This window comes from Oncorhynchus nerka, linkage group LG7, assembly GCF_034236695.1.
Source record: "Oncorhynchus nerka isolate Pitt River linkage group LG7, Oner_Uvic_2.0, whole genome shotgun sequence".
In the NCBI taxonomy this organism is placed as follows: Eukaryota; Metazoa; Chordata; class Actinopteri; order Salmoniformes; family Salmonidae; genus Oncorhynchus; species Oncorhynchus nerka.
Window position 1 is genome coordinate 41,340,998 of NC_088402.1, and position 144,179 is coordinate 41,485,176.

Below are 144,179 nucleotides of genomic sequence, written 5' to 3' on the forward strand. Positions count from 1 at the left end.
CTAAATGACTACCGACCCGTTGCACTTACATCTGTAGCAGTGAAGTGCTTTGAAAGGCTGGTCACGGCTCACATCAACCCCATTTCCCAGAAACTCTAGACCCACTCAAATTTGCATACAGCCCCAACAGATCCACATATGATGCAATCTCTATTGCACGCCACACTGCCCTTTCCAACCTGGACAATAGGAACACTGATGTGAGAATGCCGTGCATTGACTACAGCTCAGCGTTCAACACCATAGTGCTCTCAAAGCTCATCAATAAGCTAAGGACCCTGGGACTAAACACCTCCCTTGGTGAACGCACCAATTTGTAAGTCGCTCTGGATAAGAGCGTCTGCTAAATGACTTAAATGTAAATGCAACAGGATCCTGGACTTCCTGACGGGCAATCCCCAGGTTGTAAGGAAAGGCAACAACACATCCGCCACGCTGATCCTCAACACGGGGGCCCCTCGGGGGTGCGTGCTCAGTCCCCTCCTGTACTCTCTGTTCACTCATGACTGCATGGCCAGGCACGACTCCAGTGGTAGGCCTGATCACCGACAACGACGAGACAGCCTGTTGGGGGAGGTCAGAGACCTGGTCGTGAGGTGCCAGGACAACAACCCCTCTCTCAACATGATCAAGATAAAGGAGATGATTGTGGACCACAGGAAAAGGAGGACCCAGCACGCCCCCATTCTCATCGACGGGGGTGTAGTGGAGCAGGTTGAGAGCTTCAAGTTCCTTGGTTTCCACATCACCAACAAACTAACATCGTCCAAGCACATCAATACAGTCGTGAAGAGGGCACGCAAAACCTATTCCCCCTCAGGAGATTTCGCATGGATCCTAAGATCCTCAAAAGGTTCTGCAGCTGCACCATCGAGAGCATCCTGATGGGTTGCATCCCTGCCTGGTATGGCAACTGCTCGGCATCTGACCGTAAGGTGCTACAGTGGGTAGTGCGTATGGCCCAGTACATCACTGGGGCCAAGCTTCCTGCCATCCAGGACCTCTATACCAGGCAGTGTCAGAGGAAGGCCTGAAAAGTTGTCAATGACTCCAGCCACCCTAGTCATAGACTGTTCTCTCTGCTACAGCACGGTAAGCGGTACTGGAATGCCAAGTCTAGGTCCAAGAGGCTTCTAAACAGCTTCTACCCCGAAGTCATAAGGCTCATGAACATCTAATCAAATGGCTACCCAGACTATTTTCATTACCCCCCCTCCCATCCCTCTACGCTGCTGCTACTGTTATTATCTATGCATAGTCACTTTAATAACTCTATCTACATGTAAATATTACCTCAATTAAATAATCTAACCGGTGCCCCCGCACATTGACTCTGTACCGGTACCCCCTGTATATTGCCTCGCTATTGTTATTTTACTGCTGCTCTTTAATTATTTGTTACATTTATTTCTTTTTTTTAATGATTTTTTTCTTAAAACAGCATTGTTGGTTAAGGGCTTGTAAGTAAGCATGTCACTGTAAGGTCTACCTACACCTGTTGTGTTCGGAGCATGTGACAAATTTGATTTGAACTGTATAATTTTGTATTTAAGCAATAAGGCCCGAGGGAGTGTGGTCCATGACCAATATACCATGGCTAGAATATGTTGTTATGCACGAAGCAACGCGAAGTGCCTGGACACAGCACTTAGCCATGGCATATTGACCATATACCATGAACCCCTGAGGTGCCTTATTGCTATTATAAACTGGTAACCAACGTAATTAGAGCAGTAAAAATGAATGTTTTGCCATACCTGTTGTCGTACACAAATTTGTTAACATCCCTGTTAGTGAACATTTCTCCTTTGCCAAGATAATTCATCCACCTGACAGGTGTGGAATATCAAGAAGCTTAGGGGCGGAGGGTAGAGAAGTGGTTAGAGCATTGGTTAAAAATAAAGGTTCAATAAAATAAAAATACATTTAACAGCATAATTACACAGGTGCACCTTGTGCCGGGGACAAGAAAATGTTCAGCTTTGTTACACACCACCACAAATGTCTCAAGTTTTGAGGGATCGGGCAATTAGCATGTTGACTGCAGGATTGTGCAACAGAGCTGTCGCCAGATAATTTAATGTTGTTTTTCTTTACCATAAACCGCCTCCAACGTTGTTATAATTTGTCAGTAAGTCCAACCAGCCACCCGGACAGCTGATGAAACTGTGGGTTTGTACAACCGAAGAATTTCTGCACAAACAGTCAGAAATCATATCAGGGAAGCTCATCTTAGTACTCGTCGCCCTCACCATGGTTGCGACCTGACTGCAGTTTGGCATCGTAACCAACTTCAGTGAGCAAATGCTCACCTTCGATGGCTACTGGCACACTGGAGTGTGCCCTTCATGGATGAATCCCGGTTTCAACTGTACCGGGCAGATAGAGTGTATGGCGTTGTATGGGCGAGGGGTTGCATGATGTCAAAGTTGTGAACAGAGTGCCCCATGGTGACAGTGGGGTTATGGTATGGGCAGGCAGAAGCTACGGACAACAAACACAAAAGCATTTCATCCATGGCAATTTGAATGCGCATAGAACCCGTTACGAGATCCTGAGGCCCGTTATCGTGCCATTCATCTGCCGCCATCACCTCATGTTTCAGCATTATAAAGCACAGCCCCATGTCACAAGGATCTGTACACAATTCCTGGAAGCTGAAAATGTCCCAGTTCTTCCATAGCCTGCATACTCACCAGACGTCACGCATTGAGCCGGTTTGGGGTGCTCAGGCTTGGTGTACCACAGCGTGTTCCAGTTCCTGCCAAAATCCAGGAACTTCGCACAGCCATTGAAGATTGGGACAACATTCCACAATCAACAGCCTGATTGATAAACTCTATGCGAAGGAGATGTCACGCTGCACGAGGCAGATGTGGATCAAGTTTCAATGCACAAGTACAGTAAAATGCAAAATTGCAAACTCAAAACCCAAGACCACAAATATCAATAACAATGTAATAACAGAAAATAAAGCACAAGACGAAATACAACATGAGCATACTATATACAGAAAATATTTATAAAGTCAGGTCCAATACCATATTTACATGTGCAAAGATACATGTGTAGGGGAAAGGGCGACTCGGCAACAGGATATAAGAGTAGCAGCAGCTTGTGTGCAAGTGGTATTTTATTAGGGGGTCCCCATTAGCTGTTGCAAAAGCAGCAGCTCCTCTTCCTGGGGTCCACACATAACATAATACAGAATGACAATACGGAACATCAAGAGACAAGAACAGTTCAAGGACAGAACTACATACATTTATACTGACTACACACCTGCACAAAATGTGCATATTTCGTTTGAGTGAGCAAATGATTGTGTTTGTGTGTGCATAGAAACAAAAGGTCAATAACGATAGAAGGTAAACTCAGTCCGTGTAGCTATTAATAAGTCGTGTTGCTTGGGGATAGAAGCTGTTCAAGAGCCCGTTGGTGTTACACTTGATGCAGCGGGTACCTCTTCCTGTGCGGCAGCAGAGAAAATAGTCTATGGCTTGGGTGGGTGGGGGTCTTGGACGATTTCCCCGGGACTTCTTTTCGCACCGCCTGATATAGGTTCTGGATGGCAGGGAGCTCGGCCCAGTGACGTACTGGGCTGTCCTCACATCCCTCTGTAAGTGCCATGCGACGAGGGCAGTGCCATTGTCATACCAAGACACTGAATGGTTCGGATCCACACCCCTTTTAAAATATGTGTGTGTATATATTTACACACACATTTAAAAAAAGGTATCTGTGACCAACATATGCATATTTGTATTCCCAGTCATGTAAAAATCTATAGATTAGGGCCGGACAAATTTATTTCAATTGACTGATTTCCTTATATGAATTGTAACTCAGTCAAATCATCAAAATGGTTGCGTTTATAATTTTGTTCAGTGTATTAAAAGGTATCTTTACTTTTCCACCACTGTACCCCAATGTCAGCAAAGAATTGTGAATGAAAATAGCTGGAATGTCTTGAGCCAATAAGTATTCAACCCCTTTGTCACAGCAAGCCTGGCATTCAGAAGTAAACATTCTTTAGTCACATACGTTCTATGGACTTATTGTGTGCAGGCAGTGTTGAACATGGTTGTTGAATGACCTCATCCCTGTACCCCAGTGGGGCAGTGGATTTCTAAAAGATTCAACCACAAAGACCAGGGTGGTTTTCCGTTTGAGCATGGTGACGTTATTAATTACACTGGATGGTGTAGCAATACACCCAGTCACGAGAAAGATACGTGTCCTAACTCAGTTGTCGGAGTGGAAGGATATCAACATGAGGCCAATAGTGACTTTAAAACAATTAATGGCAGTGATGCGAAAACTAAGGATGGATCAACATTGTAGTTCAGCCACAACATTAACCTAAATGACAGAGTGAAAAGGAAACCTGTACGGAATTTAAAAAATACAAAAACATGCATCCTGACTGCAACAATGCAATACAGCAAGATTTGGGCAAAACAAGCATTTTTTCCTGAAAACAAAGTGTTTTGGATTTGCACCAAACATTACGAAGTACCACTGTCCATATTTTCAAGCATAGTGGTGGCTGCATCATGTTATGGTTATGCTTGTAATCGTTAAGGACTGGGGTGTTTTTCAGGAATAATAGAGCTAAGCAAAGGAAAAATCCTAGTGCAAAACCCAGTTCAGTCTGCTTACACCAGACACTGGGAGATGATTTCACCTTTCAGTAGGACAATAACCTAAAACACAAGGCCAAATCTACACTGGAATAGTTTACCATGAAGGTCGTGAATGTTTCCGATGGGCCGATCTACAGTTTTGACTTAAAATCGGCGTGAAAATCTTGGGCAAGACATGAAAACATTTGCCTAGTTATGATCAACAACCAATTTGACAGAGTTTGAAGAATTATGAAAATAATAAAATAGGAAAATATATAATCCAGGTGTAGAAAGCTCTTAAAAAGAAAGACAGTTACAATATAATTGCTGCCAAAGTGATTCTAACATGTATTGACTCAGGGGTGTGAAAACATATGTAAATGAGAACTGTATTTCATTTTCTAATAAATTAGCAAACACTGTTTTCACCTTGTCATTATGGTGTAGTGTGTGTAGATGGGTGAGATTCCCCCCCCCCTCATTTTGATTTCAGACTAAAAACAAAATGTGGAATAAGTCAAGGGGTATGAAAACTTTGAAGGCATTGTACTTCTATTCACCTACAAGAAACCTGCCTGTCTGAGTAAAAGAGGGGATAAAAACAAAAACATGTGTTAAAATATGATTTAATTTCACAAACTTACAATACATTTAATTACACGCCCCCCCCCCCAAAAAAAAATAAAACATCTAATCCATTCTATTTACATGATATAAAAATAATTCAAGACACAAAGTCAGTCAAGTGCTGTCCAAAAGAGCCAATGTGGCCCTGGGAGAAAGTGTGAATGTTGTGGTAGCACACACTCCGGGTGTTGCGAGTGTGATTGGTCACCTCAGTTCTCCAGGTAACAGAAGATACTTCTTTGGGGTCCTTTCGCTGCTGGTGTGTCTTTTCCCTGACATGGCCGCTTAGCAGCCGGGGCCAAAACCTCTATTTGTCCCCGCTTCTTCATCTGCAAAATAAAGATATTCGGAGTGAAATATGAGAAATGACTCCTGTTGCTAAAATAATAGACCAGAACCGAGCAGAGATGCACCAAGCTTGTCAACAAACTCTCCACCACGTTAGCAGCAAATGTCCCATTACGATAACATTTCCATTTAGGGACTCTTCATTTCTTATTAGAATGTAATTATTTTGGTCTCGGCATGGAGTCCCATTACAATTCTACACACCCAGCTGTGTTTGTTGAGGTCTGTAGATCTACTGTACGGCTCTGAGAAGTACTACAGCTATTTAAAGATCAATTAGGCCTCAGTTTAAAACAGAACTCCCCAACAGAGTCTTAACACGGTTAGCAGGATCTGTCACATTTTACTGTAATTATCATTAAATGTCATTATGACTAATACAAATTAGAGCCAATTTAAAAAAAAGACAATGTCCTGAGACAAATTGGAATTTCATGTTTCATGCTGCTTCCCTGATCGGTTCAGAGATGATATACATAGAACGTACAAAACATTAGGAACACAATTCCTAATATTAAGTTTCACCCCCTTTTACCCTCAGAACAGCCTCAATGCATCAGGGCATGGACTTTACAAGGTGTTGAAAGTGTTCCACAGTGATGCTGGCCCATGTTGACTCCAATGCTTCTCACAGTTGTGTCAAGTTGGCTGGATGACCTTTGGATGGTGGACCATTCTTGGTATAGACAGAAAACTGTTGAGCAAGAAAAACCCAGCAGCGGTGCCTGTTCTTGACACACTCAAACCGGTGCACCTGGCACCTATACTACCATATCCTGTTCAACGGCACTTACATATGTTGTCTTGCCCATTCACCCTCTGAATGGCACACATACACAATCCATGTCTCAATTGTTTTTTTAAATGTTTATTTTTTAAATGTGACTGAAGTAGATTCAACAAATAAGGGACCATAGCCTTCACCTGGTCAGTCTCATGGACACTCACTGTATACAATCATATAGAAATACATATTCCATACAGATCTAGTTTGGATATTGTAACGTTGTACACATTCAGCTTAAAGCTGAGTAAGTACGGATAAGAGCGAGCAGTGAAACGTCGACAGCTATGGCCTTTGTCGCCACCCTATGGTCTAATATCAGTACAACACTACAGGCTCCAACATGACAACTAGCAAAACGATGACACAGCAATGACTAAACTGGCACAAGTTCTACAGAAGAAACCATGTGTTCTTAAAAATGTGGAATGGATGGGAGTGGATAGGGAGGCTTTCTAAAAGATAAAATGATCATTTGTTTACAACACTGACCAACAAGCACCCTCATCCTCCTATGGGTGTTGGGCACACAGGATTACATAAAACACCAATCTCTATGGTTGAACCTGCCTGTTTTTTAGGGGCCTCCGCAGCAGAGGCCTCTTTCTCTGGCGACAGGCTTTGGAAGACGAACCCTCGGGTGTTGCGGGGGGCTAGAGGGTTCCCCTCAGAGATGCAGGCCAGCTTCTGCAGCATCGAGCGGGGCTGGCTGAGCAACGAGCCCCTCTTGACCTAAGGTCGGGGTTCAAAGGTTGAATAGAGATCAAATGGTCAGAGTCATCTAGTAAAGATTCTTAGGAGGAGCAGATTACACAACAGTGTCACACTAGAGAGGGTGATTACTAGTATGGGGAAGGTAGTGACCATGGTGGGTTGAGAGAGTCTCTGGAAGGGGTTCTGAACTGGGGTTCTCTCCGCCTGGGGTGCAAGAGGCAGCTCTGGAAAACAAGAGATGGCGGGATTGTGATGGAGAAGGGTTAAAAAGAGGAGCACTTCAAAAATGAGAAATTTGCAGTCATTCCTTATATCTCTCATTCCATATCAGCTCACCTTTCTTCTGTAGTTTCTTGGCAGTCAGTTTCTTGGCGAGCTTCATGAACTGGCTGTCCTCCTCTCCAATTTGGTCCCCCTCTTCCTCGTCCTCCTCTTTCTTGGCCTTAGCGTCGGCCTAGAAGGACAGAGGGGAGTTGGACACATGATACACCACACATAAACGCACACTACATAGAAGACAGACCAGGGGTGTAATCATCAGTACAAACCTTAGCAAACTGAAAAAGTTGTGCAACGAATACGAGAGTTTCTATTGGACAAATTCAGCTAGGTCCCTCCTCGTTTGGTTCCTAGTGAATACACCCGTTTCCCCTGACAGAGTAGAATGACACACACCAAGTGTTCGATACACTCCCATATGCTATACAAACCTGTTCTCGTAGCCAGTGCTCCCTTTCCAGCCTCTCTTTCCTCCTCTGCAGCTCTGCCTGGTCCAGCTCTTCCTCCTCCTCCTCTTCCTCCCCCTCCACCCCCATGCCATCCATGTCAAAGCCATCATCTATGGAAGAAAAGCACCACACACAATCTAAAAAAACAAGGTATTTAACCTTTATTTGCCAGAGTCAATGTTGTTACCAAGGTCTCTTTTCCAGATGAGCAGTGTTTAGTGCAATATGAAAATACACATTATATACACAAATCATAAAAACACATTTTTCAGTAAAAAGATACCCTAACAGCAGTCTGAAATGCCCTAGAGGCACCAATTATGAAGTGTATTGAGATCATATCCTTCCAACACGGAAGGAGGAGAAATAAAAACTAAAAGCAGATCTCGAATGGATCTCCAGAGTTAGCCATCTCTGAGACCGGGTTTAGTATCTCATACGTCTGTCTATAAGTTAACAATGAAGTAAGGTACTGAGGAAATTTATGCAGGAGGGCTTTATAAAATGTTCTTAAAAAAGCAGTGCAATGCATCGATCTACAAGACTTCAAAAGAGATCCAGCCTACTTTCTCATCAGATGAAATACATTTGATTAATTTCTGACACAATGCAGTTAAGAGTACTGTAATAATAATGATGAACTGCATCCAACTGACTTAGTTGACAAAGTCTGCACTGGGCTATACCCGACCGTTGATTAAAGCTTGTGGGATAGAAAAGTATTATAATCAGTCTTAGAAGAATACCTATTGGCACACACTCACCGATGTTCTTCCAGCGGAAGCGGCGAGCTCGGCCCGGGCCGTCTGAGTGCAGGTCCCCGTCGGCGAGGTAACGCTCCTGGTACAGCCTCAGTCGTCGCTTGTCGTCGTCAAGGACCTGTTTCCTGTAAACGAGCGGATTCAAGCAAGCTTTAGGGTAAACATTTCACACAGATATCCTATGATTGGATTGCCCCCCCCCCACCCCAAATAAAATAAATGAAACCCCTCTACACTACCTATAAAGGTAATGCACATTGTGCATTGCTTTTCTTAACCAAATAGCAGTAATAGTAATGACTATAGAAGTTATTCTGATTGTTTTGTTGAGGTATTTAGAATGTTCTGTCAGCACTTACATGTGGATCTTGTTGACCTGGTCCTGCAGCTCTTCATCAGAAGGCAGTTCGTCCAGCAGCTCCTCTTCCTCATATTCATTCTCACCATCATCCTCATCCTCACTGCCCACGTCACTACCCGAGAGCTCAGCCTCAGAGTCCACAAACTCTGTTATGCGCCTGGAGGGGAACACACACACAACCGGACATGAATCCAAAGTGGGCTTAAACTATCCTCCTGGAAATGACATTTTAAACTGATGGAGAGTGGACGGATAGTAGGCTAACTTATGCCTAAAGCTAATGGCTGGTTAGGGAATGCGGGCTGGCTGATCAAAGTTCACACGTGATATTGGATGGAGCAGTCATTCTGATATGACACCACGCTTTGAACTCTGATATTCTCATTGTAGGATGCCGAGGGATGCATTCTGGGATCAGTCAATCATTTCGATATAAAAAACATACCTCCCGAACCCTTTTTCCCTTGGGATTTACACGACTCACCTGGATGCCCCATTTTGAAATCAAAACGGTTAATAGTGATGTGTGCATACCTTATAAGGTATGGGCAACTACTCAAAGACCTATAAACTATAGACAGACTAAGAGAGTACTGAAACTTTTTCAGTTGGCAGAATTTCTCGCAACACCCACCCCGAATCAAAGGGCTATATAAATTTGATTTGATGATTCAGGAAGTTCTGCCTCTACTTACATTTTCTTCTTTCCTTGATGGGGTGCAAACACAGCCTCCCTCTCCTCTTCTACCTCGTTCTCTCCATCCTCCTCATCGTCCTGCTGGAAGGAAGGAGTTAGTTCACCTGTTCAGGCTATACATCGTTGATGCAAGCGAACGCACACGCTCAAGTGTCTTACTTGCTCACTCTGGCTCTCCATGTCTGACAGAAGCCGAAACTCGCAATCCTCTTCCTCCACCCACTTCTTCCTACTGAAACACCACATAAATTGCATTTAGCCTTTACAGGGATCAATATTTGAATCTACAGCCTGAGAATATCATAGTTGGTTAGTAGAAGTGTAAGGTGGTACTCTGTTACGGAATGGAATAAACTGACACGCAGAGGGGAAATTATTTATCAGATGTTAGGCTTGCGCTTTTTACCCGTCTTCAGCAGTTGAAGAGTTTGGGGTGGGGCTCAAGTTGGATCGCAAGACACCTATATGGAAAGAAAGATTAAGAAATGGAACCAAAACATCACACCTGTATACTACCCCCTTATATACCCCATCACACAGACAAACACACTTACCTTGAGTAGTAAACTTCCCAGAGCAGAGGCCGAGCAGCTGATCCATGTCATTGTCTCGGTCCATTTCCAACTCCATCTTCTCCTCCTCCCTCTTCCTCCCTTCCGCTCCTTCCTTCTCCCTTTCTGCCTGTGCGCTAGTGAACACTCCCGAACAGAGCCCCAGCAGCTCATCCTCTTGCGTTGCCCCTAGCCCTCCCTCTCGCTTCCGCTCTTTCACTCCCCCCTTCTGTGTGGTAGGGAACACTCCCGAACACAGCCCTAACAATTCCTGCGAAGCCCCAAGACGCCCCACGCTGCCCTCTCTGGCCGTCCCGAACCCCCCAGAGCACATTCCTAACAGCTCCCCCATGTTAGCATCCATAGCGTTCTCATCCAGGCTGTCGAGTAGGAGCTGTCTCTTGTGGGAGCGCGGGGGGCCGGTGCGGGGCCCCACATTGAGGAAGCCGTCGGCATCCAGGAGCTGGGAGTCCTCCTCCACAGAGAAGCATCCCTGGGACGGAGCCCCCAGAGGGCCAGAAGACTCGCCGGGGGAGGGGGGAGCGTACAGGTCCTGGGAGTCCTCCACGGGCAGCGAGAGGGAGGGCTCGGAGAGTTTTCCTGAACTCTGTGGGACGGAGAAAGAGAGGGATGAGACTCTGGGGATGAATCTCAGCAAAGGAGTCATCCTTTCTTCCTCAAGGGTTCAACTCTAGCTGGAGATAAGCATGTCCGTGCAACTTGAATTCAGAGACTTGTGGAAGTAGGATGCGCAAGTCTGAACCAAAAATGTATGTTTTGACACAGAAGTTTTAGCTTTATGTAGAAACACGGACAATGACTGTTGGTCTATAACTCACAGGTAGACTAATAATAGTATTTCTTGCAGTAAAATGATACACCATATGTTCATTTTGTCTCTGGGAATAGGAGTGGAAAAATCTGATTGATTTATTTCAGCATTTTGAGAGAATGTGTATGCACGGTTAGGGACTGTGCAAACGTGCAGTCTGTCAGCTGACAATAGGCTATTTCAACCACATAAAATATGCATCCAAGACGAACTGAAATCTTAGATTCATGATGGATAGTTTTCACTTCCTTGAAACTAATGATGTCATTTGGACATTTTGCAGGGGGGCAAAAAAAACCTGCTGTTTTAGAGTTAGGATATTGCATTTTCGCTCCGGTCCCTACACGTCCACTTTGAATAGTGTTGCTTGACATGACAACGAATGAAAATGCCAGGGAAGAGTTATTGTGATTGGTTCCTACCCTAAGTGTTGATAAGCGATTCCAAGGCTACATTGAATGTTCTCTTAGTAGCTAACATTCATGCGCCGTATATTCCTCTATGATTTAAAAAGACAGTTGCACAAACATGCTGATTTAAGTCTACACCGTCACTGGTATTATCAGGCTGTATAGCTATGAACGTTTGCTCTGACTCAGCCAGCTAACTAACAATTAGCATTAGCGGCTAACACGTTTTGCACCCAACTTACTAAGGAAAGACAAACTAGTTTGTAGACGTCAGAAACAAACTAATCATGTAATTATAGAACGCAAGTGGATTTATATTAAGCTGCAAACTGAAAACAGCATCATTGTCATGACATGTGCTGCATTGACCATGCAGACTGAACGCAAGTGTCTCGTGGTCGAAGACCAACAAACGAGCTCCTTGCGTGATGGGGCAGGGCTAGGTCTGTGTGGAAAGCGGCATGGAGCGAGTGATGACTCAAGTAGCGAAGTAAACTATAAAAATGGACATCACACACAGCATATCACATTCAACAAACCAAACATTCAAATACCGTTATAGAAGGTAAAGTAAAAACCCAACCCGGTCCATGAGTCAATACCAGTATATCGTAAAATACGTTATACAGCCCAGCCCTACATTACAGTTGGGTGTTTTAATAGCCGTCGCTTTTCATTCATCAAATGGCGGCGACAGCTATTAAAACACCCAACTGTTAGATGCTGGAATCATTGTAGAGTGGATGAAACATGCGCAGGTAGGCTACTTTTTAGTAGGGTTAGTTTGTTATATCTGGAGTACTTCTCCTGTCCTATTCGGTGTCCTGTGTGAATCTAAGTGTGCGTTCTCTAATTCTCTCCTCCTCTCTCGGAGGACCTGAGCCCTAGGACCATGCCCCAGGACTACCTGACATGATGACTCCTTGCTGTCCCCAGTCCACCTGACCGTGCTGCTGCTCCAGTTTCAACTGTTCTGCCTTATTATTATTCGACCATGCTGGTCATTTATGAACATTTGAACATCTTGGCCATGTTGTTATAATCTCCACCCGGCACAGCCAGAAGAGGACTGGCCACCCCACATAGCCTGGTTCCTCTCTAGGTTTCTTCCTAGGTTTTGGCCTTTCTAGGGAGTTTTTCCTAGCCACCGTGCTTCTACACCTGCATTGCTTGCTGTTTGGGGTTTTAGGCTGGGTTTCTGTACAGCACTTTGAGATATCAGCTGATGTACGAAGGGCTATATAAATAAAATTGATTTGATTTTTGAAGTGGCTTGTTTGGCAGTAGCTAGATTTGATTCCAATTGGCGACAGATTTTAATGCAAATATTCTACAATTTGTATAATATAAAGAAAATGCTAATTTTCTCACCAGCGGTGTTTCAACCAAACGGACTTGTTGCAGATAAAAACCTGTGGGGTCACAATTATTATTTTTGCTTAAAAGGTGCTATATGCAGAAATCGCTCTGCCATTTCCTGGTTGCTAAAATTTGAAATAGTTTGCCTAATTTCAGTTTGAGAGACAAAACAAGCAAGTATAGTGTAGAGAATCATTGTACCATCTAAACCGCTGTGAAATATCTTCTTAATAACAAAACATATTATATTTTCAGCTGGTGTACGTAAGATACAAAAACTAAACCCGAGAATGGGAAACATAGGACAGATCTACCACTTAGACTTGCTTTCAATGAGAATTACAGATCTGTCACTCAATTCTATGTGAATTTGATCAGGTCACCCCCCACCAAAAAAAGTGACATATAGCAGCTATAAGTACTCATGTACCGAATAAAAATCTATAGTTCAATGTGTTTCCTGCGCATTTTCAACTCGACTGATAGTTGTCAAAAAAAACTGTTGCGTTAAAAAGCTAGATGTGTTTACTCTGGTCTTGGAATGTGTGCTCTAGCCATCCTCTCGCAGATACAGTGCAGGTAGGCTTGTCTACATGATGAGATTAGCCTATAATGGACAATGATTTCGATTTGTCAAAACAGCAGTCAAGCATCGATCATTTCACCAGAATAAGACCCTCCATATTTATTGGAAAGCAGTATCAAGCTCATAGTGCATATCCCCCATCCTGCCAAGTTCTTCATAACATTTCATCTGTAGCTTAATAAACTGCATAGTTTCCTGAGTTGTTGTGGGAGGACCACACACCATATCATCGTGTGACTCCCAAGTTTACGTTGATATGGTTATTATATTAATATTGGCGCATAAAGGCGTTTCCACTAAAGGTCGAGCGATTATGATTTTTCAACACCGATACCGATTATTGGAGGACCCAAAAAAGGCCGATACCGATTAAGTCGGACATTTTACATTTACATTTTTTAAATTTGTAATAATGACAATTACAATACTGAAGGAACACTTATTTTAACTTCATACAATACATCAATAAAATCAATTTAGCCTCAAATAAATAATGAAGCATGTTCAATTTGGTTTAAATAATGCAAAAACAAAGTGTGGGAGAAGAATGCAAAAGTGCAATAGTATTGCCAGTGTAACAGTAAAGCTTCCGTCCCTCTCCTCGCTAACTAGCTAGCCATTTCACATCGGTTACACCAGCATAATCTCGGGAGTTGATAGGCTTGAAGTCATAAACAGCTCAATGCTTGAAGCATTGCGAAGAGCTGCTGGCAAAACGCATGGGGCGGCAGGGTAGCCTAGTGGTTAGAGCGTTGGACTAGTAACCGGAAGGTTGCAAGTTCAAACCTCCAAGCTGACAAGGTCGTTCTGCCCCTGAACAGGCAGTTAACTGTTCCTAGGCAGTCATTGTAAATAAGAATTTGTTCTTAACCGACTTGCCTAGTAAAATAAAGCTTATAAAAAAAAAAATGAAAGTGCTGTTTGAATGAACGCGTATGAGCCTGCTGCTGCCTACCGTCGCTCAGTCAGACTGCTCTATCAAATCATAGACTTAATTATAACATAATAACACACAGAAATACGAGCCTTTGGTCATTAATATTCATTTCGAAAACAAAACATATATTCTTTCAGTGAAATACGTAACCGTTCCGTATTTTATCTAACGGGTGGCATCCCTAAGTCTAAATATTGCTGTTACATTGTACAACCTTCAATGTTATGTCATAATTATGTACAATTTTGGCAAATTAATTAGTCTTTGTTAGGAATAAATGGACTTCACACAGTTCGCAACGAGCCAGGCGGCCCAAACTGCTGCATATACTGCTTGCACGGAACGCAAGAGAAGTGACACAATTTCCCTAATTATAAGAAATTCATGTTAGCAGGAAACATTAACTAAATATACAGGTGTAAAAATATATACTTGTGTATTGATTTTAAAGAAAGGCATTGATGTTTATGGTTAGGTTTGGTGCAACGACAGTGCTAAATCACCACCCATTTGGCGAAGTAGGCTGTGATTCGATGAGAAATGAACAGGCACCGCATCGATTATAGGCAACGCAGGACACGCTAGATAAACTAGTAATATCATCAACCATGTGTAGTTAACTAGTGATTATGTGAAGGTTTTTATTTTTTATAGAATTTCACCTTTTCTCCCCAATTTCGTGGTATCCAATTGTTAGTAGCTACTATCTTGTCTCATCGCTACAACTCCCGTACAGGCGAGAGACGAAGGTCGAAAGCCATGCGTCCTCCGATACACAACCCAACCAAGCCGCACTGCTTCTTAACACAGCGCGCATCCAACCCGGAAGCCAGCCGCACCAATGTGTCGGAGGAAACACAGTGCACCTGGCAACCTTGGTTAGCGTGCACTGCGCCCGGCCCGCCACAGGAGTCGCTGGTGCGCGATGAGTCAAGGATATCCCTACCGGCCAAGCCCTCCCTAACCCGGACGACGCTAGGCCAATTGTGCGTCGCCCCATGGACCTCCCGGTTGCGGCAGAGCCTGGGCGCGAACCCAGAGTCTCTGGTGGCACAGCTGGCGCTGCAGTACACAGGGTTAGTACACATTTTTGACAAATGGAATTGAATGACTGTTTCATGCCTTTTAACCAAATTTCCATGACCAACGGTTGGTGGCATGACCACAACAATTGGCGCTTACTTTTTATACGTACACAAAAGTATATGTATTGTGGTATGGACACTGGGATGCTGCTTTCTGATCCCAAGTACCAACTCCTGTCGTTGTGCAAGGCACTTAACCCACCCAAAGTAGAATACCTGTTAGGCAAGAGTTTAAAACAGATGTGGTCAACCCTTAGTCTGGAGAGCTACTGGGTGTGCAGGCTTTTGATCAAGCCCTGCTCAAAACAGAGTTCATCAAGGTCCAGTTAAGCAGCTAATTTCTTACGTGGTTTGTTAGAGAGAGGGACTGGAATAAAAGCATGCACAAACATTAGCTCTCCTGGAGGATGGTAGACCAACCTTGATGTATAACATTGAAACCAAACACATTTAATGCCTGTTGAAATAATTTGCTCATTCAATATATATATCAAAGATCAAATGGCTCTAGTAGGCTAGAAATGTTTTTATTCTGTGAAGCAAGCACACAATTTTTCCAGGAAATGTACCTTTGAGTTTAGTCATATTTATCTTAGTTACCTCAGAAGTGTTTACTTTGCAGGCTGACTAGCATCTATTGAGTTACAAAGCATCTACAAAACCAGTTGAAGCCACATATTTCAAAAGGCTACATCAAATATGTTTTCCTAAAATAAACTGTTTGTGATTCACAAATTACTACATGATTCGATTCACAACTAATACAATGGCGAAGTGAACCGCTAGTTTTGTAAAAAATTAATTGTTTAAATTATGAAAAAAGCGAATTGTTCCAAAAAAAGCGAATCAACTTTGTGCGACCTTAATCACAAGTGTTGGTGGAAAGTTTATGGGGACATGACATTAATACATGCGAAAAATAGCTAAGCAGCTAACTAGAGGGTACAAGATATTCTTGAATTGGCTACCTAGTTATTAGTCCATCATATTTTATAGGCTAGGCCTACCTGCTGCTGTAGCAATGTCCGACTGTCGCTCTCTCCTTGAGCGAAACAGACGCGCTTAAGTGTCATGCTGATCCTGGCTGATATGTAGATTTTTATTTGATTGACAAAATATTTAAACTGTGCCTAAAAAGAAATCTACATTAACAGAAATTAAATTCATTCTACAAAACCTTTTGGATTTGATCATTATCCAAAACTTTTCCAGGCCTGGAAAACAGCATTTAAAAATTCCATGACTTCTCCAGGATTTTCATGACCGTACAAACTATGCGGTATGACTTTACTCACATAAAAACATGGTTCATCAGCACGCCTGGTTGTGTTCATGCCACAATAAAAGGGTAATACAATTCTACAGCCAAATGACAGGACAAATACTATTATGCTCATAATAAAAAAATAAAAAAAAAATATATATATATTGCACACGCACAGGAGGTCCCGCAAGCCCTGTCAAAATCGCTCCATCAGCCCCTGCTTAAAACTGTCACGTAACGCATGCATTACCGGGAGACACGCATACTGGGGTCTGTTTGGTTATGACTGTTTGGCTCTCTCCTGACACTTTTATACTGTCATACAGTGGTACGGAAAACACCGGGTCCTAGTCATATATGTCATCAACCCTTCTTAACTGTCAGTGTCTTACCTTGGAGGCAGATCCCAGGAAGCTGGGTCGAAAGAAGCAGGGTGAGGGGGAGCGGAAGGTGCTGGCTGACAGACCCCTGCCTCCTGTGGTGCTGCGGTTGACAGGCTGGTAGGACGGCAGCATAGAGCCCTGCAGCTCAAAACTACTGTTGTGACTGTTGTCCTTGGCCAGGGACAGAGAATCTTCCTCCTCTGTAGCGGGAAAGAGACATAGTTCAATTTTAATTGACATTCTATGGTCGTTTAAAAAAAGTTGTTTACACTGGAAAAAGTTGTTTACACTGGAAAAAAAGACAACAAATTCCATCAAGGATGAGAGTATTTTCTGAAGTAGCACAGTTGTGACAATTGACTTGAAAGATGTTCGGTCTCTGCTCACCCATCTTTGTGTAACTGTCTTGACCACCAGGCTCTGTCCTCTTTACACCATCTCTGTGATAGACTAAAACGTCAACAACTTGGGACAGATAACACCGATACGAACTCACTGAGCACATACAATTACACCCGTGTACAATTACACCCGTGTTCATTTTCTGAATTATTTTTCTACATGTAGTCTCGTCAGTCATTTTGACTATATAAAAGTCTTCTTCACATTTGTAATTGTAATAATGATTGTGTAGTTAGTCTAGTATTGCTTCGTTAACCTACAGTAAACATTAATCAGAATTCCATGTGCGTAAACACACATAGCCCTGTCCTACCAAAATATTTTTCTGCATAACATCCTACTCTCTGCCAACAGCAGACATATGACAAACATAAGAATACATCATATTTATCTGGCCATGTAATAATTATCAGGCGCAGAGCGAAAGAGCAGCACTCGGTCGCTTCATTAGCATTTTTATTAACGTTTAACAGCCACACATTGTTTCACCATGTGAAACAAAACCTCGACTCCGAATCGAGTCACAAGTCCCTATTGCTGAAGTTCGAGTCTCAGTGCTCAAGTCAGAGTCACTGGGTCCACATCAACTAAAAGTTATTTACCCAGTCAGTGTAATCAATAAATGGTTTGCTATCCCTTTTTCTGTGCCACCAAATGTTTGCATATAGGCAATTGGTAATGTTATTCCAACTAATATAATTGCGAAGTGAGTAGTTAATTTCATCCAACAGAATTGTTTAAATTAATCATATGAATCAGTCCAGATGTTAAATCAACTTTGTATGGCCTTATTCGCAAGTGTGTGACTGTTTTTTGAGGGGGGGACGGGGACGTGACGAAAACATGAACACATACTAATAATAGCTAAACAGTTAACTAGAGAGTACAATATATGTTTTGAACTGGCTATTGAGTTATTAGCCTGTTCCCTATCCTATTATAGGCTAGGCCTCTGACCCTCTTCTTGAACGACACGCTCGTCTTGCACACATGCAGGTGATGCACACAGACAGACAGCCCCTAAAGCAGGGGTGTCAAACTCATTCCATGGAGGGCCTAAGTGTCTGCAAGTTTTCCTTTTCAATTGAGTCCTAGACTACCAGGTGAGGGGAGTTCCTTACTAACTTGTGACATCACTTCATCAATCAAGTACAAGGGAGGAGCGAAAACCCGCAGACATTGAGCCGTCCGATCGGGGATGATACGTTGATTTTTATTTGACTGATAAAATATTTTAAAAACTGTGCCTTAATAAATTACATTAACAGAAAAGTAATTACAATCCAAAACGTTTTAGAAAAGTCATGGAAATGTATCTTTTTCTATTCTATTCCCCCCAGGCCTGGAAAAAACCATTTTGAAATTCCAGGACCTTCATGATAATATGAACCCAGACACTCCTTGGAGAGAAAAGCATAGCTAGAATGTTGTTTTACTGTTAAACTTAACGCTGCAAATTGTTAATAATTTCACAAAGCGGCTTGTGTTTCTTAACCAGAGGGTAGATAACTAGAAGAAAGTTGCCTGCACGATGTGTATAATCGGAGGTGGAGCTGGAGCCTGTCTGCCCATGCGCATCGCTTGCAGCCCTGCAGCTAACCAGCTGATGTACGCTGTTTGTGCCAGGTTTGGCACGTCCTTCCCATTGCTGAACAGAACTGCGCATCTGTGCAGTTAATATTGTTTTCATCACTGAAAAGCTCTCAAACTCTAAAAGACTCTTATCCAGTCAATTTACTACGCAGATTTGTCAGAGATAATTTCATCTCGTTTTTGTGAAAATAAATAAATAATCTAGTCAATTGCCACAGAAAAATAGGTGTTTCACGAAAATTTGTCACATTTTTGCTGACGGAATTAACACTGGCGTACACACATTTACATGATTTGAATCCACCAATCAAGTTTGTGAAGGATTCAGATATGTGGTACCTTGCTCTCTGCACAGCAAAGCTTCCCCATGACCACTGAAACAGAGCAGTACCTCGCTAGCTACGTTGCCTTTGTCTTATGCAGGCCTGCAATCTGAAGGCCACGTACTGTCAGCTCCTGTACATGACTGAGACTCCCGGATATCAGCACCACACACACGTACCCGGTGCGCGAGCAGGAGCTGTTGGCAAACAGCATGAGGGTTCCTTCTGTGTTGGGCAGATCTGGTGGGGGAGAGGGACACTTTAACCGTGACGGGGAGGGGCTCCTTACACTCCTCTGGGCCACGCTGCCCTCATCTTCATCCTGATCCTCTTCCTCGCCACCCCCCAGTAGCTCATCTACACCCTATGGAGTGACAAAAACAGGTTTTGACAAACTCTTAACCACACCTACTTCATGTTTCCTTTACAAGTCATTGGACATGCCTGGCTCCCCTCTTCTGGTCCATTAACCCTCGCTAAGTGAAACATTTAAAGGTTTTGGTCTTGAATATTTTGGTTCCCATCTTCGAACACCACCTTGAAAAGACTACAGAAAGCACACTGGCTGTGGAACGTCAACGCGGACGATCCACTCTTACCTCTTCCCCCTCGGAATCCGTCATTTCCTCTTCCTCCTCGCCACAGTCCTCGTTGTCTAGGCGATAGAGGGCAGCCTTCCGTTCTCTATCCTCCTGTCTCTTTACGGCCATGGCTTGCTGCAGACGGGTCTTCAGGTTGGTCAGCTTCTCACCTGAGGACAGAGGGAACACAGGACTGGTTAGGAAAGACTCATGTAGCAAGAGGACAGAAGCGAAGAATGTTGGAAATATTTCAGGAACCTGGCTTACTAGGAATCATATGGGATGCAGTGCAGTTACCTCTTTAGAGTGTGGAGGTTTAGAGAGACGGTGTGTGTGAGATGGTGTGATGAACGGTACCATATCCATACCAGGCGCGGTGTGTGCAACTTCCTCCTCCCCTTCCTTGATGGTGGTGGTTACAAAGTCTTGGTGGAGCTCCTCGCCACTGTCTTTACGGATGACGCTGAGCTGCACAGTGCGTTCCCCTCTGGGCCGGGCCACGGGCTGGACGTGGCGTAGGTACCGCTCCTTCAGCGCCTCCACGCCTAAGGGGGAAACAAACAGTTTAACTACAGATATATAACCAACTTGACTGGGTTACTTCTCACCTCAATTCATTCAAGCTCACCCTATTTTGCCATAATAAAGTGTGCTAAAGCAGTGGCTTAAGTTGTCCCACCAAAATCCTTTTGTCCAGCACATACAAGTGACAACAGCATGCATCTAAACACAAGGCTTTAAACCCCAACCCACCATATGGGAAATATTGTGCTAGAGTTGACATTGCAGAGGTGAATATTTTTTGTTGTGCTCTCACCTGGGTTAACCCGAAGGGGATCCAGATCGAAGGACCCATCATCAGCACACAGTTTGGAGACCGGCGGAGGCTCTACCCCCAACTCCCTCAGTCTGGCAAGCCTGTCCTTCTTGGGTTTGGGGACTGGTGGAGCTACGGGCTCCACGCTGGCCGGAGCAGGTAGGGGCTGAGTTACATCCACATCCCCTGCTTTCGCCTCCATCTCCTGGGCTTGGGAGACGGAGGCCTCTGCCTGGTTCTGCTCCAGTGGTTCAGCCTCCATAAATTCTGGTGGTGCCATTTCAGCACTATCCAAACTTAAAAAAATATTGGCCCCCTGCATAATGGCAGCCAGTTCAGGTAGTGGGGATTCATCGTCGTCGGAATCCGGGGTTGAAGAGGTCTCACCTGCCCTGCTCTGGTTCTCCTGGTGTGTGGAGGTGGTGGCCGGTAGCTGGGAAAGAGCCTGGGTTGAGTGTGGGTCCAGGGAGTCTGGGGGCTGTTGGGGCTCCTTGGGTGGGTCTGGGGGAGGTGGTGCTGGGGTTGCCTCCTTTATCAAGTCCTGATACTTGGCAGACCTTTACGGAGGGTGGAAAAAAAGGGTTATAACCTTAAAGGAGCAATCTGCTGTTCAAACAATAAAACGGAAACCCTATCAGTTTTGGTAAAAGGTTGAGAGATTGGGCTCAACGTAATGCAACGACAGACCTATGGATGCAAGGACTGACCACATATTAGGACGGGGAATTGCCAGGGACCTCACAATACTTACTGTTGGTGCCGAAAAGATAAGTATTGCGATTTGATACTGGGCATATGAGAAAATGAGTTTTAATCAGTCACGGAAATAAGGGCTGAAAACATGTTGGCTAACAATTTAAAAAGTAGATAGAGAAAAAGCTACATGGGGAAAAATACAGGCGTTTAGACGCAATTAGACGACTAGCGCTAGCAAACGCTACCCAGCAAAATAAAATACAAAATATATTTTTGCAAATCGACACTTGGAGTCAAAGTATCGATACAATATCCAAAATAATACTGCAATATATAATGGTATCCACCATCACAACCACCTATATAAAATGGCTAAAACTATGTTGATGTTATACAGAGATTTTGGGTTCTGATAGGGTATGACAGTTAAACTAAGCACATGAGGCATTCATAAGTAATATTCTTAAAGAATCAATAGGTATAAAGCACCTTCAGAAAGTATTCAGACAACTTGACCTTCCACATTTTGTTACATTACAGTCTTATTCTACAAATGTATCTACACACAATCCCCGTAATGACAAAGCAAAAACAAGTTAATTATTTTTTAAAAGCCTGAAACATCACATTAACATAAGTATTCAGACCCTTTACTCAGTTTTTTTGTGGAAGCACCTTTGGCAGCAATTACAGCCTCGAGTCTTCTTGGGTATGACGCTACAAGCTTTGCACATCTGTATTTGGGGAGTTTCTCCCATTCTTCGCTGCAGATCCTCTCAAGCTTTGTCACATTGGATGAGGAGTGTTGCTGCACAGCTATTGTCCTCCCTCCAGACATGTTCGATCGGGCTTGTCCCGAAGCCACTCCTGCGTTGTCTTGGTCTGAGAGTCTTTAGGCAAACTCCAAGCAGGCTGAGTGGCTTCCGTCTGGCCAATCTACCAAAAAGGTCTGATTTCTGTAGTGCTGCAGAGATGGTTGTCCTTTTGGAAGGTTCTCCCATCTCCACAGAGGAACTCTGGAGCTCTGTCAGAGTGACCATCAGGTTCTTGGCCCTTCTCCCCCGATTACTCAGTTTGGCCAGGCAGCCAGCTCTAGGAAGAGTCTTAGTGGTTCCAAACCTCTTTCAATTAAGAAGGCCACTGTGTTCTTGGGGACATTCAATGATGCAGAAATGTTTTGGTACCCTTCCCCAGATCTGTGCCTCGACAATCCTGTCTCGGATTGTGGAAACAAACTGGACGATCTACAATGAAGACTATTCTACCAATGGGACATAAAAAACGAATATCTTATGTTATTTTGAGACTTGGCTGAACGATGTCACGAATAATATAGAGCTGACTAACTTCTCCGTTTTTCGGCAGGACAGAGCAGCGACATCTGGTAAGACGAGGGGCGGAGTGCGATTAATTTGTCAATAACTGCTGGTGCGCGATGTCTAATATTAAACAAGACTCAGGGTATTTCACACCTGAGGTATAATAGCTCATGATAAGCTGTAGACCACACTATGTACCAAGAGACTTCACATCAAAATGATTCGTAGCAGTCTATTTACCACCACAAACTGATGCTGGCACTAAGACCACACTCAATCAACTCTATACGGCCATAAGCAAAAAAGAAAATGCTCACACAGAAGCGGCGCGCCTAGTGGCCAGGGACTTTAAGGCAGGGTGATCTAGAAGAAAAAGAAACGCACACTCATTTACCACCCCTAGATATTCCTGAACAACGTCTATTTGCGCCCCTACTGGATGGAAATTACAAATGTAATGGCTGTGCTCAATGCAATGGCACTTATAAATGTAGATCCTTCAAACACCCACAAACAGGGAAATCGATCCCAATAAAAGGTGTTATTACGTGCTCCACCCAGGCAGTTATTTATCTTATAACTTGTCCTTGTGGTAAAAATTATGTAGGTAAAACAAAGAGCGAATTAAAAGTACGTATCTCAGAGCATCGTAGCACCTTTAGGTGTAAAAACTTTACTTATCCAGTTGCAGTCCACTTCTTGGAGGCAGGCCACACTTTTGTCTCTGCGTTATATTGGCATCGAACAGGTCACCCTCCCTTGGAGAGGGGGTGACCTTGATAATTTATTGTTAAAATGAGAGGCTGCCTGGATCTTTAATTTAAAGACCCTTGCGCCCTTCGGTCTCAACGTAGACTTTGATCTGAAGCCATTCTTGTGACTTTGCCATTGTAATTGTTTGTAAGCTTGTGTAGTCAAATTAATCTATGATCATATGCTATCCATTTGTTGTTTGTATGCTGTTCTTTGTATGACATTTTAATATTTGATTATTAACCAATGATATTAGGCCACTCTTGGCCATGATTACAGACACCTGTGTCTTGACACTATATAAACGAGTCATCCCGCAGTGTTTGTGATTATACCCTGATGAAGACAGCTTGGCTGTCGAAACGTAGGTAATTAAAATGTTGCATCTGAGCTCCTTGAGTGTGCAGCTCTCTTTTATTTTCAACTTTAATGCAGGGTAACACGTGTAACCGGAGGGAGAAAAACAAAACCTCTAGACCACCTTTACTCCACACACAAAGACGCATACAATGCACTCCCTCGCCTTCCATTTGGCAAAACTGACCATAATTCTATCCTCCTGATTCCTGCTTACAAGCCAAAACTAAAGCAGAAAGTACCAGTGACTCCCTCAATACAGAAGTGGTCAGACGACGCAGGACTGTTTTGCTAGCAGACTGGAGTATGTTCCTGGATTCATCCAATTGCATTGAGGAGTATATTACCTCCCCACAGTGAACGTACATACATTTCCCAACCAGAAACAATGGACAACAGGCAACATCCGAACCGAGCTAAAAGCTAGAGCTTCCGCTTTCAAGGAGCGGGACTCTAACCCGGAAGCTTATAAGAAATCCCGTTATGCCCTCTGACGAACCATCAAACAGGCAAAGCATCAATACAGGACTAAGATCGAATCCTACTACACCGGCTGAGACGCTCGCTGGATGTGGCAAGGCTTAAACTATTACGGACTACAAAGGGAAACCCCAGTCGCAAGCTGTCCAGTGACACGAGCCTTCCAGACAACCTAAATGCCTTTTACGCACGCTTTGAGGCAACCAACACTGAAGCATGAGAGCACCAGCTGTAATGGACGCCTGTGATCACGCTCTCCGTAGCCGATATGAGCAAGACCTTTAAACAGATAAACATTCACAAAGCCGCAGGGCCAGACGGATTACCAGGACGTGTACTCAAAGCATGCGCAGAGTGCTAGTGTCTTCACTGACATTTTCAACATGTCCCTGATTAAGTCTAATACCAACATATTTCAAACAGACCACCAGTCCCTGTGCCCAAGATAGCTAAGGCAACCTGCCTAAATGACTACCACCGCGTAGCACTCACGGCAGTAGCTATGAAGTGCTTTGAAAGGCTGGTCGTGGCTCACAGCAACATCATCATCCCAGAAACTCTATACCCACTCCAATTTGCATACCGCCCCAACAGATGATGGTGTTGATGCAATCTCAATCGCACTCCACACTGCCATTTCCCACCTGGACACAAGGAATACCTATGAGAGAATGCTGTTCATTGACAACAGATCATCATTCAACAACAGTGCCCACAAAGCTCATGACAAAGTTAAAGACCATGGAACTAAACACATCTCTCTGCAACTGGATCCTGGACTTCCTGACAGGCCACCCAGGTGGTAAGGGAAAGCAACACATCTGCTATGTTGATCCTGAACACTGGGGCACCTCTGGGGTGTGTGCTTAATCCACACCTGTACTCCCTGTTCACCCACGACAGCGTGGCAAAACATGACTCCAACACCATCATTAAGTTTGCTGACGACAACAGTGGTTGGCCTGATCACCAACAAAGATGAGACAGCCTATAGGGAGGTCAGAGATCCTGGCAGTGTGGTGCCAGGAAAACAACCTCGCTCTTTCTCAATGTGAGTAAGACAAATGAGCTGATTGTGGACTATAGGAAAAGGAGGTACGAGAGACTGCCAAGAGTTTGCAAAGCTGTCATCAAGGCAAGGGGTGGCTACTTGGAAGAACCAAATATACACTGCTCAAAAAAATAAAGGGAACACTTAAACAAAACAATGTAACTCCAAGTCAATCACACTTCTGTGAAATCAAACTCTCCACTAAAGAAAGCAACACTGATTGACAATACATTTCACATGCTGTTGTGCAAATGGAATAGACAACAGGTGGAAATTATAGGCAATTAGCAAGACACCCCCAATAAAGGAGTGGTTCTGCAGGTGGTGACCATAGACCACTTCTCAGTTCCTATGCTTCCTGGCTGATGTTTTGGTCACTTTTGAATGCTGGCGGTGCTTTCACTCTAGTGGTAGCATGAGACGGAGTCTACAACCCACACAAGTGGCTCAGGTAGTACAGCTCATCCAGGATGGCACATCAATGCGAGCTGTGGCAAGAAGGTTTGCTGTGTCTGTCAGCATAGTGTCCAGAGCATGGAGGTGCTACCAGGAGACAGGCCAGTACATCAGGAGACGTGGAGGAGGCCGTAGGAGGGCAACAACCCAGCAGCAGGACCGCTACCTCCGCCTTTGTGCAAGGAGGAGCACTGCCAGAGCCCTGCAAAATGACCTCCAGCAGGCCACAAATGTGCACGTGTCTGCTCAAACGGTCAGAAACAGACTCCATGAGGGTGGTATGAGGGCCTGACGTCCACAGGTGGGGGTTGTGTACAGCCCAACACTGTGCAGAACGTTTGGCATTTGCCAGAGAACACCAAGATTGGAAAATTCGCCACTGGCGCCCTGTGCTCTTCACAGATGAAAGCAGCAGGTTCACACTGAGCACATGTGACAGTCTGGAGACGCCGTGGAGAACGTTCTACTGCCTGCAACATCCTCCAGCATGACCGGTTTGGCGGTGGGTCAGTCATGGTGTGGGGTGGCATTTCTTTGGGGGGCCGCACAGTCCTCCATGTGCTCGCCAGAGGTAGCCTGACTGCCATTAGGTACCGAGATGAGATCCTCAGACCCCTTGTGAGACCATATGCTGGTGCGGTTGGCCCGGTGTTCCTCCTAATGCAAGACAATGTGGCTGGAGTGTGTCAGCAGTTCCTGCAAGAGGAAGGCATTGATGCTATGGACTGGCCCGCCTGTTCTCCAGACCTGAATCAAATTGAGCACATCTGGGACATCACGTCTCGCTCCATCCAACAACGCCACGTTGCACCACAGACTGTCCAGGAGTTGGCGGATGCTTTAGTCCAGGTCTGGGAAGAGATCCTTCAGGAGACCATCCGCCACCTCATCAGGAGCATGCCCAGGCGTTGTAGGGAGGTCATACAGGCACGTGGAGGCCACACACACTACTGAACCTCATTTTGACTTGTTTTAAGGACATTACATCAAAGTTGGATCAGCCTGTAGTGTGGTTTTCCACTTTAATTTTGAGTGTGACTCCAAATCCAGACCCCCATGGGTTGATAAATTTGATTTCCATTGATAATTTGTGTGATTTTGTTGTCAGCACATTCAACTATGTAAAGAAAAAAGTATTTAATAAGAATATTTCATTCATTCAGATCTAGGATGTGTTATTTTAGTGTTCCCTTTATTTTTTTGAGCAGTGTTTTTTAAAATTTGTTTAACATTTTGGGTTACTAAATGATTCCATATGTTATTTCAGTTTTGATATCTTCACTATTATTCTACAATGTAGAAAATAGTAAAAATAAAGAAAAACCCTGGAATTAAGGTGTCCAAACCTTTGACTGGTACTGTCTGTCTGTATTAGAGGTTGACCGATTAATCGGAATGGCCGATTAATATTAGGACCGATTTCAAGTTTTCATAACAATCGGTAATCGGCATTTTTGGACACCGATCATGGCCGATTACATTGCACGCCACGAGGAGACTGCGTGGCAGGCTGACTACCTGTTATGCGAGTGCAGCAAGGATCCAAGGTAATGTGCTAGCTAGCATTAAACATATCTTATAAAAAACAATCAATCTTAACATAACTACACATGGTTTGATGATATTACTAGTTTATCTAGCTTGTCCTGCGTTGGGGCGGCAGGGTAGCCTAGTGGTTAGAACGTTGGACTAGTAACCGAAAGGTTGCAAGTTCATATCCCCGAGCTGACGAGGTACAAATCTGTTGTTCTGCCCCTGAACAGGCAGTTAAATAAGAATTTGTTCTTAACTGACTTGCCTAGTTAAATAAATATAATCGATGCGGTGCCTGTTAATTTATCATTGAAACATAGCCTACTTGTCACACCCTGGTCTTAGTATTTTGTGTTTTCTTTATTATTTTGGTCAGGCCAGGGTGTGACATGGGTTAATTATGTGGTGTGTTTTGTCTTGGGGTTTTTGTAGGTTATGGGATTGTGGTATAGTAGAGTTGTCTAGGTCAGTCTATGGTTGCCTAGAGTGGTTCTCAGAGGCAGTTGTTTATCGTTGTCTCTGATTGGGAACCATATTTAGGCAGCCATATTCTTTGAGTGTTTCCTGGATGATTGTTCCTGTCCCTGTGTTTGTTTGCACCAGATAGGGCTGTTTAGGTTTTTCACGTTACGCTTCTTGTTTTGTATTGTTCGTTATTATCTTTATTAAAGATGTATCGAGATAACCACGCTGCATTTTGGTCCTCCTCTCCTTCACCGGAAGAAAAACGTTAACACTACTTCGCCAAACGGGGGATGATTTAACAAAAGCGCATTTGCAAAAAAAGCATAATCGTTGCACGAATGTACCTAACCATAAACATCAATGCCTTCCTTAAAATCAATACACAGAAGTATATATTTTCGAAACCTGCATATTTAGTTCAAATAAATTCATGATAGCAGGCAATATTAAACTAGGGAAATTGTCACTTCTCTTGCGTTCATTGCATGCAGAGTCAGGGTATATGCAACAGTTTGGGCCTCCTGGCTCGTTGCGAACTAATTTGCCAGATGTTCCAATGTTTCAAGCATTGTGCTGTTTATGACTTCAAGCCTATCAACTCCCGAGATTAGGCTGGTGTAACCGATGTGAAATGGCTAGCTAGTTAGCGGGGTGCACGCTAATACGGTTTCAAACGTCACTCGCTTTTAGATTTGGAGTAGTTATTCCCCTTGCGCTGCAAGGCCGCGGATTTTGTGGAGTGATGGGTAACGATGCTTCGAGGGTGGCTGTTGTCGATGTGTTCTTGGTTCGAGGCCAGGCAGGGGCGAGTAGAGGGACGGAAACTATACTGTTACACTGGCAATACTAAAGTGCCTATAAGAACATCCAATAGTCAAAGGTATATGAAATACAAATGGTATAGAGAGAAATAGTCCTATAATAACAACCTAAAACGTCTTACCTGGGAATATTGAAGACTCATGTTAAAAGGAACCACCAGCTTTCATATGTTCTCATGTTCTGAGCAAGGAACTTAAACGTTAGCTTTTTACATGGCACATATTGCACTTTTACTTTCTTTGTTTTTGCATTATTTAAACCAAATTTAACATGTTTCATTATTTATGAGGCTAAATTGATTTTATTGATGTATTATATTAAGTTAAAATAAGTGTTCTTTCAGTATTGTTGTAATTGTCATTATTACAACCCCCCCAAAAAACTGTCCGATTTAATCGGTATCGCCTTTTTTTGGTCCTCCAATAATCAGTATCGGCGTTGAGAAATCATAATCGGTCGACCTCTAGTATGCATGTATATATCTATAATTAATGTAATCGCAGATTGCCAGACAAAACCAGATGAGCATAGTTCAGAAATGGTAGTGAAAACTATTACAAGTAAAAAAGAAATCCAGGTAGAAAAATGTCTACTTACTTGAGTAGTGCCATAGCAGAACCTTCAGGTCGGGCTCTCCTCTTGAAGAACTGGTCGATGCTCTTGGGCTCAGGCATGTGATAGGGCAGCCCGCATGTGGATTCTGCAAAGGAATTAAGAACACGTTACAAGAGACACTGGGTTGGACAATAGAAGCCACAAAGGACAAGTGTGTAGCAAGTCATGTAGAGACAAAGCATTGTGGAACACGGCAACACACTACATACAGACACACCATTGTAAAATGAACGTGAATACAAACTGACCACGGACAAGCCTCTGGGTCTCACTGTGCAGCTGCTTCATGGCCTCTTTGCCAGCTCGAGCTGCCTTCCTTTCCTGGGGACGCTGTTTCGGTCCAGCCTCTTCATCTCCCTCCTCATCGTCAAATAAAGGCTCCTTAGGGAAAGATACAGAGCATAGTTCTGACACAGAATACAGTGCATCTTCTACCTGCATAGCACACAAACCACTGACTTAATGTACAGAGAAAGCTAAGTAAGACTAGCCATAAACTCAAATGAACTCTCAAACCACTATTCTAGGGGATTTCTTTTGGGAGTACGTTTGCTTTTTAGTGACCTCACACCTACAGACACGGAGATGACTTAAATGTTGCTCTTACTTTGTGCATCTTGGCTTTTTGTTTTACTGCTGCTCTGATTGCATCCAGAGACTCTTCCTCTTCATCATCATCCAGACCAGCATCATACAGGTCATTGTTAACAAGGAGACAACCGCTGTCATTCAGAGTACAGGGCAAAGGGGTCTCCTACAAAACAGAGAGTGATGGGGATAACAAGTCTTTAATTTGTCTCAAAACTCTTCATTTTACACGGTCACTTATTTTTCTGTCCCTCAATCTCTCTTACCTCCTCAAGTCTCCCTCTCTTCTGCCGCTCCAGAGCCTTGCTTTTCTTTTCTTTCTTCTCTTGGTGTCGCTGGCTCTTCTCCCTTTTCTTCCCTTCCTTCTTCGGTTTCACAGCCTTTCTTACCAGCTCATCCTCATCCTCTGTCGTGCTTTCATCACCGTCGACAGGGGCTATCCGGGATATCTTCTTGCTCTCTAATTTAGCCCTTTTGACCTCTTCCTCAGCAGTCTCCATCTCATCTCCACTGGATGCTGATAGGACCAGAGCATCTGCCATATCATGCACCTCCTCCTCGCAGTCACTGTCTCTCAAGGCCTTACGACAACGGGACCGCCTGTTTACTGTCATATCATCCGAATCTGGGAAAAATATTACAAGCCATCTTAATGACTAATGCGGTATAGGTGGTATTCCCGTTGCATCACAATGCAAACGATTTCCTATTAAAGTAAGTAGGTTAGTTTGCATTGGTGGTTGAATTGTCAAGTACTGCAGTTTGCATTGATAGTCTAAAGTCAGACTATTCATCGTTTCTCATCACAGAGCAAATGGCCCAGCGCTGTATATTTACATTAAAAGGGGGCTCTGGTCAGGTGGTCTGTTAAGGTACTGATCAATCTTCTTTGTTGTGTCACTGTACCTTGCAGGTCAACAGTATTGCTAATCATCTCAGAAGCCATCTGCATCTCCTCCACTGGTGAGCCCATCCGAATCACTCTCAGCTACTGAGACCTCAGCAGGGAACTCCACTGCCTGGATAGGGGGGAAAACAATGACAAATTCACCTCATGTTGATGTTAGATGGAACCATGCCAGTCTTTTAACTACAAAACCATGGTCCGTCTTCTTCATGCCCAGTGACAAGACATACAGTTGACTGATTTAAAAAACTTTGACAATTGAAATATGAAAAACACGGTTGCAAATTTTAGGTAAATTAACTTGCATCTCTGTTCAATGTTGGGTCGCCGAAATGGCTGTGGTGCTTGCGGGCGCCTTCTCCCTCAGCTGCCACAAAGAGCATACGGTTACGTTTGCCAGCCGGACATTCCGTGGTTAATGTCACACCTAACCTAGGAAACTGTCTAGAAGAATCAACAGTTAACACCGGCCTGTTCATTACTCACAGTCAGTGACAGTGTTACCCTGTGAAAATGACGAACAAACAAATCTTTCAAAACTTAGACAAACTTAACTAGCCAAAGCCGGACGATGGTTGTTCGCCAGTTAGTTAACAGTAACGTTAGTTAGTTAATCCAACTCAATCAGCAACAATCCAGGTAGCTAGTTAACGTTAGCTTGTTAGCGAGTTTACTTACTGGCATGGGTTATGGCGGACTCAATCCCCCAAATAAATGAACGTAACTAGCTAAACGTTTAACTAATTAAGCAATGTATTGGTATGCAGCTAGCGAAAGTAGTTGACTTAGCTGCATGTCAATTCGAAAATATAAATTCTTACCCGTTGTTGATGGACCACCAGACACATCTTGACTTTATTCGCCAATTATGTGTATTCGCAGTGAAGCTTCATTAAAATCGGGAAACCAAAACTTCTGTACCGTTTTAAATTATTTCCAAACATAAGGCACAAATATCAGTGTAAAATGTTGTATGGCTAATGTTATTAAATTGTGTTTATTGATTCGAATTTAGCTAGCTACCTTTCACTCCCTCACTCGCTCCCGCTTGTTCTGAATTAATATATTTTTTAAATTTTTCGCGCGCTGACAACGAAAGTCTATCCTTACATCTGTCAGTCATTGTCGTTGTGCTTTTCTATTGGATGATACTCAAAATTGATGTCCACCATCACCCAATCATTGGATTGTGAGTTTGGCAATGACCGAGGGAAAGATTTTGATTGGTAAATCTATGTGCCACAGCTGACCAGATATGTCCACCCACTCCACTACAAAAATCAAGGAAGGCCAGTTTATGCGAATATTCTATGATCCGAATAAAGAAAATATGCGAATTTTCCCACCAGTGGTGTGTTTCCACCAAATTGTCTTGTTGCAGATAAAAGTTAGTACCTGATGATGTAGTGCACACAAAATGTACTATTTCGTTTAAGTTTTCATGTACCGAATAAACATCTAAACATCTAAAATTCAGTATGTTTCATTGCATTTCTCACAAAAACTGTTCTGTTAAGTAGTAAATGTGCTTATTCTGGTCTTGATGAGATTATTATGTTTAAAAGCGATAATATTTGTATTTGTCAAAAGGCAGGCAAGCATCGATCATCATGTCACCAGAATCAGACCCTATATATCTATTGGAAAGCAGCATCAAGCTCATCACCGTTCACTTTCACCATCCTCTGAAATTCATCATAATATATTTAATCTGTAGCCCAATAAACTGTATGGTTTCCGGAGTCGTAGTGGGAGGACCACACACCAGATTATCACGTGACTCCAAGTGCACTTCGACATGATGGTTATTATATAAAGGGAAATGTAACAAGATTATCTGGAGATAGGGGATGACATGATCATTTATAGTCTAATGACAAACAAGTGAAATACAGCTACTACGTAAGTACTGTACTATGATGTAGTAGCCTATTGTATGAATGAGTCACATTTACAGTAAAAGGTATGAGTAGTCATTCTTTAAAAGTAACTTCCTCACCATTTTAGATAAGCATGCTCCGTTCAAAAAATGCAGAACCAAGAACAGATACAGCCCTTGGTTCACTCCAGACCTGACTGCCCTCGACCAGCACAAAAACATCCTGTGGCGGACTGCAATAGCATCGAATAGCCCCCGTGATATGCAACTGTTCAGGGAAGTCAGGAACCAATACACGCAGTCAGTCAGGAAAGCTAAGGCCAGCTTCTTCAGGCAGAAGTTTGCATCCTGTAGCTCCAACTCCAAAAAGTTCTGGGACACTGTGAAGTCCATGGAGAACAAGAGCACCTCCTCCCAGCTGCCCACTGCACTGAGGCTAGGTAACACGGTCTCCACCGATAAATCCACGATTATCGAAAGCTTCAATAAGCACTTCTCAACGGCTGGCCATGCCTTCCGCCTGGCTACTCCAACCTCGGCCAACAGCTCCGCCCCGCAGCTCCTCGCCCAAGCCTCTCCAGGTTCTCCTTTACCCAAATCGAGATAGCAGATGTTCTGAAAGAGCTGCAAAACCTAGACCCGTACAAATCAGCTGGGCTTGACAATCTGGACCCTCTATTTCTGAAACTATCTGCCGCCATTGTCGCAACCCCTATTACCAGCCTGTTCAACCTCTCTTTCATATCGTCTGAGATCCCCAAGGATTGAAAGCTGCCGCAGTCATCCCCCTCTTCAAAGGGGGAGACACCCTGGACCCAAACTGCTATAGACCTATATCCATCCTGCCCTGCCTATCTAAGGTCTTCGAAAGCCAAGTCAACAAACAGGTCACTGACCATCTCGAATCCCACCGTACCTTCTCCGCTGTGCAATCTGGTTTCCGAGCCGGTCACGGGTGCACCTCAGCCACGCTCAAGGTACTAAACGATATCATAACCGCCATCAATAAAAGACAGTACTGTGCAGCCGTCTTCATCGACCTCGCCAAGGCTTTCGACTCTGTCAATCACCATATTCTTATCGGCAGACTCAATAGCCTCTGTTTCTCGGATGACTGCCTTGCCTGGTTCACCAATTACTTTGCAGACAGAGTTCAGTGTGTCAAATCGGAGGGCATGCTGTCCGGTCCTCTGGCAGTCTCTATGGGGGTGCAACAGGGTTCAATTCTCGGGCCGACTCTTTTCTCTGTATATATCAATGATGTTGCTCTTGCTGCGGGCGATTCCCTGATCCACCTCTACGCAGACGACACCATTCTATATACTTTCGGCCCGTCATTGGACACTGTGCTATCTAACCTCCAAACGAGCTTCAATGCCATACAGCACTCCTTCCGTGGCCTCCAACTGCTCTTAAACGCGAGTAAAACCAAATGCATGCTTTTCAACCGATCGCTGCCTGCACCCGCATGCCCGACTAGCATCACCACCCTGGATGGTTCCGACCTTGAATATGTGGACATCTATAAGTACCTAGGTGTCTGGCTAGACTGCAAACTCTCCTTCCAGACTCACATCAAACATCTCCAATCGAAAATCAAATCAAGAGTCGGCTTTCTATTCCGCAACAAAGCCTCCTTCACTCACGCCGCCAAGCTTACCCTAGTAAAACTGACTATCCTACCGATCCTCGACTTCGGCGATGTCATCTACAAAATGGCTTCCAACACTCTACTCAGCAAACTGGATGCAGTCTATCACAGTGCCATCCGTTTTGTCACCAAAGCACCTTATACCACCCACCACTGCGACTTGTATGCTCTAGTCGGCTGGCCCTCGCTACATATTCGTCGCCAGACCCACTGGCTCCAGGTCATCTACAAGTCCATGCTAGGTAAAGCTCCGCCTTATCTCAGTTCACTGGTCACGATGGCAACACCCATCCGTAGCACGCGCTCCAGCAGGTGTATCTCACTGATCATCCCTAAAGCCAACACCTCATTTGGCCGCCTTTCGTTCCAGTACTCTGCTGCCTGTGACTGGAACGAACTGCAAAAATCGCTGAAGTTGGAGACTTTTATCTCCCTCACCAACTTCAAACATCAGCTATCCGAGCAGCTAACCGATCGCTGCAGCTGTACATAGTCTATTGGTAAATAGCCCACCCATTTTCACCTACCTCATTCCCATACTGTTTTTATACTGTTTTATTTATTTTTTATTTATTTACTTTTCTGCTCTTTTGCACACCAATATCTCTACCTGTACATGACCATCTGATCATTTATCACTCCAGTGTTAATCTGCAAAATTGTATTATTCGCCTACCTCCTCATGCCTTTTGCACACATTGTATATAGACTGCCCTTTTTTTTCTACTGTGTTATTGACTTGTTAATTGTTTACTCCATGTGTAACTCTGTGTTATCTGTTCACACTGCTATGCTTTATCTCGGCCAGGTCGCAGTTGCAAATGAGAACTTGTTCTCAACTAGCCTACCTGGTTAAATAAAGGTGAAATAAAAATAAAATAAAAAATAGTGTACTAACCATAAGTGCCCATGGGTGGTGCTCTTTTGCTACTGCTGTAATTCACTTTGCGCAAGCGCAAACTCCTCGCGCATGCTCATTTCCAAATCCACAGGATATGTGTTAAATCACTCAGAAGACAACGCATCCACAATACCTCTGGACATCTACGCATTATATTCCCTTTCTTAAATTAGCCCCCCCTCAGCGTCGCAATACCGCCCCCAATTTCAGTGTCGGTACGGAGCCGCCAGGCCGGGACAGAGACGGAGAGAGAGCCCTCGGCCATGGAAGCGCTCGGACCCGGTAAGAGGATGATATGAGAAGCCCATATCGGGGGTGTGTGCGCCTATTCATTGCGCAACTGGGAACCGTGGTTGTAGTTAGGCCTCGGCGACAGAGAAAAAACAAACAAGCATATCAGGCCCAACGTGAGTGGCATATTAATACAACGGAGATAAGGTTCTGTCCGTGACTTCTACAGCCTGATAAGCACATGTTATATAAGACAAATCGAGTGATTTGTTTTTGTTTCTCGGCTGCTGCTTTTATATCTGAAGACCGCAGCTCCAGACGATGGTTGGATGGCATTGTGTGTATGTGGGGGGGATTTAACCAAGACCTTCCTTCCGTGTCCGTGTGTTTACGATGTCTGTTGTTATCTAGCCCATCGTTTCATCATCAAACACGCTATTTATTCAGCATCATGATACGTTTAAAATGATTCCAGTTGAAATAGGTATGCCCTCAAGCCAATATAGCATTAGAAAACGTTAAAATATGAAGCCTAGTAATAAGTAATTGTACAATCGACAGTAGGGAAGGGAACTCTGGCGTCTCGTTCGTACTGTCCTTTCTACCTATTGAACGCAACGAGGTACAGTAGCTAACATCACAATACTGTCATCATGTCTTTGTTCACGCTGAAATATTTCAATATTATCGACTGTTTGGTGGCAATAATACATTTTAAATGTGTTTTATATGCTCGCTAGCATTTCTGTCAGTACTCTGCGCGCCACCGTCGCCTGCCCGTGCCTGGGATGAAATCAACGTGCACTCGTGCATGCATGGAATGGAGCATGCCTTGAGTAGAATGCGTACTACTATTTATCGATCGAACTTGCAAGCCATCGCCATACTCCCATGACCATAGTTGAGTTCAGGATATCACGCACGCTAGATGCCTTAATAATGCTGCATTGACAATTGATCTATTAATCTTTTTCACACCTGATATACAACTAACATTCATGCAGCTGGTGAGAATTCCTGTCTTTATTATATGGGATTACCAAGTTATCACCTCTTTGTCGCCTGATATAGAAACAAGTGTCACCAGCAATGCAGCACTCATGCCATCAGTTTACTGCCACATGCCTATCAATTCTTCTAATTTTCCTGTGTTTTAACCATTTCCATGCTAAGGTAAAATGTCACTAGGCAGTAGAAAGCAGTGTGTGGGTAAAGTCACAGGGGAAGCCAAGTCAATATTACAATTTTTAAAAAGCCATATTACAACCTATGTTGTGATAATTGGGTTTTTGCTCTAGAACCCATTTGTTCATACGTCACCGTAATATACAATAAGGCCGAGATAACAAAAATACAGTCACAGTGGCAGAGTAAATTCAACTACACATGTTTCTTTCATCACAAAACCGAAGAGCACCATCTGTCCGGTGAAATCCACAAAGACAATATTGCATGTCACAAACAACATGGTCATGACCTACAGCAAGGTCCAGCAAAATCATATTTTTGACAGTTTACTAAACAACTACTGATTTTAGAATCACAGAGATACCATAAGCCTGTAGAAAGACAACAAGATCACTGCCTCAGCTATTGCAGCACCATTTTAACTTACTTTTATAACATCATCAAATCAACAAGACTATTTATGCTCATTGAAAACATACAAAAGATGCCAAAAACAATTGAATCCAATCAATGTTCCTAAATATCATATGGCTGTGCACAGTGTGGCTGTGCATAGTACTGATTCTGTGTGCATGTGCACCCAATTAAAACATTATATATTTTTTTAAACGTGGCCTACTTGTGGTCTTGTTGAACGCCAATGCCGTCCTCCTCTCTTTCATGTTGGCAAAACTGTCTATGGCTCTGTCATACAGTACATATTTAGTTTTTGTCATAATTCTACCTAGCTAAGATGCTTGCTAGCCTAACTTCATTACATGGGCAACAATGAACCAGATAAGTTGATTAAAGGATCAAACCCTTTTTTTCAATCCAAATCTAACTCCCTGTAGCTCAGGACCTGAAGCAAGGATATGCATATTCTTGATACCATTTGAAAGGTAACACTGACGTTTGTGGAAATGTGAAATGAATGTAGGAGAATATAACATAAGATCTAGTAAAAGATGGTAATAGAAATAAAAAAAACATGCTTTTTTGTATTTTTTGTATTGTCTTTGAAATGCAAGAGAAAGACACGTATTATTCCAGCACAGGTGCAATTTAGACTTAGGCCTCTAGCTAGCAGTAGTGTATGTGCAAAGTTTTAGACTGATCCAATGAACCATTGCATTTCTGTTCAAAATGTTGTATCAAGTCTGCCCAAATGTGCCTAAATGGTTTATTAATCCATTTTCAAGTTCATAACTGTGCACTCTCCTCAAACAATAGCATGGTATTCTTTCGCTGTACTAGCTACTGTAAATTGGACAGTGCAGTTAGATTAACAATAATTTAAGCTTCCTGTCTATGTCCTGGGAAATGTTCTTGTTACTTACAACCTCATGCTAATCGCATTAGCCTACGTTAGCTACCAATCCTGTAGCGGATAGCTTGTTAAAGTGAGCCTACAAGGCTACATACTGAACTTAAATATTCTCAGGCCAGTGGCACAATAAATGCATATATGGTAAGAACAGAATCACCATCATAATCATTAGCCTATACAGAGAATTATGTTTAAAAAACAAGTCCAAATACTCATCTCATCCATGTCTTAGGAAAGGGTTGATTTTAGCAAGCTATCTACTACAGGAAAACTACCCAAGCAGCCCTGAAACAGATCTGACAATGACGTTTTGCTTTTGACTGGTGTGAAGCCAAATCCAAACCTGCTCCGTTAAGAGGTGTTTTGCTGCACCAGGACACAACCCTCACTTGAGCTCAGCTCAATGCTGATTGGCTAATTAACATTATTTCGATTTTTTTTAATAAAGGGAGGCCAGAGGCTTGCTGGCATCAGTCAATCAAATGCTAAAGCTGCAACATGGGGCGGCAGGTAGCCTAGTGGTTAGAGCGTTGGGCCAGTAACCGAAAGGTTGCTGGATCGAATCCCCGAGCTGACAACGTACAAATCTGTCGTTCTACCCCTGGACAAGGCAGTTAACTCACTGTTCCTTGGAGGGCTATCATTGTAAAAAAAAAAATATATATATATAATAATAATTCTTAACTGGCTTGCCTAGTTAAATAAAGGTTACGGCATGTCATACTCTTTTGGGCCAGACCGCATCATAAAAATGGGCTACACAGACTGAGACAGAGATGTGCTGTTTTCCTTGCTCTGATGATTGGTATTATGGAAGGCTTCAATGGTTGTTTTAACCCCAGTTCTAGCCATGTAATCTTCCTCCCTGTTATATAGAGCCTACTAGTTTAGTATGCAACCCAGTGGCGGTCTGTGCCGTTTTAAAGATGAGGGAGGACATTTTTTTTTTATGAGCTTGACCTTATTTCTATTACACCATATTGGATGGCTGTCATTCATATTCCATTCACCCAGTTCAATGTTACAGCGATAGCTTGAAGCTACTACATGATACTCAAAATGTCCTTTTACCCATCATGACGTTTCTACAATCTAGCCTATGAATGAAAGTTTACAATGTAGGTGCACACAGGTTGAGAGACAAATTTGACGTTGCTCAGTGACACATTCAATACTGCCTTTCACATGGGTGAACATTCGTCCCAACAGTTGCAAACGAGAGTTTCTATTGGACAATTTCATATATGTTTATCCCGTTTCGTTTGCTTCCATTTTAAGAAACGTTTTTCAACAGAATCGGTGGAATCAATATACCCCTGGTCATGCATAAACACATTTCGCTTTCATAGCAGCCACGTTGTATTCCTTCTAGCATCTATATGCTCTTCTCTTACCTTTTCCCTTCGCTTATGGACTTCAATGCACAACACATCAGCTGTATGTGACCAGGCCCAACCATATCATAACTGCTACACACAGTCTACATCATTGTCACCATATTAGCTAAAGTAATGAAATAGTCAACCCAGTTAATATAACTAACGTGTTAGTAAACATTTGTGTATAGTCAGTAAGCAGTTTAGCACTTACACCGGCTGGCCCCAGTGTCAATAAACTAATAAAACCAAAAGCTTACTTTGACTTGGAAGCGTTCCAGTGTTGTATTGGATAGTCATAACCAGCTAGCTAACATTGTATTCCTCTGTTTGAGTAGGCTAAACTAGCTAGGTGCATTTGCTAGCTAAATGAAACTAAAAGTGATGTTATGCAGTTCTAGCTAGCTGTAGCTTATGCTTTCAGTACTATATTAATTATCTGATCCTTTGATTGGGTGGACAACATCTCAGTTCATGCTGCAAGAGCTCTGATAGGTTGGAGGACGTCCTCCGGAAGTTGTCATAATTAATAATTATGTCTTTGGAAGGGAGTGAGAACCATGAGCCTCTTAGCTTTTTTATTGAAGTCAGTGTACCCAGAGGAGGATGGAAGCTAGTTGTCCTCCGGCTACACCACGGTGCTACCTCAGTGCTGTTGAGGCTACTGTAGACCTTCTTTAAAAATAGTGTATTTTAATAAATAATTTGGTGCCGTGAATATATTTAGTATAGTTTTCTCTAGAAAGAATAACTTTTTAAATGTTTTGCATTTTTGATTTTTTTATGACATTTTGTTAAAAGGATGGTCCTCCCCTTCCTCCACTAATGCAAATCCATGGCTTTTTGTTCACAGCTGGCATTCTGCTTACTGTTGTCTATGACAAAATATCAAAAAGACCAAGTGATGGTCTTTCAAGAAATCATTGCAACACAGTCCACCCAAATAACCTCCTTATCAGCTGTAGCTCCCTGAGCAGCAGCATCACATACAGTACATGAACGCTTGAAAAGGTAGAAAATGTAATTGTCCTCCCGGTGGAAATTAGTTTTAATGTCGCATGATCCATAAAAATGACCATAAACAAAGGAATGTAGGACATAAAATAACGACAGCAGATGGGTGTTTTCAGTAGACTAAACTTAGTTGACCCATAGTATGGGCCTAGGCAGTTTAATCTACAAGACACACAGGCCTAGCTGGCCACTAGCTATCACCTGTGTCTTGTGGTTATGAATGGCTGATGTGCCCCCAGCAGTCTCCAGGCCACTTACAACTGGCCCTTCTATTTTCCACTGTGTAGTCCAGGTGATTTACAGGTGACTGCATGTCCCTCACAGTCAATGTCATTACTGACTCATCAGCACAGTGCATCCTGTCTGCAGGTTAAGCCCCATTCTCACGTCACATGCTCCACAAGCTAGAGGCCTAAGTGTAAACACAATGACCTCTCCTCAATATCACCCATACTGTATTTCCTGTCAAATACCCCCCCACATCCCCATCTCTCACTTGCACTAGAGTAAAACAAAAATGTATGCTTTATGGTAGTAGGCTTATATGTTGACCGGTGGCCCGTAGCAGCTTTGCCTAGCCAATAAATATAAATCATGACTGAAGAAGGTTTTGTATCTGTTACGACCATGAACCTAACCCTAGTGCCTTTTCCTTGGTCTCCCAACTGCAAGGTACTATTGGCCAGACTGTTAGACTCTAAGGAATTTTACGTACTACACCTTTTATTTACTACACAAATCACCTTAAAATGTGAATGATGATTCAGTTAATAGACCAACAACCAGTGCTCCTCATTTTTAAGTCTTATGCTCAGTCAGTGAATGCACCAATTTGTAAGTCGCTCTGGATAAGAGCGTCTGCTAAATGACGTAAATGTAAATGTCATTTAATCACATTTTATCAAATAACCAGCTGAAAAATCATTATTTCCCCACAAATGTAATTGTGGTCTGCTTTATTTGATAGCGTTCTCCTTTGGTGCAGTGCAGCCACGGTAACCGCTTGGCTTTGAGATCGTCTTAAATCGCCTAAGAATCACAGTGAAGCCGCATGCTTACGTCGTGGCCATGTACAATGCATTCATTTGCGTGGACAGTGGGCTTGATTGTCATATGCACTACATATATTACAATCAGCCAGGCCCTTCAGGTTGCTGCTGCAGGCTTGAACCCATAGTTGAGGTACCATTGAGACACCCTCATTAGGGGGGGTGGCAGGGAGGTACGTGGTGTAGGTTTGGGGAGGGGTCCAAGCATTCCACACACTGACAACCCTTCTCAACTGCCCTGAGGCAGCAGCTGAGGGGGCTATATATAGAGCCGGTGCTGTTTTTGGTGAAAGTGGGTGAGTCAGGGTGACCCAACCTGACTGCTACCGCTGGGATCCCTCTTTCTGAACCTCACCTACAGCACACACGTATGAACACACACCATGCCGCCCGGGGCTTTTGTTGCTCCCATGGCAGTAATTTACTGGGATATGGAGGATTAGGGAGGGGGGTGTTTAGGGGGGATGAGGGCATGCAGGGAGCGTGTTTTTTTTAGGAAGCACAGAGAGGGTCCTGATTGCTCCCCCTTGGGCTTCACTTGCTAACTGGAGCGTGGCGGTGCATCAGGTTCAGGACCCCCGCAGCCCCCTTGTTGTCAGTTGACAAAAGCAGTAAGCATCCCATTCCCTCTTACACCCAGCCTTCAATCATGAGAAGCTCAACTCTTCCCTTTCTCTCTCTACATGCACTGCATCTTGAATGTGCAGGCCTAATTATTTTTTTACATTTTGTTTTTATACGTACCGAGTAGTTGAAATTGGATAGTTCCCCCTATTTTATCATCTATTATTTTAACACAAATTTAAATGTAAGACACAAGTATACAACACAGTGGTGCATCCCACTTCCAAACATCCACTCAAATGATTGTTGTATTTTCATTGGCTGGATGAATTGCTCAGGACACATGCCTGTGAGTCAGTATTGGGGCTTGGTATATTAGGCCTACACATTTAACATTGGGAAATACACAAATTGTATGAGCACATCTTGTATCAGACAGGAGTGCGGAGGCAGTGTTTGAGTGTGTAACTGTAATCCCGACGGTCTCTGCGGACCCCCATCTGGCCCTGCTGCCCTCCGTCTGTCTCCGACACGCTGCTCTTTGTCTGGGGCGGGCCCTGTGCGTCAGTCTATGGTCTGGCTGTAGTGGGGTGGGGTGCTGGGGCGGGCCCTGTGCGTCAGTCTATGGTCTGGCTGTAGTGGGGTGGGGTGCTGGGGCGGGCCAGCGTGTAATTGCGGGTCATTGTTTTGTCCTCCTGTTGACCTATCTGGGTTGGAGGCCAGAGTGATGGATGTTGTGGGTGGGTAGTCGTGACGTGTTGGAGGGAGTTCACGCGGGAAACCGTGGCAAGGAGGCGATTGAACAGATTTCAAAAATGGATTGTGCAAATTGACAAACAATTCTACAATAAGGGCAAAAAAGAAACTGCAAACGCATGCAGCAATTTTTGTTGGTCAGTTTGTATTAATTTCTGAGCGTCCTGTCGCAATAGCTTAGCTACCAACCAATAATTGCACCCACGGTGGTCAACATGCTGCTTAGCCTCATTGCCAAAACAAATTAGTCTGAGACCAAAAAGCCTCTTAACTACTTACTTCTCCTTTCCTCTTAAAGTGTAACTTTAACAGGATCTTATTCATTAGAGCACATCGTAGAAAAAGATTTTGCACCACAAACAAAAACAAGCATTTCAGGTTCGGGTACCCCCTCACTGTTTCTGTTTTCTTCCGTTTGGCACCTAGTGAATACGAACCAGCTGAAATGAATGTATCAATTAACAAATGTGTGCGTTTCTGTGTTTGGACCCCCCTATAGGCCCGTCGGCCCCCACCTCCCTCTTCCAGCCCCCGCGGAGGCCTGGCATGGGCACCGTGGGGAAGCCCATCCGCCTGCTGGCAAACCACTTCCAGGTGCAGATTCCCAAGATTGATGTCTATCATTACGATATCGACATCAAGCCTGAGAAACGGCCTCGGAGGGTCAACCGGTAAATACAACTGGACATAGAGGGGGAAGGAGAGACATTTCTCTCTTGAGGGGAGCTAGAAGGTGGAAATGAATTTTCATTGGAAGGAAGAGAGAGCCAGGTCTTAAGTTGATCATTTGAGGGTTTGTGTGTTTGGTGGAGGCTTTTTGGGGAGTTGAGGGAATGGAAGTGTGTACTTGTTAGCAAAATAAGTCAAACTCAAGTGCGAGTTGTACTTGTGAAAATAAAAATGGCTATTTAACGTCAGGGTGGGTGGGAAGTTGTTTATTTGAATAATGTATTGGGAGGGACAGTGAAGACCAGACTATAGTACTGTAAGCAGTACAGTTGATGTGAATGCATTATCTGGCCAGCTCATGATTCCCCCTCTCTCACAGGGAGGTGGTGGACACCATGGTTCGTCACTTCAAGATGCAGATCTTTGGTGATCGACAACCGGGCTACGATGGGAAGAGGAACATGTACACGGCCCATCCACTACCCATCGGGAGAGACAGGGTAAGCAACCGTCTTAACTATACTATTGTACCTCTAGTTGTAGCGACGATGTAATGGGTTTTCTCTCCATCCCAGCACCGCTGTCAGTTCTTGGAAGGTTTTTGGGAATTTCCTGCCGCATCCAGAACCACTGGATCCATTTGCCCAAAACGCGATGTGCATCTGTTTATTCCAGGCCTTGACCAGTTTCTTTAGATATACTGTCGGGTCCACCATTATTAAAGAATGATTGATTAAAAAACACTGTATAAAATAAATATATTGTATGCTCCAAAAAATATACATCTATTTTATACTAATACATTTACCCCATTTACCGGTTGGTGGTTGGAATTGAAGAGGGTTCTCCAATGTGTTCTCCAATGTGTTCTCCAATCTCATAAAACATTTTAGCAAAAGGCGTCAGTGCCCTTATCCTTGCAAGTTTATAAATTATGTGGTTAACTGTATGGATAAAAGGCAATATTGTGCTGCCCTCTTCATTGACCTGTCAAAGGCTTTCAATACTGTTGATCCCTCACTGCTAATTCAGAGGGTTTCCTCAATTGGCCGCATGTAACTGGTTTAAAAATCACTTGACAGATGGAACTCAATGTATATCTACTGATGGCGTTACATCTGGTTTCCTAGATATTACGAAATGTGTCCCGCAGGGGGTGATTCTGGGTCCTGTACTTTTTACTGTTGACATGAACAACATTGTAAAATGTTCACCTGCACTTGTATGCCGATAATACTGTTGTGTATTCTATTTCTCCCAGGGTTGACCACGCTTTGTCTGAACTAAAGTCTGCCTTCATTGTATTACAGAAACTTAATTGACTTGAAATTAATACTGAATGCAGGTAAAGCACCTAAAAAAATAAATGTAAAAAAAGTCTGATTTAAGGATATGTACTTTGGGTGGTGTCCATATTGATTGTGTCCCTGCTTACAAATATCTGGATAGATGAAAGCTGTCTGTTTAAAAAGCATATTGATGGGTTGGTTAAGAAGATGCGAATAAAAATGGGCTTCTTCTATAGAAATAGATCCTGCCTCTCGCTAAATGGTAGAAAGCAGATTAATCAGTAGACGTTCCTATCGGTCCTGGACTATGACATCATCTACAGTATATTAATGCAGCTGCCACGTCATTAAAGCCGTCAGATGCAGTTTATTATAGCGCACTGCGCTTTATTATGGGTGCTAGTTTCAGTACTCGTCACTGCATTCTCTACCAGAAGGTTGGTTGGCTCTCGTTTTATGTCATGTAGGTTGGTACGTTATGTTTTAATTTATAAAGCCCTTTTTTACATAACGTCCCACTGTACCTAACGTCATTACTAAACTTTAGACATACGAGTTACCACACTCAGTCTCAGGGATGGCTAACTCTGGAAATTCCTTTGGCTTCTAAGGAGTTTTCTTGCACATTTTTTATTTATTTTTTCATTTTGAAGATTGTATAAAAAAAAGTTCTTAAAGTTGATGTTCATGTGCCTCTAGGGTTATTCAGAAAGCTGAGGACCATATTATTGGTGAATGCATTTACTTTTATATTTTTTAAGACCGTGTTTTTCTTTCTGCTATTTATATTTTGACGTGTGTATTTTCTCTAACGTGTGTAATTCAGGGCTCATCTGTAAGAGACCATGGTCTCAGTATGTAAAGGTTAAATAAAAATACAAATGAAAAAGGCGAGGTATTGAAAACAGGCGTGCCAATATTTTTGACCCCTGTCTTTTTCAGAGGGGAAAAAAAAAGTACTTAACAGATTTTATTTATCTGAGCAATTGTATTAGTATAAAATACAACTTTTCAAAACAAAATGGTGAATAATAAAGTATAGTATTTGTATTTATTTGACAGTCCATTTTTGCTCCTCTTTATAAAGGGTGCCAATAATTTTGGACCTGACGGTATAGCTCAGAGCATATCACAAATGTCTTTATTTGTGGCTTTCCTGACCTTGCAACCATTCCCTAACACCCTGCCCTCTGTCTCTCTCCTAGGTGGATCTAGAAGTGACTCTACCGGGGGAGGGGAAGGACCAGACCTTCAAGGTGTCGCTGCAGTGGGTGTCGGTGGTGAGCCTGCAGATGCTCCTGGAGGCCCTTTCGGGCCACAATGAGGTCCCCGAGGACTCTGTTCAGGCCCTGGACGTCATCACCCGCCACCTGCCTTCCATGAGGTAAATGTTCCCACTATATGGCTAACCTGCGATGTTGAAATTGGCTATTATGTGAACATTTATGTACACGCATTTGCTTGTTGGTTTAAGTTTATGGTTAGGCATATGAGGTACACTCTCTCTCTTCCTGTGGCAAAATACCAGTTGTTCATGGATTCATTGCGTTGTTATATCTTGGCATCCTATATCATAATAGTCTTGCCCATATAAACAGTGAATAACTTTATGGCCAGTTTCCACACACAGTTCCAAATAAATAACTCTGTGCTTATGACCTAATTTCATAAGAACATCAAGCAGATACTTTGAGGTGTAGAATAGTGTAACATTATTTTTCCCAGAGAGAATGACAACAGAAATTCCGAGGGGTGAAGAGTGATCTTCTTGTCTGTCATTTTTTGCTACATTGTGATCCCTCTAACTCAACCAGTTCTTTAACTGACTCTCCATGTGGATGTTTCCAGGTACACTCCAGTGGGGCGCTCCTTCTTCTCCCCTCCGGAGGGCTACTACCACCCACTGGGCGGAGGGAGGGAGGTATGGTTCGGCTTCCATCAGTCGGTCCGTCCTGCCATGTGGAACATGATGCTCAACATCGATGGTAAGAGCCCTTTGTGTGTCTTTAGGTTAGCCTTACATGCTGACCAGACCGGACAAGTCGCGTGCGCGGCAAAATAAATGTAGAAATCCATGTTATTCAATTATTGCACCCACACTGCTCGCACAAGCCAATGAGCGTCTGCGACGACAAGGGCTAAAATGGAAGTCATTCCTATTTCTGATGCAGATCGCACTGAAAGTCCTGCCTCTCCCATCTCCTCATTGGTTTATAGAAGTAGGTACCCACGTGCCGCCATCTCATTGGTTATACCCACGTGGGTGATTGAAAGACGAACTTTGTTGTGGTAATACAATGAAAGTTTAGATGTGATCACCATATAAGTTCAAAGATGAAAAAGCCTGGAAGGAGGAGAGATGACTAGAAACGATTCGGTTGGCCGTTTTATGTGTGGATTAATTGTCGGAGTAGAGGACCTTGTGCAGTTCAGGTAAAATAACAACTCAATGTTTATATCCCAGGACAAATTAGCTAGCAACAGCAAGCTAGCTAAATAGGACAAATTAACATTAGCTAGCAAGTGCAAGCTAACTAGCTAAGTTGCTACACATGTTTAATGCTTTTCGACCTGTCCCCAAATGAATGTCATTGGTTCAGAGAGTTTGTTTTGATATTTTAACCTGCGTGTCGCAATCGCGTTTGGTTTAGGGGGGAAAAATAAATGTATGCACGATGGCGCACGTGCGCAGCCGGTTTAGGTTCCGTGTTAGTTATCTTCTGACTGTAGTCAATACAATGACTCAATAATGTAAAAATCCCAGGCTGTGTTTGTGTTGGAGTAATATAACGTGTATTGATGTTTGCTTTGGTCGTGAACCTTACATCTGTCTCGCTTTGTCCCCCCCCCCCCCACAGTCTCTGCCACCGCTTTCTACCGTGCCCAGCCTGTGATCGAGTTCATGTGCGAGGTGCTGGACATCCAGAACATCAACGAGCAGACCAAGCCACTCACCGACTCCCAACGCGTCAAGTTCACCAAGGAGATCCGAGGTGGGTGGGGACCTGCAGGTCAGACCAATGTTTTTACCATGTTTCTACACACCAAGGCTGCATTTGAAATGGCACCCTATAAACGTGTTGGCTGACACTGTCACAAAACCAATGCGCACGCTTCAATGGGACAGAAGTGTGTGTTGTGATTCTGGATTGCCAGATGGCTAGAAACAATGACAAGAAGCTGCAATAAGGGGGACTGTAGGTGGCTCGTTTCCGCTAGTTTTATCTTGTTCTTGGTACCATGTCTTGTTTAATACCAAGTCTATGCTAATATGGCGAAATTTCGTTAGCCAGGTAACCAACAACTCTAACGATGTATTTGAGAGACAACAAGTGCTCATTGTGCAAATGTATTTGTTTTCAATTAATATTGGAGACAAAACATAGTTGACATGTTGTCAACAATCTAAGCCAACCCCTTCTGTTTTGCCCCATAGTTGCGCACGTGTCGGTTTTGTTGCTAAACAACCAACCATTCTCTTCACTGTATGATGCACTACTTTTGAGCCCTAGTCAAAAGTAGTACACTACATAGGAAATAGTGTGACATTTCGGAGCCTTATTAGACGGCATCCACCCACCCACCCAGACAACTGAACTGTACTACACTGAAGTGTATCTCAGGGTCTTGTGTCAAGTCCATTCCAATGCATGAAGTGAATTGAGAAACCAGTTTGGGAATTGTGAAAAGTCTTTACTGACAATAAATGACCCTTTTAACTCGTATCTCTTGACTTGAATTTCAATGCATATGAATTGAAATGGAATTGACACCCATCTGTGCTGTACACCCATAATCTGAATCCTAACGTGAGATATGCGTGCTTGACTTTAACTTAGTGTAACTTTTTTGTAAATCAGGGATGGGCAACTTTGATGGGGGTGGGTGACACAAAGTAACAGAACTCATCTTGAGGGCCCGCAGTGGCTCGTCGGTCTGCGTATCCACCCCACACTCACAGCACACACCCTGCGAGCAAAACATTCTAGCGGCCCCCTTCGTGACAGCGAAGAGAAAACAAAAATATGTTTTAAAGTTAATTTCCTGCAATTCTGCTAGGGCCGATATTTGAATGTTTGGTTTGTTAAATGTGATATGCAGTGTGTAACGTCCATTTCTATAGTTTACTTCGCTACTTGAGTCATCTTTCTCCGCTCTTTCATGCCATGCCACTTTCGACACACCTAGCCCCGCCACTCAAGGAGCGCATTTGTTGTTCCTTGACCATGAGACACTTGCGTTCAGTCAGCATGGTCAATGAAGCACATGCAACGATGTTGATGACGATGCTGTTTTCACTTTGCTTCCTAATATAAATCCACTAGCGTTCTATAATTACATTATTAGTTTGTTTCTTACATCTGCAAACTGCTAGTTTGTCTTAGCAAGTTGGGCCTAAAACGGGTTAGCCGCTAATGCTAATCGCTAGTTAGTTAGCTGGCTGAGTCAGAGGAAACGTACTTGGACATTACAGCCTGATAATAGCAGTGACGGTGTAGACTTGAATCAACATGTTTGCAACAGTATGTTAGAGGAATACTCAAAGAATTTATGTTAGCTTCATGAAGTAGCGAAGAGAGAACATTAAATGTAGCCGAAGATTATAGGGTCCCCTAGGAATCACTTATCAGCACTTTGGTTCTTACCTTGTCACAATAACTCCTCCCTGGCATTTTAATTCAATGTCATGTCAAAAAACACTGTTCAAAGTTCCCACTTATATTCTAACTAAGTAGAATTAGCATAATCATTATATTTCCATGATTTGAACAGCTCGCCCAAGTGTTTTGCTCGAAATCGCAAGTCAATTCCTAATTGCAACAATTGGTTAAAAATAAGGCCAAGATTGTTTGCCCGTGTCCTGCAGCCCTACGTGGAAATGAGGCAATTTGTTGTTGAAGTTGAATAAAACAATCAGAATGGATGAAGACTCACTAAAATCCCTTAAAATGTATGTGTTGCCACCCTAAGGTCACGCACTACTCATAAAGCAAATTTATAACTCATATTCTTTTTTTAATTTTACCTCTACGGGATTGCTGTCCCCCCCACAGGACTGTTGAGCTAACGTGCGCTAATCTGATTAACATGAGGTTGTAAGTAACAAGAACATTTCCCAGGACATGGCCATATCTGATATGGGCAGAAAGCTTAAATTCTTGGTAATCTAACTGCAGTGTCCAATTTACAGTAGCTATTACAGTGAAAGAATGCCATGCTATTGTTTGAGGAGAGTACACAGTTATGAACTTGACAATGGATTAATAAACCAATTAGGCACATTTGGGCAGACTTGATACAACAATTTGAACAGAAATGCAATGGTTCATTGGATCAGTCCAAAACTTTGCACATACACTGCTGCCATCTAGTGGCCAAAGTCTAAATTCCTCCTAAACTGGAATAATACATTGTGGCCTTTCTCTTGCATTTCAAAGATGGAACCTCTCTTAAAAAAACATCAATTTCACATTTCCACAAACGTCAGTGTTACCTTTCAAATGGTATCAAGAATATGCATATCCTTGCTACAGGCAGTTAGATGTGGGTATGTCATTTTAGGCAAAAATTGAAAAAAAGGGGCTGATCCTTATACCGTGATATCATAATTTGCCCATATCACCGACCTCTAAATTCTATACATTTTGCCATGGGACGATTAAGAGATTTTATAACTAATTTACTGCAATTCTACACATTTTGCTATAGGGTGGAGGCAAATGTTTGGGCCCGACCTAGGTTGATAATTCGACGATGCTTACTACAAGTTTAGATTGTCTCACGGCCAGCTAACTTTACAATACTTTTTTTTTTTTGCTGACATGGTCTAATTGAGACTGCCGATGCACAACCACATTTCTAAATTGCACTGTCAACAGTAAGTTAAGACCCCGACTGAGTCCCCGTCCCTCCCAAATAAAGATACACTGCTCAAAAAAATAAAGGGAACACTTAAACAACACAATGTAACTCTAAGTCAATCACACTTCTGTGAAATCAAACTGTCCACTTAGGAAGCAACACTGATTGACAATACATTTCACATGCTGTTGTGCAAATGGAATAGACAACAGGTGGAAATTATAGGCAATTAGCAAGACACCTCCAATAAAGGAGTGGTTCTGCAGGTGGTACCACAGACCACTTCTCAGTTCCTATGCTTCCTGGCTGATGTTTTGGTCACTTTTGAATGCTGGCGGTGCTTTCACTCTAGTGGTAGCATGAGACGGAGTTTACAACCCACACAAGTAGCTCAGGTATTGCAGCTCATCCAGGATGGCACATCAATGTGAGCTGTGGCAATAAGGTTTGCTGTGTCTGTCGGCGTAGTGTCCAGAGCATGGAGGCGCTACCAGGAGACAGGCCAGTACATCAGGAGACGTGGAGGAGGCCGTAGGAGGGCAACACAGCAGCAGGACCGCTACCTCCGCCTTTGTGCAAGGAGGAGCAGGAGGAGCACTGCCAGAGCCCTGCAAAATGACCTTCAGCAGGCCACAAATGTGCATGTGTCTGCTCAAACGGTCAGAAACAGACTCCATGAGGGTGGTATGAGGGCCTGACGTCCACAGGTGGGGGTTGTGCTTACAGCCCAACACCGTGCAGGACGTTTGGCATTTGCCAGAGAACACCAAGATTGGCAAATTCGCCACTGGCGCCCTGTGCTCTTCACAGATGAATGCAGCAGGTTCACACTGAGCACATGTGACAGAGTCTGGAGACGCCGGCAACTGCCGGCAACATCCACCAGCATGACCGGTTTGGCGGTGGGTCAGTTATGGTGTGGGGTGGCATTTCTTTGGGGGGCCGCACAGCCCTCCATGTGCTCGCCAGAGGTAACCTGACTGCCATTAGGTACCGAGATGAGATCCTCAGACCCCTTGTGAGACCATATGCTGGTGCGGTTGGCCTTGGGTTCCTCCTAATGCAAGACAATGCTAGACCTCATGTGGCTGGAGTGTGTCAGCAGTTCCTGCAAGAGGAAGGCATTGATGCTATGGACTGGCCCGCCTGTTCCCCAGACCTGAATCCAATTGAGCACATTTGGGACATCACGTCTCGCTCCATGGAATTTGTTTCAGTTTCTATCAAAAGGCACATTACTTCTCCAAAGACACAAGTTCAGTTTGTACTTTTCTGGCAGCTTTCAGGACATCCAGAATGTTGACCTTATCCCCGAACTCCATCTGCACCACAGACTGTCCAGGAGTTGGCGGATGCTTTTGTCCAGGTCTGGGAGGAGATCCCTCAGGAGACCATCTGCCACCTCATCAGGAGCATGCCCAGGCATTGTAGGGAGGTCATTTACATTTACATTTAAGTCATTTAGCAGACGCTCTTATCCAGAGCGACTTACAAATTGGTCATACAGGCACGTTGAGGCCACACACACTACTGAGCCTTAATTTTGAGTGTGACTCCAAATCCAGACCTCCATGGGTTGATCAATTTGATTTCCATTGATCATTTGAGTGATTTTGTTGTCAGCACATTCATCTATGTAAATAAAAAAGTATTTAATAAGAATATTTCATTCATTCAGATCTAGGATGTGTTATTTTAGTGTTCCCTTTATTTTTTTGAGCAGTGTATATACAGTACCAGTCAGAAGTTGGGACACACCTACTCATTCAAGGGTTTTTGTTGGTGAATAATAGTGAAGAAATCAAGACTATGAAATAACACATGGAATCATGTGGTAACCACAAAAAAGTGTTAAACAAATCAAAATATATTTGAGATTCTTCAAAGTAGCCACCCTTTACCTTGATGACAGCTTTGCACACTCTTGGCATTCTCCTAACCAGCTTCATGAAAGGTCCCCAAGACCACAGTGGCCTCCATCATTCTTAAATGTAAGAGGTTTGGAACCACCAAGTCAATTAAGAACAAGTTCTTATTTACGATGTCCACTGTGGTCTTGGGGTACCCTTCCCCAGATCTGTGCCTCGACACAATCCTGTCTCGTAGTTCTTCCAGTTGCCCATTCCTGGTGTAAATCATGCATGGATGTGAATGGGTTTTCACTTATGCACAGCCATCTCAAGTGAGAGTTAGGCTATGTGAGAAGGCAACCCGTCACCTCATATAAGAGCAAACCATAGTCTTGTCCAACACTCAAAGATGAAACTGTCTAAAATGATCTGCTAGAATGTTTTGAATTACAAAGATTTTCAATGATGCCCCGAAATGTCAGTTTCAAACTCCACTGGTTATATCTCCCTCTTCTTCTGTCTCTGGCCCTATTTGTGATGTGCTCTTCTGGGTGTTTCTATGCGTATGCTTTTCGCTCTTAGGTCTGAAAGTCGAGGTCACCCACTGTGGTCAGATGAAGAGGAAATATCGCGTCTGCAATGTCACACGCCGTCCTGCCAGCCACCAAACGTAAGTGCTGCGCTAGTCGCTACACATTCCAGAAGTTTATCTTGTGTATCTTTAATCAACCGATCCAAACATTATAAACCGTATCTATCTCTTGATACAAGATCATGTTGATGCAAAGACGAGACGCAGTGCTCTTTCCTTTTGCTCTTTTGTTTTATTCATACGGTGGATGAATATGTATTATGTCTGCCCATTGCTCAGGTTCCCCTTACAGCTGGAGAATGGCCAGGCCATGGAGTGTACAGTGGCTCAGTACTTCAAGCAGAAGTACAGCCTACAGCTAAAATACCCCCACCTGCCCTGTCTACAAGTGGGGCAGGAACAGAAGCACACCTACCTACCCCTGGAGGTAAGAGGGTGGCTCTGCAACGCGTAGACACACACACACACACACACTTCACAAATGAAACCCCAATGTATGTATAGAATGCACTCAAGATATTGTTGCAAGTGATGTTTCTCTCACTGTGGTTTTCCAAGCCTTCGTGACTTTAACGAAATTGCATGAAGGCAACACTCATTGCAACTGTGCATACCTGATGGGTAGGGGGGGAAAAGGGGTTTTGGACCTGGGCATGGTCAGATTTTAGTTTCCACCTTCAGGTCATTAGGCACCAAATGGAAGAAAAGGGACTGAAACGGTAACGAGTACCTGGACTTGTCCAATAGAAACAAACCTTTTCATGTTTCTCCATTACTTGACTACTGTGATCGTCAGTAACTAACTATTCTCTGTCTGTATACAGGTTTGCAACATTGTGGCCGGGCAGCGCTGCATCAAGAAGCTGACAGATAACCAGACCTCCACCATGATCAAAGCTACAGCACGTTCTGCACCCGACAGGCAGGAGGAGATCAGCCGACTGGTGAGTGATTACTTGCACCCTCGGTGGTGGGAGTGTGAACTGCAACTCAGGAAGTGGAGCTCTGTAGTCCGACAGTACAGTATGGAACCGCATCTCTAATAGAAATCCCCAATCAGTTGTAGTTGATGTCATGGCGATGTTGGCTAGTTAAGCTCATGCCCAGAAACACGTCATAGGGGTAACGGTTATCTCGTGCCGAACTGAGTCTGTGCAGGCCGTCAAATCAAAGGCACTCCTTCGATATAAAGTTGATTTTTGACAAATGAAAACGTGTCAGTTTGCCACTTTCATGAGGTTGGAGTAATAACATGTTCAACTACTTGAGGTATTGGCTCAAATCTAGGTTGCGCCTTTTAAGTTTCGAGAATTTATTCCATAGTTGTTCATTTTCAGTTTTCTCATTGACTTCTCGAACACCAAACCCTGGCCTGGTCTGTTTCGCAAGCGTTCCCGGAAGTCTCGTGACGTTTTACCTCTGGGTTTAGAAACTTTATGCCGTAGTCTGAGGCAGCCATTCTTTTTTTTTTGCAAGGAAAATGCACTGTTGGATCTTTTGAGTAGTTGCAAATATCCGTGTTACTGTTTTCTAAAGAAGTGTGGTTGTCCAGAAAAGGTCTGCAGTCTTGAAACCCCAACGCATATCTCTTGCCTCATATGGCTTCCTTACTGAGTATTCCATGTCCACCCCCCCAAATATAATCTGGGCCGGGTTACTGTAAAGTAACTTTGTGCTAAAAGGGCTTTATGAATGAATTGATGATCTGGTATTGGTAACGGTCGATTGCAGTAGGAATCTAAATGATAGATTCACAACAACAAAAATACTTCAGACACTAGCAGGAAGCAAAGTCTTCTCTGCCTGCCTAACCCCTTTCTTCCTTTCACACCACCTTTTCTCACGCCCCCCCCAGGTCAAAAGCAACAGCATGGTGGGCGGTCCCGACCCCTACCTGAAGGAGTTTGGCATTGTGGTGCACAACGACATGACCGAGGTGACAGGCCGAGTCCTCCCAGCGCCCATGCTGCAGTATGGGGGCCGGGTGAGTACCGACACTGGGCGGGACTGTGGCAGGGTGAGTACTGGGGCACTGGGCTGGGTCAATGTTTCATGGGAGGGATGGGCCATACGTGTGTGTGTGTGAATGAAAAGGGTGAGTGGACTACTCAAGGGGAGGAGGATGAGACTTCATGCCACACAGCACATTTGAATTAAATTCAATAATTTTAATTAAATTCAATAACCCATACTGAAAAACTGTCTTCTGGCAAACTGTTGTTATACCTTTGGCCAATTTGCCGCAAGTAGGCACCAAGCTTGTATTTTCACATGCAAACAGTTGCAACTTGTGAATTTTTTTGGCAAACAATTCTAGGAAACTTGTGGCGAACGTTCAACTTTTTTGCTGCACACTTGGTATGCAAATTAGATCAGGTTTTTGGTTACTGTGTGTTAACATTGAACTGTATCTACATAAACCAAATCACACATAGGTCTAACTTTAAACGAACATGCTTCTCACAGAGAACTAAATATACTAGACATGTATTCAATGTCTTAGGTGATAAAAATAAATCATCATGCTAATGAAGAAAATAGCTAATTGTTTAATCTATGTAGCTACATTTACATGAGAGAAATGTGAACACTGGGGATGTTGACCTTGGGATTTTTAAAGGGGCGACTACAGAATTTACATGAGCCAAGTGATAACTGAGCAATAACTTTCACCCAATGCAAGTTTAAATGATAATTAACACAATTTAAATACATTTAAAGAACTCAATCAAAACCAGGTCAGAACTATTGCCTTTTTGAGTGAACTTTGGAGATGGCTGCTTTGTGGAAGTCCTTCATCCAAGCTTGCTGAATGCATGAACTGAAACAATCAAACACAAAAACAAAATTAGGACACACAAAAAAATGATTACTGAAAGGTTGACTCAGAGGCTAATGGTCGGGTTTGGCTTTGGAAAAACGGGGTTGGCTGTGACAAAATTGGCTTGATGTTGCAATGCTTCTCAACAATGTTTCTGCCTTGTATAAATGCTATAAGAAGAAACATTGTAACTAGCCTAAACTGGGATTTCTGCCTACTAAATCTACCATTAAATGTGTGGCCAACTGTTCCTCGAGATTCTTTCTCCAGCCAAGCCTCAATACAACCGATTTTAAAACGAATCAATGAATGATGATATTCAATCTAGACTGGGGACTTCATCATTTAAGAGACAGTTGTCTCTTCTCCCTGACTCAGGTGTGTATAAGACTTGGGTGGAAGATGAGCAACAAAAGCAGTTCATATTATTTGTCCAAAATGAATTATTGCCTTGAAGTCTTGACCTGGAGCACACATACATTGAGTCTACAAAACATTAAGAACGTTCCAAATATTAATTGGGGCACGGACTCCACAAGGTCTCAAGTGTTGACTCCAACATGGGCCAGCAAGTTGACTGGATGTCCTTTGGGTGTTGGACCATTTTTGATACACACGGTAAACTGTTGAGTGTGAAAAACCCAGCAGCGTTGCAGTTCCTGACACAAACCGGTGCTCCTGGCACCTGCTAACATACCCCGTTCAAAGGCACTTCAATATTTTGTCTTACCAATTCACCCACCGAATGGCACACATACACAATCCATTTCTCAATTGCCTTGAGGCTTAAAAATCCTTATTTAACATGCCTCAACCTTTTCACTCTATCCCATAAAACACAATGACCGAGGTCAAATGTTTTCTGTAAGTCTTCACAAGGTTTTCACACACTGTTGCTGGTATTTTGGCCAATTCCTCCATGCAGATCTCTAGAGCAGTGATGTTTTGGGGCTGTTGCTGGGCAACACGGACTTTCAACTCCCTCCAAAGATTTTCTATGGGGGTTGAGATCTGGAGACTGGTTAGGCCACTCCAGGACCTTGAAATGCTTCTTACTAAGCCACTCCTTTGTTGCCCGGGCAGTGTGTTTGGGATCATTGTCATGCTGAAAGACCCAGCCACGTTTCATCTTCAATGCCCTTGCTGATGGAAGGAGGTTTCCACTCAAAATCTCACGATACATGGGCCCATTCATTCTTTCCTTTACACGGATCAGTCGTCCTGGTCCCTTTGCAGAAAAATAGCCCCAAAGCATGATGTTTCCACCCCCATGCTTCACAGTAGGTATGGTGTTCTTTGGACTCAACGACGAGTTGAGTTTTTACCAAAAAGTTCTGGTTTCACCAAAATATAACTTTTTGGTAAAAACTCAACTCGTCGTGTTTGGAGGACAAAGAATGCTGAGTTGCGTCCAAAGAACACCATACCTACTGTGAAGCACGGCGTAGGAAACACATTGTTCAGGGGCAGAATGACAGATTTTTACCTTGTCAGCTCTGGGATTCGATCTAGCAACCTTTCGGTTACTGCTCTAACCACTAGGCTACCTGCCGCCCCCTTTGTCGCCACCCTTTGCCTTGATGACAGCTTTGCACATTCTTGGCATTCTCTCAACCAGCTTCACGAGGTAGTCACCTGGAATGCATTTCAATTAACAGGTGTGCCTTGTTAAAAGTGAATTTGTGGAATTTATTTCCTTTTTAATACTTTTGAGCCAATCATTTGTGTTGTGACAAGGTAGGGGTGGTATACAGAAGGTAGCTCTATTTGGTAAAAGACCAAGTCCATATTATAGCAAAAACAGCTCAAATAAGCAAAGAGAATGACAGTCCATCATTGCTTTAAGACAAGGTCAGTCAACACAGAACATTTCCACATTTTAAACCTTCATGTGCAGTCTCAAAAACCATCAAGCGCTATGATGAAACTGGCTCTCATGAGGACCGCCACAGGAAAGGAAGACATGAAATACACGAGCACTGGACATTCGACCGGTGGAAATCTGCCCCTTGGTATGAGTCCACATTTTTGGTTCCAATCTCCGTGTCTTTGTGAGACTCAGAGTACGTGAACGGATGATCTCTGCATGTGTGGTTCCCACCGTGAAGCATGGAGGAGGTGTGATAGTTTGGGGGTGCTTTGCTGGTGACACTGTCGTGAATTATTTACAATTCAAGGCACACTTAACCAGCATGGCTGGTTCTGCAGCGATACGCCATCCCATCTGGTTTGTGCTTAGTCCCACTATCAGTTGTTTTTCAACAGGACAATGACCCAACACACTTCTAGGCTGTGTAAAAGGCTATTTGACAAAGAAGGAGAGTGATGGAGTGCTGCATCAGATGACCTGACCTACACAATCACCCGACCTCAACCCAATTGAGATGGTTTGGGATGAGTTGAACCACAGAATGAAGGAAAAGCAGTCAACAAGTGCTCAGCATATGAGGGAACTCCAAGACTGTTGAAAAAGCATTCCATGTTAAGCTGGTTGAGAGAATGCTAATAGTGTGCAAAGCTGTCATCAAGGCAAAGCGTGGCTATTTGAAGAATCTAAAATATATTTTGATTTCTTACTATTTTCTACATTGTAAAATAAAAACCCTTGAAAGAGTGTGTGTCAAGACTTTTGACTGGTGCTGTGTGGTATGTGCGTTTGTTATATGTAGGCTATATACTTGGTTTCTACATAATGAGTTCCGTCCAGTCTTTATATAACGTAATAATGTTTGGTACGGGTAGACCTCTACCACAGACCTTCTTGTAGGCCCCATGTGGACTGTAAAACATTTGGTCACAGAAATGGCTTTAATAGAGATGTACTGACAGTTTTGGCACGGTATTGCTGGTTTCTATGCATTTTATTGGGCCCATTTTACAGTCTCTTCTTGAGTGTTTTGGACTGCTGGGTAATTGAGTCTTATCTTCATCCTTTGAAATGTTTTTCTCAATACTATTCGTTTGTATGACTGGCACATCTTTCAGCCATTTTAACTGCTATGGCTATGTTGTAGCTCTAATGGGTTCGTGATGAGACAAGTGACTCCTTGTGTTTTGTCACTCCACTGTTTTATCATGCTGATGTTTATAATATACAGTATGTTGCTATAATTACTGTGGACATCTGTGATTCAATGCTGGATCGGCACATCAGTCTTCAGGGCTTTTTCTTTCTTGAACTGCGCATTTTTATATGTATAGCTTGCTGGAGAATCGCATGTGGATACGGACCCTGAGAGATAGATGTACATCTATCCATCTATCTAGGTTGGCTTTCGTAGGAATGGATTGAATAACACATGGCACCTAGGTGTGTATCAGCAAAATTTGTTGTTGATATAACTGGAAGGGTGGTAGCCTGCAGTCTTCTCACAGTGTAAAGTATTTGCTCATCTTATAATGTACAGTGTCTATTCCATACGTGAACGTTCTGCCCTGTTGAATAAGCTTCCGGTACGGTCTAGTATGTGGAGGTTTTGCCTGCATGCTTCTTGCAATGGGATGAACTGTGTGTAATAGGATCTTACGGTAGAAGTTGCCTCGAACCACAGATCTAGGGTCAGATTCTCCTACCCCCCCCCCCCCCCCCATCCTAATCACCCCCATTAGTTTTATGTAAAAAGATCTGACCCTGTATCACTGGGAAGGTGCAACTTCTACCCGCACTATGTGCGTGGTGCAGGCAAGAAGCTGGGGAGTTGTATCTGCTGTGTCGGCTGGTTAAACCGGGGGGTTCACTAAGAGCGTAGGGACTCTCTCCGCAGAATAAGACCGTGGCCACGCCCAACCAGGGCGTGTGGGACATGCGGGGGAAGCAGTTCTACGCCGGGATCGAGATCAAGGTGTGGGCTGTGGCCTGCTTCGCCCCACAGAAACAGTGCAGAGAGGACCTGCTCAAGTGAGTCATCTGCCCGTCAACATGGGAGACACACCTTCACCCTTTCTCTTTTCCTATTCCCACAAATCTCCATAGCCCTGCTTAGTCTGTGTGGTGATCATTACTCATTTAGGGCCAAATCCAAACTTTTAAGATATGTGGGCTTATCCAAAATATGATGTACATCTCCCATTGATGTATGCATACTAGTTACGCAAATATATCTTAAGTTAGGATTTTGACCACAGAATTTCAACTTATTGTTCAACAGTTTGAATGCAGTATTCTGGCTCTAGACTAGATTCCCTGAAGGTTTGTTCATGGTTTTCTAGGAGCTTCACAGACCAGCTGAGGAAGATCTCGAAGGACGCGGGGATGCCCATCCAGGGACAGCCGTGTTTCTGTAAATACGCCCAGGGAGCGGACAGCGTGGAACCCATGTTCAAACACCTGAAGATGTCCTATGTGGGACTGCAGCTCATCGTGGTCATCCTGCCCGGCAAAACCCCTGTCTACGGTAAGAATCATACTACTTTAGTTGGGAAATCTATTCTTTATTTGGGGAGATCTATTATGTTGAAAGAAGGGCAAACTAACTTCAACTAGGTTGTCCGTCTCTTCCTACTGTCTTTAAAAAAAAAATGCATTTCCTCTTATGGATTTGTATAAGATATTTGATCAAATATAATTGGAAGGCTTGAAAATGGTGGTAGGGGAGCAAACCCCCCTCAATTTCCACTAGTGCCTTGAGGAACACTAGTTCACTATTTATGCTTAATGTTAAGAGAACCAATCTACTAGCTACTCTTGCATTTGAGAATATTAGAGCTCAATTACTTTTCTGTGTCCCTATGGTCCTGGTGCCACAGCGGAGGTGAAGCGGGTAGGAGACACTCTCCTGGGCATGGCCACTCAGTGTGTCCAGGTGAAGAACGTGGTGAAGACGTCCCCCCAAACCCTCTCCAACCTCTGCCTCAAGATCAACGCCAAACTGGGTGGCATCAACAACGTCCTTGTGCCCCATCAGAGGTGGCAACCACACACACGCATACTCATACATGCAATTTTAAAGAGTTACAATTCATATAAGGAAATCAGTTAATTGAAATAAATTCATTAGGCCCTAATCTATGTAATTTCACATGACTGGGCAGGGGTGCGGCCATGGGGAGCCAATCAGAAATGAGTTTTTCTCCACAAAAGGGCTTTATTACAGACAAATACTCCTCAGCACCCCCACCACCCCTCAGACGATCCTGCAGGTGAAGAAGCTGGCTATGGAGGTCCTGGGCTGGTGTGGGTTACAAGTGGTCTGCGGTTGTGAGACTGGTTGGACATGCTGCTAAATTCTCTAAAATGACGTTGGATGCAGCTTATGGTTGATAAATTAACATTAAATTCTCTGGCAACAGCTCTGGTGTACATTCCTGCAGTCAACATGCCAATTGCACGCTTCCTCAACTTGAGACATCTTTTATTGTCCCCAGCACAAGGGGAATCAGCTTCTTCATATCCCACACTTGTCAGGCGGCTGGATTATCTTGGCAAAGGAGAAATGCTCACGAAAAGGGATATAAACAAATCTGTACACAAAATTTGCGAGAAATCAGCTTTTTGTGTGTATGGAAAATGTCAGATATTTTTATTTTATTTTAGCACATGAAACCAACACTTTACATGTTGTGTTTGTTCAATGTGGTATACTCAAGATTGTGTCTCGCTGCAAGTGATGTTGTTCTCACGATGGTCTTCCAAGCCTTCATGGCTTTGAAGAAATTGCCTAAAGGCAACACTGATGCAGTACAACTGTGAATAAAACAGCCCACTGCTTAATCATCAATGAAAGCGCAATACACCCACACAACATACAATTGCCTATCCACATTCTGTTATGTCCATAACATGTCAATCAATTCTCAAATGTATTGTGCTGAAGACTTATACCTCTGCTCTAAGAGCAAAGCAACACTCATATACACACACACACACACACACACACACGTACGTTTATTTTATTGCCATATGTTTAAAAAAACAACATGTAAATAATGTAAACCTCTCCCTACCTCCAGACCCTCTGTGTTCCAGCAACCTGTCATCTTCCTGGGGGCGGACGTTACTCACCCTCCAGCCGGCGACGGCAAGAAGCCCTCCATCGCGGCGGTGGTGGGCAGCATGGACGGCCACCCCAGCCGCTACTGTGCCACGGTGCGCGTGCAGACGTCGCGCCAGGACCTGTCTCAGGAGCAGCTGTACAGCCAGGAGGTCATCCAGGACCTGACCAACATGGTGCGCGAGCTGCTCATCCAGTTCTACAAGTCCACACGCTTCAAGCCCACCCGCATCATCTACTACCGCGGCGGCGTGTCCGAGGGCCAAATGAAACAGGTGAGGAGGGGGTGACTGGGAGGGTTTGATGCGTGTCGTTTCGGTTCATTAGGGTTTGTGGGTTTTCAAGTTTTGACTCTGTTCTGAATTGACCGTTGAATGACATTGCTTTATGATTTCTCATTTTGAGTCTGTGGCTGCTTATCCCTTTAAAAGGTGCGGCCCCTCGCACCCCAGCAAAACCACGGTGTCTTATCAGTGTTGGGCGTTGACGGTTCAATACTGACTCAAAGTATATCCAGACGGATCTCCCTCTCCAATTAACCCTGTCTCTACAACTTGAGATATAATGTAAAGGATAGAAGAGAACAAGTGTGGTCCCTAGTGATTTGTGCCACAGTGCCCTGGATATAGCATCTCACTGCGTTTACACAGGCAGCCCGATTTGGATCTTTTGCTCAATTATTGGTCCTTTGACCAATCGGATCAGATCTTTGGCCAATAATTGGGCAAAAGAACAGAATTAGGCTACCTGTGTAAACGCAGCCAACTTTGACTCAACCAGAGAATCATCTCAATGCATTTTCCCATGCAATGTGAATCTCACTGTTTCTATGTCTGTGTGGGTGGCTGTGTGTGTAGGTGGCGTGGCCGGAGCTGATAGCAATCAGGAAGGCCTGTATCAGCTTGGAGGAGGACTACCGACCGGGCATCACCTACATCGTGGTTCAGAAACGCCACCACACCCGCCTCTTCTGCTCAGACAAGGCCGAGAGGGTGAGTGGAGACACCCCTGCTCTACATGGGTCAACTCAATTCCTGGAGGGCAGTGTCTGTGTTTTTTTTAGGGAACTTCCTAAGCAATTACCTTTTTCAAATGATCGATCAAGTACATGGGAGGGGCGAGGACACCCAGCCCTCCGGGAATTGAGTTTGACATCCCTGATGTAGAGGGTGCAGTTAACCGCAGGTCTAGGATCAGATTACCCACCTGTAAACCATTTGTGGATAAAACGACATCTGTACCAGGCCTTTGGCAGTGTTTCAATACTTTTTAAATGCATCTCTCAAAACTCCTATCTTTGGAGTAATATCTGAGCTGACAGTTCACTCGATTCATGATTTAGACACAGACTGGTTGCAGAGCGAGTTAGCCCCTCTTCAGCTTGCACCCCAGCATATCCAGTGTCTTTAATATCCAGTGTCCCCCCCTACAGGTTGGAAAGAGTGGCAACGTCCCAGCCGGAACCACTGTGGACAGCACAATCACCCACCCCTCAGAGTTTGACTTCTACCTGTGCAGCCATGCTGGGATCCAGGGCACCAGCCGGCCCTCCCACTACCACGTCCTGTGGGATGACAACTGCTTCACGGCCGACGAGCTCCAGCTGCTCACCTACCAGCTGTGCCACACCTACGTCCGCTGCACCCGCTCAGTCTCCATCCCCGCGCCAGCCTACTACGCCCGGCTGGTGGCTTTCCGCGCCCGCTACCACCTGGTGGACAAAGATCACGACAGGTACTGATGAAAGTGGCAAGGCACAAGTTCTGAATACTGAGGGGTATCACAGATATACAGTGCCCTCTGTAGTTATTGGGACCGTTTTCTTTTGGCTCTGTACTTCAGCACTTCGGATTTGAAATGATACAATGACTGAGGTTAAAGTGCAGACTGTCTGCTTTAATTTGAGGTTATATTCATCCATATCGGGTGAACCATTTAGAAATTACACCATTTTTTGTACGTAGTCCCCCCCATTTTAGGAGACCAAAAGTACTGGGACAAACTCAACAAATTTGTTGGCTGCACTTGCTGTTTGTTTTTGGATGCGTTTCAGAGTATTTTGTGCCCAATATAAATGAATGGTAAATGTATTAATCAATTTGGAGTCACTTTTATTGTAAATAACAATATATTACACTTCTACATTAATGTGGATTCTACCATGATTACGGATAATCCTGAATGAATCATGAATAATGATGAGTGAGAAACTTAGACACACAAATATCATACCCCAAAAATGCTAACCTCCCTTTATTGTAATGGTGAGAGGTTAGCTTGTCTTGGGGGTATGATATTTGTGTGTCTAACTTTCTCACTCATCATTATTCACGATTCATTCAGGATTATCCGTAATCATGGTAGAATCCACATTAATGTAGAAGTGTTTAGAAACATTCTATTCTTATTTACAATAAAAGTGACTCCAAAATGACAACATTATTTACCATTCATTTATATTGGGCATTAAATACTGTGCATCCAACAAATTTGTTGAGTTTGTCCCAGAACTTTTGGTCTCCTAAAATGGGGGGGACTACGTACAAAAAGTGGTGTAATTTCTAAATGGTTCACCCGATATGGATGAATATAACCTCAAATTAAAGCAGACAGTCTGCACTTCAACCTCAGTCATTGTACCATTTCAAATCAAAGTGCTTTAAGTACAGAGCCAAAAGGAAAGAGAACATGCTTCACTGTCCCAGTAATTACACAGAGGACTGTATATGAAATGTAATTTTAGCCTGAACAGACACTAATGGGCTGTATTAGCTGCCCTATATGTTAGATGCATAATATGTTGCAGATATAAATCTGAATATACCATTTTTGTTTGGCATGTTGATGCAAATACATTCTGGTAGATTTAGTTCAAAATGACTGTTAAGTTGTAATGGTGCAACCAAACAGTTGGGCTTTTGCTTCTGTTACTTTATCATGTATCTGACCCCTTTCTCTTGTCCTGTCCTGCAGTGCGGAGGGCAGCCACGTGTCGGGCCAGAGTAACGGTCGGGACCCCCTGGCCCTAGCCAAGGCAGTCCAGATCCACTATGATACCCAGCACACCATGTACTTCGCCTGAGCCACGCCAGCAATGGGTGCAGTTCTGTCCCATCTCTCTCTCTCTCCTGTCTCTCTCTCTTTTTTTTGCCAGTCTCTCTCTCTCTTGCGTGTTGATCTGCACCAAAGCGGTTCGAAGCCAGTGAAGTGTGCCAATGGAGTATTTTCCTTTTCGGGGAAAAAACGACATCCGGCGTTCCCGATTGAGCCGCCTTCTACCAGCAATCCGGCACTGAGAGACCGTGGGGTTTCCAATGTACAGAGAAAGCAAATACACGCATACACAAGTTGAGCCATTTTATTTTGTATTTTTCCTTTTGTGTGTTTTTTTTGTAACACTGAGCAATGGAGCGGACTGACGCCAATCGTCAGTGGCAGCTCTTCTAGCTAAGCAGGACTCTGTCTACTTTTTACCTCAAAGCCCCTTTGGGTGAAAACCTGTCATAAGGTCTTGGGTTGGTGGGGGTCATTGGGGGTATGCGTGGAAACATGGGTAGGGTGGACCTTTTTTTGAGAATATTTTTTTTTTCCTTTTATGATCATGTTTTTCCTTTCTCCTTTTCTTCAGTCTTTTACAAGCGAGGTCACCTGGGTATCCATACCCATTACTCTTTCTTCTCCCATTTAGCGAAGAATAAGTGTGTTTGTGTATATACGTGTGCGTGTGTGTCTTTGCGTGTGTGTTTCATGGCAGGCCACTGAATTGTAAAGGGAAAATCAAGGAGATAACTGCTGTAAATGCCTCAGATTTGATGTTTTTATATTCACACATTACATATATATATAAATATTTACATCTATAGAACAGATTGAACTATACAGGCTTCACAGAGGCCGGTGGGTATATGTGTAGCAGTAGCAACCGTGGTTTAGCCGGTGTGGCTGACTGGGCAATGGGACCTATTGAATGGTTGAGAGCTTCGTGAGGGTTTACGGCATTGGGCTAAGCCGTCTTAGTTGGTGCCCCGTGTGAGGAAGGGGATCCATCCCTTAAACTTGTTTGTCTCAACGGTTATGACATTGTTGGGGAGGAGCATGTTTTTTAGCAAGGCGCTAGTCGTCTGAATTTTTCAGAGCAGGAAAACACATTCACTTAACTTTTGGGGTCTCCTTTGCTACCGGCCAATTCATTGCACTGACCGGGGATGCTAGGTAAGCAACAGAGGGCACTCTTCTCTTACCTTTATGCATTTATACATACAAATCAAAAAGCAGAATTTGTAAGAGTTTAATATAAAATTGTTTTTGTGGCTAATCTTAACTATTGTTCAGACATAGTTGGTATATTTGATGTTGTTCTTATTGTTGTTAATGTTCTTATCTACGATTTATGATAATTATCAAACCGGCAGCAACCAGATGTGTAGTTAGGAGATCAGTGGCTGGGTTTAGAGTTAGACACTTTGTAGCATTCTGGCCTCCGGTGTGGGGGAGGCCCAAGGTGGGGGGCCTCCGGTGTGAGGGAGGCCCAAGGTGTATCAGTTTATGCGCCCTTCTGCTCCTCAGTTATGTAGTAGTTTATGGTGTTAGGGAATGGTTTGGCTGTGTTCTCCAGTAGGGAACATCTGTGTTGATCTATCACCGTTACTCCTGACTGGTAAAACAGGAGGTTACCATCAGTGCTCATCTGGTGAGTATTGTTGGCAGCAGGGGGTTTCGGTTCGAATGGATGAAAGGTGACAATCAGAGCTGGCATTAGGAAGAAACTGGGACAGACAGACAGTGGTAAAAAAAGAGGTATGCAATAGGCAATGAGTTACATTTTTAGAACTTCATAATGTGTTTCTATGATAGTTTGTGTGTATTTGAACAAGTATATCTATCCAAGTCTAAACTTCTGGTATTTTTTAATTAAATAATGTTTTGAACACCAGATATGAACATAAAGCATAAGCACTGCCCTTGGATCTAATGGCACCTGACCAGTCACGACCGCGGTTAAAGATCCCATTTAACCACAGTCGTGGGTATGGTTGTGCATAACTCGCGGTGAGGATGGGGCGGGGGTCGACGGCGGCGTGCACGCCTCGTCAGGGGGGGTCGGCTCAGCGAGAAACCCTTTTGTAATAAACCATACGTTAAGCAGCAGGTTTGCTATGAATGAGTTTTGAGCGCCTACCTGTCGAGGGCGTGGGCGCTTGCCTATGGGAGGGGAAGCATGGTGGCGGTCCAGGCGTTGCATGCAATAAGTTTGAGGGGCAGGGGCTAAGCTGTTGTGGAGATGTGCACTACTTTTCCCACGCGGCAAGGGTGCTGCGTTGATTCAGCCTGGTGTGGTAGTCTGCAGAGTGTGTTCCTGTGGGTGTGGCCAGACTGGAGCATTGTCCAGGATGTGGGTGTGGTCTCCTAGCAGGGGATCCAAAGGCGGTGATGACTCCCCAGTTTTGAACATATTATCATTGCAAAGCAATATTAACCCAGAATCCAGTTTTCGAATGAGGAAAAAGCTATAATTCTTCTCGTCGATGTGGCTGTTGGTCTGCTCTCTGTCGCCGTTTGTGTTTCTGTAACTAGTTTTGTTGCCTGTATCAATCAGTGGGAATGTGCATTCAGTGGACTAGCTCTTTAGGCTCTGAGAATAAACATTTAAAAAAGGTAACATTTAGACTTTGCTCGCCTGCATGCCAGAGTATTGTCTCTAAAAAAATCTCTTTAGAATTATATTTATTAAGAGTGAGACTGTTATAGGCTAGCAATATCGTCCACTCTCCTCGAGACGTATTTGAAAGATTCCTACACAAATGTCAGTAAAAAAACGGAGGCACAGGCCGCTAGAGGCTGAGCGTTCGAGCCTTTATGTCGTGGCCCGAAGACAAACGAGGTACTTTCTTCAAAAGTGGGCCCGGTAAAGACTTGAACTCTCGCCCCCGCACAGGCTTCAGTGTAGTGTCCATTTAGGCCTCCACTTCCTGGTTTGTGCCCCTGCCACGCCTCTTGGGGCTGTCCTGTCTCGTGGCGCCACCCTGCTGGCCACCCACACAAGCGCACTTCCTCTCTGTGGGGGGCCTCGGCCCAAGGTGTCCACGGCCACAGGAATACCTCCTTTTTTAACCTTTTTAACGAACCATTCTTTCTGTGCCCCGTTTGAAAGAGAGCATGATTTTATTTTTTAATTCCTCTTTGATATAATGACTACAGGTTTGTTATTTGACATTGTGTAATTTAATTTTCTTTATTCTGGTGTGTAGCTCTGCTGTTTTCTGCTAGTGGTCTGAGCTGTGTGACTGTCCAATGGCAATAGAAAGGTACCCTGTCTGACCTGCTGGGGAGGGGGTGGGGCTTCCTCAGGCCCCTCCCACAAAGGCGCCTAATCACTCGCTGTATTGCTATGTGACATGTTGAATTTTTTTATTTTTATTAGCCTGCAGGGAATATTTGTGTTATTGTGCAAAGTAATAAATTGGTATTTTATGCCTATATCATACGCTGGTGTTTCCTCTCTTCATTCCATTATTGCTTTTTACCCCAACACCACACATGACACAAAGGGCAAATGCTAGTCTTCTGCTCCATTTACAATGTATAATAAATTAGTTGTGTGATTACAGGGCTGCCACTGTAGATAATTTAATGTACAGTATAATAGAACTAGTCCACAATCACAACTAGAGGTACTACATTAACCTGTCAGTAGATGGCATCATTCTCTCAATGAGCAGAACAAGTCTACTGGCTGAGCAAAAACAATCTGAGGAGATGGGACTCTAGATGGACTCCTGAAAACACCCTTCTCACTCAGTTTAGCTTAACAAAAGATAAGACACTGTCATTTTATGACAAAGCCACTATCATGTACCAAAGAGCAATTGTAAATCTAAAGGCAGCATTTGTTGACTTGGACAATGTAGTCAGCTGATACAACTATCTTGGAGATGATTACACAAAATCAGGGATGTCCATCTTGAACAATTACTGCTATTGTGTGTGTTAGGGTGTGCAGTGCCTGTTCCGTCAAACATGTTCTGTGTGTGTGGAGCACCAACTCGACAAATCAAAACCTGGCGACTTATATTTGGGTTTCGAACATTTATTTAGACGTTAATGTATTCTTTTGTGTGTGCTAATGATTCCGGTGGATTTCCGCAATAGCCTTCATTTACGATGTGGTATTCATCATATGCAGTACCATGGGCCAATATGTCTCATTCACAATGGACAGCCTGTGCATCCCCATCCTCCCTCCCCCTTTCCCCCTCTCTTGTATCACTGCCCCTCCTATTCCATTTCCTGTGTCCCGTGCTGTTGTCATGACCACCGTTGCCAAGGAGAGGTCACACTCGCACGAGAAAGGGAACTCGAACCGCAGATCTTGTTACCATACTATTGAATTAATCAGCACACCAAGGTTCAATGAGATGTGGTGAGCGAGGAGATCAGAAACAAACAGCTGATAAGCAAAATAAATCATTTGTTCTCCGTCAGTCACACTGTTAACAATGTAAATCCATTGATATAATCCACAAGATGGGATATCAGCCCTTGATATGGAAGACCAGTGCTTTGTGACCATAGACATTGAATCAATCTCTCTTGAATGAGAAGAAACAGACTATCTCAATGGAAAAATGACACTCGCTGCACTTATTTTTTTGTGAGTAAATTTAAGGAGACTTGTTTAGGCAACACCACTTTTCTCCATCCCTTAGATGGAGAGTGAATGCTTACACCTGACCTGTATTTCTCACGTGGGGGTTTCTGCTTTGTAGTCTGATTCTTTCTGCTCGCAAACAGTCACTCCACCTAGCTGCCTTTATTTTTTATTTTTTTTAGCCATTTCTCCCTTTCACTGCAGCACCCCCAGACAAAAAGCAGAGTTGTAAAAGCTCATTTAGCCATGTAGCGCAAAGCAGAGCATTTAAGCCCCATTGTAGAGGCCCCCTTGATTATCTTTGTATTAATTGATCCGCCTACAGACACCCCCCTCTCCCTCTCCCCCTGTACTGTCGAGTTCCCCTTCTCTTTCCAGACACGGTGTTGCTCTCACAGGTTGATGGTAAAACTGAGGTTGTTCTGAAGATGGGAGGGACGGACGTACTATTCCACTTACCTGGCAGTTTGACTAAGTGGTCTGGCCTGCTATCTATACCCTAACACCCAGATTGGACTGACTCATTTGGGTTTGCGTGCGGGGGGGGGGGGGGGGCAGCAAGCTGAACCTGCGTCGAGTCTGAAGTGGCTCGGCAGGCTCTGAGCCCTTTGTGAGCATTGTGACGAAGACACTTCAACAGGCGCCAGCGACAGATGCCTCTTCACTCTCCAAGGCTGTGTTCTTTAAGACACCATCATAACACATTTTAAGCTTTAGCAGTGAAACAACTTTGGCATCAATCATCAAGTTTTGGTTCATTTGGAGGCTAATTTAGGATGAACTTGGACAAAGGACATAAATGGACAAAGGCCTATTTGTGTTTTATCAAGACATCGGTTCATGTTTTGTTTATCTTCTGTGGACCTTTTTGCTCATAGAGGACTGTATCAGTTGTTTTTTACTCCCAGCAAATCGAGTATCAAGATTTGATCAGCCTGACGTATCTAGGTAAGGCTACACCTAGATCAGCTCAGCACTTGGGTTCGTGGGAAGTTAGAGGGCCAGAGCTGCTGACAGAAGTGGATGACATCAATTATACCCTAGCCACAAACCCACTAGGCCTGATGGTGCCGTTTCTGAAGCTCGATCAATCAAAAATAGGTGAGCTGCCACTAGCGGCTGCACAGCTATTGACTCTTCAATAATTCATCAGTTTGTAAGAGGGGGAAAGTAAGAGAGCTAGGAGTGACGGATGGTGGTGGAGGAAGAGAAGACTATCACCGGGGGGGAAAAAGTAGAAAAACGCTGAGTTGAAGACATCTGACTAGATGTTGGAAAGAAACACAGAGACATAAGAAGCTTGAGAAGGGAAGGTAGTTTAAGACAGGACAGTGAGTGACTCAAATTCAGGATTGTGAAAGGCCCAGACAGAGAAAGCAGGTGGAGCAAAGGAGTGGGCCTTGAAGTGAGAAAGAGGACATAGACAAGTGTTTTAAAGGTCAGTTTCAGGTGGTCAGAAGACATCGAGAGCAGCCATCATGGTCAACACAGGCATGCAGTTGATCAGCTTCACCTGCGCGGTGACAGGTTGGGTCATGGCCATCGCTGTGACGGCCTTGCCTCAGTGGAAGGTGTCAGCCTTCATCGGCAGCAACATCCTCACCTCCGAGATCAAGTGGGAGGGCATCTGGATGAGCTGCATCTACCAGACCACGGGCCACATGCAGTGCAAGACCTATGACTCCATGCTGGCTCTTCCCCCGGACCTCCAGGCAGCACGTGCCCTCATGTGTGTGGCCATCTTCCTGGGCTGGTTGTCCTGCACCGTGTCCTGCTGCGGCATGAAGTGCACCACATGCGCTGGCGACGACCGTCGCGCCAAGGCGGGCATTGCCCTCTCCGGCGGCGTGCTATTCATCCTGACGGGCCTGTGCGTGCTGGTGCCCGTCTCCTGGACCGCCAACACGGTGGTCCAGGACTTCTACAACCCCAACGTGCCTGTCATGTACAAGCGAGAGCTTGGCCAGGCGATCTACCTGGGTTGGGCATCTGCAGTTATTCTGATAATCAGCGGGGCCGTGCTGAGCAGCACCTGCCCCCATATCGAGAGGGGAGGAGGGGAGTACCGCCGGGGATACATGGGCCGGAGCTTTCCTAACTTGCGCCCCTCCCCCCTCGCACCTGATCCTCCGAAACCTATCACCTCTAACAGCGTGCCCCTGAAAGAATATGTGTAGTCAAGAGAAAATGTGTGAATATAATTGTATGAATTGGAGTATGGGAAGGAGCAAGGTTGAGAAGAGGAAGTAGAAGGCAAAGGAAACATGTTTTGGACTGTGAGTGGGGGTGAGGAGTTGTGACCTGGAAGGTTTTGACGATGGGAAGCATTGGATTTGAAGCTCTACTCTGCAGTGATCTTTCACTCTTTTACTGTGAACCTGATGCATTTTTATTTATTGGAACTAATATGTTTCAAATGTATTTGTACATATTCATCTCTACATATTGTTTGAGACTTTCCATTATGCCTTTCATTATTCACCTCATTTGTATTCTAATGTATTTATTGACTACAATACACATTTATTACATCGTGATATATAGTATTAGTGCACAGACAGCTCACAATACTTCAGGGGATGCCTGGAAGACACGACGTCAATCACCATAAACATCTTTAAGATATTCGTTTTGTGTGCCTTGTGGTGTGAAGATTTTATTGATTTCTTTCACAATTCTTCTCAGATGTCTGTTAAATTACTTCACAGATTTTGTCTCATGACTATGTAATGGAGTTTGAATAAGTCAAAATTGTAAAAGAATAAACAGATTTTTTCCAAGGGTGTTATGTTTTTACGTATGTTTAGTTCATGACAAACTGATCTTTTTTCATTGTTTGCCCAGAGTATTGGGGGCCTCATATCTGTGCTAAATGTTCAGCTGTGCACAACTCCAAATGTGTTCCTGTTGCTCTGACCTTGGGTAATATAATGATGGCTCAATCTAGCCCTCCTATAGGCTGTTGGAGTTCCTGTCAAATTCATTTGATCTGAGGAAATGGGATCCTGAATAAAACAGATAGTTGGAGCAAGAGAGGTGTAACAAAAGTGGTCTATTTATCATTTCTCATATACTCCATGACATTTCAAATGTTTGTCCACAATACATTTTTTTTTGCTTAGAAGTCAACAGTGATACAACAGCAAAGACCTGAGCTAGAATGGTAACAGAGCTCTGTTACAATTCTGACGCTCTGTCCTCTGCCTTGTTCAGTCCTCTCCTTTGTCCACATCCAGTCCAGTCAGGTGCTCTGCACCGATCAGGGCTGACACATCCAAGTCAAGATCAACCTGACCCCAGTTTGTTCTTTTACTCTTCAACCCATTACGGAGTCCTGTTATTGTAGACCATCTGAAAGTGGACAATCACATCCACCGGGTAGTCATCTTGCAGACATCCTGGTAGTTCTCTTTCACTGAGACTCAATAAAAAAGGACACTTTAAACAGTGTATCTGAAAGAGTATGCAGAATAACTACATGAGTTTATTACATTCGGTGAGGGTAATTACAGTGCCTTCAGAAAGTATTCACACCCATAGACTTTTTCCACATTTCATTGTGTTTTAGACTGTATTTAAAATGGATTAAATTGAGATTGTGTCACTCAACACCCAATAATGTCAAATAGGAATTGTTTACAAATTAATGAAAAATTAAAAGCTGAAATGTCTTGAGCCAATAAGTATTCAACCCTTTTGTGATCGCAAGCCTTAACTTCAGAAGTAAAAATGTGCTTAAGTCACATAATAAGTTGCATGGACTCTGTGCGCAATATGCAAGGTCCCTCAGTCGTGCTGGGAATTTCAAGCACAGATTTAACCACAAAGTCCAGGGAGATTTTCCAATGCCTCGCAAAGAAGGGCACCTATTGGTAGATTGTTTTTTAAAAAAAAAACAGAAATTAAATATCCCTTTGAGCATGGTGCAGTTATTAACTACACTTTGGATGGTGTATCGATCCACCCAGTCACTACAAAGATACAGGCGTCCTTCCTAACTCAGTCACCAAAGAGGAAGGAAACCACTCAGGGATTTCACCATGAGGCCAATGGTGACTTTAAAACAGTTAGAGTTTAATGACTGTGATAGGAGATAACTGAGGATGGATCAGCAACATTGTAGTTACTCCACAATACTAACATAAATGACAGTGAAAAGAAGGAAGCCTGTACATAATACAAAACATGCATCCTGTTTGCAATAAGGCACTAAAGTAATACTGCAAAAACTGTGGCGAAGAAATTATATTTTTGTCCTGAATAGAAAGCGGTATGTTTGGGGCAAATCCAATACAACACATCAGTGAGTACCACTCTCCGTATTTTCAAGCATGGTGGTGGCTGCATCATGTTATGATATGCTTGTCATCGGCAAGGACTAGGAAGGTTTTTGGGGGATAAAAAGAAAGAGCTAAGCACAGGCAAAATCCTAGATTTAAAAACATTGGTTCAGTCCGTTTTCTGGGAGACAAATTCCCCTTTCAGAAGGACAATACCCTAAAACACAAGGCCAAATATACACTGGAGTTACTTACCAAGATGACATTGAATGTTCCGAGTGGCCTAATTACAGTTTTGACTAAAATTGGCTTGAAAATCTATGACAAGACTTGAAAATGACTATCTAGCAATGATCAACAACCACCTAGGATCAAGAGAGACGCTCAAGTGTTTTAGTACTATATCTCTTGACACAATGATGAAAATAATCATGGCCTCTAAACCTTCAAGCTGCATACTGGACCCTATTCCAACTAAACTACTGAAAGAGCTGCTTCCTGTGCTTGGCCCTCCTATGTTGAACATAATAAATGGCTCTCTATCCACCGGATGTGTACCAAACTCACTAAAAGTGGCAGTAATATAGCCTCTCTTGAAAAAGCCAAACCTTGACCCAGAAAATATAAAAAACTATCAGCCTATATCGAATCTTCCATTCCTCTCAAAATGTTTAGAAAAGGATGTTGTACAGCAACTCACTGCCTTCCTGAAGACAAACAATGTATACGAAATGCTTCAGTCTGGTTTTAGACCCCATCATAGCACTGAGACTGCACTTGTGAAGGTGGTAAATGACCTTTTAATGGCATCAGACCGAGGCTCTGCATCTGTCCTCATGCTCCTAGACCTTAGTGCTGCTTTTGATACCATCGATCACCACATTCTTTTGGAGAGATTGGAAACCCAAATTGGTCTACACGGACGAGTTCTGGCCTGGTTTAGATCTTATCTGTCGGAAAGATATCAGTTTGTCTCTGTGAATGGTTTGTCTGACAAATCAACTGTAAATTTCGGTGTTCCTCAAGGTTCGTTTTAGGACCACTATTGTTTTCACTATATATTTTACCTCTTGGCGATGTCATTCGAAAACATAATGTTAACTTTCACTGCTATGCGGATGATACACAGCTGTACATTTCAATGGAATATGGTGAAGCCCCAAAATTGCCCTCGCTAGAAGCATGTGTTTCAGACATAAGAAAGTGGATGGCTGCAAACTTTCTACTTTTAAACTCAGACAAAACAGAGATGCTTGTTCTAGGTCCCAAGAAGCAAAGAGATCTTCTGTTGAATCTGACAATTAATCTTAATGGTTGTACAGTCGTCTCAAATAAAACTGTGAAGGACCTCGGCGTTACTCTGGACCCTGATCTCTCTTTTGAAGAACATATCAAGACCATTTCAAGGACAGCTTTTTTCCATCTACGTAACATTGCAAAAATCAGAAACTTTCTGTCTCTGCCTGGCCAGTTCCCCTCTTTCCACTGGGATTCTCTGCCTCTAACCCTATTACAGGGGCTGAGTCACTGGTTTACTGGGGCACTTTCATACCGTCCCTAGGAGGGGTGCGTCACTTGAGTGGGTTGAGTCACTGATGTGATCTTCCTGTCTGGGTTGGCGCCCCCCCTTGGGTTGTGCCGTGGCGGAGATCTTTGTGGGCTATACTCTGCCTTGTCTCAGGATGGTAAGTTGGTGGTTGAAGATATCCCTCTAGTGGTGTGGGGGCTGTGCTTTGGCAAAGTGGGTGGGGTTATATCCTTCCTGTTTGGCCCTGTCCGGGGATGTCCTCGGATGGGGCCAGTGTCTCCTGACCCCTCCTGTCTCAGCCTCCAGTATTTATGCTGCAGTAGTTTATGTGTCGGGTGGCTAGGGTCATTTTGTTATATCTGGAGTACTTCCCCTGTCCTATTCGGTGTCCTGTGTGAATTTAAGTGTCCTCTCTCTAATTCTCTCTTTCGGAGGACATGAGCCCTAGGACCATGCCTCAGGACTACCTGACATGATGACTCCTTGCTGTCCCCAGTCCACCTGGCCGTGCTGCTGCTCCAGTTTCAATTGTTCTGCCTTATTATTATTTGACCATGCTGGTCATTTATGAACATTTGAACATCTTGGCCATGTTCTGTTATAATCTTCACCCGGCACAGCCAGAAGAGGACTGGCCACCCCACATAGCCTGGTTCCTCTCTAGGTTTCTTCCTAGGTTTGGGCCTTTCTAGGGAGTTTTTCCTAGCCACTGTGCTTCTAGACTTACCCATAAAGACTCACATCTGCAATCGCTGCCAAAGATGATTATAAAATGTATTGAAACAGGGGGTTGAATACTTACCTAATGAAGATATATTAGTGTTTAATTTTCCATAAAGTATTTATATTTCATTTTATAATTTATTTGTCTTTGACAGAGTATTTTGTGTAGACCGTTGACAAAAAAAGTACAATTACATCCATTTTTATCCCACATTGTATCACAACAAAATGTATAAAAAGTCAAGATGTGTGAATACTTCCTGAAAGCATTGTATATACAGAAAATAGAGCACCATTGATAGGTTTACCTGATATGCTCTCCTCTCCACTGGGTGTTTCCAGGGACTCCCATCTCTTGGGAGCAGTTTGCAGAAGGGAGAGGTCATCAGCCCTCAGTGTCAGCAGCAAGTTCTTTCTTCTCAGAAACCTGTACATGTAGATGAGGAAAACTACCTTTCTCACACAAATCAACAATAGGACCTTTTCCAAATGGTAGATTTCAAAATGTGTAATGCCACACACTGAATTGATGTGTTTCAGCTCCAAGCCTTCCTCAGCAGTATGCAGTCGAGAGGCATGCCCACAATAGATCACACACAATGAAAATGTATTGCGCACCCCTAGTACTGGTACAGTAATACAGTGACACAGGAAAGGATACTGTTGACGATAGTAACGCTCCGCATCCTGAAGCCACTCCAACATGTCAGCGATGGATGGAGCGACTGCAGATCTCTGGGTGCAGGTAGCTAGGTCAAGGCTACCTATATTCTGCTCATACAACTGGAACGCACCAGACACCTGATTACTGATAGCATCTCGCACAGACTGGAGAGAACACCTGTAAGAAATATGAGTCATTTTTGGTTTAAAAAAATGTGTTCAAGCTTTCTCTGCACTATTTTAAAGAGTTTATGGAGTGAGCTATCATTTATCTTACATTTTGTCAGTGAGTTTTCCCAAAACTATGTCCACTGCCTGTATGAGCTTGAAGTGAAGACGCTGGTGCAGATCAGGAAAGGTGTGAAGAGGGGTGTTGGCGATTTGGACCTTTTGAAACGCCCTCAACTGCTCTTCGAGGTTTCCAAGTGAAACCATTAAAGGCTTGCATTCAGCCAAAACTGAATTCCATACTTTCTGATTGTTCTCCAAGATTTGAAAACATTTTTTAAATGTTTGGTAAATCGAAAATAACACAGACTTCGACATTTGGCTAGCTAGTTTAGTTAACACACCTTACAACTCAGAACAGCGAAAGCCATGTGGCTGGTGAAAAAAGACAACGAAATTATTTGCTGGAATAAATCTGATACACAGCGAAATAAATCAAACATTCAACTTAATCTAAAAACGGACGATGCCCTTCAAAAATGACTGTCACTTAAATTTTCCAGTCAACATTTGTACCTCCTCACGTTAATTTTATTACATTTCCGGTCAAGTGATCTAAACATGGACGTTCTTCGAAATGATAGGTTAAAAATGGTTCCAAAATGACGTCAAGGTAAAGCGTATCCTTATTGGCTGATCTCTGACACATTCTGCGTCTGCGTGGACATTTTAAAATTTCTCCAGCTGGAAAGAGAGGGAGCAGCAGAATTACGTTTCTAACTAGGAAATGAAAAAAAATTCCGTCACCGGGTAAATCATAATGAAATTAAATATGTCAAACAGTTAACCTCAATGTTTAGAATACCAATGCATTTTATGTATTTCAAATCTGAAGTGAAACAGGGACTTTTGAAACGGAGCAGTTTCAATCTGGCTAAATCATGTAAAGTTAGCTAGCTCATGATGCCTGAATAGTTAAAAAAGGGGTAGCTAACATTAGTTACTACTAGCAACATTTTAGCTGCTTGACTATCCCAAGCACCAATTTACTGTTGGTACCAATGCACAGAGTCACAATGGGACGACCAAAGAAGACGACCAAACAACGTAAAAACCCCAAGTTGGACAAATTGGAGGCTTTTCTCGAAGATTTCGACAGTGAGGGTATGGACCAATGACAAAGAGCATGTATATGCAAGTTAGCTGCTAGCCATTATGTGAATGTTAACGTGTGGTTGGAGAAGTTATACTAACGTTTTTATTTTCAGTGAAAACTGTAGTTGAAAGGCTGAAGGAGAGAACAAACAGCCTCCTGAAAGATGCAGACAACTTCTTCAACATGGCTGTGATCAAGCTGCCTAAAGCAGTGAGGCAGATGAACTGGCTTGAGCATTGTGGTAAGTTAGGTGAAGACTCATGCACCTGATGACAACCACATGGGAAAGGTTGGTTAGAGATACTTTTTTTGTGTGTCACACACACACACATACAGTTGAAGTCGGAAGTTTACATACACCTTAGCCAAATACATTTAAACTCAGTTTTTCACAATACCTGACATTTAATCTTGGTAAAAAGTCCCTGTCTTAGGTCAGTTAGGATCACCACTTTATTTTAAGAATGTGAAATGTCAGAATAATAGTAGAGTGATTTATTTACAATTTTCTTTCTTTCACATTCCTAGTGGGTCAGAAGTTTACATATACTCAATTAGTATTTGGTAGCATTGACTGTAAATTGTTTAACTTGGGTCAAATGTTTCTGGTAGCCTTCCACAAGCTTCCCACAATAAGTTGGGTGAATTTTGGCCCGTTCCTCCTGACAGAGCTGGTCTATAGGATTGAGGTCATGGCCACTCCAATACTTTGACTTTGTTGTCCTTAAGCCATTTTGCCACAACTTTGGAAGTATGCTTGGGGTCATTGTCCACTTGGAACACCCATTTGCAACCAAGCTTTAACTTCCTGACTGATGTCTTGAGATGTTGCTTCAATATATCCACATCATTGTCCTTCCTCATGTTGCCATCTATTTTGTGAAGTGCACCAGTCCCTCCTTCAGCAAAGCACCCCCACAACATGATGCTGCCACACTCGTGCTTTATGGTTGGGATGGTGTTCTTCGGCTTGCAAGCTTCCCCCCTTTTCCTCCAAAGATAACAATGGTTATTATGGCCAAAAAGTAATATTTTTGTTTCATCAGACCAGAGGACATTTCTCCAAAAAGTACAATCTTTGTCCCCATGTGCAGTTGCAAACCGTAGTCTGGCTTTTTTTTGGCGGTTTTGGAGCAGTGGCTTCTTCCTTGCTGAGCGGTCTTTCAGGTTATGTCGATATTGGACTCGTTTTACTGTGGGTATAGATACTTTTGTACCGGTTTCCTCCAGCATCTTCACAAGGTCCATTGCTGCTGTTCTGGGATTGATTTTTACTTTTCGCACCGAAGTACGTTCATCCCTAGGAGACAGAACGCGTCTCCTGCCTGAGCGGTGTGACGGCTGTGTGGTCCCATGGTGTTTATACTTGCGTACTATTGTTTATACAGATGAATGTGGTACCTTCAGGCATTTGGAAATTGTTCCCAAGGATGAACCAGACTTGTGGAGGTCTACAATTGTTTTTCCTGAGGTCTTGGCTGATTTCTTTAGATTTTCCCATGATGTCAAACAAAGAGGCACTGAGTTTGAAGGTAGGCCTTGAGATAAAAACAAAAAAATAAAGGGAACACTTAAACAACACAATATAACTCCAAGTCAATCACACTTCAGTGAAATCAAACTGTCCACTTAGGAAGCAACAATGATTGACAATAAATTTCACATGCTGTTGTGCAAATGGAATAGACAACAGGTGGAAATTATAGGCAATTAGCAAGACACCCCCCAATAAAGGAGTGGTTCTGCAGGTGGTAACCACAGACCACTTCTCAGTTCCTATGCTTCCTGGCTGATGTTTTGGTCGGGGGTTGTGCTTACAGCCCAACACCGTGCAGGACGTTTGGCATTTGCCAGAGAACACCAAGATTGGCAAATTCGCCACTGGCGCCCTGTGCTCTTCACAGATGAAAGCAGGTTTACACTGAGTACGTGACAGATGTGACAGAGTCTGGAGACGCCGTAGAGAACGTTCTGCTGCCTGCAACATCCTCCAGCATGACCGGTTTGGCGGTGGGTCAGTCATGGTGTGGGGTGGCATTTCTTTGGGGGGGCGCACAGCCCTCCATGTACTCGCCAGAGGTAGCCTGACTGCCATTAGGTACCGAGATGAGATCCTCAGACCCCTTGCGAGACCATATGCTGGTGCGGTTGGCCCTGGGTTCCTCCTAATGCAAGACAATGCTAGACCTCCTGTGTCTGGAGTGTGCCAGCAGTTCCTGCAAGAGGAAGGCATTGATGCTATGGACTGGCCCGCCCGTTCCCCAGACCTGAATCCAATTGAGCACATCTGGGACATCATGTCTTGCTCCATCCACCAACGCCACGTTGCACCACAGACTGTCCAGGAGTTGGCGGATGCTGTAGTCCAGGTCTGGGAGAAGATCCCTCAGGAGACAATCCGCCACATCAGGAGCATGCCCAGGCGTTGTAGGGAGGTCATACAGGCACGTGGAGGCCACACACACTACTGAACCTCATTTTGACTTGTTTTAAGGACATTACATCAAAGTTGGATCAGCCTGTAGTGTGGTTTTCCACTTTAATTTTGAGTGTGACTCCAAAGCCAGACCTCCATGGGTTGAAAAATTTGATTTCCATTGATCATTTTTGTGTGATTTTGTTGTCAGCACATTCAACTATGTAAAGAAAAAAGTATTTAATAATAATATTTCATTCATTCAGATCTAGGATGTTATTTCAGTGTTCCCTTCATTTATTTGAGCACTGTACATCCACAGGCTAATTTGAGTCATTTGGAGGTTTACCTATCAGAAGCTTCTAGAGCCATGACATACTTTTCTGAAATGTTCCAAGCTGTTTAAAGGCACCGTCAACTTACTGTATGTAAACTTCTGACCTGCTGGAATTTTGATACAGTGAATTATAAGTGAAATAATCTCTCTGTAAACAATTGTTGGAAGAATTACTTGTCATTCACAAAGTAGATGTCCTAACCGACTTGCCAAAACTATAGTTAAACAATACATTTGTGGAGTGGTTGAGGAAAAAGGGGGAGGCTTGCAAGCCGAAGAACACCATCCCAACCGTGAAACAAGGGGGTGGTAGCACCATGTTGTGGGGGTTCTTTGCTGCAGGAGGGACTGGTGCACTTCACAAAATAGATGGCATCATGAGGAAGTACAATGATGTTGATATATTGAAGCAACAACTCAAGACATCAGTCAGAAAGTTAAAGCTTGGTCGTGAATGGGTCTTCCAAGTGGACAATGACCCCAAGCATACTTCCAAAGTTGTGGCAAAATGGCTTAAGAAGGACAACAAAGTCAAAATATTGGAGTGGCCATCACAAAGCTCTGACCTTAATCCTATAGAAAAGTTGTGGGCGTAACTGAAAAAGCGTCTGCAAGGAAGGAGGCCTATACACCTGACTGTCATACCACCTCTGTCAGGAGGAGTGGGCAAAATTCACCCAACTTATTGTGGGAAGCTTGTGGTAGGCTACCCAAAACGTTTGACCCAAGTTCAACAATTTAAAGGCAATGCTACACTCAATTAGTATTTGGTATGTAAATATCTGACCCACTTGGAATGTCATGAAAGAAATAAAACCTGAAATAAATCATTCTCTCTACACTTATTCTGACTTTTCACATTCTTAAAGTAAAGTGCATGGCTGTGTGCTCGATTTCAATCTCCATTGACAAACATTGGCAGAAGAATGGCCTTACTGAAGAGCTCAGTGTCTTTCAATGTGGCAGTGTCATAGGATGTAACTTTTCCAACAAGTCAGGTTGTCAAAATTCTACCCTGGTAAAGCTGCCCAGGTCAACTGTAAGTGTTGTTATTGTGAAGTTAACGTCTAGGAGCAACAACAGCTCAGCTGTGCAGTGGTAGGCCACACAAGCTCAGAAGCGCGTAAAAATTGTCTTTCCTCGGTTGCAAAACTCACTACCGAGTTCCAAACTGCCTCTGGAAGCAGCGTCCGCACAAAAAATGTTCGTTGGAAGCTTCATGGAATGGGTTTCCATGGCCGAGCAGCCGCACATAAGCCTAATTTCACCATGCGCAACGCCATTTAACTCTGGAGTAGTGGAAACGCGTTCTCTGGAGTGATGAATCACTCTTCAGAATCTGACAGTCCGATGGACTAATCTGGGTTTGGCGGATGCCAGGAGAATGCTACCTGCCTGAATGCATAGTGCCAACTGTAAAGTTTGGTGGCGGAATATTGGTCTGGGGCTGTTTTTAATGGTTTGAGCTAGGTCCCTTAGTTCCAGTGAAGGGAAATCTTAACGCTACAGCATACAATGACATTCTAGATGATTCTGTCCTTCCAACTTTGTGGCAACAGTTTGGGGAAGGCGCTTTTCTGTTTCAACATGACAATGCCCCTGTATACAAAGCAAGGTGCATACAGAAATGGTTTGTTGAGACCGGTGTGGAAGATCTTGACTGGCCTGCACAGAGCCCTGAACTTAACCACATCAAACACCTTTGGGATAAAATGTTGGGCCTAATTGCCCGACCTCACTAATTCTCGTGGCTGAATGGAAGCAAGTTCCCGCAGCAGTGTTCCAACATCCTAGTGGAAAGCCTTCCCAGAAGAGTGGGGGCTGTTATTGCAGCAAAGGGGAGACCTCCATATTAATGCCCAGGATTTTGGAATGAGATGTTCGAGTATGTGTCCACATTCTTTTGGTTAGCGTATGTTGTGTACGTTTGTCAGATAAAACTCTCCTTTATCCCCTCAGGGTCAGAGAAACCAAAGTCACCGGTGGAGGATGTCAAGGTGAGTTTTCTACACTGAACCAAAATATAAACTTAACAATTGAAGATTTTACTGAGTTACAGTTCATATAAGGAAATCAGTCAATTGAAACACATTTGTTAGGCCGTGATCAATGGAGTTCACATTAATGGGAATTCAAATATGCATCTGTTGGTCACAGGTACCTTTAAAAAAAGGTAGGGATGTAAGAATTTTAGAAAATGATACACAACGCAGAGTACTAACGGTCAAGAGGGTACTAGCCAGAGGTGGACTCGAGTCACAAATATGCTGCAACTCGACTTTGACTTTACCACTAATGACTCTTGACTTGGACTTGAGCCTTATGACTCGACCTGACTTGATACCCTCCCCCAAGCCCAAATATTAAAAATAATGCTATTTTAAAGTGTGTAGCGCATAAACTCTTCATTTAATGGATTACAGTTTGAATCGGACAGCAGCCAATCAAATTGTGCCAGCTGAGAAAAAGTTGTGCAAGGTAGTGCAGAGGAACGTCAGCGGGTGAATTCAGATGGATCCCTTGGAAAGATGATACCCTAAATGATTATTTTCGGATATAAAGACGACAGTGTATAAAAAAAAAATGGATTGCAACTTGCAAAACATGCGGGAAGAAAATGACAGACGGAGGCGCAACAACCAACTTTGTTCGACATTTGAAGCTGCACAAAGAACAGTAAATTGTGGCTAATATAGCCGACAGCTATATAACTTTGTTAGTGTAGCATAACTTAACGTTAAATCAATGAGCCTCCACACAGTCAGTCAGTGTGGGAACGTGATCATTGCACCCAAGATTGAGCTACAATTGGCTAGGCAGTTGGTAGCCTAAATCCTGCCTGATGGTGCTGCTGTTCCTAAAACCATTGACATACGTTAGCCTACTGTAACCACACAGAGGGTATGTGTGTGTGTGTGTTACGGTTGGGCGATGGCGATCCTCCATAGTCGATCACTATTTGGGGGGGTTTTCTCATGGCTACCCATGTATTTCCATGGAAATATAACTTTTATTTGGAAATTAATAAATACACTGCTCAAAAAAATAAAGGGAACACTAAAAGAACACATCCTACATCTGAATGAATTAAATATTCTTATTAAATACTTTTTTCTTTACATAGTTGAATGTGTTGACAACAAAATCACACAAATTATCAATGGAAATCATATTTATCAACCCATGGAGGTCTGGATTTGGAGTGACACTCAAAATTAAAGTGGAAAACCACACTACAGGCTGATCCAACTTTGATGTGATGTCCTTAAAATAAGTCAAACTGAGGCTCAATAGTGTGTGTGGCCTCCACGTGCCTGTATGACCTCCCTACAATGCCTGGGCATGCTCCTGATGAGGTGGCGGATGGTCTCCTGAGGGATCTCCTCCCTTGGATTCAGGTCTGGGGAACGGGCGGGCCAGTCCATAGCATCAATGCCTTCCTCTTGCAGGAACTGCTGACACACTCCAGCCACATGAGGTCTAGCATTGTCTTGTATTAGGAGGAACCCAGGGCCAACCGCACCAGCATATGGTCTCACAAGGGGTCTGAGGATCTCATCTCGGTACCTAATGGCAATCAGGCTACCTCTGGCGAGCACATAGAGGGCTGTGCGGCCCCCCCAAAGAAATGCCACCCCACACCATGACTGACCCACCGCCAAACCGGTCATGCTGGAGGATGTTTCAGGCAGCAGAACGTTCTCCACAGCGTCTCCAGACTGTCACATGTGTTCAGTGTGAACCTGCTTTCATCTGTGAAGAGCACAGGGCGCCAGTGGCGAATTTGCCAATATTGGTGTTCTCTGGCAAATGCCAAACGTCCTGCACGTTGTTGGGCTGTATAAGCTCAACCGCCACCTGTGGCCATCGGGCCCTCATGCCACCCTCATGGAGTCTGTTTCTGACTGTTTGAGCAGACACATGCACATTTGTGGCCTGCTGGAGGTCATTTTGCAGGGCTCTGTCAGTGCTCCTCCTGCTCCTCCTTGCACAAAGGCGGAGGTAGCGGTCCTGCTGCTGGGTTGTTGCCCTCCTACGGCCTCCTCCACGTCTCCTGATGTACTGGCCTGTCTCCTGGTAGCGCCTCCATGCTCTGGACACTACGCTGACAGACACAGCAAACCTTCTTGCCACAGCTCGCATTGATGTGCCATCCTGGATGAGCTGCACTACCTGAGCCACTTGTGTGGGTTGTAGACTCCGTCTCATGCTACCACTAGAGTGAAAGCACCGCTAGCATTCAAAAAGTGACCAAAACATCAGCAAGGAAGCATAGGAACTGATAAGTGGTCTGTGGTTACCACCTGCAGAACCACTCCTTTATTGGGGGTGTCTTGCTAATTGCCTATAATTTCCACCTGTTGTCTATTCCATTTGCACAACAGCATGTGAAATTTGTCAATCAGTGTTGCTTCCTAAGTGAACAGTTTTTTATTTCACAGAAGTGTGATTGACTTGGCGTTACATTGTCGTTTAAGTGTTCCCTTTATTATTTTGAGCAGTGTGTATATAGGTTTTTAAAAGCATTCATGATTTGCGTAACTCTAATATACTAACTATTACTCTTGTTAAAAATATGAAATGATAATACATTTGGTGAAGAGCACATTGACTTGTTTAGGACTCAACTCTAAGTTTAGGACTTGAGACTTGACTCGGACTTGCCTGTCTTGACTTGGGACTTGAGTGCTAAGACTTGAGACTTACTTGAAAAACAATGACTTAGTACCAGAGGTGGGACCAACGGTATCAATGGAAAGTGTTTTTTTCTGTAATAGGGAATTAATGGTTAACGGGTCAGAGACATGGGAAGAATTTGTAAAGGCATTGAGCCTGAAACAGGATACTTGTTATTTGGCCATTGGCCCAGTTCTATTGCAAGGAATTCTAATTGGTCAACCACAGGCTAGGGTTGGGTTATAAAACTACATCCCGTCCCTTTGTTCTGTGGAGAGAATCACTGAGGACAGGGGAGAATGAACATCTATTTCTCAGCATAACATCTATGATTTGTCCTTTTTTGAATGAACCTATTTTTCTCCCCCTGATTTGCATTGGTTTGTGTTTTTGAAGAGTAACATCAACTGCTAACACTTGGTGCCGTCACCCGAATGAATTGGTCTCGAACAACAAGGAAAAACTCAACTGTGTTGATCCAGGGAAAAGAGAGGGCTGAGCACAAACCACCACGGGTCGACTCTTAATCTCCTGATTGACTGCTAACAAGGGCGTGGATCAGAAAACCAGTCCGTATCTAGTGTGACCACCATTTACCTCATGCAGCAAGACATCTCCTTTGGGTATAGTTAATCAAGCTGTTGATTGTGGAATGTTGTCTTACACCTCTTCAATGGCTGTGCGAAGTTAATGAATATTGTCGGTTACTGGAACACGCTGTCATACACGTCGATCCAGAGCATCCCAAATATGCTCAATGCGTGACATGTCTGAGTATGCAGGCCATGGATGACAATGGGCACCAGGATCTCGTCATATCTCTGTCCATTCAAATTAAAATGCAATTGTGTTTGTTGTCCGTAGCTTACGCCTGCCCATATCATAACCCCGATACCATGGGGCACTTTGTTCACAACATTGACATCAGCCATTTTCCCGGTACAGTTGGAACCGGGATTAATCCGTAAAGGGCACATGTTGCCGAATTGCAGTCAGGTCAAGATCCTGGTGAGGACGACGAGCACGCAGATGAAAGAAAAATCTTTGGTTGTGTAAACCCACAGTTTAATCCGCAGGTGAAGAAGCCGGATGTGGAGGTCCTGGGCTAGAGTGGTTACTCATGGTCTGCAGTTGTGAGGCCGGTTGGACATATTGCTAAATAATTTAAAACAACGTTGGAGGTGGCTTATGGTAGAGAAATGAACATTAAATAATCTGTCATCAGCTCTGGTGGACATTCCTGTAGTCAGTATGCCAATTGCACGCTTCCTCAACTTGAGACATCTGTACACAACTGCACATTTTAGTGGCTTTTTATTGTCCCCGGCACAAGGTGCACCTGTGTAATGATCATGCTGTTTAATCAGCTTCTTGATATGCCATACCTATCAGGTGGATGGATTATCTTGGCAAGTAGAAATGCTCACTAACAGATGTAAACATTTGTGTAAAATTCTAGAAGCCTTTTGTGCGTATGGAAAATCGTATTTTATTTCCGCTCATGAAACATGGGAAAAACTTTGAATGTTTTATATTTTTGTTCAGTATAAATTAAAATGGAATATTTCATCAACTGTCAGTTAAGTCTGGCCATAGTTTTGACACAACATCAAGTGCCACCCACACAGTCTCTGTTCACTCTATTTGTCTACTTCCAGAAATTAGAGGCTGCACAAGTGGAGAGCATCATGGCTGAAGTCCATACTATTCTCCCCAAGACTGCTAAAAAAGGCAAGTCTCTTTGCTATACTGCATACCAGTTGTTATGTGTCTGTGACTCTTTTTAGAATCCCACTGGATGGCCTCCCGAGTGGCGCAGCGGTCAAAGGCACTGCATCTCAGTGCTAGAGGCGTCACTACAGACCCGGGTTTGATCCCGGCCTGTATCACAACTGGCCGTGATTGGGAGTCCCATAGGGCAGCGCAACAATTGGCCGGGTTAGGGGAGGGTTTGGCCGGGTAGACCGTCATTGTAAAATAATAATTTCTTAACTGACTTTCCTAGGTAGATAAAGGTTCAATTTTAAAAGTTGCAGTGCTTGAGGTGTCACTACAGACCCGGGTTCGATCCCAGGCTGTATCACAACCGACTGTGACCGGGAGTCCCATAGGGCGCCGCACAATTGGCCCAGCGTCGCCCGGGTTAGGTCGTCAGTTAGTGTTTCCTCCGACACATTGGTGCGGCTGGCTTTCGGGTTAAGTGGACGGGTGTTAAGAAGCGCGGTTAGGTGGGTCATGGTGGGACTCGACCTTCGCCTTGGGGAGAAATGCAACAGAAAGGGATCCCACTGAATGTTCAACTTATTCTGCTCCACTGCAGTAACGTTGGAAAGCGGTGAAGTCAGGACAAGTTCAGAGGATGAGGAGAACACTATTATGGCCAGAGGGAAGAAGGTTAGTGATGTATTCATTGGCAAGGTTAGGGAGACTTATCGTGTGTTTAGTTTCAGAAGACTCAATGTAGTCCTCAAAAGCCTCCCTTCTTTAGGCTTTTACATTTTTATTCCAAATTATAGCAATAGCCCATATCAGTATTAGTACTGCACCATGTTTAACTCCAACCTGCACTGTTGCCACATGGTCCAATTCTCAGGGTAAATCAACTAGGAAACCTCTGTCAAAGAGGGCCAAAGCACTGTCAGTCAGCCAGCAGAACACCTCCATCAAAAAGTAAGGCCCTTTCCTCAGCCAAAATCTGTTAGTATTTTTGTATGTGTTGGTGTGTGTGTGTTTTATGGATGTATGGAAATAACTTTCTGATATTCATTTGCCACTTGTGTTCAGGACCAGTAGGAAGCCACTGGTCACTCCTACTAGGAACATGCTGGACAGCTCCCTGATGGGCCCTACCCCCCTCATCACACCACGCTTCGACCCCTGGTAAAGTGGCAGTGGGTGATGTTCTGTTTTTAATAAGATGAGTTGGGTTTGCTGCGGCTTGTCCATAACGAGTGTTTCCTAAAGCTGGTTTGTGGTTAGAGAACGGTCTATCCAGTCTTTCCCCTAGTTACATTTTCCAGGCGGGACACGAAGGCCCCTAAAGCAACATTGGGTACCACTGTGCTAGTGGACACCGCTTCACGTGTTGTCAAATACCTCAGGCTTCCCAAGACCCTGGCGACGAGGATACCCCGCCACAAGGAGAGGGTGTACAGCATCTCGGTCAACGGCTCCCCCATCTCAGAAGGCAGTAATGATATCTTCATCAATGTCCCTGTGGGGGACGGAGTGGTAAGCAGGCTGCCATCAGCCTTCCAGTTTTAGACTGGTCCTTTCTGAACAGTATGTGTGACCATCGGACTTGGATAAATACCCCCACTAACTCTGACTGTTTGTGTGTTCATGTTACCTGTGTAAAATGTGTCAACCTGATTATTCTTGTTTTATTGTCACACACCGGATAGGTGCAGTGAAATTGACACACTTCCTGTGTGTCGATAAGGTTAATCTGCTGATGTAGAGTTTTTGGTTCCAGAGCATTCAGCTGCTGGCCAGTCAGATGGACACTGTGGACCTGGGACAGCTGGATGAGACGGCCATAACGAGCATTCGTCTGCTACAGGTATGGTCTTCACTAGGGCTGTCGCGGTCACCGTATTACCACCACACCGGCAGTCATGAAAGCAGTTAAATTGCACGTGACTGAGTCACGGTAATTTCCTCTTATGCACTCAGGACATGTGTTGGTAAGTACCCTGACGAACATCGTGTCGTTAATGGCCTGGTACTCGGGGCTGTCCCTCTAACCGCTCTGACATCAATGCAAATGAAATCGAAAATCACATCAAACGCTTATCATCAAAATAGTATCATGCTTTTAAAATCACCTCACTGTGACGATCAATTTGGAGAAAGAAGTTCAGCAGCAGGTTGAAAAAGTGTAAAACATGTTTGTGGATGTTTCAAAGCCTAACACAAGGAAATGGACAACGCTTTCCAAGGTGATGATTCATTCAAAACAACCTATGCATAGGCTTATGAGCCCAGGCCTGAAAACTCTGAATAAAAATGACAATTGTGCTTTTATACAATACTTAGCCTACTGCATATTATGCATGGCAGAAAAACAAACATGAAACAAAACTGATTTAAGATGTCTTTGGCACATAATTGGTCTAGCATCCAAAATTAAACAAATGTGAGGAATGGCTTTTTGAGTGTGGAATGTAATTATTATACATACTGGATGGACTGGTTATATATGCTACATTCCAAAATGTCTATCCATGAGTCTGGTAGAGAATGTATAGCACTAGTCGATGCTGTCTGTTCATTGATTGTGCAGGGCGGATTTTGAATAGCCTAGTAATAGGGATTTCTTTTTATGTTTTCATAAAACGCGGACACATGACCTTATAACTAAAGAACATCTCACCACCATGCTTTTCCATCGCCCTCCTGTCTCTCTTTCATTCCTTTATCAAGTGTGTACATGGAGTGTCAGCAGTTTGGTGAAATATGTTCCGTTGCGAAAACATGTTACTATCGATGTTCCCGAACAGATTTCACAAATGAAGCTCTGTATAGCTGCAGGAACCGGGTTGGGCGGAATATCACCTGTCGCAAAGCGAAAGCATGCTCTTCAAACAGTGGTTGTTGTGTGGAGTCAAAGTGTTTATTTCTCGGCTGCTCCTATTAAGCACAGCTCCCCTATAAAACCAAAGTAGTCTATCCGGCATCATTGAAAAACAGACCTGCGGGAAAGCGTGCTGCCTCCATTCACTATCTGAGGGTGGATGACGTCTGTTTTCTTCCCTTGCTCATTTGATTAACTGGCCATTCTAAATCGAAACTAATTTGACATGATTAAATGGAGAAGTCTGATGGGGTAAAATATGATCACTTGATGAGAGAACAGCTGTGCAGCCTGGAGGCAAGGACCAGAGCGCAAGCTTCTTTTGCTACTTTCTCTAATCAACAGCCTATAGTCGCACCACGCAGCCCGTATATGAGTTGAATGCAGTGTTTGTTTTTTGCCAGGCATAATGGGACCCGTCTGTCCATACAACATTCTTCCAAAAGTCTTGATCACCCGGGTGCGTTTTGGCAAACTTGAGTCAACTTTATGGATGAGATGGTTCCCATTATGCCTGGTGAAAACCAAACACTGCATTTCACAGTAAGAACCTCATCAACAGTCAAGTATGGTGGTGGTAGTGGGATGGTTTGAGGAAGCTTTGCTGCCTCGGGACCTGGGTGACTTGCCTTAAAAGAAGGAACCATGAATTCTGCAGGCGAACATCACACTGAGCTGCTTCTTTCTTTTCTTTGTAAGCTCAGGTTCCCTTAACCTAATATTTGATATTCGTTGAAGATCCGTTAACATTCCGTAAACAATATGCAAAAATAGAGAATCAGAAAGGGGGCAAATACTTTTTCACAGCACTTTATATGTTTGTATGATTGCCTCACATTAGCTGTGTGTATTTAGCTGGTTTGAAATGGGTTTTCTTTGTCAAAGCTGAGAGTAGCTGTTACATCAAACTCATGTTCACATTGCTCTCCACAGAACCGTCTCGCAACACTGTGTGAAACAGCCGAGTGACCGCTGCACCTTCAGTCCCAGCATGTTTCTCCCCAATTTCGATCTGGTCTCATCGCTGCAACTCCCCAACAGTCTCGGGAGAGGTGAAGGTCGAGTCGCGCGTCCTCCAAAACATGACCTGCGCTTCTTAAACACCTGCCCACTTAACCCGGAAGCCAGCTGCTCCAATGTGTCGGCGGAAACACTGTTCGACTAACGTCCGAGGCGAAGGAGTCGCTAGAGCGTGGTGAGCCAAGTAAAACGCCCCCAGCTAAACCCTCCCCTAACCCGGACTACACTGGGCCAATTGTGCGCAGCCCAATAGGACTCGCGGCCGGTTGTGTCCCAGCATTTTTTTGTTGTTGTACAAGATTCACATTTTTAAATGTTTTTTAACACTACTGTCTGTATATTTCTTCTATTTTAATACATAGTTATGTTTATCTGTCAAGTCTGCATCAGGGTGTTTATCGTTGCATTCTTTTCATTTAAAATCTTTGATTCTTAAATCAGTCCGACATGATTTTGAGACGCTATTCCTCAGGGATGCTCAATGCATGCAGTAAGGGAATGTTCTAGTCTTCCATGATGGTGATTTATATAATGTCAAGGTTGTAAATATGACTAAAATGAATCAACCCTAACTACACCCTTCCCCTCATAGTCTAGCATAACATGTTTGAAACTCATTTGGGAGCCTGTTTATTGTCAATGCTATATCTATTGGCCTGTCTCATCAATACAGTTTTGTCTGCACTATAGTGGTGGTTGTGCCAGTTCAATGTGTGATGTAACTACGGCCCATGTAATTTTAGATTTTTGTGGTATTTGGACATTTCTGTTTTTAAAAGTAAATACGCTGTTTTGTTCAGTTATTTTCCTTAAGTGTAATCTCTTTCTGGGGAACGTCTTAATTTGTGTGACGGAAGTTGGGACCGCTGTTTGGGGGAGGGGGTTGTGGCTCTGTAGACTTTCAGATCTAGGCCTACATGAAGCTCTGGTCGTACTAGTAATAAAGTACAGAAATACAAGTGTCTTTTTCATGTTCTCTTGTTGCCATAATATGCTGTAGTCAGAGACAACTGGACATTACTGTTTGCCTGCATTGATTCCGTGAGACAGTCTGCTCATTACTCCCCTGGAATTCAATTTGTGTCCCTGATACCCATTTCAGACAGGTGTGTTATATAATCTCTATAATATAAGGCAATGGGATTTGAACTGTAGATTAGTGACAATCCCAAAATATATCCTCTTGGGGGGGGAAAAAAGAGACTACTAGTCAATGTCAAAGCAGTAACTGATGAAACGTCACACTCCATAGCAATCTAAATTGTGTTGTTGGTATGTTTTAGTAGCAAGTTGCAAGATGGTTCATGATAAATGTCTAAATGAACTACTCAAATCACATTCCCTGTAACTGGCATTTGGAACTACTATTAAACATATTGCAACACCCCTTTTGTTAGTGTTTGGATTGCTTGTATGTTTTTAATTATAAACTGGGTGGTTAGAGCCCTGAATGCTGATTGGCTGAAAGCTGTGGTATATCAGACCGTATACCATGGGTTTGGCAAAACCTTTCTTTTTACTGCTCTAATTACATTGGTAACCAGTTTATAATAGCAGTAAAGCAACTCGGGTGTTTGGTATATTTCCAATATACCACAGCTAAGGGCTGTATCCGGGCACTCTGTGTGGCGTCACGCTTAAGAACAGCCCTTCGCCTGGAATGGTGACTATATACCACACCCCCTTGGGCTTATTGCTTAGTTTTACTTTAGTAAGTACTTCAGTACGTTGCCCTTTGACTTTTTTTCAGTTTGTTACGTTACAGCCTTATTCTAAAATGTATTAAAATCAATCTACACACAATACCCCATAATGACGAAGCAAAAAACAGGCTTTTAGAATTTTCTACAAATTTATAAAAATGTCCCTTTACTCAGTACTTTGAAGCATCTTTGGCAGCTATTACACTCTCGAGTCTTCTTTGGTATGACGCTACAAGCTCGGCACACCTGTATATGGGGAGTTTCTCTCATTCTTCTCTGCAGATCCTCTCAAGCTCTGTCAGGTTGGATGGGGGAGCTTCGCTGCACAGCTATTTTCAGGTCTCTCCAGAGATGATTGATCGGGTTCAAATCCGGGCTCTGACTGGGCCACTCTAGAACATTCAGAGACTTCTCCCAAAGCCACTCCAGGGTTGTCTTTGCTGTGTGCTTAGGGTTGTTGTCCTGTTGGAAGGTGAACAGTCTGAGGTCCTGAGCGCTCTGTAGCAGGTTTTCATCAAGGATCTCTCTGTACTTTGTTCCTTTCATCTTGTAGTGGACATTCTACACAGGGACACAAAGTAAATATTAAATGAATCATTGTTCATCCGTTCATCTTTGCCATCGATCCTGACTAGTCGCCCAGTCCCTGCCGAAGAAAAACATCCTCACAGCAGGACGCTGCCACTGCCATGCTTCACCATCGGGATAGTAACAGGTTTTCTCCAGATGTGACACTTGGCATTCAGGCCAAAGTGTTCAATCTTGGTTTCATCAGACCAGAGAATCTTGTTTCTCATGGTCAGTCTTTAGGTGCCTTTTGGCAAACTCCAAGCGGGCTATTATGTGCCTTTTACTGAGGAGTGGCTTCCGTCTGGCCACTCTACCATGAAGGCCTGATTGGTGGAATGCTGCAGAGATGGTTGTCCTTCATGAAGGTTCTCTCATCTCCACAGAGGAACTCTGGAGCTCTGTCAACCTCCCTGACCAATGCCCTTCTCCCCCTATTGCTCAGGCCATCTCTAGGAAGAGTCTTGCTGGCTCCAAACGTCATCCATTTAGGAATGATGAAGGCCACTGTGGTCTTGGGGACCTTCAATGCTGCAGACATTTTTTGGTACCCTTCCCCAGATCTGTGCCTTGATACAATCCTGTCTCGGAGCCTTTTTGCTTTGTCAATATGTGTACATGAGGATTTAGTTTATTCAATCCACTTTAGAATAAGGCAGGAACGTAACAAAATGTGGAAAAAGTCAAGGGGTCTGAATTACTTTCCAAAGGTACTGTACAGGGCATGCAGAAAATATGTTTGCAATGTGAGTAATACACAATTCCACCACCAAGAGGCAGTGTCGGACACCTTTCTAAACAGCATCTTAGTGTTCTATCATCTATGGTGTTTCAAGCCCAGCCACAACTCCCTCCTGTCAATCAAACAAATACCCTCTCTGACCAAAGGGTGAAATGACACGTGTCAGTTTAATGTAATTCTCCACTGCTGTTTCACCGAGTGAGATTGAGCACAAAAACACCGTAGGATGGCCCTTCTTTAAATCCCATATCTGTCAGGATGAGAAGAAAGATCACCCAATGACGAGGAAGTAAAAATAGAGTAGAGAGAATGAAGGGATTGTTGGCTCTGTGGTTGTTTCCTGGCACTGGGAGAGAGGGATGGAATGAGGAAGGGAGAGATGAAGCATGGAGATATTGACTGAGATGAGCGTAGGGAGTCAAATAAAGCAATTACTACACAAGCATAGATCCAAGAAGATCCACAGATGGAAAGACACTGACTGACTGACCAAATGACAGACAGAGAGTGAGTGAGTGATAACTGTAGTATAAGGAGAGAGAGAGGGAGCTCCCAAGCCACATGGCGGTCACACAGAGTTTAATCTGAGCTCACTGGAAAGTTGTGATTTAGTAGGACTGAACTTGTGCCCTCTAATTGGATAAAGAGGCAGGGGGTTACACTGGGGAGGGATGTGTGTGTGTGTGTGTGTGTGTGTGTGAGAGAGAGAGAGAGGATTTGATGAGAACGGTGTCGCTTCCATCAGAAAAAGTGAGAATGAGGAGGGCTTCATGATCAGATCAAGGCACTACAGGCCATAATGCGTCTTAGTTATTCGCTGTACTTGTACAAAAGAGAGCAAGAAGTATAAGAGATGTGAAAGGAATAAAGTGTTCTAAGAATAAGTGAAGTTCTTGCTCTTTTCTGGAGATACAGGAGGACAGTTCAGTCTTTTCTCCTTGGAGATACAGGAGGACAGTTCAGTCTTTTCTCCCTGGAGATACAGGAGGACAGTTCAGTCTTTTCTCCCTGGAGATACAGGAGGATAGTTCAGTCTTTTCTCCCTGGAGATACAGGAGGACAGTTCAGTCTTTTCTCCCTGGAGATACAGGAGGATAGTTCCTCCCTGGAGATACAGGAGGACAGTTCAGTCTTTTCCCCCTGGAGGAGGACAGTTCAGGAGATACAGGAGGACAGTTCAGTCTTTTCTCCCTGGAGATACAGGAGGACAGTCTTTTTCTCCCTGGAGATACAGGAGGATAGTTCAGTCTTTTATCCCTGGAGATACAGGAGGATAGTTCAGTCTTTTTTATCCCCTGGAGGTACAGGGAGGATAGTTCAGTCTTTTCCCCTGGAGGTACAGGAGGATAGTTCAGTCTTTTCTCCCTGGAGATACAGGAGGATAGTTCAGTCTTTTCCCCCTGGAGGTACAGGAGGATAGTTCAGTCTTTTCTTCCTGGAGATACAGGAGGACAGTTCAGTCTTTTCTCCCTGGAGATACAGGAGGATAGTTCAGTCTTTTCCCCCTGGAGGTACAGGAGGATAGTTCAGTCTTTTCCCCCTGGAGGTACAGGAGGATAGTTCAGTCTTTTCTCCCTGGAGATACAGGAGGATAGTTCAGTCTTTTCCCCCTGGAGGTACAGGAGGATAGTTCAGTCTTTTCTTCCTGGAGATACAGGAGGACAGTTCAGTCTTTTCTCCCTGGAGATACAGGAGGATAGTTCAGTCTTTTCTCCCTGGAGGTACAGGAGGATAGTTCAGTCTTTTCCCCCTGGAGATACAGGAGGATATTTCAGTCTTTTCTCCCTGGAGATACAGGAGGATAGTCCAGTCTTTTCTCCCTAGAGATACAGGAGGATAGTTCAGTCTTTTCTCCCTAGAGATACAGGAGGATAGTTCAGTATTTTCTCCCTGGAGATACAGGAGGATAGTTCAGTCTTTTCCCCCTGGAGATACAGGAGGATAGTCCAGTCTTTTCTCCCTGGAGATACAGGAGGATAGTTCAGTCTTTTCTTCCTGGAGATACAGGAGGACAGTTCAGTCTTTTCCCCCTGGAGATACAGGAGGACAGTTCAGTCTTTTCCCCCTGGAGGTACAGGAGGACAGTTCAGTCTTTTCCCCCTGGAGATACAGGAGGACAGTTCAGTCTTTTCCCCCTAGAGATACAGGAGGATAGTTCAGTCTTTTCTCCCTGGAGATACAGGAGGATAGTTCAGTCTTTTCTCCCTGGAGATACAGGAGGATAGTTCAGTCTTTTCCCCCTGGAGATACAGGAGGATAGTTCAGTCTTTTCTCCTTGGAGATACAAGAGGACAGTTCAGTCTTTTCTCCCTAGAGATACAGGAGGATAGTTCAGTCTTTTCCCCCTGGAGATACAGGAGGATAGTTCAGTCTTTTCTTCCTGGAGATACAGGAGGACAGTTCAGTCTTTTCTCCCTGGAGATACAGGAGGATAGTCCAGTCTTTTCTCCCTGGAGATACAGGAGGATAGTCCAGTCTTTTCTCCTTGGAGATACAGGAGGATAGTTCAGTCTTTTCTCCCTGGAGATACAGGAGGATAGTTCAGTCTTTTCTCCCTGGAGATACAGGAGGATAGTTCAGTCTTTTCTCCCTGGAGATACAGGAGGATAGTCCAGTCTTTTCTCCCTGGAGATACAGGAGGACAGTTCAGTCTTTTTTTCTGCCTCATTTCCTTCATTTTTCACATCTATCCAACCAATAACCATACTTTAGCATTCTCTCTCTTACACTTTCTTTAAAGCCTCAACGTCTCTATCCTCCCCAGTGAGCGAGTGTGTGCGCACATTTTCACCTAGAATTGCCAGGGTGGCCCTTAGCTCACTGTACACACACACACACTCTCAGATCCACACACTGTCCCCTGTTTGTTTATGCCCAGCCACAACACAGGGCTTAATTTCTCAAAGCCGATTTGAGCTCCGGCGCACTTTCTTTCAACCATTGAACTGCAAGTGGACTCTTCTCTCTCCTTTATGTGGACTTTTTAATCTACTGAGTGAGAGAAGGAGAGAGAGGCGTCCCTTACCGACGCACAGCTGGGAGTCACTCAAGACTTTACGGCACTTCCTCTCTCGCCCTCTCTTTTTTGTTCACTCGCTCTTTCTTTCAATCTCTGTGGCTCTTTCTCTTTCCCTCTTTTTTAATTTCCTTCCGAGGCTCTTCCTTGCTTCTCTCTTCTTACTCATTGACTTTTCCTGGCAAGTCAGTGCTTGGGGATTGAGGCTGAGAATACACTATATAATACACTATATAAATACACAGTGTGAAAAACTGTATACAAGATAAATGAAGTCTCCATCATTTAATGTCTCTCTATAAATTCAGCAAAAAAAGAAATGTCCTCTCACTGTCAACTGCATTTATTTTCAGCAAACTTAACATGTGTAAATATGTTAATAACATAACAAGATTCAACAACTGAGACATAAACTGAACAAGTTCCACAGACATGTGACTAACATAAATTGAATAATGTGTCCCTGAACAAAGGGGGGGGTCAAAAATAAAAAGTAACAGTCAGTATTTGGTGTGGCCACCAGCTGCATTAAGTACTGCAGTGCGTCTCCTCCTCATGGAATGCACCAGATTTGCCAGTTCTTGCTGTGAGATGTTTCCCCACACTTCCACCAAGGCACCTGCAAGTTCCCGGACATTTCTGGGGGGAACGGCCCCCACCCTCTGATCCAACAGGTCCCAGACGTGCTCAATGGGATTGAGATCCCATTTGCCAGTCCAGTCTGGTCCAGCGACGGTGGGTTTATGCCCATAGGCGACGTTGTTGCCGGTGATGTCTGGTGAGGACCTGCCTTACAACAGGCCTACAAGCCCTCAGTCCAGCCTGATCTAAGCCTATTGCGGACAGTCTGAGCCCTGATGGAGGGATTGTGCATTCCTGGTGTAACTCGGGCAGTTGTTGCCATCCTGTACCTGTCCCGCAGGTGTGATGTTCGGATGTATCGATCCTGTGCAGGTGTTGTTACACGTGGTCTGCCACTGTGAGGATGATCAGCTGTCCGTCCTGTCTCCCTGTAGCGCTGTCTTAGGCGTCTCACAGTACGGACATAGCAATTTATTGCCCTGGCCACATCTGCAGTCCTCATGCCTCCTTGCAGCATGCCTAAGGCATGTTCACGCAGATGAGCAGGGACCCTGGGCATCTTTTTTTGGGGTGTTTTTCAGAGTTAGTAGAAAGGCCTCTTTAGTGTCCTAAGTTTTCATAACTGTGACCATAGTTGCCTACCGTCTGTAAACTGTTAGTGTTTTAACGACCGTTCCACGGGTGCATGTTCATTAATTGTTCATGGTTCATTGAACAAGCATGGGAAACAGTGTTCAAACCCTTTACAATGAAGATCTGTGAAGTTATTTGGAGTTTTACGAATTATCTTTGAAAGACAGGGTCATGAAAAAGGGCTGTTTATTTTTTTCCTGTGTTTATAATGGACAGCAGTGTTGGCTGTGTGTGTATGTTTGTGAGTATGGGCGAATATGTGTGTGTGAGTGTATATGTGTGCAGGACTCTGTATGAGGTGTGTGAGCATGTCTGTATTTTGAGTGAGTGAGTGTGTGAGAGTATGCGTGCCAAAAAGTCTCTAATGTGTAGGACAGAGTACCGGGCAGGAAGATGGCTAGTGACGGCTGTTCAACAGTCTGATGTCCTGGTGATAGAAGCGGTTTCAAGCCTCCAGGTCACGGCTCTGATGCACCTGTATCGTCTGCCAGACAGTAGCAGAGTGAACAGTCCATGGCCTGGGTGGCTGAGCTCCGCAATGATCTTCCTGGCTTTCCTTAGACGCAGAATGCTCCCGTGGTGCGTTAAGCTGACCGCACCACCCCCTGAAGAGCTATGTGGTTAAGGATGGTGCAGTTGCCGTACCAGGCAGTGATGTAGCCCAACAGAATGTTCTCAATAGTGCATCTGTGGAGGTTTGTGAGGTTCTTAGGGGCCATGCCGAAATTTCTTCAGCCGCCTGAGATTTAAGAGGCACTGCTGACCCCGGAGGCACTGCTGACCCCGGTGTCGATGTGATGGGACCATTTCAGGTCCTCAGTGATGTGTGTGCAGAGAAACTTGAAGCTTTTAACCATCCCCACTATGGCCCTGTCTATGTGGATGGGGTTTGCTCTCTGATCGGTCTCCTGTAGTCCACAATCAGCTCTTGGTTTTGTTGATGTTGAGGGAAAGGTTATTGTCCTGGAACCACTCGGCCAGGGCTTTAACCTCCTCAGTGTACTCTGTCTCGTTGTTGTTGGTGATAAGGCTCTGTCGTGTCGTCAGCAAACTTGATTATTGAGTTGGAGTCGTGCGTCGCCACACAGTCATTGGTGAACAGGGAGTACAGGAGGGGGTTAAGCACACACCCCTAGGGGGTTCCCGTGTTGAAGGTGTTGATGCCTACCCTCACCACCTGGGGTCAGCTTGTCATGAAGTTCAGGACCCAGTTGCACAGGGATGAGTTCAGACTCATGGCCCAGAGCTTAGTGATGAGCTTGGGGGGCACTAGGGTGCTGAAAGCTTAGCTGTATAGTCGATGTACAGCATTCTCACATAGGTATTCCTCTTGTCCAGATGGGATAGGGTAGTGTGTTGTTCATGGATATGTTTGGGCGGTAAGCATATTGTAGGAGGTCTAGGGTGTATGGTAAGGTGGATATGGTCCTTGACTAGCCTCTCATGATGACAGAAGTGAGTGCTACTGGGTGATAGTCATTTGGGTACAGGAACATCTTGAAGCATGTGGGGACAACAGACTGGGATAGGGAGAGATTGAATTTGTCCGTAAACACTCCAGCCAGCTGGTCTGTGCATGCTCTGAGGACGTAGCTGGGGATCTTGCGAGAGTTAACGCGCTTAAAAGTCTTACTCACATTGGCTACGGAGTTCGAGAGACCACAATTCCCCTGAACAGTGGGGGCCAGCGTCACTCATGGTTTTGTCTCACCATGGGTGATGGTCAGATTCACGTTCATCGTCGAAGGAATGAGCGTTACACCGAGGCCTGTACTCAGGAGCGGGATTGATTTGGAGGTGGAGGGTCCGTCATGGTCTGGGTTGGTGTGTCACAGCATCATCAGACTGAGCTTGTTGTCATTGCAGTCAATCTCAACGCTAGGCGTTACAGGGAAGACATCCTCCTCCCTCATATGGTACCCTTCGTGCAGGCTCATCCTGATGCACTGCAGTACTTAATGCAGCTGGTGGCCACACCAGATACTGACTGTTACTTTTGATTTTGACCCCCTCATTTGTTCAGGGACACATTATTCCATTTCTGTTAGTCACATGTCTGTGGAACTTGTTCAGTTTATGTCTCAGTTGTTGAATCTTATGTTCATACAAATATTTACACATGTTAAGTTTGCTGAAAATAAACGCAGTTGACAGTGAGAGGACGTTTCTTTTTTTGCTGAGTTAATCTTGTGTCTTTTGCATGTTCAGTGTGCCGTGGAGTCCACAGCAGTTTGTCGTGGCACTCACACATACATGTATGTACACAAATATATACAGTATGTATGCATATTCAGTATATATTTACACTATAAACAGAAATGCAAGGGGGGGAAAATTACATGTATTTCTTTCTCAAAACATTCTATTTTTATACAGATTTCGAGGTGAATATTAACAAGTACAGAAGACAAACAGATAAGCTTTTCCTCCCCCTCCTTCTCGTCCCCCTCTAACTCTCTCTCCAAAATTGGCCTCCATTGTTGTCCAAACCAAGAAAGGCAACCTGAAACCTATTTATAATGCTCAAGCTCTGATGTCTAAGTGAAGACATTAGCTATAAGTGCTTCCACAGGTCAGCACTGGGTGTAGGTAATCGGTCAATGAGTGTGGCTTTTGGAATGGCAGTGTTTTCCGAACAAAATCACAAGACCTGTTAGTTTTGAATGACGTGTCTAATGTAGAGAACTGCATAACTTTAAAAAATTTTTTAAGCATTGTTCGTTAAGGGCTAAGTAAGCATTTCACTGCAAGGTCTTTTTCAAATTTGATGTCAAGTGTCCTATATATCAGTACACTTGTAACAACCTAATAATTACGAAACTTCTATTCAAGCAAATAAGCCATTACATTTTTTGTTAACCAAATTTTACACTCATTGACTGCTGAACAAGAAGACAGAGTTTGGGCCAAGTTATCCCTCTTTCCTCGCCTCTTCCTCTCTGGTTGAGTTCTTGGCAACCAACCCTAAGGCCTTTTTTAAATTTAACTCACCTGTAAACTCCACCGACTGATGTGTCACCTCAAGCTGTGCCCATAGCTTTCAGCCAACCAATCACATTAGTTCTGCCCTTGAAGTGGAGCCAGAGAAGGAAGAAGTGAGACATATACAGTCAATGAACAAAGCAGACCAGACCCAGCTGCTGCCTATGGGAGAACCACCCCTTGAGCCAGGGATGAGCAATTCCAGTCCTTGGGGGCTTGATTGGTGTCACAGTAGACTGGAACTGAGACCAATTTTATCAATTGTATACGGCCTGAGTAAGACATCTTCATTTATCCACCATCTTTGGTGGAGCTTCCTTTAGAACAAGATTGAGGCCGGGATTCACAACTGAGCACAATTCCAGGGCTCTTTCTCAATGAAGGCCTTGATTCAATCCGGAGAGTCATTGGCAAAGGCTGTGAACAGAGTGTTTGCTGAGAAGAACAGAACAAAAAGAGTTGAGTTTTCTGTAAACTGATTGACTGCATCTTTTCACAAGGGGAATGAAGCAGAATTGCACATGGGTATAAGGATGAACAGATGATCAAGCTCAGAGCCTGAAGCACGCCAAATACGCAGACAATGTTTGCTCTTATTGGAGATTTTTTAATAACACATGTCAATATTGCAACAGCCATCTGTTTTTCTAAACAGGTAAAAAAAAAAAAAAAAGAAGGTTTTAAAATTCCAAACACCCAAGTTGATTGGCAATGGCCCTAAATTCAAAGGATAAAACCCCTCTACACAGTGAGCAGATATTTAACACATTGTTCTTCAAACAAATTATAAAAATAGATTGCATTTTCAAATACATATTTACAGTAAACATATTTTGTAATGGTAGAGTAAACAGGGGAGGGGGGACACACACAACAACGACTGATTCGCTGAAGTGAAAAGCTCCAGTTTGGTGTCTGTGTATACAGGGCTGTTGAGACTGTTTCTATATATATATATATATATGTGTGTGTGTGAGTCTATAGGAGTATCTTTTCAGAACATGATATGGGTTTATATATGGTGTTGAGGCAAAACCGCTCCAGAGAGAGGGGGAGAGAGAAAGAGAATACATGGGAAAGAAAAGAGAAAATGTACTGGTAGTCCTTTCATACCAGATACTATTACAAGATGCCATTTATGAACCGCACTGAACCAATAAAACATCTATTGTGTACGGTGCATTCGGAAAGTGTTCAGACACCTTCACTTCTTCCGAACTTTGTTATGTTACAGCCTTATTCTAAAATTGATTACATAGTTCCCCCCCCCCCCCCGATTAATCTACACACAATACCCCATAATGACAAAGGAAAAACAGGTTTTGATTTTTTTGCAAATGTAAAAAAAAAAAAAACTGAAATATCACATTTATATAAGTATTCAGACCCTTTACTCAGTACTTTGTTGAAGCACCTTTGGCAGCGATTACAACCTCAAGTCTTCTTGGCTATGACGCTACAAGCTTGGCACACCTGTATTTGGGGAGTTTCTCCCATTCTTCTCTGCAGATCCTCTCAAGCTCTGTCAGGTTGGATGGGGAGTGTTGCTGCACAGCTATTTTCAGGACTCTCCAGAGATGTTCGATCGGGCTCAAGCCCGGAGCTCTGGCTGGGACACTCAAGGGCATTCAGAGACTTGTCCTGAAGCCACTCCTGCATGTGCTTAGGGTCATTGTCCTGTTGAAAGGTGAACTTTCACCCCAGTCTGATTTTCTGAGCGCTCTGAAGCAGGTTTTCATCAAGGATCTCTCTAGACTTTGTTCCATTCATCTTGTCGTGGAAATTCTACACAGGGACACTGAACGCCAATATTAAATTAATCATTGTTCTATTAACAGCAAGCTGGAGAGGTCACAGTCAAACCTAGATGCATAAAGTACCGGTCTGAAGTGAGCTCCGTCGGGGCAGTCCCGTTAGATCTCATACTGCTTACGCAGACAAGTTACATTTGCATGATTTAGCCTATTCATCATTCATAATTAATTTATCATTAACGTTTGGTTCGCGCATGTGACCGACCAATACTGGTTCATGCATGTGACAAACCAATACCTCACAAGGCCTCTTCTCTCCAAGCTGAGACCTTGAAACTGAGATATCCCTTTCATTCTCAAAACAAGGTTCTGGAAGTACTAGCAAATTGCAGATATTGATGGTGAGGATTACTCCCAGGCACATTCAATCAGTCAGTCACTTGCATGAACACAGAAATTTGTTACTACAAAAGCACAAACATAACATTTTCCATCACAATCTTTCCCTCGATCCTAACTAGTCTTCCAGTCCCTGCCGCTGAAAAACATCCCCACAGCATGATACTGCCCCCACCATCCTTCACCGTAGGGATGGTATTGGCCAGGTGATGAGCGGTGCCTGGTTTCCTCCAGACATGACCCTTGGTATTCAGGCCAAAGAGATCAATCTTGGTTTCATCAGACCACAAAATCTTGTTTCTCATGGTCAGAGTCCTTTAGGTGCCTTTTGGCAAACTCCAAGCGGGCTGTCATGTGCCTTTTACTGAGGAGTGGCTTCCGTCTGGACACTGATTGGTGGTGCTGCAGAGATGGTTGTCCTTCTGGAAGTTTCTCCCATCTCCACAGAGGAACTCCAGAGCTCTGTCAGTGACCATCGGGTTCTTGGTCATCTCCCTGACCAAGGCCCTTCTCCCCCGATTGCTCAGTTTGGCCAGGCAGCCAGCTCTAGGAAGAGTCTTGGTGGTTCAAAACTTCTTCCATTTAAGAATGATGGAGGCCACTGTGTTCTTGGGGACCTTCAATCCTGCAGAAATGTTTTGGTATCCTTCCCCAGATCTGTGCCTCAACACAATCCTCTCTCGGAGCACTACGGACAATTCTTTCGACCTCATGGCTCGGTTTTTGCTGACATGCACCGTCAACTGTGGGACCTTATATAGGCAGGTGTGTGCGCCTTTCCAAATCATGTCCAATCAATTGAATTTACCACAGGTGGACTCCAATCAAGTTGTAGGACCATCAATAATGATCAGTGGAAACAGGGTGTACCTGAGTTCAATTTCAAGTCTGATAGCAATGGATCTGTATACTTACGTAAATATGGTATCTTTTTCATTTTTTATAAATTTGCACACAAAAAAACTGCTTTCGCTTTGTTATTTTGCGGTATTGTGTGTAGATTGATGAGGGGGGGAAAGTATTTTCAAATAAGGCTGTAACGTAACAAAGTTTGGAAGAAGTGAAGGGGTCTGAATACTTTCCGAATGCACTGCAGCGAGCTACAAGATTATGATATAAATAAAAAATAAATATAAATAAAATAATGCCTCATAACATGTTACCTACGATTAAATGTTACCTGTTTTGAAAAATACATAATACTGACAAATGGGAGTGGCTTGTGACTGCACAGTGGGGGGCTGTGGGATTTGTAGGAACATTTAGAACATGTTAAGTGTACAACCATGATGTATAGCTAAGGCCCTGTGTTTTGGTTAACCACTTAACCTTGATTTTAAGCATTTTCCAGAAATGAGAATTAGACCAAAAATGTAAGCAATTGTCCTCGGATGGCGCTTGGACCAACTGACATAAAAAGAAAGGGGGAACAGTTTGATGAAAAAGCTTTAAACAAAAAGGTTCAAATCCAGGTCATGTGACATGATTAACCAAAACACAGGGCCCTATGCATGACGGCTTGAATTGCTGGCCCGGAAAAAAACATACATGATCACTCTACGACATTCTGAAATACTGCAATACTGCATATATAATGCAACACATCGATACCATACATCCAGCGACACTGGACTCAAAATGTATAAGTCCTATATCAACTACTGTAGATTTGTTGACTGTATCAAAATGATTCTACACCCCTGTCTAGGAGAAGAAAAAAGTCAACATACTATAGTGTAAGTCCTCTTCATAATATCTTCTTCTGGTTCAGAACACCCTTATTCAGTAACAGAATCCCTCTAACTAGAAAAAATAAAGAAAACGTTATGATACACACTGTAATCAAAAGAAACCAAACGGCTAGGAAGGGATATGCTTGACACCAAAGGACATGTGCTTTGCAGCATCCTTAAACACAAAATGACACAAATGATTTAGTCATTTAAAAAAATTAAAAAATCAAGTATGACCCTCGTAACCTCTTCCCGTCAGGTTGTGTGAGAGTCTGTAAACTGGAAACGCATATAAATATGAATACATTTCAGATACGTCAGCTTGAGACTTGACCTTTATTCTCAACACTGCAATATACCCATGTAGTGAAAATGCTTTTTAGACAGGAGAAATATATTAGCGAGACGCTACATGATACCACTGACATCCCGGCTAAGGGACATTAGCCATTCCACACACTGAGAAAACACCGGGAGAGCAGAGACGGTTAACGGAAAAACTTTCAAAAAGACTAATTGTGTAACAGACTAAATAGAAATTAACAATCAAACACACGGAAATCCTTTGTTTCGATTTACAGTTTTCTAGTTTTAGTTTTTTAATCAGTAGTTTCCTTCTGAAGGTAAGTCTTTTTCCAGCCTCGTGATTGGTCGGGCTACGTACGACTTAACACGGCCTGGGCTCCGCCCACACTGTGGGAACCAGTCACTCGATCGCACTTCAGCGGCCGGAACAGTAATGTTTTAACCATTGAACTGAGACCAGTTTTATAATTTTAGCCCTGTTCGACAGACAGAACTTTCACCATTAGTGCCTTATCCCACTGTTCTGAGACCAGTGGTAGAGGGACAGCCCTGTAATGGACAGTACTTCTCAACCAGGGTGGTTTTAACCTCAGTTCTGAGACAAGTGGTTCAGTAGAGTATCACTCTGCTTGAGGGGACAGTTCTTCTCCATCAAGGAAATGTAATTACCCCATATTTTGAGAGCAGTGCCAGACATTTTAGGTGGACAGTACTTCTCTATCCGGGTAGTTTTAAGTCTCTGTAACTACTGAACCAGGGCCTGTTGTCAGAGTGGACATCCAGTCAATTTGGGTCAGCGTGCAGACAAAAGTCATATGACTTTCGACAAAGTACGTTGATCACATGACTGGAAGATGCCTCGCTCCCAAGGACTTAGAGAGAGGGAGGAGGAGGAAGAGTGAGTGGGTGCAGTGTGGCGATATCTCTTCCGATCTCTCTATCCACTTCATGTTGTCCATCTGGATGAGAGACGAGTCTCTCCTCTGTGAAAATCCTTCTATCCGTCCGTCCGTCCATTTGCACGTGTGTGTATGTGTGTGTCAGACCTGCACCCCTCTGCCGTGCATCTGGATGACCTGGGCTCTAAGGGCCTGGATGGCAGACAGGATCTGTTTCTGGTGCTCCAGAGAGGTGATGCCTAGACTCAACACGTCTCTGTGAAGGAGACCCACAGCACAAAGATATCAGTTAGACTATACCAACTCATGATATTCAGATGCACCAGCAACATACTTGTTTGTGCATCAACGCTCTCTCTCGCTCGCTCGCCCACCCGCACGCACACACACACACTTAGAGCCACTCACTGGACTGTCATACGGGCCACAGACTCCAGGTAGCAGTATCCTGCCGCGGTGAAGTTGTCCTTGTAGCGCCCCATGTCCACCGCATCCAACCACTCCCCTACCGAGTTAAACGAGGGGAACGACGGAAGAGTCCGCTCTGCCAGGGAGATGGAGGAGCCCAGAGGGAGGGTTCCTAGCTGAGGGAGGGTTCTACAGATAGAAGGGGAGAGAGAGAGATAGATTTCAGGAAGGGATGCATGAGTCTGTTACCATAAGCGGTAGTATTTCTACTCTGAAATCAAAACGGAGTGGGACGTGGGAGACCTGCTTGGACGACATAAACAAACCCTTACCGATGCCAGCCCATGTTGGCTAGCAAAGTCTGTTACCTGTTAGCCTGTATATTGACCCTTGTTTAGCCCGTGTTAGGCCCCTGCAAACCATGCTTATGTCCTACCTGCGTGCCAGTGTGGAGGAGCCGATGCCGTTGGGGCTGCGGATGCTCTTGCTGAGAGCCGAGTGGATCTGGCTGAAGGTGGGTCTCTCGGTCCTCTCCTTCTGCCAACAGTCCAACATCAGCTGGTGGAGGTGGGGTGGACAGTTCATAGGGGCGGGCAGGCGGAAGCCATCCTCTATCGCTTTGATCACCTAGGACGAGACGGAGAGGAGATGGCGGGAGAGAAAGGGGTGTTAACTTACAGGGAGAAATGTTGATAGTGAGCGATGACACCATCTCAGTCTAAAGTGGCTTCAGGAGATCTCCGACAACAAAACGACACCCAAACAATCTCTTTATTCAAAGGTTCTTTCAAAAGCGCTAATCCAGCAAACATATTTATCCCCCATAAAGACTTCTAAATACAAAACTTCCCAAAATATATTCTCCCCCTTTAAAGCACCGTGTTGTAACACTGTGCTCCCGAGAAAAAGCTCTTCGAAAAAAAACGCTGCAAATGTTCCACATTCACTAAAAACACAGACCTCTTCAGTTCTGTCCTGACCTCCGATTTAACCAAACAGTGTTCCTAAAGTGTTTCTTCATTGGCGGACATTTTCCATTTAATCAGAGCTAAAAAGAAAAAGGGCATGCTAGGGCAGCGTGTGGGCTGCGTGAGATAATGGTGAAATGATGTATTTGTTTAATGCATTAATATCTCAAGGGCTCAGCCAGCTTGGCCTTTGACATTTCTTCCGGAGAGTTTAGTACTGTGAACATAGAGGTAGACACAAAGTCTGGATATTGAAAAGGTAAGCTAGTAATACACCGTCCCGGTTCATGTCCTAGCTGAGGGACGGTTCATAGTAATTCATTTCAACATTTCATGGTCGTCTAGTTTGCCTTTTTATCGTTTGGATTAGTGGAAAGATTTAGACAGCGTATTAGCGTGAACAAGCTGTTGGCTTAAGTGTGAACTTTGTGAACTCTGATTAACCCTCTATCTACTCTAATACCTTTGAATGCCGTTCATGATGCGGCCTTGGATCAAAGGCATTTTGGCACAAAAGCACTCACACTTTTCTCTTCAACAAAGTCTTTACGCAACATTTTCTGCACTCTTCTGAAGTTTGGGGTTTTCTTCCAAAGTGAAGAAAAATAAATAAATAAGCGATCCCTCTGAAAAATTGAGAGGGAGGGGAGAAGGGAACCAAAACACACGCCCTCATCGACACAAACCGGCGGCGGCAGGGTCCTAGCGATTGGACAAATCTTCTCACCCTCCTAAAATAGCTATATTTCACATTTCCTTAAAGAGAGCGCCGCTTCTTGCCGGGATTTTAGGCTTCCTCTAAGAGCGAGGATCGTGGTGGCACTTTGGGACCGCCACCAAAAAGCGACATGGTGTCCTTAAGAGAAACAGGATTGGTCACGGAGATGACTTATGCTGGGGACTTAGAGCTCAAAGAGACTTTTAGAGAAGCACCCGTGGCTTTCCCTCTAATAAGATCTGAGCTAGCCCAAGTCAAAAAGTTTGCACCGTTTTAGAGGGGACAGAGAAGACGGGGAGGAGAGAGAGAGAGAGAGCTAGCACAAGAGAAGAGAAAGTATAGGAGAGAGATGAATAGGTAGAGAAGGAAACAGCATAGGGAATTGGGTGAGGGAGGGGACAGAGAAGACAGGGAGGAGAGAGAGAGAGAGCTAGCACAAGAGAAGAGAAAGTATAGGAGAGAGATGAATAGGTAGAGAAGGAAACAGCATAGGGAATGGGGTGAGGGAGGGGACAGAGAAGACAGGGAGGAGAGAGAGAGAGAGCTAGCACAAGAGAAGAGAAAGTATAGGAGAGAGATGAATAGGTAGAGAAGGAAACAGCATAGGGAATGGGGTGAGGGAGGGGACAGAGAAGACAGGGAGGAGAGAGAGAGAGAGCTAGCACAAGAGAAGAGAAAGTATAGGAGAGAGATGAATAGGTAGAGAAGGAAACAGCATAGGGAATGGGGTGAGGGAGGGGACAGAGAAGACAGGGAGGAGAGAGAGAGAGAGAGCTAGCACAAGAGAAGAGAAAGTATAGGAGAGAGATGAATAGGTAGAGAAGGAAACAGCATAGGGAATGGGGTGAGGGAGGGGACAGAGAAGACAGGGAGGAGAGAGAGAGAGAGCTAGCACAAGAGAAGAGAAAGTATAGGAGAGAGATGAATAGGTAGAGAAGGAAACAGCATAGGGAATGGGGTGAGGGAGGGGACAGAGAAGACAGGGAGGAGAGAGAGAGAGAGCTAGCACAAGAGAAGAGAAAGTATAGGAGAGAGATGAATAGGTAGAGAAGGAAACAGCATAGGGAATGGGGTGAGGGAGGGGACAGAGAAGACAGGGAGGAGAGAGAGCTAGCACAAGAGAAGAGAAAGTATAGGAGAGAGATTAATAGGTAGAGAAGGAAACAGCATAGGGAATGGGGTGAGGGAGGGGACAGAGATGCACATGTGGATAAAGAGCAAAGGGAATGAGAGAGAAACAGAGAGAGCGCGAGCAACCGAGAGAGAGATGAGTTGAATAAAGAGACTAGAGAGAAGGTTGAGTGTAGAGGGAGAGAGAGAGACAGTCACTCTACTCACGTCCTGGTTGCCCATGTCCCAGTAGGGTCTCTCTCCGTAGGACATGACCTCCCACATGACGATGCCAAAGCTCCAGACGTCAGACGCTGAGCTGTAACGGTGGTACTGGATGGCCTCTGGGGCTGTCCACAACACCACACTCTTCCCCGCATGCTGAGAGAGAGAGAGACAGTCCGAAACAGAGAGAGAGATTTTCAATTCACATGTTCAACTCCACACTTGACACTGGACATCTTGTATGTGTATGTTTCATGTAGCCTATGCTAGAATCTACATTTAAACATCCTACTACACTATGATTATTATATATTTGCTATTTATTTATTTGATTATTGTGTCATGCACCAGGATGCCCAGTCCACAAATAAAATGATCATACTTAGATATGCAAACACATACAGTAACAGTCAAACGCTTGGACACACCTACTTATTTAAGGGGTTTTCTTTTTTTTCTACATTTGTAGAATAATAGTGAAGACAACAACACTATGAAATAACACATTTGGAATCAAGTAGTGACCAATAAACATGTATTTTATATATTAGCTTCATTAAAGTAACCACCCTTTGCCTTGATGACAGCTTTGCAAACTCTTGGCATTCTCTCAATCAGCATCATGAGGTTGTCACCTGGAATGCATTTCGATTAACAGGTGTGCCTTGTTAAAAGTTCATTTGTAGAATTTATTTTCTTCTTAATGGATTTGAGTCAATCAGTTGTGTTGTGACAAGGTAGGGGTGGTATACAGAAGATAGCCCTATTAGGTAAAAGACCAAGTCCATATTATGGCAAAAACAGCTCAAATGTAAATAAGAATATGTTCTTAACTGACGTACCTAGTTAAATAAAGGTTAAATAAAAAATAAAAATTATAAAAATATGCAAAGAGAAACGACAGTCCATCATTGCTTTAAGACATGAAGGTCAGTCAATCCGGAAAATGTCAAGCACTTTAAATGTTTCTTCAAGTGCAGTCGTAAAAACCATCAAGCGCTATGATGAAACTGGCTCTCATGAGGACCGCCACAGGAATGGAAGACCCAGAGTTACCTCTAATGAATTTATACTGTGCAGCAGAGTTAACTCCTTCAGAGTTCAAGTAACAGACACATCTCAACATCAACTGTTCAGAGGAGACTGTGTCAATCAGGCCTTCATGGTTGAATTGTTAAAAAAAAACCTACTAAAGGACACCCATAAGAAGAGACTTGCTTGGGCCAAGAAACACGAGCAATGGACATTTGGTCTGATGAGTCCAAATTTGAGATTTTTTTGTTCCAACCGCTGTGTCTTTGTGAGACGCAGAGTAGGTGAATGGATGATCTCCGCATGTGTGGTTCCCACCATGAAGCATGGAGGAGGAAGTGTGATGGTGTGGGGTTGCTTTACTGGTGACACTGTCTGTGATTTATTTAGAATTCATGGCACACTTAACCAGCATGGCTACCACAGCATTCTGCAGCGATACGCCATCCCATCTGGTTTGTGTTTAGTGGGACTATCATTTGTTTTCAACAGGACAATGACCCAAAACACACCTCCAGGATGTGCTGCATCAGATGATCTGGCCTCCACAGTCACCTGACCTCCACCCTATTGAGATGGTTTGGGATGAGTTGGACCACAGAGTGAAGGAGAAGCAGCCAAACGAGTGCTCAGCATATGTGGGAACTCCTTCAAGACTGTTGGAAAAGCATTCCTCATGAAGCTGGTTGAGAGAATGCCTTGAGTGTGCAAAGCTTTCATCAAGGCAAAGGGAGGATACTTTGAAGAATCTCAAATATAAAATATACTTTGATTTGTTTAACACTTTTTTGGTTACTACATGATTCCATATGTGTTATTTCATAATGTTGATGTCTTCACTATTACTCTACAATGTAGAAAATAGTCAAACTAAAGAAAAACTCTTGAATGAGTAGGCGTGTCCAAACTTTTGACTGGTACTGTACGTACATCATATCAAAGTCTATTTGTCACGTGCGCCGAATACAAAAGGTGTAGACCTTACAGTGAAACGCTTACTTACAAGCCCTTAACCAACAGTGCAGTGTTTAAGTAAAACATAGGTATTAGGTAAACAATAGATAAGTAAATAAAAATAGTAAAAAATTACAGTAGCGAGGCTATGTACAGGTGGTTGTACCGGTACAGAGTCAACGTGCGGGTGCACCGGTTAGTCGTGCTATTTGAGGTAATATGTACATGTAGGATTAATTAAAGTGACTATGCATAGATGATAAACAGAGAGTAGCAGCAGCGTAAAAAAGGGGTTGGTGAGGGGGGGGGGCATAGTCTGTGTAGCCATTTGATTAGCTGTTCAGGAGTCTTTTGGCTTGGGGGTAAAAGCTGTTGATATGGGCTTTTGGTCCTAGACTTGGTGCTCTGGGACAGAGAGAACCGTCTATGACTGGGGTGGTTGGAGTCTTTGAACATTTTTAGGGCCTTCCTCTGACACCGCCTGGTATAGAGGTCCTGGATGGCAGGCAGCTTAGCCCCGGTGATGTACTGGGCCGTACACACTACCCTCTGTAGTGCCTTGCGGTCGGAGGCCAAGCAGTTGCCGTACCAGGCAGTGATGCAACCAGTCAGGATGCGCTAGATGTTGCAGCTGTAGAAGTAGGACCCATGCCAAATCTTTTTAGTTTCCCGAGGGGGAATAGACGTTGTCGTGCCCACTACACAACTTTCTTGGTGTGTTTGGACCTTTCTAGTTTGTTGGTGATGTGGACACCAAGGAACTTGAAGCTCTCAACCTGCTCCACTGCAGCCCCGTCGATGAGAATGGGGGCGTGCTCGGTCCTCCTTTTCCTGTAGTCCACAATCATCTCCTTTGTCTTGATCACGTTGAGGGAGAGGTTGTTATTCTGGCACCACCGGGCCAATTCTCTGACCTCCTCCCTATAGGCTGTCTCATCGTTGTCAGTGATGAGGCCTACCACTGTTGTGTCATCTGCAAACTTAATGATGGTGTTGGAGTTGTGCCTGGCCGTGCAGTCAAGAGTGAACAGGGAGTACAGGAGAGGACTGAACACACACCGCTGAGGGGCTCCAGTGTTGAAGATCAGCGTGGCGGATGTGTTGTTACCTACCCTTACCACCTGGGGGCGGCCCCGTCAGGAAGTCCAGGATCCAGTTGCAGAGGGAGGTGTTTAGTCCCAGGGTCCTTAGCTTAGTGATGAGCTTTGAGAGCACTGTGGTGTTGAACGCTGAGCTGAAGTCAATGAATAACATTCTCACGTAGGTGTTCCTTTTGTCCAGGTGTGAAAGGGCAGTGTGGAGTGTGTCTAGGGTTTCTGGGATAACGGTGTTGATGTGAGCCATGACCAGCCTTTCAAAGCACCTCATGGCTACAGACGTGAGTGCTACGGGTCAGTAGTCATTTAGGAACATGGGCAACCAGTACGAGAGTAGCGTAGTCATTCCTACCGAAATGAATACAATTGAAACACAAAAAAAAAGAAAACCTTTCAGTTATACAACTTATCTTGTCATGACTTCCACGCTTTGGAAATAAAATGTGCCACAAGGAAAACGTATTTTCTGAATCGCCATTCAAGTTGTACTTCATCGCTACTCCAGAATAGTTCTGGTTCCCGTTGTTGCATAGTTTGAAACGCAGTTGCTCTTAAATCATCATGTAATGTACAGTCAAATCAAATGTATCCTACACACTGCCTCATCTAAATCTAATCTAAATCAACCACTGTCAACCAAAAGAGAGTGGAAAAAAGTCAGACAAAGAGATGGAGAAAGCACAGGGAGACACTGATTCATTATAGAACGCATTTTAAATCATAGTCTGCACTGCACACACACTTGCACATCCGATTCAGCATAAAGGGGAAATAGTAAAAGAAGCACACCTCTCCCGCCGTCTTCAATGGGCTTCTTTTAACGACGTCACTGTCATTTGAATGTATGATTTTTTTTTTTTTTTTTTCAAGATGAGATTTTTAGTATTTATTAGGAGTAATATATTTAACAGGAGAAGATATCAGCCAGGTCTCTCACCAGTGTGGTCTATATGGGTAAAGACTAAACAAGGTAGTAAACAATGTAAACAATATAGTACATATCCCAGTACATACAGTATGTATTACCTATCACAGTGAGACTAAAGAAGGTTGGTTTTCAACCATGTAAATATCAGTACATATCAGTCAGTAGTCTCACCAGCGTGGTGTAGATGACCTCTATGGGTAAAGAGTAAAGACTATAGGTAGTAATATATTATTAAAATAAAAATCTAATACACAGTACTAGTAAAGAAATATAACAAGTAATATACTTTTTATTAGTAATATAATATCAGTCAGTCCCTTCACCAGTGTGCTGGAGATGACCTCTATGGGTGAAGAGTCAAGACTATAGGTAGAAATATAACAGAAAAAAATATATAATAATAATTGTAATATATAGTACTAGTTAAAAATATACATATATCTAGTAATATACTTTTTTACTTGTAATAGAATATCAGTCAGTAGTCTCACCATTGTGCTGTAGATGGCCTCCATCTTGTCCTCTTGGAGGGGTCTGAAGCCGGACACCTTGCAGCCCAGGCTGGCGTTGACCAGTACCTTGTGGGCGGCCAGGCGGCGGTGGACGAAGCCCATCTCTGTCAGGTACTTCATCCCAGAGGCCACGCCCCCCAGCATGTCCATCAACTGGAGCACGGAAAGCTGGCCCTCGTGCTTCTGGAGGGGGGGGGGGGAGATGCAATAGAGATGCAATATAATACATTGCAGTTCCGACGGAGAACACACTCCGTTATGAAGGATTCAATGACATGATGGTTAGTTATGTGGCTTTATAAGGATACACAACATGCCTCGGGATTTATTTTATACCAACCATCTATTGTAATGTTTGGAAAGTAGACCAGGGTTCATGCTGAGGTAAACACTGTTACAGTATGCACACACTCTTACCCTGAGGAAGGAGTCCAGGGGCCCATTGGACATGCTCTCCAACACAATCATCATGGTGTTACCTACACACACACACACATTATTATTATAGTCCAGCTGGCTTGGGGGCAGCAGTGGTTATGCACTGCCATTCTTCATCTACTGGAGAGGAGCAGGATGGCCTGTGTGCTGCTCTCTCAGTCACACCAAGTTGAATGACACCACACACACACACACACACACACACACACACACACACACATACTTCTCACACTCGCTGAGTGCAGGTGGCCAGAGTGTATCAAAATAATGAAGGGAGAGAAGACAGAAACCTGAGAGGGGGAAAAAGAGAGGACAGTAGGAAGGCACTGGGGTAGGAATGAGGGAACGGGAGAGGGAAAGAACACACAAAAAGTAGAAGAAGAGGGGACAGAAAGAGTGCTGGGGTAAGAATGAGGGAACGGGAGAGGGAAAGAACACACAAAAAGTAGAAGAAGAGGGGACAGAAAGAGTGCTGGGGTAAGGATGAGGGAACGGGAGAGGGAAAGAACACACAAAAAGTAGAAGAAGAGGGGACAGAAAGAGTGCTGGGGTAAGGATGAGGGAACGGGAGAGGGAAAGAACACACAAAAAGTAGAAGAAGAGGGGACAGAAAGAGCGCTGGGGTAAGGAGGGAGAGATGGTGAGGGAGAGATGGTGATGAAGAGATGGTGAGGGAGAGAGCAGCCAGCTGAGGAGAAAAGGATGCTGCTCCATTAGAAAGACAGGAAGCAGAAGACTCCCTTTAGTGACCAGCTAGTGTGTGTGTGTGTGTGTGTGTGTGTGTGTGTGTGTGTACGTCAGCCAGAGATGGAGCAAAGTAACATGGAAACTGAGCACGCACACACACACACACATACCGCTTGCTGGCTGTGATCTAAGTGCCTTATAAATGGACACCATCAGCCTCCCTGAGGCACCCTCTATCCCAAACAGACAGACTGGAGGAGAGGCAGACAGGACTAAAACCATGACATTACCCCATCACTCTGTTCTACCACATCATACGTTATCATGCAACACTAACATACAGAACTACCGCTTCACTAAAACACGAGCATTACTCTGGCTCACTACTCTATCACGCTTCACCACAAGACTACCTCTTCTTCCCTACCAGGCCAACTATCCTGCTGATCTCCCCCTACCACACACTACCCGGTATCCTACACCACCTCCCCCTGGTGCCCCCTGCTGGACGTTTAGCTAGCCGCACGTCTCTGCCTCTCTAATGACCCTCTCTGTAGTGCTGGAGCCCTCTGATTGGGTGAGAGGTGGTGGGGGCTGACAGGTGGGCTGTGGGGGTGGAAGGGGGTCGAATGGCGGGCTAGTGGGGTGATTTGCAATCCGAGGGCGGTGTGTGTGGTGTGCGACAGTTTGAATGAGTGTGTATGCACACCGGTGTGTGAGCATGCACACGTGTGAGTGTGAGTGTAAGGTGGCGGGGAAGATTAGAGTGGGTTTCAGAGTCCTGCTGTGTCTCTAGCACCAATTACCGTATCCAACACATCTGCTGCAGTCGTACGGTGCACAGTGTGTGTTCAGGCAGGCAGGCACCAGTCCCATTCCTTTCAACCCTGGTTCTACCTCATCTGCCCCTCTGAAACTCTCCTCACCTACCTTTCTCCATGAACCTTTTCCCCCTCTCCCTTCTCTGCTGGAATTCAACTGCTGTCCGTCTGCCAATGAGTAATCTTTTTGGGTTTGTGCGGTCTGTTCAGTAAATGCCCCCCCCCCCAGACAGTCACCCCCTATAAAGCATAGTAAAAAATGAGCTAGGTGTAAATGCATTTGAGATTTCGGTAACTAGCTCACCGCTGGTGATGACCCCCTCCAGACGGACAATGTTGGAGTGGTCAAACTGTCCCAGTATCCCGGCCTCGCTTAGGAAGGAGCGCCTCTGTTTCTCTGAGCAGCCGGCCCTCAGCGTCTTGATGGCCACCGGAAGCTCCCGCTTACTGGGCAGCTTGAGACAGCCACGACACACCTCCCCAAAGTCACCTGCAGGTGGAGACACAGAGACAGGGTTAGATAGCGGACTGCAGTGCTGGTTTATCAGAGAGAGGTGGGGGTGAGTAAGAGATGAGGAGAGAGAGAGATGAGGAGAGAGAGAGAGAGAGAGAGAGAGAGAGAGAGAGAGAGAGAGATGAGGAGAGAGAGAGAGAGAGATGAGGAGAGAGAGAGAGAGATGAGGAGAGAGAGAGAGAGAGAGAGAGAGATGAGGAGAGAGAGAGAGAGAGAGAGAGAGAGAGAAGGAGATAAAAACAGGGCAAACAGGGAGGGGAGTTAGAGGAGTGAAAATTGGCAAAGATAAGAGAGAGAAGTACAAAGAAAGAGAATATGAGAGTATACGAGAGCCAAAGCACTGTCTCAGTACCTGTGTGGACAATTCTCTCTATCTTGATGCTGGAGTTGTCGAGCTCTTTGGCAAAGGTGAGGACAGCCTGCACCAGGTCCTCACACGTCTCTGGGTCTATGTAGGTCCTCCGGGTCGGGATCTTAACTGTGGGACACGGAAAGTCACGCAAGTTACAACCTGCAACAATCTACCACAACACCACAGAAACTACACACGCTAGTCCTGTTTGTGAGTCACAAAACCGTATTGAAGGCACGCAAAATACATCACGACATAAGTGGCAATCCGGTGTAGTCTTTCGTTTGACAACCACTGTATGGATGGTGTGTTTTAAAATCGGACTCCATCGTTTGTCCCGTCACCACCTTCTCACCTATTGTGCTACTTGGGGAAAAAGGGAATCAACCACATCACTGTATGTCTTATTTGTGCAGCTCACATTTCCTGGAGACAGTAGCTCAGTTCAAGGGGTTTGTCTCTTATGACTTTAGAACTGCTGAGGAAAAACAAGAATAATATTCACTAGGAACTAGGGCAGGAAATAATTGTCAGGAAAGAGAAAATCCTGAGGTAAAAGGCCTTAGAGTGTCACTTTGTTATCAGTTTCTATCCTCACAAGGCAACCTAAAAACTCTACCTGCAACAAAGGAATATATATTCAGTTCCTATCGCACAAGTATCTGTGAACCCACTAAATGTCTGTCTTGTAAACTCTTGCTTTCTAACCTGCAATCCATTATGAAAGGTGTAAAGTTAAAATGATTTGATCTGAATATGATGATTTGATTTGATCTCCCTTGTAAGTCCATTACTAGTCTCTAAACCCTATTCAACCCTGACTAGCTCCTCAGCCTTTAACTACTATGTGGCCCATGACCAATGACCAATAAATGTACACTCTCGCCACTAGCCAATGGACTTTTCAATACCTAATCTTTGACCTCTTACGCAGTCACCCCCGCAGTACAAGACTAGTTCTGGGATGAAGTTACCCTTAGAAACAGATCTAGGATCAGGATATACCCCAAATTGGACTTAATTACTCTGAGGATTCAAAACCAGTGGTACTTAGGCCCTACTTCTACCCAAGAAGCCAGGCCTTCCCAGAAGCCTTTGGGCCAGACTGGTTCTGAAATGTGATTACAACTCTAAATCGACCAGGTCTCGACTCACTGTCTCATAACAGCTTATTGATCACACACACACACACACACACACACAGATTGCAGAGAAAATGAAAACTTCTCCATTCCAGCTGGCCAGTGTTAAGTGGAAGGATCGAATATCCTTTTTTCCAGAGCAATGGGTTTTGTAACCACACAACATTAATTAAAGCAGGCCAACACCAGTTTTGATTCATTTTCCTCCCTCCCTCTCTCTCCCTCTCTCTTCCTCCCTCTCCCTCTCTCTCCCTCTCTCTCCCTCTCTCTCCCTCTCCCTCTCTCTCTCTCCCTCCCTTCCTGCTTGGGCTTCTTGTGTAGCTGATTCGTTTCAGGGTTAACCATGTCTTTGCCACAAGCGATTGGGGGGGAAATGAACGGATATAAACACTGCATGATTGCACGAGAGATACACACGCATGAAGGCATGCACACACACACACACAGACGTAATTAGACCCACCGATGGGGGAGGAAACAGCTTCGTGTCCTAACTGATGGGTTAGATGGGCAGCAACATACAGTACAGCATGCTAGAACAGTGTTGTCCAGGACCACAGTACTGTTGGGGATACTCGGGGTCCAGGGTAGGGAAACACTGTGCTGGAGGGGTTCCCGAGAGACTGCAAATGTATTGTTACCAAGGGGGAGGTGGGGGAGTGAGTATGTGTGTCAGCGTGTGCACGCTTTTAGTGTGTGTAGATGTCAGTCTGCATTTGTTCACGTCTGAGAGAAAGTGTGTGTGAGCTCGTCGACTGATGGCGTGTTATTTTCCGGGCATATTTAATTCCCAGCTAGCTCGCTCGCTCACACACACACACACACACACACACACACACACACACACACACACACACACACACACACACACGAAAAATGTCAAACTGCCCACAATCTGTCAAACAAAGCCCTTCAAATAGGTTGATGGAAAAACAGAGACACGGGCAACTCTAAAAGTTTGCGACAAACATTCAAACCCTTCCTTCTCGGGGGACGGCAAATCATCTGACTGGCCCCCAATCTCTGTCTTCTTACTCCTCCCTCGTTGCCTTTGTTCCATCTATCAATTCCCTTCTCCTCATTCCCCCTCTCATCCTCCTCCCTACATCCCTATTTATTTCCATCTCTCTCCATCACATCCCGCCTCACACACCATCTAATGGACTGGAGCGGTGTGTTCAGTGTAGCCTAAACACACACGCGGAATGAAGCCTTAATGGCCACGCACAAGTTAATACCTCACAAGTAATCTCTCTCGGTCACATGCATGCAGGCAACAACACACTAGCAGACTCCTCCTCCATCCATAGAGTGCAGACTCAACACACACACACACACACACACACAGAGGGAGAGTGTGTCGCCACAGTTACTCACATTGGAAGTAGAGCTCTTCGTCTCCCTCTTGACTGGCCTTGCTGTATCCACATTGTCTGCAGGGAGGGAACAAACAAAGCCACACAGACGTAAAACATCACTAACGTTGCAGAAATCGATGGATACAAGTCTTCAATCCCTCTTGGAAATGAGAATAGGTTTCTGGACATCAGTGAATTGGAACTTGGATCAATGGTAGAGCCCCCCCCCCCCCCCCCCTGTTGCTCAGTGGAACTGGCTGGACAAAACTCACTTTTGAAACTGGGCATCTTACTGTGGAAATCAAACATGCTTTGTTTGAGTGGACACACATGGGCGAACACTCATATTTTGCACATTTCCACAGGCACACACTCCTGCATAAATACACCCCCCCCAAACACACGCGCATCCTGTTCTAATGAGCTGTAAAAACTTCCTCTCACATTGCTCATCCTGTGCCTCAACAGGGGGTCCTAAAGTAGTAAAGTAGAGAGGCCGTCTAATTGGTGGGAATTTCCAACTCGAGAGAGTTCAGGAACTTCCTCTTAACCCTGCTGTTGTGTTCCGGTCGAATTGGTCGAAGTTCTCTCTGAAAATTGTAGTTCATGCAATCTGATTGTCACAAGGTTCCATGACTTTGTCCACACAGGGCATCTGAACACACAACACATTTTGATGATATTCATTACATTTTGGGTGTTTTATTTAACTTTTGTACACCTGTGGTGTTCCCGGTCATTAGAAATGAATGAGCGGGAATACAATTAGTGTATAAAATTGAATACAGCCACATGCCCATTCATCAGATGGACACACAGATGGACACAGACTGCCACATGCATGTGTGTTTGAGCACGAACACACACACACACACACACACACACACACACACACACACACACACACACACACACACACACACACACACACACACACACACACACACACACGTCACTCCCCTTCTTGGCTTCCATGGCAAACCCACGGGAACCTTTCCCCAATAGAATCTTTTCCCCACGGGAACCACACCTGTTGGCATTCTCACAAACAATCTCAACATTGTTTCAATAATATATAGAACTTTTCTCGCAGCTCTGGTATATCAAGCTTTTTTGAGGCCTTGCTCACAATTCATTCTGTGGCAGCACAATGACCAAACGATATACTGTATGTGAGGCTCTTGATCATATCTTTGATCATGACACTGGTGAGGAGAGAGAGAGAGGTCAGGAAACTGACATTGAAGTAGTCTGTGATAAATAGCACAATATGTTTCATCTGAGTATTTGTTATAGTTAAAATAATCCATACATTATGCTTTTTTTGTGTTTTTTTTTTACTCAAGTTCAGGTCAATGAGGCCTACAGGACATAAAGAGCCAATAGAAGTTCAAAACTTGTAATGTTCACAAGAACTTAAGTTGATACAAAGATCTAACACAACATTAGGTGATAATATATGTATTATTATGGATCTATAATCAGCTATAACGGGGCGTTCATTTTTGACCGGGAACACAGAATGAACTAACATGAAACGAGCACAACAGGAGGGTTAAGACCACCAGAGTGAGACATTAAAAACTGAATGGGGACAGCCAGAGACAGGCATACTGTTTGGCCACCATGCACGCAGGCATAATAAGGGATTAAGATGAGGACAGAGGCCTTTGATTGAAGTTACAGTTCGAGTCGAAGGGAAGCATTCAGAGACTGAGTGGTCCATAATTCACCACCTGTTTGACACAAAAGAAAGACACCGGGGCCAGGCAGAGCTAAAGGCTAAATAATAAACACAGGAGGCTGGTGAAGGGAGGACGTCTCATAATAATGCCTTGAACGGAGTAAATGGAATGGTGTCCAACACATTGAAACCATGTGTTTAATACCATTCCATTCATTCCGTTCCAGCCGTTACTACGAGCCCGTCCTCCCCATTTAAGGTGCCACCAGCCGCCTGTGGTGTGCAATATACACGAGTCTGTGAGTGCACGTCGTTGTTTTTGTGTGCTCGCAACTGTGAATTCGTGTGTACAATATGTCTGTAGTGTGTGATTGCATGTCCGTGTAAGTGTGGTCTGGCTGTCTGCTGTGTGTGCGTGTGCTTGTTAATGTGTGTGTCTGTCCACGTGTGTGTGCATGCCTGGTCTGTGTGAGCGTCCTTGTTCAAGTGTGTTAATGCGCACGTCAAGCCGTATCACCAGTGCATGCACACGGTGTGATGGGAAAGACCGGTTTGGTGGTGGGGTGGGGGGTGGGGGGTGGGGGACCTGACACATACAGACTCTTAACCAGCAGGGCCAGAGAGAGAGGAGTGGGGAAAATAAGGTAAGCCTATAGGGCCAATCTGTCAGGACCAACCAGCAGACACATGCAGAGAGAGAGATAGGGCAAGAGAGCAAAAGGCATACAACGGCCTGGTTCCATTTGAGCCCCGACACCTGCAGCTTTCCCAGACAGGTGTAAGCTCCACCTAGCCCTCCAACATTTCAAGTGGAGCCTCCACTGTAGTGTATACATTTCCACCTGGGAACACCAAATGGGAAGGGGCCCGAATGGAACTAGGCCCAAGGTCCTTTTTATTTGATTATTTAACCTCGATGCCGACAGGGAGTCAATGCCGAGACAATACACATCAACACCTTAAAGTACACACTCCAGGAGAGGAGGGGGCAGCTAGCTTCATTGTGTCATCCTCTCTCTGTGTAGACTGGGGCTGGGGGGGGGACTGGGTCAGGCAGGAAAAGAATGAGGGTGAAAGAGAGGAGGAATGGTCCAAACAAAGGGATGACAGGAAGGAGGGAGGAGCGGGGGAGGAGTGCAGACATGCCTGTACCTGGGGGTTGACAGCTGACAGTAGGGAGAAAGAGGAGGAGGAGGAAGAGTGGAGAAGGAGGTGGAGAGCAGCACCACGCTAGTAGGAGCTATGTTGGAGGAGCTGGGCGAGAGACTGCTGGGTAGAAGAGAAGAAGGGGAGGGGGCAGGGCTAAGTCACATCCTCTCTCCTCATTGGCTACAGGACAGGTGCAAATGATGTAATGGGACAGGCTGGAAGTAAACCAGAAGGTATGCACGGTGCTTTCACCCAGAGCCGAGATACACCGAAGAGTTTGGCAAACTAGGCTTGAGATTTAATTGGCAAAAATACCTCATCTCTTCCAGTGAGTAGCACATTAGACTGCCATGTAGTCTGCCAACATATGGGATATTCTGCCGAACTCCGCAAGAGTTGCCATTTTAGAGTACTGGGATTGACCTTGTGAAGAGCATAGAGAGCCTCACAGGTACTGACATAAAAGGGAAAGGGGGGAGCCAAGCTGAGGGAGTGAGGGACATAGGGTACTATTGGCCAGGTGTGCAAGGAGGAAGTGAGCAGAACAAAAAGAGGAAATAGTGGTAGTGGTGCGCTGGTGTGTACCAGGCGTGCAGCAAGCGATACAAGAGATTATTTTCCTTCCTTCCGTCTCATACACCCCTCCTATGATTGTGTCACAGGCCTTCCACTTATGCTGATCGTTCTTTCTTTCCTTCCACTGTTTTCTCCCTCGATCCAACCTCTCAGCTGACCGTGTGACCAACGGTGTCTGTCCAGAGGCAGCGGAGGGTAAACAATCAGTGCTCTGACCAGCCGAGCCTGAGCTTCCTGGAGAGATTAGGGGCTGCTGCTGCTGCCCTGAAACCTTGGCACTATCAAACTCTGTCAAGCAAGAACGAACTGTGTGTGTGTGTGATGCATCGGTCTGTTCATGCTTATCTAAATTAAAGTAGGAAACTATTCGTTTTTTATATGCAGTATGGCAATAACTGTGCGTGTCGGTGTCGGTGTGTGCATGACTATGACAAAATCTCCACTATATATATATGTGTGTGTGTGTGTGTGTGTGTTCCAGTAATGTATCCATAACTCGTCTCTAAGAGGAAGGGGGAGGAGGGAGTGTTTGGAGGAGGGATGGAGAATATTCATGTATACACCATATGACCCCTAGGCAAAACATCTTGCCGACTCCAAACAATTTAAAACCGCTTGATTTGACAGGGCCATTTCATTCAAGTGGACATAATCTATGTGGACAGACAGAGTGTGTGTGTGTGTGTGTGTGTGTGTGTGTGTGTGTGTGTGTGTGTGTGTGTGTGTGTGTGTGTGTGTGTGTGTGTGTGCACACGTCTCAGTGAGCAGGTCATCTGTAACTGTTGCCCCGCGGGGATGTCGGGGGTCAGCCATATTTGCAAACGAGGAAGCATGGTAATTGAGGTATCAACCCATTTGTCTTTGCCTCTGTGGTCGAGACATAAAGAGACGGCTGAACCATATTCTCATAGACTGACGAATGATGCGAGCCTTCTGGATGAACAGTTTGGAATAGATCCATTCTCAATGAAGGACAATCGGTTCACGCCGGTAGGGATTCGGGACAGGGCGTCTAGTGTCCGCAGGATTGCGTCCTTGAAACGTGTCTGTGGGCACGCGTCCATAAAGTACCGTATGTGTCTAGGTGAGCGTGTAAAGGATTCATAAAGCACGGCGGTGTGAGGGCGGAATTGCGCCCGCGAGGTGCTACATATCCCCGATTGACAGTTCCTCCTCAACGTATCGGGTTGGCATGAATGAAGGAACGGGAGACATTTCACACTCCCTCCATCTTATCCATTTCCATCTCCCAGATCCATGTGGAGCAGGAGAAAAATAGAAGGAAATAGACGGTTGAGATTCCTCGAACACAAATATACTGTCTGAAAGGAGCAACGCTATCAGATCAGGGTGATCAGGGTGATAGATCTGCTGTGGGTGTGTGTGTGTGTACATCACGTGTTCCTCTCTTACTGAGAAGACTAACATTTTGTGAAGGTTCAGGCGACATGTTAAACACACCGACTGTGAATGGCTCTGTATAAGAGAGTTAACCAAATGGGTCACATCTGATTGCGGCCATGTGTAATTGTGTGCGACTGCGTGGGAGTGTGGTTCCGCATGCCAACACGCCGGGGCACGTGTGTGAGGGTGCGGGGGAGTGTGTGAGGGTGCGGGGGAGTGTGTGAGGGTGCGGGGGAGTGTGTGAGGGTGCGGGGGTGCGGGGGAGTGTGTGAGGGTGCGGGTGCCGGGAGTGTGTGAGGGTGCGGGGGAGTGTGAGGGTGCGGGGAGTGTGTGAGGGTGCGGGGGTGCGGGGGAGTGTGTGAGGGTGCGGGGGAGTGTGTGAGGGTGCGGGGAGTGTGTGTGGGTGCGGGGAGTGTGTGTGGGTGCGGGGGAGTGTGTGAGTGTGTGAGGGTGCGGGGAGTGTGTGAGGGTGTGGGGGTGTGTGTGAGGGTGCGGGGGAGTGTGTGAGGGTGCGGGGGAGTGTGTGAGGGTGCGGGGGGAGTGTGTGAGGGTGCGGGGGAGTGTGAGAGGGTGCGGGGGAGTGTGTGTGGGTGCGGGGAGTGTGTGTGGGTGCGGGGGAGTGTGTGAGGGTGCGGGGTGCGGGGAGTGTGTGAGGGTGCGGGGGAGTGTGTGAGGGTGTGGGGGTGTGTGAGGGTGCGGGGAGTGTGTGAGGGTGCGGGGGAGTCTGTGAGGGTGCGGAGGGTGCGGGGAGTGTGTGAGGGTGCGGGGGAGTGTGTGAGGGTGCGGGAGAGTCTGTGAGGGTGTGGGGGGAGTGTGTGAGGGTGCGGGAGAGTCTGTGAGGGTGTGGGGGTGTGTGTGAGGGTGCGGGGGAGTGTGTGAGGGTGCGGGGGAGTCTGTGAGGGTGCGGAGGGTGCGGGGGAGTGTGTGAGGGTACGGGGGAGTGTGTGAGGGTGCGGGAGAGTCTGTGAGGGTGTGGGGGAGTGTGTGAGGGTGTGGGGGAGTGTGTGAGGGTGTGGGGGAGTGTGTGAGGGTGCGGGGGAGTGTGTGAGTTGTTTTTTTCTTCTTCTTTTCAATAGACCTGAACAGATGTGAAAGTGCACCGAGATGGAACGCCAAGCAGAAAACCACTTTCCATGTCTCCACCGACCTGAATAAAACTCACGTGTGTGTGCCTGAGACACAATGACCTTATGGAGTTGCCCTTATGTCATGTAGTTACTACACTGGTAACCAAAGTCCTCAATTGTGCATGACAACTGGAAATAATTGTACAGAAAACGACGAGTTACAAAGTAAGAGCGCAAGCCAAATTCTATTGAAAGGACTTAGCTGTATACCGTACCTAACCCTAAGAGGATAGGTCAAATTGAAATCATGAAAATGTCCCGAGTTTAACGATGCAACCGTTTAGCATGGCTGCCCCAGCATTGACAATAGACCGTCTAATGTCGCTTGTTAATGCTCTATATTACAGTGGCTCTGAACACAGCTGATTGAACATGCATTACAGCTCTTCTCAATGTGATTACATGCTTTGAGGCAGAGTGCTTCTCCTCATTGGATTATTGCAATCAGGATTATGATGGAGTGGCATGAGCAGTGACTGAGTGTGTGTTTAGAAGTGTGTGTGTGTGCATATTATATGTGTGTGTGTGTGTGTACCTTCTTCAGATGTAATTGTTTGTGTGTGTGTGTGTACGTGCATGTTGTGTATACTAGTATGAGTGTGTTTGTACGATGTGTGTTGTGTGTGTGCGCGTACTTTCTTCAGATTGTTTGTTTGTGTGTGTGTGTGTGTGCACGCTGTGTATATCAGTGTGTGTGTGTGTGTGTGTGTGTGTGTGTGTGTGTGTGTGTGTGGGTGTGTGTGTGTGGTGTGTGTGTGTGGTGTGTGTGTGTGTGTGTGAGTGTGGTGTGTGTGGTGTGTGTGTGTGTGTGTGTACCTTCTCCAGAGGAGCAGGCCCACTCCCATAGAGAGCAGCATGATGAGGGCGGCCACAGACACCACCACGATGATGATTACTGGGTTCTGCTCACTGGACGCCAGCGCCACTGTGGATTGGAAAGGACATATTGTTTAAGAGCAGGCACATGGGAGAATACACACACACACACACACACACACACACAAACAGATGACAATAAAGGGACACCCTATCACAGCGCAAAAAGAAAAGCCATTTCACGGCTTGATTTCAAAATCCCGGAGCCCCTCCACACACACACCTCAGTCTTTAGCAAACACGAGGCCATCATTGTGTGGGCTGGCCGGACGCCGCCACGCCCATATCCTAAGCTGCCTCACGGCGTTGGAACATGATAGTCGAGGAAAAGGAGCGAGGAATGGCCATACTCACATTCACCAAGCGTCTGCAGCTCCAGGGGAGCGCTGTAGCCTCCGTAGTCGATGGGAGAGGGGGAGGAGGAAGAGGAGGAGGAAGAGGCGGAGAGGAGGGAGGAGGAGGGGGCCGGGGTGGAGAAGGGGCGGATGAGGAAGACGTAGGTGGTGCCGGCCTTGAGGTTGTTGACGCTGATGCGGGTGGCGGCCGTCTTGACCGTTGAGTAGCTCTTGTCCTTCTGTTCCTGAATGAGGAAGGAGAGAGAGTGGCAGGAAGGAACGCTGGAACTACGAAAGCACCAAGTGGGTGTACGCTCTGTTTCAAGACACTTAAAAAAACAAGCATTTTGTTACATTGTCATTTGAAGCTCAGTGGGTAGAGCAAGGCGCTCGCAAAGCCAAGACAGTGGGTTAGATTCCCAGGACCGCATGTCCGTAAAATGTATGCACGCACGCATGACTAAGTCGCTTCGGATAAAATGGCATACACGATTATATTTTAGCAATGAACTTTTCCTCTTTGATGATCCGGAGTGGGGTCTATACATGCCATAAGATCACTCAGAGAGCGTTGGGCCAGTGCCCTTGAGCAAGGCACTGACCCTGTTAAACAACACATTTCACTGCACCTATCCGGTGTATGGGACAGTAAAACATCTACAGTACCAGACAAAAAGTGTGGACACACCTACTCATTCCAGGCGTTTTCTTTATTTTTACTATTACCTACAATGTAGAAAAATAGTGAAGACATCAAAACTATGAAAGAACACATATGGAATCATGAAGTAACCAGAAAAGTGTAGTAATCAAAATATATTTCATATTTGAGATTCTTCAAACTGGCCACCCTTTGTCTTGATGAGAGCTTTGCACACTCTGGGCATTCACTCAACCAGCTTCATGAGGTAGTCACCTGGAATGCATTTCAATTAACAGGTGTGCCTTGTTAGAAGTGAATTTGTGGAATTCCTTTCCTTCTTAATGCATTTGAGCCAATCAGTTGTATTGTGATAAGGTAGGGGTGGTATACAGAAGGTAGCCCTATTTGGTGAAAGACCAAGTCCATACTATGGCAAGAAAGGCTCAAATAAGCAAAGAGAAACAGTCCATCATTGCTTTAAGACGTGATGCTCAGTCATTCAAAACCTTTGAAAGTTTCTTCAAGTGCAGTCACAAAAACCGGAGGAAGAGGAAGGAAGACCCAGAGTTACCTCTGCTGCCGCAGAGGATAAGTTCATTAGAGTTAACTGTACCTCAGATTGCAGTCCAAATAAATGCTTCACAGAGTTCAAGTAACAGACATCTCAACATCAACTGTTCAGAGGAGACTGTGAATCAGGCCTCCAATCTGATTCCACACTCCAAGACTGCTTCCATCACGTGGACTGGGATATGTTTCGTATTGCATCAAACAACAACATTGACGAATACGCTGATTCGGTGAGCGAGTTCATTAGAACGTGCGTTGAAGATGTCGTTCCCATAGCAACGATTAAAACATTCAGAAACCGTGGATTGATGGCAGCATTCGCGTAAAACTGAAAGCGCGAACCACTGCTTTTAATCAGGGCAAGGTGACCGGAAACATGACCGAATACAAACAGTGTAGCTATTCCCTCCGCAAGGCAATCAAACAAGCTAAGCGTCAGTATAGAGACAAAGTAGAATCTCAATTCAACGGCTCAGACACAAGAGGTATGTGGCAGGGTCTACAGTCAATCACGGATTACAAAAAGAAAACCAGCCCCGTCACGGACCAGGATGTCTTGCTCCCAGGCAGACTAAATAACTTTTTTGCCCGCTTTGAGGACAATACAGTGCCACTGACACGGCCCGCAACCAAAACATGCGGACTCTCCTTCACTGCAGCCGACGTGAGGAAAACATTTAAACGTGTTAACCCTCGCAAGGCTGCAGGCCCAGACGGCATCCCCAGCCGCGCCCTCAGAGCATGCGCAGACCAGCTGGCTGGTGTGTTTACGGACATATTCAATCAATCCCTATCCCAGTCTGTTGTTCCCACATGTTTCAAGAGGGCCACCATTGTTCCTGTTCCCAAGAAAGCTAAGGTAACTGAGCTAAACGACTACCGCCCCGTAGCACTCACTTCCGTCATCATGAAGTGCTTTGAGAGACTAGTCAAGGACCATATCACCTCCACCCTACCTGACACCCTAGACCCACTCCAATTTGCTTACCGCCCAAATAGGTCCACAGACGATGCAATCTCAACCACACTGCACACTGCCCTAACCCATCTGGACAAGAGGAATACCTATGTGAGAATGCTGTTCATCGACTACAGCTCGGCATTTAACACCATAGTACCCTCCAAGCTCGTCATCAAGCTCGAGACCCTGGGTCTCGACCCCGCCCTGTGCAACTGGGTACTGGACTTCCTGACGGGCCGCCCCCAGGTGGTGAGGGTAGGCAACAACATCTCCACCCCGCTGATCCTCAACACTGGGGCCCCACAAGGGTGCGTTCTGAGCCCTCTCCTGTACTCCCTGTTCACCCACGACTGCGTGGCCACGCACGCCTCCAACTCAATCATCAAGTTTGCGGAAGACACAACAGTGGTAGGCTTGATTACCAACAACGACGAGACGGCCTACAGGGAGGAGGTGAGGGCCCTCGGAGTGTGGTGTCAGGAAAATAACCTCACACTCAACGTCAACAAAACTAAGGAGATGATTGTGGACTTCAGGAAACAGCAGAGGGAACACCCCCCTATCCACATTGATGGAACAGTAGTGGAGAGGGTAGTAAGTTTTAAGTTCCTCGGCGTACACATCACAGACAAACTGAATTGGTCCACCCACACAGACAGCATCATGAAGAAGGCGCAGCAGCGCCTCTTCAACCTCAGGAGGCTGAAGAAATTCGGCTTGTCACCAAAAGCACTCACAAACTTCTACAGATGCACAATCGAGAGCATCCTGTCGGGCTGTATCACCGCCTGGTACGGCAACTGCTCCGCCCACAACCGTAAGGCTCTCCAGAGGGTAGTGAGGTCTGCACAACGCATCACAGGGGGCAAACTACCTGCCCTCCAGGACACCTACACCACCCGATGTCACAGGAAGGCCATAAAGATCATCAAGGACAACAACCACCCGAGCCACTGCCTGTTCACCCCGCTATCATCCAGAAAGCGAGGTCAGTACAGGTGCATCAAAGCTGGGACCGAGAGACTGAAAAACAGCTTCTATCTCAAGGCCATCAGACTGTTAAACAGCCACCACTAACATTGAGTGGCTGCTGCCAACACACTGACTCAACTCCAGCCACTTTAATAATGGGAATTGATGGGAAATGATGTAAAATATATCACTAGCCACTTTAAACAATGCTACCTAATATAATGTTTACATACCCTACATTATTCATCTCAGATGTATACGTATATACTGTACTCTATATCATCTACTGCATCTTTATGTAATACATGTATCACTAGCCACTTTAACTATGCCACTTTGTTTACATACTCATCTCATATGTATATACTGTACTCAATACCATCTACTGTATCTTGCCTATGCCGCTCTGTACCATCACTCATTCATATATCTTTATGTACATATTCTTTATCCCCTTACACTTGTGTCTATAAGGTAGTAGTTTTGGAATTGTTAGCTAGATTACTTGTTGGTTATTACTGCATTGTCGGAACTAGAAGCACAAGCATTTCGCTACGCTCGCATTAACATCTGCTAACCATGTGTATGTGACAAATAAAATTTGATTTGATTTGATTTCATGGTTGAATTGCTGCAAAGAAACAACTACTAAAGGACACCAATAATAAGAAGAGACTTGCTTGGGCCAAGAAACATGAGCAATGGACATTAGACCAGTGGAAATCTGTCCTTTGGTCTGATGAGTCCAAATGTTATATTTTTGGTTCCAACCACCGTGTCTTTGTGGACTGTAGGTGAACGGATGTTCTCTGCATGTGTAGTTCCCACCGTGAAGCAAGGAGGGGGTGTGATGGTGCTTTGCTGGTGACACTGTCAGTGATTTATTTGGAATTCAAGGCACTTAACCAGCATGGCTACCACAGCATTCTGCAGTGATACGCCATCCCATCTGGTTTGTGCTTAGTGGGACTATCATTTGTTTTTCAACAGGACAATGACCCAACACACCTCCAGGCTGCATAAGGACTATTTGACCAAAAAGGAGAGATGTTGCATCAGATGACCTGGCCTCCACAAACACCTGACCTCAAGCCAATTGAGATGTGTGGGAACTCCTTCAAGACTTCAAGACATATGTGGGAACTCCTTCAAGACGGTTGGAAAAGCATTCCAGGTGAAGTTGGCTGAGAGAATGCTAAGAGTGTGCAAAGCTGTCATCGAGGCAAAGGGTGGCTATTTGAAGAATCTAAAATATATTTTGATTTTTTAAAACCTTTTTTGTTACTACAGAGTTCATACGTGTTTTGATGTCTTCATTATTATTCTTCAATGTAGAAAATAGTAAAGAATAAAGCAAAACCCTTGAATGAGTAGGTGTCCAAACTTTTGACTGGTACTGTGTGTGTGTGTGTGTGTGTGTATGTATATATATATATTTTTTTTTTTACATTTCTTTTTTTTATAACAATTTATTTTTATTTTTACATAGGCTCTATTTTAAAGCAGACTTGTGTGATTTAAAATGGCTATTATTCTAAAGGTTAACGCGTGGCGTGCATAAACCGTCAGCGTCAAAGCAACATAGTGTATATGGAGAGAACTCGCCAATCACCATCATGAAGCTTTAAGGTAGCCAAAGCCCCCATGATTTGCATGCCTGTCTTTGAACGCGTGCGGTTGTGTGTGTGTGCGCGCGCCCGTTTGCTCGTCATCGTGCGGTAAATGAGGATTTGGAGGTGCGTGCTCTTTAACGCTGTCGTACGTGTGGAGAGGAGAGAAGAGTGAAAAGTGCACACCGAGATAGACTGACAGGCGCAATGAGAGTCCCTGTGGAGAGACCATTAATAGTGGACGTGGTGGATTTGAGAGATGGATGGTGCTCCCGAGAGTGGGATGTGATGGAGGGAGATAATGCGGGGGCAAAATAATGAAACGGAAAGAGAGACGGCTTAAAAGAAGGAGAGGGCCAAGAGACGAGTTGAGAGTGTGGCCGAGTTGAATTGAGAGGGAGTGGAGTAGGGTGAACGCATGAAAGAGCCGTTGCGCGAAAGAGCGGATTTGAGATTAAATCTAAGGCGATGGAGTTTTTCCAAGTGTCGGAGTTGACCAAATATGACGACAGTTGAAATGTGACCGTATATGACGGAGGTGACGGCGTTACCTTTTCGTAGTACTTGATCTCGTACTCGGTGCGGCTGCTGTTGGGGTAGCTAGGTTCCCTCCACACCAGGGTGAGGCTGCGCTGCTCAATCTTCTCCGCACGAAACTCACTCACCAGAGAGGGCGCTAAGTGAGAAGGGGAAAGGGAGAGAAGAAAATAAATAATGAAATGCATTTGTCAAAGTTCTGTCTGGGACAACTTCACTGAAGTCATAAAAGGGTTATGATGTTAGCAGTGAGTGGAGTGGGTCTCCATACAGATCTGGACGAAGTATCTTTGTACAGATCTTTGTATTTATTGATGGCTGGAGGGTGGGTGGAGTTGTTCTCTCCCTCTGAGACTGCTCTCCTCAGAACCTTTGCTTCTGACTCAATAATATCCAGTACATGTACTGTTGGAACACTGAACATGAAGACTGCAAAAATACCTTTCCACATTCTATGAGAAATACTTTACCACATGACCTGAAGTGACCAGGAAAACATCCCTTGTTACCGCAGATGAGCTGAAAGCTCCGCCCACTCGGCAAGCTATAATTAAGGAGTCATTAACGAGGTAAGGCACTGCATCTCAGTGCAAGAGGCGTCACTACAGTCCCTGGTTCGAAGCCAGGCTGTTTCACATCCGGCCGTGATTGGGAGTCCCATAGGGCGGCGCACAATTGGCCCAGCGTCGTCTGGGTTTGGCCGGGGTAGGCCGCCATTGTACATAAGAATTTGTTCTTATCTGACTTACCTAGTTAAATAAAGGTCAAATGAAACATTAAAACGTGCTGCTCAATTGGTCAGTCAAAGACCATTAATGGCTGAAGCCTTATTTCATTACCACAATCAATATTTTGCTAGCTATAATTAAGGAGTCATTAACGAGGTAATACTTGCAAATCTCTTTCTTTCACTCTCTCCCATGTAGATCCATGTCAATTCTGACAAGTCTCAATTTCTGTCCTCATGTCCTTATTATTACACTTCTATTCTCTTCCCGAGATCTCGTCCCCTTTCCCCCTCACAAACACAATGGCTTTCTATCAAACCAATACACGACATGACCAGAAGTAGGTGGGGACACCTGTTCGTCGCACATCCGCTCCAAAGTCATGTGACCGTGCCCCTTAGACTCCCTTTTCTGTAGGACCCGTATTGAAGTGAGGATCACAGCCAGGGCCGACCTGGTCTGTCTGAGTATCCTTCCCTCATTTAATTTGATCTCTCCTCTTTAGAAACAAAAGAAGAATGCCTGATTGATATCGGTCTGTGTCTTACGGGCAGCTAACGAGGGCTGCACACAGCCTGTTCAATTACAACTACGGGCAGCAACTCAATCACGAGACAATAGAGTGAAATGGACTGGTAACAGACAGAGAGCCATCGGATAGAAATCATCGGAGTGCATTGCCATGTGTGTTTTGTGTATTTCTACAGTGTGTGCAAGCATACATTGTCGTGTTTGCGCATGTGTGTATCTGTCACGTTCTGACCTTTATTTCCTTTGTTTTGTATTTATTTAGTATGGTCAGGGCGTGAGTTGGGTGGGCAGTCTATGTTTGTTTTTCTATGTTTTGGGGTATTTCTATGTTTCGGCCTAGTATGGTTCTCAATCAGAGGCAGGTGTCATTAGTTGTCTCTGATTGAGAATCATACTTAGGTAGCCTGGGTTGCACTGTTTGTTTGTGGGTGATTGTCTATGTTGATGGCTTGTTTCAGCGCAGCTCACATTAGCTTCACGGTTGTTATTTTGTTTACTGTTTTTGTATAGTGTTTCAGTGTTCAGTTCTTTCTTTAATTAAACATTCAACATGAACACATATCACGCTGCATTTTGGTCCTCCGATCCTTCTCGCCTCTCCTCTTCAGATGAAGAGGAGGACGACCGTGACAGAATCACCCACCACAACAGGACCAAGCGGCGTGGTAACGGGCAACAGCAACGCAAAGAGGAATGGACATGGGAGTACGGTTTGGACTGCAAGAGTATGGACTATACTTCTTGGGAGGAGATAGACAGGTGGGCGGTCGACCCAGGGAGAGGGCCGGAGCCCGCCTGGGATTCGATGGAGCAGTGCGCGGAAGGTTATCGGAGAATGGAGTTGGCGAAGCAAGCACGGCAGCGCGGACGGAAGCCCGAGAGTCAGCCCCAAAAATGTATTGGGGGGGGCTCACAGGGAGTATGGCTATGCCAGGTAGGAGACCTGCGCAAACTCCCTGTGCTTACCGGGGGGCTAGAGAGACCGGACAGGCACCGTGTTATGCTGTGAAGTGCACGGTGTCCCCAGTGCGGGTGCATAGCCCGGTGCGGTACATTCCAGCTCCGCGTATCGGCCGGGCTAGAGTGAGCATTGAGCCAAGTGCCATGAAACCGGTTCTACGCAGCTGATCTCCAGTGCGTCTCCTTGGGCCGGCTAACATGGCACCATGTGCATGTTGCACCTTGCGCACGGTGTCCCCGGTTCGCCTGCATAGCCCAGTGCGGGCTATTCCACCTCGCCGCACTGGCAGGGCGACCGGGACCATTCAACCGGGTAAGGTTGGGCAGGCTCGGTGCTCAAGAGCTCCAGTGCGCCTGCACGGTCCGGTCTATCTGTCACCACCTCCACGCACCAGCCCTCCGGTGGCAGCCCCCCGCACCAGGCTGTCTCTCCGGCTCATCCGTACAGGTGCTCCCGTCTGTCCAGCGCTGCCGGAGCCTTCCTCCTCTCCAGCGCTGCCGGAGTCTCCCGCCTCTCCGGCGCTGCCAGAGCCTTCCTCCTCTCCGGCGCTGCCGGAGTCTCCTGCCTGTCCAGAGCTGCCGGAGCCCCTCTGCCCAGAGCTGCCGGAGCCCCTCTGCCCAGAGCTGCCGGAGCCCCTCTGCCCAGAGCTGCCGGAGCCCCTCTGCCCAGAGCTGCCGGAGCCCCTCTGCCCAGAGCTGCCAAACCCCTCTGCCCAGAGCTGCCGGAGCCCCTCTGCCCAGAGGCGCCAGACCCCCTCTGCCCAGAGGCGCCAGACCCCCTCTGCCCCGAGCTGCCCCTCTGCCCAGAGCTGCCGGAGCCCCTCTGCCCAGAGCTGCCGGAGCCCCTCTGCCCAGAGCTGCCGAACCCCCTCTGCCCAGAGCTGCCGAACCCCCTCTGCCCAGAGGCGCCAGACCCCCTCTGCCCAGAGGCGCCAGACCCCCTCTGCCCAGAGGCGCCAGACCCCCTCTGCCCAGAGGCGCCAGACCCCCTCTGCCCAGAGGCGCCAGACCCCCTCTGCCCAGAGGCGCCAGACCCCCTCTGTCCCGAGCTGCCCCTCTGTCCCGAGCTGCCCCTCTGTCCCGAGCTGCCCCTCTGTCCCGAGCTGCCCCTCTGTCCCGAGCTGCCCCTCTGTCCAGTGGGGTCATTAAGTAGGGTCGCCGTGGTTCGGAGGCCACGGAAGCGGACAAGGTGGGGGACTAAAACTATGGTGAAGTGGGGGCCACGTCCAGCACCAGAGCCGCCACCGCGGACAGATGCCCACCCAGACCCTCCCCAATAGGTTCAGGTTTTGCGGCCGGAGTCCGCACCTTGGGGGGGTACTGTCACACCCTGACCATAGTTTGCTTTGTATGTTTCTATGTTTTGGTTGGTCAGGGTGTGAGCTGAGTGGGCATTCTATGTTACATGTCTAGTTTGTCTAGTTCTATGTTTGGCCTGATATGGTTCTCAATCAGAGGCAGGTGTTCGTCATTGTCTCTGATTGGGAACCATATTTAGGTAGCCTGTTTGGTGTTGGGTTTTGTGGGTGATTGTCCTTGTTACTTTGCACCAGTATTAGGCTGTTTCGGTTTTCGTGGTACGTTTATTGTTTTTGTATTTGATTCGTGTTTACTTTGTTTCATTAAACATGGATCGCAATAGCCACGCCGCATTTTGGTCTGACTCTCCTTCACATACAGAAAACCGTGACAGTATCCATCTCCACCTACTCTCATCTCAGTAAAAGGAAGCCGTCTCTACCCAGAAGTGCCTCAACAGATTACAGTACAATAATCTAACAGATTACCTGAACGTAAATAACTTTAGACGCAGGAACATATACACAGAGTCTACAAAACATTCCTAAAATTGAGTTGTATCCCCTTGAGCCTTCAGAACAGCCTCAATTCATTGGGGCATGGACTCGACAAGGTGTCAAAAGCGTTCCACAGGGATGCTGGCCCATGTTGACTCCAATGCTTGCCACAGTTGTGTCGAGTTGGCTGGATGTCCTTTGGGTGGTGGACCATTCTTGATACACCTACTACCATACCCTGTTCAAAGGCACTTACATGTTTTGTCTTGCCAATTCACCCTCTGAATGGCACACATACACAATCCAAGTCTCAATCGTCTCAAGGCTTAAAAATCATTTTCAACACGTCTCCTCCTCTTCATCCACACCGATTGAAGTGGCTTTAACAAGTGACACCAATACGGGATCACAGCTTTCACCTGGATTCACCTGGTCGGTCTGTCATGGCAAACTCAGGTGTTCCTAATGTTTTGTACACTGTGTATACTGTATTGCAAACAAACATACACACACCGGCATACATGATATGGTGAGACACACACACAGATAAGCAGGCACACAGACCGAGACGGGCACAAACAGGCAAATCGACAAACAGACCAATAGCACCAGGGAAGAGGGAGAAAGAGGGAGAGGCACTACTTTAAGCAGTAAGTGCTGTATTAGATACACCAAGAACACACTGTCAACTTGCTCTGCCTTCTAAAACGCTCAGCTATTGTTTGCTGTTCTTTTGTGATGAATTATGCATGGCGAATGACTGCTTAAAAACTCTGGCTCACATGAGGTCGGGCTCACAGCGTAACTCCGTCTGAAAGAATCATAGCTGCGGACACATACCCAAACGCGGCGGTAGTACCGGTTGGAGAACATTAAAACTAACACACACCAAGGGAGAACATTAACCACTAACACACTCCGAGGGTGGACATTAAACTACTAACACACTCCGAGGGTGGACATTAAACCACTAACACACTCCGAGGGTGGACATTAAACCACTAACACACTCCGAGGGAGAACATTAAACCACTAACACACTCCGAGGGTGAACATTAAACCACTAACACACTCCGAGGGAGGACATTAAACCACTAACACACTCCGAGGGAGAACATTAAACCACTAACGCACTCCGAAGTTGGACATTAAACCACTAACACACTCCAAGGGAGGACATTAAACCACTAACACACTCCGAGGGAGGATATTAAACCACTAACACACTCCGAAGTTGGACATTAAACCACTAACACACTCCGAGGGTGAACATTAAACCACTAACACTCTCCGAGGGTGGACATTAAACCACTAACACACTCCGAGGGAGAACATTAAACCACTAACACACTCCGAGGGAGAACATTAAACCACTAACACACTCCGAAGTTGGACATTAAACCACTAACACTCTCCGAGGGTGGACATTAAACCACTAACACACTCCGAGGGAGAACATTAAACCACTAACACACTCCGGGGGAGAATATTAAACCACTAACACACTCCGAGGGTGAACATTAAACCACTAACACTCTCCGAGGGTGGACATTAAACCACTAACACACTCCGAGGGAGAACATTAAACCACTAACACACTCTGAGGGAGAACATTAAACCACTAACACACTCCGAGGGAGAACATTAAACCACTAACACACTCCGAGGGGAACATTAAACTACTAACACACTCCGAGGGAGAACATTAAACCACTAACACACTCCGAGGGAGAACATTAAACCACTAACACACTCCGAGGGAGAACATTAAACCACTAACACACTCCGAGGGAGGACATTAAACCACTAACACACTCCGAGGGAGAACATTAAACCACTAACACACTCCGAGGGAGAACATTAAACCACTAACACACTCCGAAGTTGGACATTAAACCACTAACACACTCCGAGGGAGGACATTAAAACCACTAACACACTCCGAGGGAGAACATTAAACCACTAACACACTCCGAGGGAGGACATTAAACCACTAACACACTCCGAGGGAGAACATTAAACCACTAACACACTCCGAGGGAGGACATTAAACCACTAACACACTCCGAGGGAGGACATTAAACCACTAACACACTCCGAGGGAGAACATTAAACCACTAACACACTCAGAGGGAGAACATTAAACCACTAACACACTCCGAAGTTGGACATTAAACCACTAACACACTCCGAGGGAGGACATTAAACCACTAACACACTCCGAGGGAGGACATTAAACCACTAACACACTCCAAGGGAGAACATTAAACCACTAACACACTCAGAGGGAGAACATTAAACCACTAACACACTCCGAAGTTGGACATTAAACCACTAACACACTCCGAGGGAGGACATTAAACCACTAACACACTCCGAGGGAGGACATTAAACCACTAACACACTCCAAGGGAGAACATTAAACCACTAACACACTCCGAAGTTGGACATTAAACCACTAACACACTCCGAGGGAGATCATTAAACCACTAACACACTCCGAAGGTGGACATTAAACCACTAACACACTCCGAGGGAGAAAATTCGACCACTAACACACTCCGAGGGAGAACATTAAACCACTAGCACACTCCGAAGGAGAACATTAAACCACTAACACACTCCGAGGGAGAACATTAAACCACTAACACACTCCAAGGGAGAACATTAAACCACTAACACACTCCGAGGGAGAACATTAAACCACTAACACACTCCGAGGGAGAACATTAAACCACTAACACACTCCGAGGGAGAACATTAAACCACTAACACACTCCGAGGGAGGACATTAAACCACTAACACACTACGAGGGAGGATATTAAACCACTAACACACTCCGAAGTTGGACATTAAACCACTAACACACTCCGAGGGTGAACATTAAACCACTAACACTCTCCGAGGGTGGACATTAAACCACTAACACACTCCGAGGGAGAACATTAAACCACTAACACACTCCGAGGGAGAACATTAAACCACTAACACACTCCGAAGTTGGACATTAAACCACTAACACTCTCCGAGGGTGGACATTAAACCACTAACACACTCCGAGGGAGAACATTAAACCACTAACACACTCCGGGGGAGAATATTAAACCACTAACACACTCCGAGGGTGAACATTAAACCACTAACACTCTCCGAGGTGGACATTAAACCACTAACACACTCCGAGGAGAACATTAAACCACTAACACACTCCGAGGGAGAACATTAAACCACTAACACACTCCGAGGGAGAACATTAAACCACTAACACACTCCGAGGAGAACATTAAACCACTAACACACTCCGAGGAGAACATTAAACCACTAACACACTCCGAGGAGAACATTAAACCACTAACACACTCCGAGGGAGGACATTAAACCACTAACACACTCCGAGGGAGAACATTAAACCACTAACACACTCCGAGGGAGAACATTAAACCACTAACACACTCCGAAGTTGGACATTAAACCACTAACACACTCCGAGGGAGGACATTAAACCACTAACACACTCCGAGGAGAACATTAAACCACTAACACACTCCGAGGAGGACATTAAACCACTAACACACTCCGAGGGAGAACATTAAACCACTAACACACTCCGAGGGAGGACATTAAACCACTAACACACTCCGAGGGAGGACTTTAACCACTAATACACTCCGAGGGAGAACATTAAACCACTAACACACTCCGAGGGAGAACATTAAACCACTAACACACTCAGAGGGAGAACATTAAACCACTAACACACTCCGAAGTTGGACATTAAACCACTAACACACTCCGAGGGAGAACATTAAACCACTAACACACTCCGAGGGAGAACATTAAACCACTAACACACTCCGAAGTTGGACATTAAACCACTAACACTCTCCGAGGGTGGACATTAAACCACTAACACACTCCGAGGGAGAACATTAAACCACTAACACACTCCGGGGGAGAATATTAAACCACTAACACACTCCGAGGGTGAACATTAAACCACTAACACTCTCCGAGGGTGGACATTAAACCACTAACACACTCCGAGGGAGAACATTAAACCACTAACACACTCTGAGGGAGAACATTAAACCACTAACACACTCCGAGGGAGAACATTAAACCACTAACACACTCCGAGGGGGAACATTAAACCACTAACACACTCCGAGGGAGAACATTAAACCACTAACACACTCCGAGGGAGAACATTAAACCACTAACACACTCCGAGGGAGAACATTAAACCACTAACACACTCCGAGGGAGGACATTAAACCACTAACACACTCCGAGGAAGAACATTAAACCACTAACACACTCCGAGGGAGAACATTAAACCACTAACACACTCCGAAGTTGGACATTAAACCACTAACACACTCCGAGGGAGGACATTAAACCACTAACACACTCCGAGGGAGAACATTAAACCACTAACACACTCCGAGGGAGGACATTAAACCACTAACACACTCCGAGGGAGAACATTAAACCACTAACACACTCCGAGGGAGAACATTAAACCACTAACACACTCCGAGGGAGGACATTAAACCACTAACACACTCCGAGGGAGGACATTAAACCACTAATACACTCCGAGGGAGAACATTAAACCACTAACACACTCCGAGGAGAACATTAAACCACTAACACACTCAGAGGGAGAACATTAAACCACTAACACACTCCGAAGTTGGACATTAAACCACTAACACACTCCGAGGGAGGACATTAAACCACTAACACACTCCGAGGAGGACATTAAACCACTAACACACTCCAAGGAGAACATTAAACCACTAACACACTCCGAAGTTGGACATTAAACCACTAACACACTCCGAGGGAGATCATTAAACCACTAACACACTCCGAAGGTGGACATTAAAACACTAACACTCTGAGGGAGAAAATTCGACCACTAACACACTCCGAGGGAGAACATTAAACCACTAGCACACTCCGAAGGAGAACATTAAACCACTAACACACTCCGAGGGAGAACATTAAACCACTAACACACTCCAAGGGAGAACATTAAACCACTAACACACTCCGAGGGAGAACATTAAACCACTAACACACTCCGAGGAGAACATTAAACCACTAACACACTCCGAGGAGAACATTAAACCACTAACACACTCCGAGGGAGGACATTAAACCACTAACACACTCCGAGGGTGGACATTAAACCACTAACACACTCCGAGGAGAACATTAAACCACTAACACACTCCGAGGGAGAACATTAAACCACTAACACACTCCGAGGGAGAATATTAAACCACTAACACACACCGAGGAGAACATTAAACCACTAACACACTCCGAGGAGGACATTAAACCACTAACACACTCCGAGGAGAACATTAAACCACTAACACACTCCGAGGAGAACATTAAACCACTAACACACTCCGAAGTTGGACATTAAACCACTAACACACTCCGAGGGAGGACATTAAACCACTAACACACTCCGAGGGAGGACATTAAACCACTAACACACTCCGAGGAGAACATTAAACCACTAACACACTCCGAGGAGAACATTAAACCACTAACACACTCCGAAGTTGGACATTAAACCACTAACACACTCCGAGGAGAACATTAAACCACTAACACACTCCGAGGGAGAACATTAAACCACTAACACACTCCGAAGTTGGACATTAAACCACTAACACACTCCGAGGGAGGACATTAAACCACTAACACACTCCGAGGAGGACATTAAACCACTAACACACTCCAAGGGAGAACATTAAACCACTAACACACTCCGAAGTTGGACATTAAACCACTAACACACTCCGAGGGAGATCATTAAACCACTAACACACTCCGAAGGTGGACATTAAAACACTAACACTCTGAGGGAGAAAATTCGACCACTAACACACTCCGAGGAGAACATTAAACCACTAGCACACTCCGAAGGAGAACATTAAACCACTAACACACTCCGAGGGAGAACATTAAACCACTAACACACTCCAAGGAGAACATTAAACCACTAACACACTCCGAGGGAGAACATTAAACCACTAACACACTCCGAGGAGAACATTAAACCACTAACACACTCCGAGGGAGGACATTAAACCACTAACACACTCCGAGGAGAACATTAAACCACTAACACACTCCGAGGGAGAACATTAAACCACTAACACACTCCGAAGTTGGACATTAAACCACTAACACACTCCGAGGAGGACATTAAACCACTAACACACTCCGAGGAGAACATTAAACCACTAACACACTCCGAGGGAGGACATTAAACCACTAACACACTCCGAGGGAGAACATTAAACCACTAACACACTCCGAGGAGAACATTAAACCACTAACACACTCCGAGGAGGACATTAAACCACTAACACACTCCGAGGGAGGACATTAAACCACTAATACACTCCGAGGGAGAACATTAAACCACTAACACACTCCGAGGGAGAACATTAAACCACTAACACACTCAGAGGAGAACATTAAACCACTAACACACTCCGAAGTTGGACATTAAACCACTAACACACTCCGAGGGAGGACATTAAACCACTAACACACTCCGAGGGAGGACATTAAACCACTAACACACTCCAAGGAGAACATTAAACCACTAACACACTCCGAAGTTGGACATTAAACCACTAACACACTCCGAGGGAGATCATTAAACCACTAACACACTCCGAAGGTGGACATTAAAACACTAACACTCTGAGGGAGAAAATTCGACCACTAACACACTCCGAGGGAGAACATTAAACCACTAGCACACTCCGAAGGAGAACATTAAACCACTAACACACTCCGAGGGAGAACATTAAACCACTAACACACTCCAAGGGAGAACATTAAACCACTAACACACTCCGAGGAGAACATTAAACCACTAACACACTCCGAGGGAGAACATTAAACCACTAACACACTCCGAGGGAGAACATTAAACCACTAACACACTCCGAGGAGGACATTAAACCACTAACACACTCCGAGGGTGGACATTAAACCACTAACACACTCCGAGGGAGAACATTAAACCACTAACACACTCCGAGGAGAACATTAAACCACTAACACACTCCGAGGGAGAATATTAAACCACTAACACACACCGAGGAGAACATTAAACCACTAACACACTCCGAGGGAGGACATTAAACCACTAACACACTCCGAGGGAGAACATTAAACCACTAACACACTCCGAGGAGAACATTAAACCACTAACACACTCCGAGTTGGACATTAAACCACTAACACACTCCGAGGGAGGACATTAAACCACTAACACACTCCGAGGGAGGACATTAAACCACTAACACACTCCGAGGAGAACATTAAACCACTAACACACTCCGAGGGAGAACATTAAACCACTAACACACTCCGAAGTTGGACATTAAACCACTAACACACTCCGAGGGAGAACATTAAACCACTAACACACTCCGAGGGAGAACATTAAACCACTAACACACTCCGAAGTTGGACATTAAACCACTAACACACTCCGAGGGAGGACATTAAACCACTAACACACTCCGAGGGAGGACATTAAACCACTAACACACTCCAAGGGAGAACATTAAACCACTAACACACTCCGAAGTTGGACATTAAACCACTAACACACTCCGAGGGAGATCATTAAACCACTAACACACTCCGAAGGTGGACATTAAAACACTAACACTCTGAGGGAGAAAATTCGACCACTAACACACTCCGAGGGAGAACATTAAACCACTAGCACACTCCGAAGGAGAACATTAAACCACTAACACACTCCGAGGGAGAACATTAAACCACTAACACACTCCAAGGGAGAACATTAAACCACTAACACACTCCGAGGGAGAACATTAAACCACTAACACACTCCGAGGGAGGACATTAAACCACTAACACACTCCGAGGGAGAACATTAAACCACTAACACACTCCGAGGGAGGACATTAAACCACTAACACACTCCGAGGGAGGACTTTAACCACTAATACACTCCGAGGGAGAACATTAAACCACTAACACACTCCGAGGGAGAACATTAAACCACTAACACACTCAGAGGGAGAACATTAAACCACTAACACACTCCGAAGTTGGACATTAAACC

General features: G+C 44.7%; 6 protein-coding genes and 1 non-coding gene across 16 annotated transcripts; 4 read left to right on the forward strand and 3 right to left on the reverse strand.

Moving 5' to 3' along the window:
- Positions 1 to 5,238: 5,238 nt before the first annotated feature.
- On the reverse strand, positions 5,239 to 31,885 carry LOC115131696 (claspin-like). Its single transcript, XM_029663621.2, is given in 24 exon segments — positions 5,239 to 5,584; positions 6,958 to 7,119; positions 7,252 to 7,325; positions 7,438 to 7,555; positions 7,812 to 7,939; positions 8,594 to 8,715; positions 8,950 to 9,108; positions 9,647 to 9,729; positions 9,808 to 9,880; positions 10,055 to 10,109; positions 10,203 to 10,806; positions 17,065 to 17,255; positions 17,443 to 17,495; positions 19,553 to 19,737; positions 19,973 to 20,124; positions 20,323 to 20,499; positions 20,772 to 21,328; positions 29,301 to 29,403; positions 29,567 to 29,699; positions 29,926 to 30,072; positions 30,173 to 30,531; positions 30,813 to 30,877; positions 30,879 to 30,925; positions 31,635 to 31,885. Coding segments are annotated over 24 exon segments (3,894 nt in total). The 5' UTR covers positions 31,662 to 31,885; the 3' UTR covers positions 5,239 to 5,464.
- Positions 31,886 to 35,324: 3,439 nt separating this feature from the next.
- ago4 (argonaute RISC component 4) lies at positions 35,325 to 68,288 on the forward strand. Of its 9 annotated transcripts, none has more exons than XM_029663627.2 (17): positions 35,325 to 35,526; positions 43,231 to 43,402; positions 43,780 to 43,900; positions 45,895 to 46,073; positions 46,538 to 46,674; positions 47,548 to 47,700; positions 52,984 to 53,071; positions 53,273 to 53,420; positions 53,818 to 53,937; positions 54,849 to 55,010; positions 59,564 to 59,712; positions 60,024 to 60,208; positions 60,561 to 60,720; positions 61,764 to 62,079; positions 62,662 to 62,796; positions 63,237 to 63,538; positions 64,778 to 68,288. In XM_029663627.2, the coding sequence occupies exons 1-17, from the start codon at positions 35,508 to 35,510 to the stop codon at positions 64,884 to 64,886; spliced, it is 2,655 nt and encodes an 884-aa protein (XP_029519487.1). In that variant the 5' UTR covers positions 35,325 to 35,507; the 3' UTR covers positions 64,887 to 68,288. The 9 variants fall into 9 exon arrangements, with proteins under 9 accessions (XP_029519487.1, XP_029519490.1, XP_064876586.1 ...); XM_029663630.2 differs by having other exon boundaries at positions 47,548 to 47,682; XM_065020514.1 differs by having other exon boundaries at positions 35,325 to 35,525; positions 43,218 to 43,402.
- LOC115132888 (small nucleolar RNA SNORD35) lies at positions 61,413 to 61,496 on the forward strand. Its single transcript, XR_003864144.1, has one exon. It is a non-coding gene; the product is annotated as a small nucleolar RNA SNORD35 (small nucleolar RNA).
- A 1,720-nt stretch (positions 68,289 to 70,008) lies between the features above and the next one.
- LOC115131699 (claudin-9-like) lies at positions 70,009 to 72,391 on the forward strand. The gene has a single exon (XM_029663634.2). The coding sequence runs from the start codon at positions 70,931 to 70,933 to the stop codon at positions 71,627 to 71,629; it is 699 nt and encodes a 232-aa protein (XP_029519494.1). The 5' UTR covers positions 70,009 to 70,930; the 3' UTR covers positions 71,630 to 72,391.
- Positions 72,392 to 72,485: 94 nt separating this feature from the next.
- airim (AFG2 interacting ribosome maturation factor) lies at positions 72,486 to 77,433 on the reverse strand. Of its 2 annotated transcripts, none has more exons than XM_029663635.2 (4): positions 76,924 to 77,433; positions 76,645 to 76,824; positions 76,292 to 76,410; positions 72,486 to 72,867 (listed from the first exon to the last, which is right to left on the reverse strand). In XM_029663635.2, exons 1-4 carry the CDS (start codon positions 77,190 to 77,192, stop codon positions 72,818 to 72,820), a joined length of 618 nt encoding a protein of 205 aa, XP_029519495.1. In that variant the 5' UTR covers positions 77,193 to 77,433; the 3' UTR covers positions 72,486 to 72,817. The 2 variants fall into 2 exon arrangements, with proteins under 2 accessions (XP_029519495.1, XP_029519496.1); XM_029663636.2 differs by having other exon boundaries at positions 72,486 to 72,905; positions 76,924 to 77,432.
- Positions 77,434 to 77,517: 84 nt separating this feature from the next.
- Positions 77,518 to 92,382, forward strand: LOC115131701 (borealin-like). The gene is made up of 11 exons (XM_029663637.2): positions 77,518 to 77,624; positions 77,884 to 77,978; positions 78,083 to 78,211; positions 82,683 to 82,720; positions 87,059 to 87,131; positions 87,721 to 87,794; positions 87,994 to 88,070; positions 88,185 to 88,280; positions 88,502 to 88,631; positions 88,876 to 88,962; positions 90,910 to 92,382. Exons 1-11 carry the CDS (start codon positions 77,602 to 77,604, stop codon positions 90,943 to 90,945), a joined length of 858 nt encoding a protein of 285 aa, XP_029519497.1. The 5' UTR covers positions 77,518 to 77,601; the 3' UTR covers positions 90,946 to 92,382.
- A 10,117-nt stretch (positions 92,383 to 102,499) lies between these two features.
- On the reverse strand, positions 102,500 to 132,383 carry LOC115131702 (ephrin type-A receptor 7). The gene is made up of 12 exons (XM_065020520.1): positions 132,035 to 132,383; positions 126,747 to 126,972; positions 126,333 to 126,441; positions 119,596 to 119,651; positions 117,077 to 117,202; positions 116,515 to 116,700; positions 114,682 to 114,743; positions 114,244 to 114,447; positions 109,745 to 109,897; positions 107,157 to 107,347; positions 106,721 to 106,909; positions 102,500 to 106,568 (listed from the first exon to the last, which is right to left on the reverse strand). The coding sequence occupies exons 1-12, from the start codon at positions 132,206 to 132,208 to the stop codon at positions 106,454 to 106,456; spliced, it is 1,791 nt and encodes a 596-aa protein (XP_064876592.1). The 5' UTR covers positions 132,209 to 132,383; the 3' UTR covers positions 102,500 to 106,453.
- Positions 132,384 to 144,179: the final 11,796 nt, after the last annotated feature.

Bases quoted from the DNA above. Each gene is read 5' to 3' on its own strand.
- LOC115131701 (XM_029663637.2), top strand. From the start codon at position 77,602: ATGAAAAAAAATTCCGTCACCGG. The intron at 87,132-87,720 runs GCAAGTCTCTTT...GCTCCACTGCAG, and splicing joins CCCCAAGACTGCTAAAAAAG to TAACGTTGGAAAGCGGTGAA. The intron at 88,281-88,501 runs GTAAAGTGGCAG...CAAATACCTCAG, and splicing joins ACACCACGCTTCGACCCCTG to GCTTCCCAAGACCCTGGCGA.
- LOC115131702 (XM_065020520.1), bottom strand. From the start codon at position 132,208: ATGCATTTCATTATTTATTTTCTTCTCTCCCTTTCCCCTTCTCACTTA. The intron at 126,973-132,034 runs GTAACGCCGTCA...TTCCTCATTCAG, and splicing joins AGATCAAGTACTACGAAAAG to GAACAGAAGGACAAGAGCTA. The intron at 114,744-116,514 runs GTGAGCTAGTTA...GTGTGTGTGTAG, and splicing joins GGAGGGGGTCATCACCAGCG to GTAACACCATGATGATTGTG.
- LOC115131699 (XM_029663634.2), top strand. From the start codon at position 70,931: ATGGTCAACACAGGCATGCAGTTGATCAGCTTCACCTGCGCGGTGACA.
- ago4 (XM_029663626.2), top strand. From the start codon at position 43,197: ATGTGTGCGTTTCTGTGTTTGGACCCCCCTATAGGCCCGTCGGCCCCC. The intron at 46,675-47,547 runs GTAAGAGCCCTT...CCCCCCCCACAG, and splicing joins CATGATGCTCAACATCGATG to TCTCTGCCACCGCTTTCTAC. The intron at 62,080-62,661 runs GTGAGGAGGGGG...CTGTGTGTGTAG, and splicing joins CCGAGGGCCAAATGAAACAG to GTGGCGTGGCCGGAGCTGAT.
- airim (XM_029663635.2), bottom strand. From the start codon at position 77,192: ATGTCGAAGTCTGTGTTATTTTCGATTTACCAAACATTTAAAAAATGT. The intron at 76,411-76,644 runs GTATCCTTTCCT...CTACATGTACAG, and splicing joins GAGCGTTACTATCGTCAACA to GTTTCTGAGAAGAAAGAACT. The intron at 72,868-76,291 runs GTAAACCTATCA...ATTGAGTCTCAG, and splicing joins TGGAGAGGAGAGCATATCAG to TGAAAGAGAACTACCAGGAT.